The sequence below is a fragment of the Pteropus medius genome, unplaced genomic scaffold (assembly GCF_902729225.1).
Source record: "Pteropus medius unplaced genomic scaffold, Ma_sr-lr_union100, whole genome shotgun sequence".
Lineage (NCBI taxonomy): Eukaryota > Metazoa > Chordata > Mammalia > Chiroptera > Pteropodidae > Pteropus > Pteropus medius.
This window is the reverse complement of record NW_024349519.1, coordinates 26,002,555-26,116,243: the sequence shown is the minus strand read 5'-3', so window position 1 is coordinate 26,116,243 and position 113,689 is coordinate 26,002,555. Positions and strand designations below refer to the sequence as shown.

Genomic DNA, 113,689 nt, shown 5'->3' with positions numbered 1-113,689 from the left:
AGTAGCTGATGGATGGTCACGGGGATGGGGAGCACGGCATAGCGAATGCAGTTAGCATTAATACATTGGTTAGGTGGAAGGTCAGGGGACAGAGGGAGCAATTAGAGGAATTGTTTTATGAACTATATAGATGTCTAACCAATATACTGTATACTTGAAACTAATTAAAATAAATAAATTAAAAAAATTTTAAGTACAATTGCAAACAGTATATTTGATTTTAAAATGTTAAAAAGCAAGCAAGGAAGTTTGTAAATATTTTGTTCAAACAGGGTTTAAAAAACCCCCAGAAACTTGGTTATCTACAGCAAGTTGTCAGGAGATGTGGACAGTTCAGGTCCATACTGGGTAGAATAGTGTCTCCCCAAAATTCATGTCTACCCAGAATCAGTAAACATGGTCTTATTTTGAAATAGGGTATTTGCAGATGTAACCAAATCAAGCTGAGGTCGTACTGGATTAGGGTGAGCCCTACTCCATAACTACTATCTTTATAAGAAGAGGGAAATTTGGAAACAGACACACAGGGGAAAGATAGTTATGTGAAGACAAGAGGTTAGATCGATGCTACCACAAGCCAAGGAACACCAAGAATTCCGGGCAAACAACGAAAGCTAGAAAGAGGCGAGGAAGGACTCTCTCCAGAAACTTCACAGAGAACATGGCTCTGCCGACATCTTGGTTTCAGATTTTACAGCCTCCAGAACTCTGAGACAGTGTCTTTCTGTGGTTTAAAGCCACTTAGTTTGTGGTACTTAGTTTGGCAGCCCCCCAAAAATAATACAAGGTCCTGGTTTATTCAATCAATTTAGACAGTAGCTTTTGAAATAAGTAGAGGTAGTCTGTTGAGTGATTACCATTTTCCAAACACCCTTCTAAGCATTTTGTGTGGGTCAACTCACATAATCTTTACAATAACCTTCTGAGGTGGATCTTACTGTGATGAGAAAATTTTGAAGCTCCCTTGTTACAGATGAGAATATGAGGCTGACAGAAATTAGGGAACTTGGTCAAGTTCACTTGGTTAGTGAATGTTGGAATAAGAAATTGGACTCAAGCAGATTGGTTCCAGAATCATGCTCTGCTGCCCATATGATACACTTTAGACATTAATCATCCAAACCAGTTATTTTCATAGAGTAAATGATCCAAATAATTCACTTAGCTTCATTGTGGATAATTCAGATCAAAAACTGGCAAAACAAAATGTAGTGAATTTTGTGGTTAATTGGTGATTCTCTGCCACTTATCTTCTACTCTAGCAATATGGTACTTGTCATTCATTCACTGACCATGTCATGCTATTCATTGGTGCCTTTGCAATAGTTACTCCTATTTTCTGAAAAGTTCTTCCTGTCTTTGGCATATTTTAAATTGCATCTTATCTTCCAAGTCACAGCTCACATGCAATGGTGAGGGTAGACAAATATGCACTTAAAACAGAGCTTCAGAGTATATGAAGCAAAAACTGATGGAACTTAAAAGACACTTGAACAAATGCACAGTTTTAGTTAGAGACTTTAACACTCCTCTCTCAATAATGGAGAGAACTAGTAGTCAGAAAATCAGCAAGGCTTTAGAAGAATTGAACGCCATCAATCGATTGGACCCAACTTGACATTTTTAGAACATTCCACTCAACAATAACAAAATACACATTCTTTTCAACTGCACATGAAACATTCACCAAGATAGACTATATCCTGAGTCATCGAACAAACCTTTATAATTTAAAAGAATTGCAGTCATGCAAAATGTTCTTGGACCATAATGGAATTAAACTAGCAATCAATAACAGAAAGAATGATATCTAAAATATCCCCAGATAGTTGGAAATTAAACAATTCATTTAATCCTTACAATAACCATGTGAGGTGTATGTTACTTTTATGTTCGTTTACAAATGATAACATAAGGCAGAGAGAAGTTAAGAGGCTTGCCCAAGTTCACTCAGCTAGTGAGCATTGGGAGTTAAGAATTGGACCCAGGCAGGCTGGCTGCAGAATCGCTTGTCCATATGATGTACTTTGGAGCAGACCAAATCATCCACCAATGTTTTCATACATCACACGATCCAAATAATTCACTTAGCTTCACTTTAAATAATTCAGAATATTTTTACTGGATATGAAATACCAAGTTAACAGGTTTTCCCCCACTTTAAGCACTTTAAAGATGTTTTTCCATTGTCTCCTACTTCCATTGTTTTTGATCGTCGTTCCTCTATATGTAATGTGCCTTTTTCTTTGGCTTCTTATCTGTAGTTTTTAGAAGTTTGCTGATGATTTGCCTAACAGTGGTTTTCTTTGAATTTATCCTGCTTGAGATTTGCTGAAATTCTTGGGTCTATAAGTTGAAATACTTTTTTATCAAGCTTAGAAATTGGGGGGAAGGTGTGATTATTTCCTTTAAATAATTTGTTCTGCCATATTCTCTCTCCTCTACTTCTGGGATGGTAAGCTTGATACTGCAATAATCATTGAGGCTCTGTTCATTTTTTTAAAAAAAGTCCTTTTATTCTATTTGCTTTAGCTTGAATGATTTCTATCCATCTGTCTTCAAATTCACCAATCCTTTCTTCTGCAGTTAAGTGTATCCAATAAATGTTTTAGTTCAGATATGTATTATTTAATTCAAGAAGATTTATTTTGTTCTTTTTAAAAATCTCTTGGCAGCCATTAGAATATAACCTCCATATGGTTACAAAGGGCAGGGAATTTTATCCATTTTATTCGCTGCTTTATCCCTATTCCCTAGAACTGGCATAATATTTGTTCATGGATAGATATAACTCCATCTCCCTGGATGTAGTTAATGAAATAAGGAATAAATAGCTGACCTTGTAAAGAATATTTGGGAACAAATAAGAGCTGGCATGGTTCTTCTTCTATTCCCTCCAATGTCTGAGGATCTCAAGGTCTGCCGACTCTTCTCCTTATAAAAAATCTGTATTTAGGACAGTTGCTGATTATATTAGTATGGGTTCCAAAGAAGCAGAGTCTGGGAACCCTGAGACAAGTATTCAAGTGCAAGTAGTTTATTCTGGAAAGGATCCATCTATTGATAAGTTTGGAACTGAGACAGGGAAAAGATGGCAGCCAAAAAAAAGGGGGGTAGGGTTATTGTCAAGCACATCACTTTGTGGACAACTGGACCTTAACCCCAATGGAAAATTCTGGGAGTCACTGTAGGAATAGCCCACTCAAGGAGCAAGGGAGCTTTGGCTTTTGTACTCCATTCCTATCAGTCATTGGTTGAGGGCTACTGGGGTTGGGGAGAGGGAGTTAATTCTCCTGTACTTTTAGTCTGCTATACTGACATTCTCGGGGACACAGGCTCTGGAGTCAAAGGAAGAACCCAAGCATCACAAGTCCTGCAGAGTGTGCTACGGCTGTAAGGTGTAAGGAGATACAGGTAGGGTACTTGCATCAGGTGTTAAACGGGTAAACTTACTTACTCTCAGAATATATATCTAATGAGACATATTTAATGCAGTGCTACATCAACATAAATATTAGCCTAGAATAGTAGATGAATCACAGATTTTTGGCATCATCCCAACTTGAGTTCAGTTATAATCTCTTCTATCTACCTGGTTTGTGACCCTGAAAAAAATTACTTCAGGTGTCTGATTTTTCAGTTTCCTCATTTATAAAAGGGTGTAATGAATAAGACTGATGTGAAGAGTAAATAAGATTGTACCTGGCACACAGTCAGCACTAGAAAAGAGATTTACATCCTTTTCCTTAGCCTGGCATTAAGCCAAAACAATAAATTATGGAATTTCAGGCATCAGTGAACCAGAAGGAATTTGTACTGAGGGCATGAGGAAAGGGGAAGAGAACTTTCTGGTATTCTTGAATTATATGTGGAGAGAACAAACACCTCTTTGCCCTACTTCCTAGTTTTAAGTTCAAGTGCCCAGGAGAGTGCAGCACCATTTACAGAAATGGAGACACTAGAGAGAAGTTGCTTCTGTGTAACGCTGACTACTGAAACAATTCGATCAAATATTTGGATATTTAGTCCCTGAGAGGTCAGAGATCTGAATATTGCCCTAGATTTTAACAATATATTAGCTCACCTTAAGCATTTTTAGCAACTGTTTACACTTTAATATAGATCACTAGATTTGAGTTAGAAAACCCAAGTTTGAACTCCAGCCGCCACGTGTTAGCTGTATGTAAATAAATCATTTGACTTTCATAAGCCTCGGTTTCCTCATCCACAAAATAAAAATATACGTGCTCGCTCTATCTCATAGAGGGATTACATGAAAACTCTATGTAAACTATAAAGTGCTATTAAATAAAGACGTGAACATTGTTAACATTAAAAAGTATTTCTGGGGGCCGAGACCATTATAAATATTTCCAAATCCACACAGCAATAGGATACTAACATTTAAAAAACCTTCAGACAATATTTTCAATAAAATTAGGTGACAAGGTTTACTTAGGAGCCACAGAATAGCTGTAGGTAGGACCAAACCACCACTATCAATGAAACCTGCTCACGAGGCTTGGAGGGTTAGCAACCGCGTGAGGAATCTAAGGGCAGAGGAAGGAGTGTTCTGATGGTGCAGGATCCAGTGATGTGCTGGTAAATTAGCTCTTCAAAAACAAAACAAAACAAAAAACCAAAACAAACAAAAAACGAAACTCAGAAACCAATTTGACTTGTAGTGTTTGCTGATTTTTAGGGTATAAATCCTACACCACGGTTAACGTCACTTACTGCAGACCTGGCAGAGCTACACACAGTGGAGTCTTACAAACCAGTGTAACCTGAGAGCTTTAGAATCAGAGCCTTAGAATCACTGCAAGAGCCTTAAACACAAGAGGACCCCACTCTGAGAGGAAACCTGTGTGACCTCAGTCCTCAAGGATCTCATAAATACTCAATAAAAACTCTTCTAGAAGGAAAAACACCTACCTTGAGTATAAAAAACTTCTGGTAGTAGAATCTAAATTTATCAGAACAAGGCTCTGGTGTAAATAGAGAGAAGGTGCAAACGAAGATCTTATGACTGTGGAGGAATACACAGAATGGAATATTTTGAAGTGACAACAGAGACGGGAACCTGTGAGCCAAAAAGCGACCTCGTTCTATCTCCTACTCCCTACATGATAAGATTGTTTTTTACATTACATAAAAATCCATCTGACATAAGTATAAACATTAGAAAAGAAATGTAATCAAAACCCAATATAAAAATATTTTAAGAAAAAAGAGAAAAATGAATCCAATACTGAATCAACAGATAAAAAGACACACCAGAAAAACATGCACATGAAAATTGTTTCCCAATATAAAATGAACTCAAAATAATTTTTAAAACCGTAAGAGGTTGCAGAAACATAGCATGAATATGATGTGTAAACTTCAGAAATTAGATAGCTAAATAACAGGGATGTGTCAAATAAGAGCTGAGAGAACTCAGAAAAAAATTAGAAAATATTATTTTATGAATTAAGACTATGCTAGAAGTTACCTAGGAGCAAACAAACACCACAGAAAGCAGAGTGAGGGAAACTGAGATTAGAAAGGAGAAAATTAAGAAATCAACCAGAAATAAAAGAAAAAAGGATTTCTAAAAAGATAGGTGTAGAAACTTGGCAAAGAAAATCCAACATCTCACAACTGGAGTTCCTGAAGAAGGAAAACAAATCAATAGGTCAGAACAAATGCTAACTCAAGAAATCTTTCATGAAATAAACAGGCACTTGAATCTGTATATTGAAAGGTCATACTATGTACCTGAAAAACTCAGCCAAAATGGTCCACACTGAGACACATTTTAATTAAACTATTGAAATTGAAGAATAAAGGAAATTCATTTGGGTATCCAGAGCAAAAAGAAGAAAAAAAGAAAAAGTCAATTATAATGGAGAAAAGATTAGATTTGTATCAGACTTGCTGACAAAAACGCTTCATAACAGACGACAGTGTAACAATATGTTTACAAGGCTCAAGGAAAGAAAATGTGAGCCAAAGATTTTATACTGAAGCAAATTTTACATCCTTCAAGAATAAAAGTTACAGTCATAAACAAGTAAGACTTGAGATACTATTGTTCCCACATGACTTTCTAAGCAATCTATACAAATGAGCTCTAGACAACCCTTCAAAATAATCACGAGAAGCTTCAGTATACAATTTTTGAGCCTTAAATATACTTGTCCATAGAACTAAAATTAAGAACTAATGGGAATAAAAATGGAAGAAGATATTTCAAATACTTTAAGCTGACAATATAGATATAATACGACTAATAAAAAACAGAATGAACAAAGTACTTGGAAAGTAGAATAAGCTCAGTAAGTCGGTTACAAATATTAACTGCAAGAGACTCTCACTTTAATGTGGATGCTGGATGAGAGGGAGAGGAGAGAGAAAAAGTGATATTTGTTAATTTTGTTATTACCTATAGTTGTGGACAAGTAGACACTATATAAAAAAGAGCATAACCATGTTAGACAAAGATACTATTACAAAAATAACAATTAGAACAAAAATGCAAATCTTCATAAATATCAAAAGCAACATAAATACTAAAAGCAAACAAATAAAAAACACAACACATTGTGAAAGTATATAATTTTTATTATATTACATATTATAAAGTAATATTATAGACTGAATAAGAAATGGAGGATAAATATAATTATACATTTGCCTAAATTTGCAAAAACAAAAACCAAGAAAGAAATAACCCAAAACTAATAAAAATGGTTACCTATTTGGGTGGAGGTTGGAACATTGGAGATAACTGGAATGGAAGCAAGACTTATGTGAAATTTACCATGTTGTATAGTTTGAACTTTAGAAACATCAAATGATTTACATAATTTAAAAATAAATAAAAAATAAAGCAAAATAAAAAAATGGGAAAAAATCCTGAAACAATGAACAACTACATATAAAGTGGGAGGCATAATCATATATAGAAAACAATTATTTAAGTGGAATTTTAAAATAGAAGTTTTACTGTACACAAAAAACAGTAGTGTTTTAGTAATATTGGTATTCTGATTTTTAGACTGTTATAGGTATATTGTACTCCTGTTATGACGTGAGATGACACAAGGTCTACATGATGAGATGAAGGGAGGTGAATTAACAGGGCCTTGTGACATAGCTTTAGGATACCACTGACCTTCTGATAATATCTCAAGAGAATCATTGAACTATGATGATGTCATGTCCTCCACCTGCAAACTGAATGCCTTTTCCATCTTAACTAAGCACTTACCATGCACTGTGGCCATAATTTAGGCAGTCTGAGGTGCGACAGCAAAACTAGCATGAATTGCATCGTCCTTCTTCACAATTTCACTCATAGAAAATTCATTCTCACTACAGATTTTCGTAACATCAGCATATGATTCTTTTCTTTCCTTGTTGACAACTTTCACCTCTTCACTTAAAGGAAGTACTTTACGACTTTTCTTTGGCATAACTGAACCACTAGAATCACCACTCTTTTGCTTTGGGGCCATTATTGAGTAAAATAAGGGTGACTTGAACACAAACACTGAGATACCAGGACAGTCGATCTGATCACCGAGATGGCTGCTCAGTGACTAATGGGCGAGGAGCGTCTACGGCACGGAGATGCTAGGCAAAGCGATGATCACGTCCTGGGCGGGGTAGAACTGGGTGTGCGAGGGTTCATCACACTACTCAGAAAAGTGAGCAATTTAAAACTTAGGAATTATTTTTGGAATTTTCCATTTAATATTTTCAGACCACAGTTGAAGGATCATTTGTATCCTAAAGTCACCTACTGTCTGTATTTTGCTTATAACACTCTTAATAGTGTCACTAAATACTTCCCAGTATTTTATGTAAATTGGTAGTTAGATTTAAAAGCATGATCCGAATTACGTTCAAGTTTTTGGCAAAATTACTTCATAGCCTTGTGTGTTTCCATAGGAGGCGTATAGTGTCAAGTTGTCTCTCTTTTTGTGATGTCCCAGGCTATTGACGATCATTGCTAAGGTTCATTATTAGCTGGAATGCTCCTATAAAGAAAAATTATTCTATCAACTATTTGGTTACCCTAAGGTATAATTTATTTAAAAATGGCAGAAAAAATATTTCATTTTTGTTTTCAATATAATAAAATGGTTCTTTAACATCTTATAACATGCCAATAAAGTTTGTGTGTTTTTTAAAAATTTTAGTGCCATTATGAACTCATGGATCCATTGGGAGCCTCTTCAGGCAGCTCCTAGGTCATTTTGTCATGACCCCAGCAATATTTGATAACATCTTTGGTTTCCAGTATGACAAAATGTTCCAAGCTCATCTTTACATTTCTTGTTTTCAGACATGGAATCAGCAGTTCCTACAAAGATTAGCTGCCTTTTAATTCCATTCTTGGCAGGATGTATAAATTTTCTTTAAAAAAAAAAAACCTACTTGATCAGTAAATAAATCCTCGTTCAACTCTAACAAGTAATACTATCATTGACAGAACACCTACATCTATGACCCATTGATTTCTAGCACATAAGTTTCTCAAGGCATCCAGCTGGACTTCTGGGTGCTCTGGTTGAGAGAGCTTCCTTCCTACTCACTAAATCAATAAGGTAGCTATTTTTGGATTCTCTCTCTTCTCTATACCCAATCACTGAGTTAACAAGCAATTGGTTGATTGCTTTGATAGTCCATCCACATAACTGTTCTTAGTCACGTGCAAGGAAAGCACTAGTCACACACTTGTGAGCATCTAAGTCCCCTCTGAGCCCTGTGCTAGGCACTAGAGAGGAAAGAAATGAAGAGGAGCTTCCGTCCAGTTGGGAGACAGAATGAGTCCTTTAAAAAGTCACAGGATAGACAGCCCATACAGGAAATGCTTGAGGAGTCTGGAGGTTCATGGGAGGACCCCTGAAGGCTGTGGTGGGGTACGTGGACATGCAGCTGAGCCTTCTAGGGACCCTGTGGCAAAGAAGATGCTCTGTGTCTCTATCACACCATTTCTCTTTTCTGGGCCTCAGAGAGATGGCAGTTCCCTGCCTCCTCTGGCCACCGGAATGTAGGTGGCCTTTGAGAGGGAAAATAACGAGCCTTCAAAAATGTATCTTTGTCTTTTTTTGTTGGTCTCCCTCCATCCCTACACACTCTGCCCCCAGCGGCTGCCTCACTGGCCTGTGCACCTGCACAGGATGCTCCTCAGGGGATCTCTGCAGTCACAGTTCACAAGCAGACATACCTGTGCCACAGAGTTGAGTAGAACAATACTTTCATCCGAACAAAATTTCAGGGTTACATTTCTAGATGTGTAGGACCTTCTCAAATGATATTGCTAGTCTAACTCCTCTGGGTAGAACTTCTCAAGCAGGAAGAGAGAGTTCAATATGCAGATATAAACTAGATAATCACATCCTCATCCTAGAAGATTACGCAGCTGTCACATACTATTATCTCCTGGTGACTGTCATAGGTCACGAAGGAGTGAGGTCATGCAGAGAACCCATCCACTGACTCTTCCCACTGGTGCTGATACATTCATTTAAAAAATAACATTTATTATTTTTTTCTTGTTAGGAAAAAACACATTTACTATACAAAAACACTTCGGGTAAGATGAAAATTAAAATCACCTTTAATCCAATAATCCAAAAATAAAGTTTGGCGTAAATGCATCTGGTCTTTTTCCTTTAAGTATGTACCTGTGTGTTTTGTTTTGTCTAACAGAACAAGATCATATCACACGTGCCATTTTGCAACTTGTTTTTCTCAACAGTATATAGCGACCATTTCCCCATGTTATTAAATATTTCTCTACAGCCAAATCTATACATCTGGAATAAAGGTGATTTCACCAGGCAGGAGGGCCTTTCCTACAAAGAAAGATTTGTCTATCAGGACCCACTGAGAGCTCTGAAGATTTGCCAAGCCAAACAGAAAAGAACGAAGGAGGGCCTTGGGTCGTGGGCCAGCCGCACAGGTGAGTGAAATGGCAGAGGTGCCTCTGAGTTTGCCTGGAGACCTTGCAACCCGCTTGCTGCTCTTATCCCCTTGCCTGCTTTTCAGATGCTTGTCACTGTCTTCTGGACAGTTTCTTCACTCACGTTCAGTTGGGCGTCTGGGGCCTGTGGTGATGAGGGGAACTCTTGAGGGGAGGGCGTTAAGACCGCCACAGAAGGTGAGAGGCTCTAAGCTAGACACACCCTGTCCCTTTCTGGACCATGTTTCCTTCTGAAAAAGAACGGTAAACGTAATGCTGCTTCACCTCGTACGTGGACTTTGCCAAATCCTTAGAAGGCATTTGGTGTCATGCTTTGGATCCGCCATGGGACCTCTCAGAACTGCAGCCGGGCCAGCTTTCCCGAAGTTACTGCACCATGTTTAAGACAGGGGCAGGCGCCGGCAGCACAAACGTGTGCCTCGGAGGCGTTTGAGGGTTGTGATCTCGCTGCAACTCAGTGGCGCTGCCACCGCCAGCTTGCCAGCAGCAGGCTGGGTCACCACAGCCCAGCGCCCCAGGTGTGGGTGGAGCGGGCAGGGCCCTAGGAACTGGGACGCGTGACTAGAAAGCTGCACCCCAGGTGGCAGGAGCAGGGATGTACTCAACCAGCACCGGCTTCGTGTTTTTTTCAGCTAAGTAAGTACAGGAAAACCTTTTCCTTCACAGCTGGGTTCTGATTTTCAGCCATAAAGGCTTATTGTCCTGAAGTCGCCCAGCCTGTCTGACCACTTAGGAAATTTCTTTCTGCTCCACAGAACCTGCAGTCATTCAGTCAACCCACCTCGTACTGGGTGGTGATTTGGTGTTATTCACGCATGGGAGCTTCACCCAGCTTCTCTAAAGGGGGCAGCCGAGCTTCATTTCCTATGACGGAGAGGGAAGAAACACTCGAAAAGAAAGGCTTTGCCTACCAGCACGCTCAGACTTGACTTTCAGAACGGAGAGGTACCTGACAGAGGTGGAGGAATTATTAACACGAAATATAAAATGTTGTGGTTAATAGTTCTGTGTATTGACAGAGACTCTCTTCTTTGACCGAACTTTAATCAGGCTCCTCTGAGCCCTCTGCCCCACTAGGCGCCACCTTGGGCTTCCTTCAAGTATCTGGTTTGAGCAAGAAGCCTGCTAAATCAGTTCAGCAGAGATCCCCACATTTGGTCTCGGAAGACGCTGGGCCTGACTTCAGCAAGAATCATCTCTGATGTTTCCTCTGTCCCATTTCACATTCACTGACCCCTCCCTATTCCTGGCTATAAACCCCCACTTGTCCCTGTTACAGTCAGAGTCGAGTCCCATCTCTCTCAGCACCTCCCCCGCCCTCCGCCCCGCCGCCCAGGGCAGTTCCCGGTAAAGTCTGCCTTACCGTCCTTAACAAGTGTCCTGAATAATTTTTAACTGTGTGTGTGATGAAATATCCATCATTCAATGATGACCTGTTTTCAAAAAATATAAAATAAACATAATTTAATCTTTCCTTCATGTCAGGCTCTTGCACTAATTTCCCAAGGTAATCATTCAGAACTTCTGCAATATTGATTTTAAGTATATGGTTGACAAAAGTTTGCAGGAGTGAATGTCTGAAATCGGTCTGTAGAAATTATCTTGTTGGCTTTATCTTTACAGTGGATAATTCCTTATAAACTTTATTTTTCAGAGCAGAAGCTGAAAACAGGTGAGCTTTGGCGTGCATATCCCATTCAGGCAAAACTGGATGGGGGGGGCGCTGGTCTCCTTTGGAGAACTTGACAACTGCTACCAAAAATGGCAGAAAGCTATCACACCGATTTGACATTCCTGTCCTCCAGCCTTTCAATTACATGATTATTTGTAATAGGGAGAAAAAAAGTGAGGACGAACGAACCAAAACAAAAACCAAAGCTCCTGAGAAACATTAGAGATAGCTGAAGGCACCAATTCATTACTCTGAAAATTACAGAAAAGAATTGTTATGAAAAATTTTTTCCTATAGGAACTATATTTTAGGGTAATTAAATAGACCTCATGGATAAGGGGAAAGTTTCTATACAAGATAACTCTAGCCAATAAAAACAGAATTATAAAATTACATTTGCAACTTCTAATTAAGTAACTGATTCAGACAACTGTCAGATGGATGTTTAGCTGAACCTTCAAACCCAGTGATCAATCTTAGCATCACTAAAGATGAGGCAACCAGACACTATGTGTGACAAACAGGATGTGTAGCATATCATCTATGACAGGGGTCCACAACCCCGGGCCGCAGACCGGTACTGGTCCATGGCCTGTTAGGAACTGGGCCATACAGCAGGCAAGTAAGTGAAGCTTCATCTGTATTTGCAGCCACTCCCCAGCGCTAGCATCACCGGCTCAGCTCCACCTCAGATCATCAGGCATTAGATTCTCATAGGAGCACCGGTCCCTGGTGCCAGAAAGGTTGGAGCTGATCTATGAGATATAACTACAAAAAAGGGCAATAACTCTCAGTCCATAGGAAATATAGGGGACAGAAAAAAAGTTCAGTGACACCCGAGAAAGCGATCAGCCAACAGCAGAATGTGGAATATTTTATAAGACAACTGACTTAGATGATAAGGGATAAAAAAGGGGGGACTATTTTACATTAAATGAAACTTTAAAAAGACTTGAGACATAAATATAATGATGGACCTTATCTGGATGCTGATTCAAACAAACCAACTGTTAAAACACTGCTTGATCAATAAGGAAAATTTAATGTTGTGCATCAGACAATCTTAAGGAATTATTAGTAACTTATTAATAATGCATTGTGGTTATGTGTCTTAAAAGTCCTTTTATTTACGGGTAAAACTGATGTGGAGAACTGATGTGGGTACAAGACTGTAGATGGCAAAGTAATGGCTACTGAAGTTCTGAGTACAAGCATGGAAGTGTGATAGTCCTTATTTTTGTGTATGTTTGGAAATTTTCACAATAAAATATAAAATGCAATAAAGGATAGCAATCAGAAGTGGAGAAAATATTGTAAATGTAGTCTCAGCAACTAACACTTTTGATATAAATGAGCCATCCTGGGGTTCCTCCTGTCCTGTGCTTAAATAATTCAGTATTTCAGCTTCAAGATAGGGCTTATTTTCTCCTGTTAAATTTGGCTTTTGGGATTCAGTCTCTTGTTGAGACAACGGTTGTTATCACCCAACATCAAACATTTTTCAAACAATAATTCTCCAATCTGATGAGCATTATCATCAGAAGACAAACTTCATCCCCAAATCCTCTAATTCCAACAGAAAAAGCTCTGTTCTCCAGAAACAGCAGTGGGGACAGAAGCAAACATCATCTCACTTGTAAATGACTTTCATCCCCTCCTAATTCTTTTATTACAGGTAGGAAAAACAACAATGCTAGCTTTACTCAACAGTGGACAGGTCTGTCTATGCTAAAAGCACTTGGCATGCCACAGGGCTGGCAGGAATGGATGCCAGCCAGCGTAACCTTCATCACCTGAAAAGCTCTTCCTTGATTTGTTTATTCTACAAACATTTATATGTCCTCCAAAACTCAGCTCATAATAACACTGTTCAAGGATGATGGAAATGCATTCCCATACAAGAAACACACAGGATAATTCTATTACACATATGGAAATAGCTCCGGCGTCACTCCTGCAGAAAACCCTATCTCACTGCTGCTTCTTCACTCACACCCTACAATCACCAACCACCACTGTAGCTCCTTTCTACCTTGAATCTTTCATTTTTTTAATCATGAAAATATTCAGACATAGCCAAAAGTGGAGTGAAATGAGCTCCCCACGCACCCTTTACCCACCTTTAACAAGTATCGGCATTTTTCAAATCTTACTCATTTCTCCCTAACCTGGTTTGTTCTTTTGTTTTGTTCCCTGGAGCATCTGAAAGCAAATCCCAGACATCTTATCCCATCGGTCCACCAGTCTTGTACTCATTTCTACTGCATTTATCACACCACAGTGAAGTTTGCTTACATGGCAGCGTCTCCCACTGGACCACTGGTCTTCCAGAATAGGGTTCCTTACCGGCTTTAGCCACCAGCACTGACGCTGGCCCATAGTAGGTGATCAAGAAACTCCAGCTACTGCTGGACTATAACTGCATGAGTGACCTCAAGCCAGAAGTACCTAGATAAGCCCTTCTTGGATTCCTGACCCACTAAAACTGCAAAAGAATGATTGTTGTTTTGGGCCAGTACGTACTGGGATGATATGCCTTGTAGCAATAGATAACCGGAACACTGAGCAAGTTACTTAACCTCTCTCTGCCTCAGTTTCCACATCTTTAAATGAGGATAACAACAGTTCCTACACCGCATTGGGCTTTTACTAGTATTAGTGACATAAAAATATAACCTCCTGGCACATTGTAGCACTCAATAAATGTTGGCAATTATCATTTGGGAAACATACATAGTTTAGAAATCCTGACCAACCTAAAAAATATTTACAAGTTCTCACTTGCCAGGCATGCTGATGATACATTCTGGATAAGGGTGAATTCCATAAATGAAAAATCAACTTTAAGGTTGCTATGAGTTTTGCAATCTTTCAGAGAAAATAGAATTTAAGTAATCTCTCAGCCTATAATATGCATGGTATATACACCCTGAAGTACAGGAGTGGTTGCCAGTTTTGATTTTGGTTCTGCTTCTGCCTTTGGTAAAATATGCTTCAGAAAGCAAAAACAACAAAGCCTTGTGATCACTTTCTCTTTTGTTCTCGGGCATAAGTAATTGAGTAGAAAGGAAAATTTCTCACAAAATTCATCTTTGAAGAAAACCTGAATATAATTATTAATTTCTTTTCTCTTTCATAGAAACGTGAGATTTTATACTCATTTAGTGAATTGTATGCAGTTATTTTAAGTAGATGTATCTGAGAATGGCACTGTTTGCTAAATTAAAAAAAAAAAGATGGTATGGCACTCACCAAAGGATGACGTGAGTATCACTTGTTAGGAATGTGTCAAAACAAATCCATAAGCAAGATGAAGTACACATTTGTATTTGGTATCCTGTTTTCATCCAACAGTCTCTATTCACTGTCATACCTGATTGCTTCTCGAAAATTAGAGTCCTTACTATTTATTCACTTTACCATTAAATGACACAACTCAGCTCTAGGAGCCAAGGACACTGTGGGTGCCTTTTCTAGGGATCTGCTGGGTCTGCATGAACCCCTGCCCCCCCATCCCCCACCCCCATTAAAAGGGTGAGCTAACTTTTCCACTTACTGTGTTTTTTCCTTAAAAGAACTTCCTCTCTCTCACTGCCAATATGGCAATTACAACTCAGAATTCTTAACAGCTATTGTTAGGGAGAGTATCAACTGGAAGACTTTTAGTATTCTGGGTGGAGATATAACATGGGCCATGAAAAAAATAACTGAATTAAAACAAAAGTAAAGAATCTTTCCTTCAAGTGATATATGAAAGGCATTTTAAAAAATTCAGTTCTCTACTCTCTGCCGTACCTCATGCAAGAGTGCTCTTAGTAAAAGCTGTCACATGGAACCGAAATCAAACGAACTCCAAATAAAATATATACAGGCACATTTGAAAGAGAACATATTTATTTACATCATTATTTCTTTTTTACATCTCCTACAATTTCAAATAAAAAATTTTCAGGAAATCGGGTGGTTTTAAATTAAGATATTTTAACAGAAAATTTTCACAATACGATTTTTATTTACATGAATTTTCAATAGTTTTAAATAGTTCTTTTTGGACTACACTACGTAACAAAAACCTTTTATTTAGAGCTTGAGTCTTTTCCAAAAACGTTTAGTTTAGGAAATTAAGCTGATAATCAGATCCTTACAATTCAGACCCTTAGAGACAAAGACGTGATTGACACAAAAACCTCCTCCATACATGATCCACATTTGGGCTGCAAGCTGGACCTATCTGACATGTTTGGATGGTAAGCAAAGATATGTGTTAGACAACTGAGACTGCTTTGATTAAAACTTTCTGGAAGTTTTCTGTATCAGTCATGCAACTGCTTCGAAGTTCTTGCACAGTGTTATAAGTACACCATGAATTCATGCAGATGGATGCTCTCTGGCTTAGCCAACTCTAAAAGGGACTCATGGGGATTCAGACCTGGACAGATATTGGTACATTTCCCTTTCCTTGTCCACTCACATTTGGGATGCTTAATTTTCCTCTGATGTTGCACATGCAAATAACTTACTTTAAAAAAATTTACTATCATAAAATGACTTTCAACAATAACAACAGTCTGACATCCTTTCATGTCACACTGACAGATTTCAAATATTTATTAGTGAAACTATAAGAGAGGATAGATTTTCCTAATACTTTAAGCATGAGTTCCTCCAAATAGTTGGTATAACATTCATTAAAAAATAGAAAAGATTAACTTTTACCATGATCAAAGCTACAGCTCACAATGAAAAACTTATATAGCTCTGTCCAACTTCTCTGTAAAAACAGCCATGAGCCAGTCTTGAAGATCATGCAGCGGCAATAGAGGTATCATCCATAAGTCGACCCTGTGGCTTTAAAGTGGGGAAAAAAAAACAGTTCACAAAATAATAATGACAACACAGGTTCCGTTAATTGAAAAGATTCTGAAATTCTTAGAACTGTTTCACAAAAATAGAATAAACACGTGCAGCTATCAAAATAAAATCTGTTATTCTCCTTCTTTCTCTGCACTTTCTTTCTTCACTTGAACCTGTCGGTGGCAACTGTGTGCCTAGGTGCTGCCCCTGTTCCCTCTGACCCCAGTGCAGACATCAGACACTACTCTCTTAGCCTGGTGTTCTAGCAGCTGCTGCCAATCTATCACCGAGAGCATGTGAAAGGGAACCTATTTATCATTCTTGCTTAAGTGACAAAGTTTTATTCTCCGCTCTTGCTCAGTGTGCTCCTGTGTCTCAAGCTCTGATAAATAAGTTCTTTGGGGATTCAAGGTCTCCCAATCTCCTGTTTGAGAAAAAAGTGACTCACAATGAACTCTAGGCTATCTAACAATGAATACTGCCAGGATAGCAGTAGCAAATAAACACAAAAATTTCTCTTTCTCTAAGGTCCCTGAATGAAAAAATTTAAAACATCATATCCAAAGAGTAAAGGTTAAGAATGAGTAAAAGGTATTATAACTATCTTTAGGCATAAAATTTCTGACAAGTTAGCAACACCCCAGAATAGAGTAGCTAAAAAAGTGAAATTCCTGCAAATAATTTTATTTTATCATACAGATGTACAACAGCAGACCTTTGAGGGGAAAACATGAGAGAGATGTGTTCAGGACATGAAAAAGAACAGTGTTACGACTTCACCATCAAAAGCCATTTGCTACGCTTTAAGCAGAATGATTCCTGAGGGATTCTCTGATGCAGTGAGGAAGGGCCCTCCTGTTTTCAGTGTGGCTGCTTTGTGGCTGTGTGCACATGTGTTTGTGTGTGTGTGTCTGTGTGTGTGTATCTCTATATGCACGCATGCATGCATGTGTAAGTCAGGTCTCTGACACTCAAGGCAGGAACAGAATGAATGAAAGAACAGGTGCCTGGTCTTTTATACTTCATATTATTTTTAGTACTGATGGAGGAGGTTCAGTTTTAGATACAGAATAATGGCTCAACCTAGTTAAGTCCTTATCAAACACAGCTTTACAAACAGAGGCAACAGACAAGTACATCGTGCAATTAGAAAACTGAAATCTATTTTTCAAAGGAAGAAAAATATTGACCCCTCACCTTGCTCTAGGGCAGCACTCTCCAAAAAAAGTCTGTGATGATGAAAATGGCTTTATATCAGTGCTGTCCAACAGAATATCCACTAGTCACATTTAGCTACTGAGTACTTGAAGTGTGGCCATTGTAACTGAGTAACTAATTTTTTCATCAAATTAAAGATTTTCCTCTCTTAATTCCCTGCTCCCCGCCCCACTTCCACCCCTTTCACCCCCCTTGCCCCCGACCCATGGAAGTTGCCATTTCTCCTTAAGAACTATATCTCTGAAGGCGGGGTGTCTCCTCCCACACACTCGCAGCGTGCACCCAGGGCCTAGCACGCCCGGAGCTCCCGGGGCCTGGTGCCCCCAGCACACTAGGAGGGGGGCCTGGTGCACCCGGGGCATGGTCCATGGCTCCACCTGGGGCACGAACCCAGGACCTTCTGCATGTAAAGCAGACGTGCTAACCACTACACTATGGAGCCACCCCTCATCAAATTAAATTTTAATTAACTTTAATTCAAATCTCAGTAGGCAAATGTGGCTTGTGGCTACTATATTGCAATAGCACGGGCCTAAAGTTTAATGAAGGTGTGACAAGTAAAACAATTTTAATTATGTTTCCCCAACTGATGAAAGAGCTGGCTCTGAGAAATCCAGCAGCAGTCACGTTACCAGAAGGTGGTACTTATATTTGAGAAAAGATCATGGCAGTTAAAAAGGGCATGTTAATTATAATAAAACTTATGTTTATTGTTCTGGAACCTTTTCTTACAGATTTAAACACTACCCAAAAGAGGTTTACTGTGAAAGGAAATCTGAAGACTGAACTACTATTAGCTGGGACTAAATCTGGATATACTAAGTGCTACAGGGAAAGGAATGAAAAGGATTAAATGATAGAACTGAAATCCTGATTTCTCAGTATGATCAACTCTTTCGCATCTCAAACAAGCTATGTGTATACAGCTAGAATATGACCAGGTCTGTATACTGATACATACTTTCACACGGCTTAAAGCTGACTTCTGAGTTTAGAAATAGCAAACTTTAGAAGGTCAAACAGCTAAAAGGACATTAGAGACTGACCATCCCCGCACCACTCCCCACCCAGTCAGGAGACTTTGCCCCTACAGGTGACATCGGACACCCAGTGTGGAACAGCAATGGAAAATGTTTTTAGAATGTGATCAGGTGAAAAATGTTTTAAAAAAGCCACTGTTGTGTGGGGGCAGACGGTATATGGGAAATCTCTGTGCCTTCCTCTCAATTTTGCTGTAAAACTAATACTACTCTAAAAAAAAATAAAATCTTTTTAAAAAGTCACTGTTTAAACACTAGAGATCTAAAATTATGCTGTTTGTTTTTTTATAATTAAAAGTATAATATCAGATAGGAGCTTAAAAGGACTAATAAAAAGATTTTCCTGCAGATGCAAAAAAAAGAAGTGTATAAGTCTGGAAAGATAAAAGCAAGGAATATTACGAAGGATACATTAACACTGACTAATTTATAATTTAATAAATCCCAGATTATAAAAACAAGGGACCATTCTCCAAAACTTAACAGACACAAAAAAGGAAACAGTAAGCAATGTAACTTGTCATTCCCAAACGGGGTATGAACTGCAAATAAAAAGTGGGCACACAGGATTCACATATACTTATGGATATCTGAGTTAGCGCGGGAAACCTGAACTACCTGGGAGACAGACAGCCTTAATTTTAGGCATCAAGTGGCGTAACCTGACATGAAGCACTGAGCTGGAGGAACCACCACCTGGGCAGCCAACTCACTCTCACACACTTTGACCGTCTACGTAGTTTCCAACAGACGATCGCTTGCAGAAAAGACCTAAATCCAGTACTGCACAGTTCAACTGAGGGTTAAGAAAGTTCAAAGATCATATTTACAAAGTTAATCCATTTTGATTAAAAATTAGTAACTACAATTTAAAAACATACGTTAGTAAAGCCAAAGAAAAAACATGTTGAAAGTACTATAAAGAGAAACCATTATTTACCTAAGAGAATAAAAATCCTTAAAGTTAGTCTATAAAATAATAGTAACTATAGAAATGAATAGTAATATTGCCAAATTCATATAAAAATCAAACAATTACTGTTAGTCTGAAAATACTATTTAGTAAAGTTTACATGAAAAAATATCTTCTTTTGTTTGTTTTTAAGACAGTAAACTTAAAAGGCAGAGAATTTCTAAAACTTACCTTTACAAAAATACTGGTAGGTATAAAACGCCTGAGCAGTTGATTGGTGAAATTAGGAAATCTAAGCAAGGTGATGTTGAGAGATGGTAGCTGCTGGTATCCGGCCATTAGAGGATAGAAATTGTATAACATTTCCTGTTCAGTGCCAGGTAAGATACGTAATCGAATCTAAACATAAAAAGTTACAGATAATCAAATATAAAGGCTTGCAATATCTATATGTTGTTACCCCCACCTTATTTACAAATGACTGAACACCCAAAACTTCCTTGTGAAATATTCTCGCTCCTATTCCATCTTTTAGAGATTCCAAAACATAGGGCTGAATTAGTATGAGGCTAAGACCATGCAGATAATACATGTATTAAAAAACTGTGCACATTTTTGCAGTTTCTGCCAAAATCTAAAAGGTAACTTGTCCCAACTTAAAAATGAGAACACTAGATGGATAGATAATTTTTGCATTTTAGACAAGGTAGATTTTACAGTCACAGTACGTTATGTCATAATCTGTCGAATAGTATCTTTGTAATCATGATGTCAACATAAGACAAACTAGTTGTTTCTTAGTGTTTTCTTTTAGAAATTTTACCTTTGTGGTAAGGTAAGGTAACTTCGGGGGAAAGCATGTTTGGAAATTTTTAACAATACTCTAGAAAAGAACACAAATGGGTAAGATTTTGGTATTTTACATTATCTAATTAATATGTGAAAAAGATCAGGACACTCAAAAAATGCTTACTCACTTGCAAATGAGTACATATAGGTAGATGACACGCCAAAGATAATATATGCATGTATGTACCAACATATTATAGCTAGCATTATACTTAATATGTAAGTTTCAATTAGTGTATGAACTTACAGCATACTTCATGTATAATTCTATTTTGCATTTAATAACAAACACAGCACTTAGAATACGCACGTACAAATGATCAGTCAGGAGAGGTACTTCTAGATGTCATGACAAATCTGTTCCTCTAAGTATGTCCTCAATATAAGTATTTACTGACTATTAAGAGGTGTCTCTGTTACCATTGTAACAGTGGAAGACAGTACTCTCAATGGAACCTGATTTTGCCTGCCACTGTATGTTCCACTCAAAAATCTGATGAACTTTTCTACTTCTGATTTGAATGGATCAAAACACCTGAATAATTTATGTGTGCAGATACAAAATTCTGTCTGAATGTACCAAAGACAAATAAATCTATACAAGATCAGAATCTCTGAAAACTTTTATGGTAGTTTAAAAGACAATTCGACTTTTAATATGGGTAGTCATGCCTCTAGGCCTCAAATTAAAAGACAAAGACAGACAGACACACGCACACACAAACTCATTAGTAATAGAAGGGAAATCTCTTGTAGTCCAAAGATTTGTGAACTCTTGTTTTATAAAGAGAAAGAACCTATATGTGTGATCTCAATGTAAAAAGAGTTGCTCATTTTAATCCACATCTAAAGCGGGTTGTACTTAAACTTTAAAAGTAACTAAAAACTCATTACTATAAAAACAGTAGGGACCACAGTCAGTCTTATCAGTCCATTTGTAAAAACTAAACGTACAGCTCTCTATTTCCTGGCCACACTTTTGCATCTACATAAGCAACCCAATGAGATATGAAATGTACCTGTTTAAGACCTGAGAACATGAAGGCATCACTGGGCTCCACAGAAATCTCCACATCTTGAACTAAGTTAGTCTTATTCTGTAGGTGATACTTGACAGGTAGTGATTCTCTGACACGTCCAAATGATGGCAGATCTGCAGAGGAAGATGACACAATTACCTGGGTTAAAAAAAATAGCTCATAGAGGGTTCTTTTTATAAATACATCTCATTCTACAGACATGGGATTATTTAAACTAATGATGTTACTATACACTTGCTAAATAAGACCCATTAACTATGAAGTATTCTTGCCAAAACCTTGAACTTGAATCTGACCAAGTCTATAGCTCTAACTACCAATTTATAGGGATAGAGAAACACTTAAAATGAATCAACATAACCAGCAAGATCCAGGATGTAGGAAGCTCTACAGGACATATGACTCAGTTTCTTCAATAAATGAACAGCAAGAAAGTGAGGGTGCTGGCAGTGATGGAATAGGTGGCAGTGGAGTGAAAAAGAGGGAGTCTGCCTACCTACAGATTTCAAAAATATGAGACATCCATCAGTCGCAACGTAGAGACCTTAGAATAAACTAAGGAACAGAGTTAACTAGGGAAATTTCAACACTGGAACTTGATAATATTAAGAAATTATTGCCCATTTTTAAAGTCATGATAATGGTATTATGATTATGTTTAGAAAAATAACCACTAATATTAAAGATGCACACTGAGATATCTATGGATGAAATTATATCTGGGATTTGCTTCAAAATAATGGGGGCAGGAGGAGTGTGTAGAGGAACAGATGAAACAAGACTGGTCATAATCTACTTTTGTAAATGTTGGACATTTTTCATAATAAAAAATTTAAAAATCTTAGAAGCTAAAATAAATATTCTTACTGAATTTTTCTTATTAAGCAAAATGTGAATGCCATTACCTGCGTTCACGTGGAGAGGAATATTTTCTACAATCACATGTGGCAGAGTAATGACAGTAGTGATGACAGGGATGTTCTCCATGGCTGACGTCCTATGACAGAAAAGGACACCTTTTAAATTCACATTTTATGTGAGAAGTTAATCGAAAAACAGGGAACATGTATATTCACCCACTAATTTCAAAGAAAATATACATTATGCATTTTCTAACTTTATTAATAGAAGTGGTTTTGTGAAGAAAGAACTTTTAAGACCCCATTTCTGCTTTGAATATTTCCAATTAACAATGTTATAACCCAAGGCTGCTGTTTGGTCCCAGTGGGTGACGAAGTTAAGAAGTTGTGCCAGAATGTAAATCAACTATACTCTAAGCATACCATTTAACAGTGTTTTGTTAGTAAAACTTTCTCAACATAGGCAGTAGTGCAATGATTTACATTACGAAGCAAACACCTATCACACTGAGGATAGTTCATGGACGAGCACCATTACAACTACAAGTACACAACAGGAACGCAGAACTAAAAATATTTTACTATCAATAAACATAGTGTCATTCCAACATTACTGAGATAAAGTGAGTAACAATATGAAACTCAAACATTTTTCCCTATACTCCAGTTAGAGTGGAACTATGGAGGTGGCTGGCAGCTGACCGCCAAGTAAAGCCCTTAGAAAGAATCTGTATCTAGAGGCGGAACAGCTGACACAACTTGCAAACTATCACAGAGCAAAAGCAACAAGCAGAAGCATCTAATGCCTCATCATTAAGAAATATATGTCTTTATACCACTACAGTAACATGATGGAATAATTAAGTAGTGCCTTCAAAATGCTATTTTAATACCTATACGTATATACATTAAATATCAATATGGTAAAATTCAGAAGAAGAAGAAAAACTAGTTTTTTAAAATAAGATTACATGTTTTCCTTTCTCATTTTTAACAAATCTTATTCACTATTTTATAATTAGAATTTTAATATATCTGAAATTTTTATATACAGTATATAGCCAAGACTCAATTTTTTCCCAAGTGGATACCCAACTGTTTATTGCCAATTATAAGAGTTCATCCTTTCTCCACTGATCTACATACAATGTTACTTCTGTAAAATATAATGTCTATATGTGTGGACCTATGGATCTATTTCTAGTCTTTTTCTGTTCCACTGGTTTACTTACATATCCCTGAGCCAATACCATAGTGATGACTACTGTAGCTTTACAAGAAGTCTTAGAATTTAGAAGGGCAATTACCCTTCTTCTTCTGGAGTACTTTCACTATTTGTGACTTTTTGCCTTTCCATATAAATTTTAGAATCAAGAGTCTCAAGTTCCACAACAACAAGCTGTTGAAATTTTGAAAAAAAAAACTGCACTGAATCTCTAGAACAATTTATAATATTAAGCCTCATCCACATCCTACCCAAGACCATTATATATCTTTCCCATTAAGTCTTCTTCTAATGTTTTAAAGTTTTATAATCCTCTCCATAAAAGAAATGTGCATCTTGTTAGATATATTCCTATGTATCTTATAATTTTTGCTGTTATATAAATGATACTTATTTCAAAAGTACAAAAGGTTCATTACTGACATTAAAAAATCCAATTGATCTTGTATATTGTATCCAGCAACCTTGCTGGAACTCTAATAATTTTAATTTATGGATTCCCTTGGGTTTTCTATGTAGACAATCCAACTGATTGCAAATAAGGGCAGTTTCTCTTAACGTTTTTAATGGCCTTATAATCAAAATCAATTTGGCTAAAATTTCATCAGTATATAGGTCATAAATTTTGATAAACACCAATGAAAAGTTTTATTTTCCCTTTTAATCTTTGTGTTTTTGACAAATGGTCAGTGACAGCATGTGACTTCTAGTCTGCTCTCCAGGACTGACGGAAGTTCTCAACTATTAAATGGCAATGACAAATAATAAAGGCATTAGAATAGCATGGACAATGAAGGAAAGATGGGGCTGATATAGTTTTACCTCTTCCAGGAGATAATATAATGCCCAGTTGCTACTCCACCTTCGACATTTCCAACAGACGGGCACCGAAGACAAAAGCATTCACTGGCACTCTCTCCAGTCTGTAAGACAACTACAAGAAAGAGATCCCTATGCAATGATTTCATCTATGAAAGGAGAGTTTTACATGCAAGTACTATAACAAAAAAAGAATACCTTATTACAAATTATTTATAGAGACTTAGAAACTAAGGCTCAGAGATGTTTAATGACTTTTTCAAGGTCGCAAAGTCCCTATTCAATGCTTTCCTCAAATCTATAAATATTCCATTATAAGGAAAACAGGTAAGGCATCTATACTTCTGTGACATGCTCCTATGGGAACTATTGAAAGGGAGAAGTCTGGAGTTAGAATAATACCCCTCCAGTGATTAATTTTATTTCTCAAAATTATTTCATGTCTCCAAAGGGAATGATTCATGATAGGGAAAACAAAAACAGAAAAATTTAAGTACCCCTTAAGGTACTCAAAATGTCACTCTAGAAAACTCTGGCTTTCTCGGAATAAACATAAGTTACTGATACCACTCAAATGGAAAGACATCACGTATCGCCTCATTATCGCCTAATGTGGCTACTTACCTCATGTACAAGGCTTTCCTCTTGCCAATTTTATAATAAATCTCCTGATGACCAGATAAACACTCATCTAAGCCAAGCCCTTCCCTACACTTCAGTATGTCACAGCCTGCAATGTCACTCTTTTAAATGCAAGCCAGCCAAAGTGCCCATCTAATGCCAACTTTAGCGAATCTACGAGAGAAAACTTATATTAACGACAAAGTCCTTAAATGTTAAGTAATTGGTTTTTTTTTGGTTTTTCAGTGAAGAAGACTGTGGCAAATTAATAGTTATGACTGTGGGTATATATCAGAAGAGAAAGGGAAAAAAGTGAGTATGTCTTTAATTAACTACTTTTAAGTAATTTTTAAAGACTAGGAAATAATGCTATAGCCCAATAAATAAAAAAGCTCATAAATTCAAACCTCTTAAGATAGCTTTTATAAAAATGTGGAACACTCGTATGAAATTCTTCCAAAGTCCTCCCTAATTCTAAGAATTAACCAAAATGATCATAAACTTTCTTAACAATTAACACTGGGGAAAAATTGAGATCTAGAAAAGTTGTGATTTTTAATGTGTCAAACACAAATTTTATAGTGCATCAGTGCTGGTGTTCTGGAGGAGGCAGACAGAATAATGTCAACACTCTCCCCTACCCCACCCCAGATATCCATATTCTAATTCCCAGAACCTGAGAATGTTACCTTACATGTCAAAAAGAACTCTACAGATGTGATTAAGATAAGAATTTTAAAATAGGGAGATAATCCATTTGGTTCCAATGTACTCACAAAGGTTATAAGGTAAAGAGGGAGGCAAGAGGGAGGCCAGAGGGAGGCCAGAGGGAGTCTGCGAAGGAGATGCGACAATAGAATAGAAGCAAAGAGAAAGAGAGATCTGAAGATGCTACATAGATAGTTTTGAAGGTAAAGGAAGGAGCCAGGGAATCCAAGTGGCCCCTGGAAGCTGGTAAAAGCAAAGACAAGAGCCCAGAAGAAATGGAGCACTGACATCACCTTGATTTTAGGACTTCTGACCCCTAGAACTTTAAGATAATAAAACTGTATTGTTTTATATCACTAACTTTGCGGTACTTTGTTACAGTAGCAATAGGAAACTAGTAACAGGAGACTCAAACTAGACATCGTTCATTAATTTAATGAACATTTATTAACCAACTACTACGAGGCTGGCAATATAAAGAGGAGGAAGTCACAGCGCCGACACTAAAGGAGCACAAGTGTATCGGGAACCATGTCTACACAAAATAACGATAATAGAATGGAGTTCAAGTGTTGTAAACAGTAGTGTGTACAAGATACCATGGCAGAAAAGATAGAAGAGTGCTTAGCCCAGCTTGGGAGGATAATAAGGTCCAAGCTTACCTGAACCCCAAAGAGCCAACAAGGGTTCACCAGGTTGAAAAAGAAGAGGGAGAGAGTTTGGGACAAAAGAGACATATTATGTTCAAAAACAGATGGGGGCAATGTTTGCTGAATGTAAAATGTTTGGCTTGGTTGAAGTCTTGAAAAGAACAAGGGATATAGAGACACTGGTGTAGAAGCAGCTAGAAAAGCTGAGCCTCACTGGGAAAGGTCTTGTATGCCTCAGGAGTTTTTAAAGTAGGAATGACAAGTTCAGAATAGTTTTCTGAGGAATGAAACTCTGGCACCAATATGAATGATAGACTAAGGGAGAGACCAACAAAGAGGCAACCAGTTAAGAAGCTATTTCTAAAGGCCAGGTGGGAAATGATGAGGATGGCAGTGAGAATGGAGATGAGAAGCTGGATTTAAGAGATGTGTAAAAGGGAGAACTGCCACTTTAAGCAAAACGACATATAACAAAACCAATTTTACCAAAAGCTAATTGATATAAACAGGAGTTAAGTCCCTATGGCAATTCATCAGTGTTATAACAAAACATTGAAATGAAAGGATGTTATTTGAAGACCTACTGTATTATTCTATTTTCAAGTACATTTGCCAAAAAGTAACTTCCTTATGGTAGCAAAAAGCTGTTTTTTTAAAATAAGGTAAACACAAACAAATTGTAAATGATACTACTTCTACTTTAATTCTAAATATATTTGCTTTTGTGAGCCTAAGTCTTAAGTTCCCTCCCTGAACAAAAAGCTAACTCTTACAGTGCTAACCTACACAAACACACACATGTACATAAATGTGTTCTGCTAATTAAGGGTGACGATCCACATTCTCACCTTTTTCCACCTGGGACTCTAGCTGATCCACTGGGGTCATAGAAGGAGCAAGCTGGAGCTCACTGGATATAATAGTGAGGGCCCAAGGTGAGGCACTTAACAGGTCTGTCATCAACAGAAAGGGGATGTCAGCATAGACCCTTTCAAGGTGCTCAAACTGTCACAAATGAAGACAAAAGGTCTGTCAGGAACTACATTAATCCATTTATTTTTTTCTGTTAATTTCTGTAACTTAAATGATTTCTAATATACTTCACAGTGATATACCTTTGTAGAAACAAATTTAACTGCAACATCGAATGGAAAGACGGTTTCTATTGTCACAGTTTCATCCTGCAAGAAAATGTAAAAGGCACATTCAATGGCTTTTCTAAATATTAACAATAAATAAAGTTTTAAAAATAGAAGGCACACAAAACACAATTTGTTAATAACCAATAAATAATCTCAATTTATATATTAAGAAGCTAGGATCTTTCTGTTAGATAATATTTGTAAAAATCTATGTAGTGAGACCAGACTATTTTTTCTAATTATCTTATGCTATTACAATAGCTCACACTGCAAAGTGCTTTCTTATACATTATTTTTCTCAGTATCTACTGAAAGTGGGCAAGGCAGGCGCTGTCACCATTTTACAGTAGAGGAACCGAAAGTTAAAGAAGATTTTAAGTGATTGGCAAAGTCAGTGGTGTCAAGCAGAGAATCTGGGTCTTCTGTCCAAGTTCTTTTCCTCATCTTGACTCAAAATGACTAAAATAAGTGATACTAATGATAATAAAAATAATGTAATATGACACTGTTATCATCACCATACATGTATTATGTAATGCTTATAACTCAAGGAAACAGATGCCATTATTACCACCATTTGAAGATGAAGATGTCACAGAGCTAGTAAGTGACAAAGGAAGAAAGTAAACTGAATCTGATCCTGGAGCCTATACTTTCAATCAACATGCTACATCTCCTCTCTACAAGAGTCCACTTAAAAAACAATAAAGTTATTATATCTCTGGAAACAAACAACACACTGTTAGTTGAGAAACCTTTAAAAAAGGTAATGTTGGTTAAAAACTCAGGCTCTAATGCCAGACAGATCTGGATTTTAATCCTGGCCAGATACATACTCACTAGCTGTGTAGACCTTGGACACAGTGATGTGACCTCAGGAAAGTTATATGGTCTCTTTAAGTCTCTGTTTCATAATCCTCGCAAGGTTGTTACAATAATTAAATGAGATAATACACACAAAGCACTTAGTGAAATGCCTAAATCATGTTTTTTATTATATGCTTCAAATTATTTCCTCTTTCAGTATCATCAAGCTATCTTTTTAGAAAGTATGATTGGTAGGATATATGACTTTATTTCAGCAGTAGGAACAAAGTGTGCAATGGTTCCATGCACAGAAAAGATCTATAAAAACAAAGAAGCAACTCAATGATTAGCTCACACTTGGGCAACTTTTAATTTTCACATGGCCTGCAAAGCACTCATGTACAGGTAAAAATGAGATTCAATCCAGTTCAGGGAAAAGAATTTACATTTAAATTTCCAAAAAATGTCTTCCAAATAACACTAGGACCTATAAGATATTTCATGAGAACAGAGCTTCTTGGTGAAATAACTTTGAAGATAATCACTATAACTATTTGCAAAGATTCTCAATACGAATTAGCAAATTAAATGCTATGCTATGTCCCGAAGTAAAATACCTGATTAATATCTTTTAACTCAGTATTGTCTAAACATATATGACTAATTCTTTTTTGTGTAACATCTTTTTCTATCCCAGAATAAGTGTCCCTTAAAAGCACACCTTAAGAATGGACTGGCTAAGAGAATACACATCCTCTTCTCTAAAAAAAGTGACATATACCTCAATAATTTCATGTCTTGAGAAGAGAACATTGTTAAAGATGCAGCAGCACACTGTTTTAGCCTGATTCCAGGATAGCTATTAGGTAGCAAACAATGATTTTAAAAAGGTAGAGTCTAAGTCCACCACACATTTCATTATAAGAAGCAGAAATGACATCCAAAAGTTAGGACTCTAAAACTGCACAGAACTTTAACATTATTATTTTGCAGATGAAGAAATTGAGGCCAAAGAAGTTACATGGCTAGACTGAGCTTCCAAGTTAGGAGGCAGTCCTGTGATTAGCACCCTTATCTCTTAATTCACCATCCTGGGTTTTTTTTATTACACCAGGCTAGGTGAAATTTTGACAGTATATTCCATGCCTTCCTCCCTCCCACTTGGGAAATAACTACTAATTTTAAGATAGTTTTGCCTCCTTGTCACCAATAAAACGAGCCTTGGTCCAGACTCTGCAGTAACTACACTATAAATCCCCAAATTGCTAGGCCTTCTCCTCTGTTGGACTGAGGACCCAATTCCTAAGAAACAGCTAAGACAACAGACAACAGGGCTGACAGGACAAAGAAGATACTAAATATCATAATTTTGCATTAATAAAAGAGGAGACAAGCATTAAATATAACATGGTTAAATCTATATAAAAACATGCCTTTCCCGCCCCCACAAATCCCTATAAAGAGAAAGAGACCAATAAGAAATATATCAGAGTTAACAGCATATGTCTGAGTTGTTGTGACTATGACTGTGATAGCTTTTCTATTTTCACACTCTTCTATGTGCACTTACCAAGAACGGTTTTCATAAGAATCAATTTTAATAGAAAAAAATATTTCATAAAGAGAGGCCTCCGTTCTTCCAAAACCTTCTACATGTAAGCCAACTTACAGGTTTTATCTAATGCGTGATTTTATAAACCAGCAGAAGTTTAGAGTCTCAAGACTTTATAGATCTCAAACTTGTTGATTCTCTATATGAAAAGCCATGTAGGCCACGTTTCTGATGTTTGAGCAATGAATACCTTATTACCTTGTTCATAATAAATATGATATTTTTAAATCAACGGATGTTTAATTAAAATTTATAATAGACTATAAGCACCTAACTGCCTATTTCATAGGTAAACTAAAATAATATAATAAGGAATATTCCACATATAATGCTTCTTGAAGTAACTAAAAAAAATACCTTGTGACATTTGCAAACAATTTCTTTTTCTTCAATAGTCGTATTGATCAGGTAAGAAACATACACGAGAAACATTCTTGAACCCACGGTTCCACAGCGAACATATAACATTTTTTCCAGCTGTAACGAAATTAAAGTATTTTAATTTAATTACATTACAGAGATTTCCTCTTGATATACATATTCATTCTAGGGTAATGTACTCACCTTTTAAAGTTCTAACTGGCTAAATTCCTGAACACATTTACAGGCTTTTCCTGTCACAGCGTAAGAGTGGGACCACTACTACTCCATCTTTTTTTTATTATTATTCTCAACTTCCTAAGAATTCTGTGTGTTCGATTTGAAAAGTTCACTGAAAGGTTACTGCACATATGTTACAAACTTAGGGTTATTTAGTTATTTTACAGGCAACTAATTCTCTACATCAGGGTCATCTGTTCTAAAATTCCTTGTATAAAAACTGCTTAAGAGATCTTGCAACATTTAAACATGTAAAATGTGAACAAAATGTGCATGAATTTTTTTTTTTAGTCTCAGGAATGCTGTGAAAATGCTCTGGAACTCACTATGTATTAAAAACTACAAGCTAATTGATTTCCTCCTCAGTCATTGTTGCCCAAATTTACCTGCTCCCCTGGATGTAAGTCTCCAACAGGAATGTCAGTGAGTAAAGCTGGGCAGGACTCATCGCACAGTTCTGCTCCATGAAGAGTCACCTGAGTTTTCTGAGTTAAATTGGCATCCTGTCCTAAAAGTGTTAATATTGGTGTTTTAAAATACAGAGAATTCAAACACAATCCTAACAATCAATACTGTAATAAAGAGCACTATATTATAGCCAGATTTTAAACTTCCTAGAATTAACACGACTTATGCTTATTCATATTGGATTAATACTGATCAAATTTTGAAAGGAATGTTTACCGGGTTTTAAACCAGCAGTGAGCTTCACGTCTCTGATTTGGGTCTTTTCATGGGACTGAACAGTCACAACCAAACAATACATTTCATTAGTCAGGGCAGGAGGGTCATGTCGCAGATGTACAGAAATGTTTGGAACTCTGGAAATGATCCTTTGGGGGAAAAAAAAAAGCTAAGTAACTGTTTAAAAAAACAAACTATTCAAACAAAGTATTTAAAGGAAATAAGATGACCTTTCCCCATCTGGCTAGCAAGGTTGACTTACATTGTGCTTGCCTGAATGATTACACTGTCCCAGTGAACCTCATTGTTGGGGAGCTTGGGTCGTCTTTTGAAAGAACGGGAGGCCTGTAAGGCTTCTTGAGATGAAGCAGCATCTCCTCCTCCTCCCTGCCAATTTAAAACCACACATCTTCCCGTCTCCTGGCCCAGAACCAGATCCACAGAGGTAATCTAGAAAAAGGAGGTCTATCAGAAATGCCAGCTCATTCTTATTTGTCAACATTTCCTCTCAACAAATCACATTGTAGATTGCTGGTCTACTGAGTTCATCTAGAAACCCAGGGTGTGACAGAAGTCCAAACACCTGCTGTTAAGAATTGTATCCTGATTATTAGCTGGGCAGTGGCTAAGAGTATGCTAGGTATCGAATTCTTCACCTTCAGAGATAATAACCTAACTTTCTAGCTAAGACACTGACTGTTATGATTATAGCACCTGGCAATGTGCCTGATGTAACAGATGCTTAATTAGTGGCTGCTAAGTTAAATAAATGAATGTTTTGGTAACCATTAACATATTCATAACTTAATTCCTAATTCCACATATTTTCCTAAAGACATCTATGATATTAGCAATGAAATTCTTTACTAATTGAATAAATGTTCAACTAAATCCATTAACAAATGTACTCAAAATACCATTAATTATGATTTACATCTAGTAGGCTTCCTTAGATACCTTGTAAAAAATATGTAATTAGAGATTTAGTTAAAATCATGAATTTCTTTTCAATGAATAAGCAAAAAACTCTGAATATTGGTTAATAATCAAATCAACGGATTCACAAAAATTGTTATAGGAATATTGGTAGTAGAGTCTTATATTTCTATCTTAGAAATGCTCCAAGAATAATTAGCCAACCATTCTCATTCAAAGCATGGAAAACATGCAATTAATGAGTACTTACTACATACTAATGACTATTTCAAGCAATTTACATTAATTGATTTAATCCTCATGAAACACTAAGAGGTAGCTACTATTATTATCCCCATTTTACAGATGAATAAACTGAGACACAAAGAGGTCAAGGAACTGCCCAGGGCCACAAGCTAGTAAGCTGGAACTTAAGCCCACATGGTTTGGCTCTAGAGTTTATTCTCAATAAAAGTATTATTTTCATCATATATTTCTGAATAGCATTTTAATTATCTACATTAAATGAGTTTTTTAAAATGTGTATCATTTTTTCTTTAAAAATACATAATCAGCAATGTTTAAATATCAAAATGACAAAAATCTTTAGACTGAATTACGTTATTACATAATTGCTATTTTACATATGTTTTTTGTTTAAAATTCCTAAGTGATTATGTCGCCATTAAAAAAATGAAGTTGGTCTTATGTACTAACAGGATTTGATGACTAATACGCTATTAAGTGAAAATAGCCAACTACTAAATACTATATACAGTATATTCTCAATGAAAGGAAACCTACCAAACCATAAGAATGGTTTCCCCTGAAAAGTCCAAGTGGAAGATTTTCATTTACTTCATAAACTTCTATACTGTTTAAAATTTTTTCTGACAAACACATATACTTTTACTATTCAAAATATCTTTTAAACAAATTTGATAACTAACCTCAATTTTCTTCCCAACATCTTCAGTTTTTGCAACAAATTTAAATAAAAACTTTCTTGTTTTACCAGGAACTAAGCACATCTTTCCCTGAGTCAAATTTTCTAAAACTTCACTTGCTTTGGATGCTTCCTGGATTACACAGAACTGGTTATATTCCTGAAAAAGAGGTTAGCAAGGGTCACAGTTTATAAATATCGAAATGTTGTATGTTTTGTTAACATTAAACACCAAATGATTTGGAGCTTGCTAAGTTTAACTCCACTAAAAATGAAGCATTATGAAGGGTTATTAATAAAAAGACATATTTTTTATGCCTAATGGAGGCATTTATCCGCTCTTTGCTGCCACAAGATAGACAATTCACTACATACAAGATGATTTTGAAAACATTTAGACATCCCTTTCCTGGAGAGACAAACAAAGACCTATTCTTTGTTGCAATGAATGCTATCATCTCCTTTTCTTAAGAGCTTTCTTTCTACTTGGCTTCTGTGGCACTAGAGTATCTCCTGTTTCTCATCCTCCTTGACAGATATGAGAAACAGGAGATATTATCCCAGCAGATGAATTATCTTCACAGAAAATTCTTATAGTTAAGTTTTATACTTTCCCTCTATTTTTCATGTCTATTCCATGCTTATAAAACCTAAGAACTTGCTTTTTTCTTATGATTTGTATCTTGAATTTCAAATAATACATACACATATTCAGAATATAATCTAATTTTAAAATCATTAAAGCATTGTAGTAGTCTATGTTTGTTGTTTTTTTAAAAAGGGAAGTAAATGGAATATCAGGATATAATAAGTAAAATAACAGTCCTTATATTGACCCTCTAATTCCATTTAGAATATTTCATAGTGAGCAAAATAATTATCTGTCCTCAGGGAGCTTACATTCTAGTAAGGAAGACAAGTAATTTACCAAATAATCACACAAACGTGAAACCACAGCTGTAACAAGAACTATGAATGGTTGTGCAAGCCTGGCTAGGTTCAACTGGTCACGTGGGTCAGGGGAGGTATAGCTGAGGAAGTGAGGCTTTAGAGGATAAAACATGAGGAAGAAATATGTGAAGAAAAGAGAGGAAGGAAGCTAATCAAAGTAGAAAACAAAGCATATACAAAAGCTCCTGTCCTAATACTGTATGATCTCACTTATATGTAGAATCTATAACTCACACAAACAGACGTAGAATGGTAGCTGCCAAAGGATGGGAGAAATAAAGAGATGTTGGTCAAAGGGTACAAACTTCCAGTTATAAGACAAATAAGTTCTGGGGACCTAAAGAACAGCATAGTGACTATAATTCACAACGCTGTGTTATATGCTTGAAAGCTGCTACAAGAGTGGATCCTATTGTTCTCATCACACACACAAAAGGTAATTATATGTGGTGATAGATGTGTTAACCAACCTTACTGTGGTGATTACATTTTGTAATATATGTGTATCAAATCATCATGTTGTGCGCTTTAAACTTATACATAATGTTATATGTCACATCTCAATAAAGCTGTAAAAATTAATTCTAAAATAAATAAAAGAAAGAGCTTTCGGCTTGGGAAAAAAAGGCCCTGTCCTTTATTCATCCTATCCCCATTCTTTATCCTCTACATATACTCAGCAATCCAGACTTACTTTTAAATGTCTCTATATCCCTTTATCTCCCACCACTAAAGCTAAACTTTTACAGGTCCACCATGATGCTAAGAATATTATAACTCTCAATAAATCCTTGCTGGTTAAAGGCTCAATATACTTTTTGGGTGACCAGAAGGTAACTAGCTATTAAGGAGCTTATAGCTGAAAGTTAGAATGTAACCTAATACTTGACTATCACACTATGCAAATGTCCAAATGTGGGAAATATAGTATGATCCCAATTCTGAAGGAAAAAAAAGTTGTGCGTGCACAGAAAATGTCTAAACTATTCAAGAAGTTAATAGTGATGAGCGCTGGGGAATGGAAATGGAAGAGTGTACATTTATACATTTACTTTTCATTTTATATCTATTCCACTTCATTTCTCTTTAACATCAAATATACAATAGTTTTATAACAAAAAATCTAATAAATGCTAAATTGTAAAACAAATGATTTTGAAAATTATATTTCTTCTAAACATGTTATTTGAAATTCAAGTTATATATTACAAAAAATGGACAAAGTTCTTAGATTACATAAGCATGGAACAAAAACAAAAATTAGAGTGGGGAAGTGTAAAACTTGAATTGCTGATATAGAAGTTGAGAACTAGAAATACATTAATTTTTAATTTGTTACTATGAAATCATTAAGACCTGAAATTTACCAAGCTTGTTTTTTCTAATTTAACATAAGCTACAAAAAGGTACACCCATGGTAAAAACACATTAAGGATACCATTACCTGATTATTAAAGCTGACGCAGAGCTTAGAAAACCTAATGGGATGTGGACAATCAGGCTTCAGATAGATATCAAACTGCACAGGAACATCAACATGAAAACTTGGGGCGTGAAACTTGGCCTTGCATTGTACTGGAAATATAACAAAAAGGGCTGAGTCACATACTACCACTGACTCTTAGACCCGCAAACACTATTCTCTGATCCACATTAACTCTGCGGAAAGGACACATTTACACTAGACAGTCTTACTGACTTCTGCACATGAAGCATTTCAACGGACATAAAAATAGCTCACTTTTTAAAAACAAACCAAACTTAAATAAATTTTAGCTCCAAAATCATCTTTAATTTTAAAATCATAGTTGCTCCTAAAATATAAATACAACTGACAAAATTTTAAAGGAAAAAGAACCATTTTGTTAAACTTATTTCAAAATACCTGCCCAGACGTTAAAGCATAACCCTTTTTCTGCATCTGTTCATTTTGTAGAAATAAGGATGATTCCCCTGAAATAATACCATAGATGTTGGCTACCCACCAAATGGCACAAAATCCTGTACTCCTATTGTGAAAACATTGCTGCCGGCCAGAGAAATCCGGTCCGCCCACAGCTTCTGAGCAGTTTTCACAGCTAAGATATCACAGTCAGGTTCAGGATCAGGACTTTCATTCTGCACCAACAGAGTTAAACATTCATTCAGCTAGTTATAAAAAATACATACATAGAAAGATATACAGATCTAGGTACACATATCCCTGTGACATATTTTATATAATGAAATTCTCACCTACCATTAAAACGTTTATGAGGTTCTTTTCTATCCGTGATTTCTGGTCATCTTTCAGAGTTGAAGCTAATATGAAGAAGGAAAAAATTATGACTGTAAGGCAGGCAAATAAGTCCACTACCCCCCCTTAAGGTATTAAAATATTATAAAATAAATATGTCTTCTAAGATGGCTAAGCCCAAATCCACAAAACTGACAGATGGCACAACTTTCTAAAAGTTATATACCCTTTATATATACTTGCATTGAATTCTACTTGAAAAATTACTTTATGCCATATTTTTAAAAGACAGAAGAATTTTGTTCTTAACGATGAGGCTCTCAATTCGCAAAGAGACTTGCACACAGTAAAAGCACTACCAAATATGAGACTAAATTATTCTTCCAATGTTAAGAATAACATTGCTTAGAGTGCTAAATTGTAAAGATTCAGAATTTTACTGAAACAACATCAAGTTACCTCTTCCAAGGAGTTCTAGGGAATAAGTAATATAATCTTTTAACTGGGCCATGAGGTAGGAACACTTCAGAGCTGTAGTCAATACAGACGTGAGTAGAGTCCACCATCCTTCACTGCGATAATCGCACATCACATAATCCAGCAACCTAGAACACAGAATATATGACAGACTGAAACCGCTTCACAAGAAAGAGTTTGAAGAGTTCAGGAAGTGCTTTACTCATTTTTTATATAAACTTCAGAAAAATCTTACTAAAATAGTTTAACAGGTATTTTCACATTTGGCTAATTCACAATTAGCTTGAAAACGATTGTAGCAACAGACAGTACTTGAAGAAAATCACAGAAATGAAGTTTAATAGAAGTAGAAATACATAGGGAAATAACAAATCCTCCAATACAAATTTTTGCTCTAATTCTGCTATTAATCAGAATACTTCTAAAAATAAATAGTGAATAAGACTCACTTCAAAGCTTTGGTATAATCCTTTGCATAATAATATTCCTCTCCCATCTGAACCACTATAAAGGAAAAAATATTTTATGTACATAATTAAATATTATTCAAAGTTGCATGAAATTGTAGCTTAGTATGGATACATACTTAGATGACTTTTCATTCTTGGACACTTATACTTCTTAAATTGTGCAACAGCATTGCTCAGAAGAGTTATTATTACTTCCTGTTAGAAAAGATAAAGTATAAAACATTCCAATAAAAATACTTTCATATTTTCCTTGAATACTGTAAAAATTATTTATATGGAAAAAAAAGAACTTACAGAGTGAACAACACTTCTCTCCTTCAGCTGAATGGCAAGAATTCCCACCTTTTCTTTTTCAGGATCAGAAAGATCAAAACCTGTATAAGATAAGACGCAACCCATTTTAGATAGCTCATTTAATATAAATCCACATGAACACAGGGTGTGTACACTCCTTGAATCCTTTACTTTAATATAATGTATTTAAAATTCTTAACCATTCTAGAATTTTAAAGATTCTAAATGACAGCTTCATTAGCATGGAAACTGCTCTGTGATCTCTGTTCTGAACAGATCATCACTGAGCTCAATATTCTTTTGCCAGGTAGAATCAACCACCTGAAGAATACCACTCTACGTATCACTCTCTACATAGAAGAAACTTCCTGGAGATTAAAGTAAAAACTTTCTTAACACTTAGGTTCAATTGCCACAGAAACTGCTCAAATTAAATTATGTATAAAACACAAAAATGATGCAGAGAAATTATTTTTAAGATGATAAAGTTAATGCTGTTTTAAAATGTCAAATCATTAAAGTTAACTGGAATTAAAATATTTAAACAGATCAGGGTGGCTTATTAATTGTATTGTTTAAGACAACAGATGTCCAAATGTTTTAATCATACCCACATCTTTGATTATGTTATTCTGAGATGTAGTGATACAAACAAAACCTCCTAAAAACTAAAGTACTGAAAATCTCTCAAAAAATGTTTTAAAAGCATACATTTTTACCTTAACGTAATTTGTTATGCCTAATGCAGGCAATGGAAAAATTATGACAGCAATCTTTGCCTTTTGAGGTTGAGAGAAACAGAAGGAGGGAAAAGTTATTTACTTAGTATTCCTTGTCGCCATGATCTTTGTCCATAAAAGTCAAGAACGCCTGTTTGTGTTTCTAGGGGATCAGGATTGGGATACGTTACAGAAGCCTGTAAATTAAAACACAATCCTAAATAAGAGTTTACGTAACTTATCACAAATCAACTCTGTCTTTGATAGAATAGTTTTCATTAATACAAATACTGAACACATTCAAATATCAAAATTGTGAATATTTTAACATAAATTTTCACAAAAACTAAAAATGTTTCATTTAATATTTAGGTTGCCTCATGAAAATTAAATTGAATAAATCAACCTGATTCTGATAAACGATTTCACAGTACAGCAAGTCCTCGAATAACATCATTCCACTCAATATCATTTCCTTATAACACTGATCAGATGCTGTAGGAACTTAATTCTTATCTATATCAATTAGCTTCAAGTCTCAGAATCTCTTGACAATGCTAAGTGAGGACTTACTGTAACTAACTTTTTTACAATTTTTTACCTTTGTTAAACTAAACCAGTACAAATATATCATAAATGCTTGATGCTTATTCTATATGTATAAGTACTTCTGTGTAAATGAAAATAATGTTATAAAGAGCTTAAAAAGAAAAACTATTTTCCTTGTTTATCACTAGCATTTAACTCCTGGTATTGGTGGGGGAGGGGTACTTTTAACACCAGAATTTACAAATTTACACTGCTTTAATTTTTTATAACTTTTCCCTTCTGAAACCAAAATGTAATACAAGTACATGTTGAAAACTGCAGAAAAAATCCAAAGATAAAAAGACCAGAAGTTTAAATTACTTATAAACCTATTACCATTGTTAACAATGTATACATTATTCTTCCAGATTTTCTAGGCAACCATTTATTATCAATTGGAATAATTTTTCACCCCGCTTTTTTTCATTTATATATATTCTATACATTTTACCATACCATTAAATATTCTAAAACATTATTTTCAGTTTCCTGCTATACCACATTTTAACAAACTCCTCATAGCTGCTTATCTTGTTTACTTTTTATATTATAATTACTAAATCTGTCAGAACAACTTTATAAATAAATCCTAGTACCTGTCTTTTAGAATCTCTTACCTGCACTAGGCTTCCAGAAAATGAAATTCTGGGTCAAAAGACATGCATGATTTTGAGGCTTCTCACATTATTATTTGACAAAAATATTTTTTTACATGCCAGCCAGGGATATTTGTTAATGCCCATTTCCTCATATCCTTATAAAATCTAGTTTTAATCACCTTTTAAAATATTAAGTTCAAATTACAATATGCGAAACTTTTAAAATATAAAACATGCGGTGATGTTACATACAAATAACATGGTAGAAAATAGTCTAGTTATATCATAATTTAATGGGGTAAAATCCATTTGAAGTACTGATATGCAAACTACTTTTGGAATATTTTTTTAAGTAGTACTTTTGATAATAGTCACCTATATTCAGAGAAGAAAACTGCAAAATGAAAATACAGTGATATAACTATATGAATATAAAAGTATTTACGTATGTACACGTCATGTTCCTATTTTAAAGGTACTTACAGGGAAACTTATCTAAATATAATTATCGAAGAGAAAGGCAATATGAAATGTCAAGCTTAAGAAACTATGCAATTAACATTATGCCTCAAACAGATTCTTAAGAGTTTTCCATAGAGGAAAATCCCAGGAAGAGAACTAAGTCCAAAGTTGTCCTCTCCGGTGGATCAAAGTAAAGCACATGCCTTCAGGGTCCTTCAAACTCCTACAGACATGACCACAGAAACAAAAACACTGGATTTACAGTGTGACATGGATTAGACTGTGGCTTCTATTTTAAAGTAATTTTCTCTTCTTTAAATCACTAACTTACTGACAATCACAAATCAGTTCTTCAAAAAAAAACTTCTGTTTAATTTACAGGTGAAAATGGAGTAATCAGGCTAAACCTGAAAATAATCATAATTATTTTTTCATAAATTTCTGAAAATATAAAAGAGAAAAATGGATTATACTCAAAGGCTTGGAAAAAATTACCATCACCAATCACCCTTATCTTCTTTCAAGAGAAGATGAATCCATTTCCTAAATGCCAGATAACACGGGAGTCGGTAACTTACTTCATGGCTACAGAGGGTTTTTGCGAGCTGTTTCCGTTCCTGGGCATAGTAGGCTGCCTGCTGGTAATAGAAACCAGGATTCTGAGTTTGAATAGCTGTCAACCCTAACTTAATAGCTTCATCAAACAAATCTCCAAAGGCCTGGAATCTTAAAGAAAAAAAAAATCAAGAAATAAAAAAAAATGAAAAAGGAAAGAAAAGGCTTACTTCTATAATTATTCATCCTGGAACCATAACCTTAGCAGATCGTATTTAAAGACTGCTATTGATGAACTATAAATTGGTGGGATTTCTTGCGTAAATACTAATAAATATTAATTGTAGGTTATAGATAAATTCTGTATTTAAGTCAGCTCTTCTGTGCTAGCAAGTCTTTATAAATATACCATCAAACTAGTAGTTCCTACCACTCAAATAAATACATCCCTGTTTCTGGGAATAATTTCGTTTTAGCAATTTTTAAGCAGCAGTCTCAAACAGCAAGTTTCATGTCAACAGGGATTTTGTTCTGTTCACTGCTACATTCTCAGTACCTAGACACATGGTAGAAACTCAATAGATGTTGAATGAAAGAGATGGTACCATGAATTAAGTGATTTCCATTAAGGAACTGTATGAATCAATATCTATTACTGGAAATATGCTGAAGTCTAGATCATTAAAAATCTACTTACTGACAAAAATCTTAGTTCACTTTAGAACCAAAGTCCATGCTAATTCCATCCCTTCAAATCCCAAGTATTTTTTTTTAAACATTCTGAAAGTACAATTTAAAACATACTGTTTAGACATCCATGCAGCATGCTCAAAAGACAACTCTGCACTTCCGATTTTTTTCTTACACAAGTCGATGTGTTTTCTGAACTGAGCAATTGCATCCAATGGCGTGTTGTGCTGAAAACACAGCCTACAGATCTGCAAAATGTAAAATGAACCCCAAAATAAAAAAATCAGTCAAAAGCCATATTCATTTAAAAATGTGTAAAATTTGAGACTAACTTTAAAGACTATAAAGTTTCCACCTCTGAAGTTCTTTGCGATAGAACTGATTTTCTCTATCAGACTGGTTATGCTAAAATCAAAGGTTATGCCCCTTTGATAAATGAAATAAATTATTCAGTATTTGTACTGAACCTATTCTATACCTTAGAAAAGCCTTTTAAAAGTATAGAATAAATATATGTACCCAATGAAGAGCATAAAATATGGGCAAATATAAAATATCTCCAAAAGGAAACTGAGAAAAGACAGATTAATTTTCAGTTTTAGAACAGTCAGAAAGCCAAAGATTTTCTGTAGCACAATCAGAGCACAGTAACCTCCATATAAAACAAGGATTACAAAAATTCTTAAAACTGTTGATCAGGGATGCTATTTCATAGCAGTAATAATATATGTATATGTAGGGTAAAAGGAAAAACAGAAGAAACAAAGCTTAAATTTATTTCCATATGCTTATTACTAGTTTTAATTTTATTTTTTAGATACAAAGGCATTCATGAAAAGTTAAGCCTCACATCTATCTCTGTCCCTCAGCCATCCAATTTCCCTTTCCAAAAGTAACCAGCATGTTTCGTGATATATTCTATGCACAAGTGTGTATGTGCATTTATATATAAAGTATTATTTTTATACAAATAGCATCTCACTAAATAGGCTGCTTTGTGCCTTACTTTTCTCACCTAACAATATATCCTGGACCTCATATCATATCAGTATGTAGAGTTACCTCATTCTTACTAGTCGTATAATATATTCTATTGTTTGGAGTTACAATTTATATTAACCAGTTGCTTATTGCTGGGTTGTTTCTAATCTTTTCCTCTTACAATATGCAATAAATATCCTCATATATGTAATTTTCAAGTCTTAACACATGTGAAATGAAATTGCTGGGTAAAAGGGAATATCCATTTTAAATTTGTATGGTCACTCCAAAAATATTCTCTGTAAAAACTGGACCAATTTACACTTACAGAAATAATAAATTAAAGGGTCCATTTGCTTTCAGTTTCAACCATCTTTAAACGATGAGTATGGAAAGATTAAAAGCAAAACAAACGGCTCTCCCTTGCCTTCTGGGAGCATCTATTTCTACCATATCCAATCCTAAAATGGATAAATAACACATATAAAAGTTTCCTCAAAGGTGACTACATGCGTCTTTCCTATGGCTATGCCATTAAACCAAGGAAGTCTTACATAGTTCTAATATGTTGCACCTTTTAAAATTCAATGATATAGGTGGCTTTCTTTTCACTTATTCCTGCTCCCACTCACACAAAAGACCCTCCTAAAGAAGTGAGAACTATGAGACCCATAAACTCAAAACCAAGCATTACAACCAGTCTGCTAAGAATCAGGCATCTTTGAGATAAAGAACATAAGAGAGCATAATTAAATACTTTTCAGAGCAAGTAACTAATTTCGATCTTCAATTTTTCTTTTAAAAGATAATCTGATACTTAAAAATAAATTTTTATTTGAATGTAGAACTATTACCTTGTAGTTTATAAATCCTGCCATAGTCTTAATTTCCAGAATATTAGTTTCATGGGCTCTCAATTCATGTACAAGATTATAGGCGGTCCTATAATTCCTAATATAAACATGGAAAGGTGGTTAATTATAAATATTAAGAAAAGATTCCTAAAAACAATATTATTAGAAATAAGAGATAATATTAACTCAACATTTCTTAGCACTCAAAAGCTCAATAACATATATGTATTAATCTCTGATTTCCTGAAAAATAGTATGTTGATTAATAATGTGTGAGAGGATTCTATGACTTTTCACTAAAAATAGTACCATCAGGTGCACACTGTGCTGTCATTAACATCTGTCAATAACGGACAATAAGTTGAAAAACAAAATAAAGTGAACAGTTGTCCAGAATTAAATTTAAAAATTAGCATTCTGTTAAAAAGATAAGCATTTCTTAAAAGCATCGTCATGAGCTCAAACAAATAGAAACACGAGCCAAAAGGTGCTATCAAGACAGCACACATCAACAGCTTTTAAACCCAAGCATCTCTGGCCTCCGGCACAGGCTGGAGAGGGGAACTGTCCTTAGGACCACTCGCTGGTGCTGAAGGAGAACATGTGTGAGAAAGGAGAGCCTGGTAGGAGGAGGCCTTCCCTGAATGTGGTAGGTAATGAGGAAATCTCAACAGTCTTCTGCAAAGAAAACTGTTCACTCTATACAGAAGTGCCAGAAGTATCCATTGTTCATGTTGAGCCCTTCCCACTCCCAGTGCACAGACTCAGCACTGCCATAGCCCAGACCTCATCAAACTGGATAACAGAGGTTGCTCTGCCCAAAGGATTCCCTGAAACCCTGCCTCCCCCAACTCACAGCCCCACCCAACCCACATCTAAGTGTATCATCAACGAGTCAGGTGCTCCTTCTTGAGCAGCGCCTAGACTCACACTGGAGGCAGCTGGCCTCGGTTTCTGGTGTGGCCTTTTGAGGCAACTATAAGCACAGCATCTGTGGTATCCTTACTGAATCTTAACAGGGCTCCGGAGGGGCACAGGCTTGGGCTAAATCTGGCCTGCAGCTGAACCCCTCTCAGGACTGTGTCACTGGAAACCTACTACACAAATCTACACTAATAAGATCGAGAGATTTAGGAGCTTTGCTTAGCACATAGAAATAGACATGGAAAGATAGCCAAAATGGGAAAACAAAGAAGCAGAAACCATAAGAGAGAACAGAACAGACATCCAGGAATAATGGAGTCAAGTAATCTAACAGATGCAGAGTTCAAAACACTGGTTACAAAGATGCTCAATAAACTTATGGGAAGTGTAGATGAATTCAGTCAGAATTTCAACAAAGAGATAAAAAACATAAAAATGGAAATTACAAAAGAGAACCAGTCTGAAATGAAGAACACATTATCTGAAATGAAAGTATATTAAATGAATAAAGGAATAAACAAAGTGAATAAAAAAGAAGATCAAATGACCTATATAAAGGATGGAAAAGCCAAAGACAATCAAAATGGCAAGAAAGAAGCAGCCAAGACAATAATGATTTAAGGAGCCTATGGGACACTATTAAAGGTAAAAATCTCCACGTCATGGGGGTATCTGAAGAAGGAGAACAAGATGTTGAATATATATTTAAAGAAATAATGATAGAAAACTTCCCTAAGCTAGTAAAGGAAATAGACATACAGAAAGCTCAGAGAATCCCCAAAACCAGGAACCCAAAGAGGCTCACACCAAGAAACATAATTAAAATTCCAAAGGTTAAATGCAAAGAGAGAATCTTAAAAGTAGAAAGAGAAAAGCAGATATTTACCTACAAGGGAGCACCCATAAGACTGGCAGCTGATTTCTCAAAAGAAACTATGCAGGACAGAAGGGCTTGGCACAAAATATTCGACATGATGAAGACCCAGCATCTACAACCAACAATACTTTATCCAGCAAAGCTATTGTTTAGAGTTGAAGAACAGATAAAGAGCTTCCCAGACAAAAATAAGCTAAAAGAATTTATCATCACCAAGCCAGTATTACAGGAAATGTTAGAGAGACTTTTTTAAGAAGAAACATGTATTGAAAACAGGAGTAAAGAATGGTAATAACTACATTCCTATCTACAAGTACCTCAAATGGAAAAAAGAACTCCAACCAAAAGATAGAGTGGCTGAATAGATAAGAAAACAAGATCTCTACATATGCTGCCTGTATGAGACTCACTTCAGATTAAAAGACACACAGACTAAAAGGAAGGGGGATGGAAAAAGACATTGCCTTGATGGACCTAGAAGACATTGCGGTGAATGAAATGAATCGGATAGAGAAAGACAAATATCGCATGATTTTGTGTACATGTGGAATCTAAAGAACAAAATCAACAACAACAACAAAAGCGGAAATAAACTCATAGATACAGAGAATATTTAGAAGGCTACTAGATGGGAGAGGGGTTGGGGGACGGCAAAAAAAAAGGCAAAGGGATTAAAAGGTACAAATGGATAGCTGCAGAATAGACATGGAGATGTACAGTGTAGCATGGGGAAGATGGTCAATAATGTTGTAATAAATATGTAAGGCGGATGAGGGGTACTAGATTTAGTACCTCTGATCAATATGCTATACAACTGAAACTGGTATATTATTGTATGCCAACTGTAAGGGGAAAAAAACTCACCAAATTATACAATGTAAATACAAGCAACTAATTGTCTATTTTATTTCAATAAAGACCAAAAAAATAAAATAAAATAAAATCGGTTGAATAAAATAAATATACTATATACCTTAACAAATTCATAGTCTGATTTAGATAATGTGTAATATATATTTAATTTCATAAACTAGTCAACACAAGAATTTTACTGAATATACAAATAATAGTCAATAGCAAAATTTTTAATATTACATGCCTTTAGATCATGAAATTTAATTAAAGTAGAGCAGCAAGCCTTATAACACCATGAAATTTACTTCTGAAAATGGAATTTTTTTTAAATCCCAAAATATCATATTCTATTCATCTCTAGACAACCAAATACTACATACCTGAATCTAAACCAACATAAACATTTTAAAATTAAAGTTTGGTAGAGATTCAGAAATTGCCAATAATATATGGTTGACATAAAGGTAAGAAAAATTTAGTTTGACAACTATTAAAACTTACTTCAGAGCATTTTGTGTATCTTGCTTCAACTCACTGAAGAAAGCTATTTTGAACTGATGTCTAACAAATAAAAGCTGAAAAACAACAGAAAAAAAATCATTCTTACACATATTCTCTTAATGTAAAAAGTATAGTGTTTATGAAGAGACATAACATGAAAGAAAATATTCAAAATTAAAGCTCAAGAATTACTATTCCAATAAATAAGTACAGCTAAGAAAACTATAAAAGTTATCTTTAAGAACTTTAAGGGCAAAAGGTACAAAAAGTAATACATTTTTAAATGCTTTAAAAAAATTTTAAAAGTACTGAAGCCATTTTAAAAAATCAAAGTATTAAAGATACTTAATATATCACCAAAAATAATCAGAGATGATTAATTTGCTCTAGAATGCGCCCATAATTTCCTTCTTTAGGAAAAAAACACATACCTGGTGTGTTGTTTTATTCAAAAATTCTTTATGAGATTTCACTCGTCTGATCTCATTATAGTAATAAGTTTGTGCATGTTCATAAAAGGCATTTTCTAATCTGTTTTTAAAAAAAACATTAAAATACTAAAGTTACTTTAAACCAAACTGTTTTCAAGAATCATATCTGTAAGAAATGAAAGTAAAATTCTGAGTTTTTCTCATGATTAAGATAAAAAGTGAAGCAAATTATAACCTGCATTTCTAGATTTAAAAAGTCTAAAACTAAGACTCCTTAAAGACCATTTAAAATTATTTACAATCCAAAAAGTAACTGGTAAAGATAACTTTTTGTAGTTTGTAAAAATGAGTTCATCTCTAAGATTACTTCTCTCTTTATCATTTTATAATAAGAAGTCTAAAGGAAACAAATATCCAATATTCAATTAGATTTGACTATTTATGATTTTAATATTTAAGGTTTAAAGGATAAGAAAACTAATGGGAAAAAGACCAAAAATGAGAATCGGCAAATAAGGTGAAAGAACATTTGTATGATTTAAATCTCGCTTCATTCCATAACTTTGAGATTACATAGAAACAAAGAAAATCTGGCCAGAGACGGATAAACAACTCAAAGCTCCTCTGTGACGTGAAGTATTATTTTTCAAAAATATCTGCCTAGGCCATGAAAGAAAGCTAACGTCACAGTCAGATAAAGGTGGAAGTTCAAGGTTTCTCCTCAGAATAAAACAGAATTTTGAAGTTGTATTCAAAGGGTTTAAAAACATCTAAGAAAGTATGTAAAAAAATGGATAAGTCAAAAATTTTTTAATTAGATATATTTTAAATTGGACTTTCTGGGTTAAGATTTTTTATTTTTGAAGCTACGGTTTTAAATTTTTTAAAATATGAAAATAATTTGTTAGATTTTAACTTTGAATGTTTGAAAGACTTTTGATAACCTAAGCTGAACTTTAAAGTTTTATAAATGAGTAACAATAAGACACTGACTAGAATGTCTAATCTTATGGTAGCTAAAAATATGTCTATAGGTTATTCTGAATGATTAAAGAAAAATTCTTCTCAACAGAGAAATCTGTATTATTAATCTAGATTATGTCAGTAAAGATGAAAGATAAGCTTGGTTTCAGTTTTCAAGTTGGATGTGTACGCAGAGATAAAACATCTCTAAACAGCTATACAGAGAATTAATAGCAAGTCGTAAGCCTGATAAATCCTATTATTTCCTCTAAACTTAGTTATACAAAATCAAATCATTCTCTCCCTTTAAATATAACATTAAATAGTTATAGAAACATTCCTGAATATACAATAAGTATAAGACTTTCCCTAATTCATACACTTCGATGCTATTTTAGGGTTTTGTTTTTTTTGAGAACGACCAATTTAAAACATAAACAAATAAATGACAGATCTTGTCAATATATGAGGAGGTTAGTGAGAAAACCAATTCTTTTAGCAGGTTTCCAACATCATACTGTTAAGGTAACATCAAACAATTAAGAATGCTTTTGGGGAGGAAACAGACTTTGAGTTTGACTTTGAAATCTACAGCGTAAAATCCAACGAACTGTCTTCTCATTTAGTGATTTAAACTCACTGAATTTTAAATACCCATGCTCTTTCATGATGTTCCTCTGTCCTCAAATAACCACTACTTCCTTCCCCCACATCTAAACCTCCGCTGTACAGCTGCAGTCCTTCCTCTCTTTAAAGCCTTCCCAGGCCACATCTATCCATTTGTTCTCTGAAATCCTACAGGACTTACAAACTGTACCACAGGTTTTACACTTGCAGTGCTCTGTGGTATTTATCATGGATGTTTTCAGTCTCTTTGTAGATTAGTCCCTCCATGAAGGGAGGAACCTAATCTTGTTTCGAACCATGTAAGACACACACACAGACACACATACATGTATTTATTCACACACATATAAAACACAGACATCTACACTTTAAATTTATTATTTGACCTGTCTCCAAATAGAATTTCTCCTACCAGATAATTCACATTAAAATTTTGATAATAAGCAGCTTCCTACTGTAGTGATTTATCAGAGGGTATGTGGTATTCACTCTGCAAAATTCATACAAGGTTAATCTGGAGTCCCCTTTCTGCTACCACTACACTAGCACATTAATTAGGCACACTTTTTAAAGTATGCAAACATATAAGTCTCTATAGATTAACTTTGAAAAGACACGACTAACACTGAGAAATAGTTACTGGTTTTCTGGTCAAGAACATTCAAGCTTCTAAGCTACAGATGCAAATTTAAGTCTAAAAGAAGCTTTCCTGAATTTTGCCAACTATTTAATAGGGAAAAATATTCATTACCTCTAGGAGGCAAAGAAAACTACTGTGTACTTAAAAGGAAGTTACAATTGAAGATAGAACCTGAGCTTAAGACTGAAAACAAAGGGAGTAAGACCAACAGAAGCAATAGCAGCAAGAGTGTCACACTCATTACATCCTTCTTTTCCCTACAGCTTTTTCAATAAAGGGAGAAGGGAGAGTCACCCATATCTTCGATACTGTCCCACCCATCAAAATGTATACAGCAGTCCCAATTCTTATAAAAAAGCAAACAGACCAGAGGCCCAAAATCTAATCAAATGAATCTGCATATGTGTATATGTTGTTTTATAATTCTAACAAGTTCAGACCCATTTAAACTTTGTTTGAAATAATTTTAGTCAGAAGGTTGTTTCCAATAATTTTAAGAGTATAATTGATGATGATAGCAAATAACTATATATACCACACATTTAAACTGGTCTCAAAAAAGAAAATAATGCTGAGACACACTTTCTCTACAGCACAACTTTCCTCTGACTTATTAAAATGTCATCTTTGTTTTGAAAGGCAAAGTACAATTTTTAAAAAATCTGCTGCTTAGCATGACACTGACAGCCTGTTTTCCTAAGAGGAAAAGTCTGAGAATTTAGAACACTTACCTTTTCATAAAAGAAAAATGCTTAACTCTTAAGTGTGACAATTCTAAGTATTTTGCATTGAAATCATCAGTGAACCTCAGAAATAGAAAAGTTTCTCCCACTCAATACATTACACAAGTTTTATAAACATTCTATCACTTCAAGACTTTAAACGAAATTAATCAAATCATGGACAGCTTGTATCATGTGTACTAAATACATCAAAATGTTCTGAAAGCACACAATGAGTGAGGGGGCCACCAGTAACTGTTAATTCCTCCCAGATCAGAGTATGAAGATAGATATTCAGCAAATATCTTGAGAAAATATGAAGATGAAGAAAGGGTCTAATAATGTCTTCCGTCCTCTCTAATGAACTGCCTCATGCACCCCTGTGCTCACATCCATATTTCGGAGGTCTTGGATCCAGAACACTTGCTTTTTACATCAGTCATTTTGACACTGCACTCCTATTTAAATGTTCCATTATTCCTAGACCACAGAGGTTAAGGCCAGAAGCCACATCCTGTTTCTTGTTTCCATAACAATACTAAATTTGAAATCTGAGGAGATGGGATCACTGAGCATTAAGGTGGGGCTCTCAACCTCATCACTGTCAATGTTTGGACCAGGTAACTTCGTTGTGCAGGGCTGCTCCTGCACTGTAAGGTGTATAGCAGTAACCCTGGCTTCTACTTACTAAATGCCAGTATAGGATACCCTCTGTAGTGGCAATCATAAATGTCTCCAGGTATTCCCAAATGTGCCCTGGAGGGCAAAATCACCCAAGAATTACTAGGTTGAGATATAGGATAGAGGACAATGACTTTCTAGAGGCTGCATGAGAACTAAGCCTTAAAAGCTGAGTTAAGAGAGCGCCTAATAAGGGGTGGCTGGTGTGAAAGCACACTGACAAGAAACAACATTGTGAACAGGGAACTACTGAAGCACAAAGGACAAGGAGGAATTGTAAAGGCCCAGGGAAGTAATCTGAGGCCAGTTGGAAGGCTGGGATGAGGGCAATAGAACAGGCAGTCTGCACATGCTACCAGCTATCTAGATATTGCCCCTCTCTTCTCTGTGCTCCCTGTGGGTTATAAGCTCACATTTAAAAACTAATTCATTATCCTTTTCCTCTGTATTCTGGGCAGTCATCTCAATTTGACTATCAATTTGATTTTCTATAATATAGATTTGACTCTGTATTGCTTCCAGTGTGGAGATTTATTTTGCCAACTGCATTTAAGTTTTCTTGTACTTTATCTTTTCATTTGACTCTGTTGCCTTTTCGTGTTCTTTTCTTCTGAATTTACACTTCTCTTTCCATGTCATTTACATATCAATGAGAATACCATATAACTTCCCCATAGATCACTTTCAGAAGTTTGCTTCTGAGAGATAGGAACAAATACAAGAGAAGCAATAATCAAAGATAAACTAAACTGTTCTTGAGTTTAAGGACACTTGTACAGAATGAAAGAGAAAAGCATTTTATAGTTAAAATCAATGAAAATACTCATATCTAAATAGGTAACAGTCAGAAACATAATTCTATAAACCATCTCTTCTGCAACACTAAATGCTAGAAAAAAATGGATAATGGTCACATAATTTGTGAGATGTTGTAACCCCAAGTAATATGCCCAGTTTATACACAAGCTTTATGAAGATATTTAAGATATGGTGGGGCTCAGACCCTTCTTAAAGATTAAATATATACATCATCATATTGAAAATGAAGCAAAACATAGGCCAGAAATGGAAATACTGTCATATAAAAGAACAAATAAGTCATAAAAGGACATACGGTAGTTACCGAGAAGTACATTAAAAAAATGTAAATTATTTAAAAATGAAATTAACCTAGATGTACATATGCTGTCAATGAGGTAATGACACAGTTCGGTATGTGTTGTATGATTCCATTTATTTTTATGTAAAAAGACATTTTTAGGAAGGAAACAAAGTTGTTGATAGTGGTTACCTCAAGGAATTGGAGAAAGTTAAAAAGTTGACAAAGGGGACTTTTATTTTTCTTTTATAATCTCTGTACCATTTGAATTTTTACCCACGAACGTGTTTGTTTTTTTTTTAATAAATGGATCTAAACTACCAATTTCTTAATACTTAATAATCTAAAGAAAAGAATTTTAGAGATCTTTACCTTATAATGTAACCTACGAGGTGGTCAGTGTGGGGCAATACGAACAAAGACTTTCCTGAGAGTTCACATGCATTACATAAAGCTGCAGCCCTTTCAGAAGCAATGACATCTTCTCCTGTTGACAAGCCCCATAAGGATAGAGAAAATAATTAATGTATTTTTCTAAATGAACGTTTCCCTAAATCTGAACAATATCATTAAGAATAAAAACCCAAACCACTTTCACCATGCCAGTAGGACTCCTGGAGTCCTTGAGAGCTCTGTGGGGTTCTTTAAAGTTACATAGTACGTATCTGTTAGAAAAACACTGTGGAATTTTCTATAGAGCCAAGATAGACAGGCCAAGTAATGCCAACAGATATGCCACATCTATTTCAAAAACCATAACTAAAAATGGAAGCAGTAACTCATGAAAGTGGTTTCTGAAACTATTTAGGATGCTGCAAGTCTCAACAAAGAAATAAAAAATATTTTGGCCTTTCAATGTCTGAGAAGATAGAAGAAATAAGCATTTGAAACTAATACATTTTCTTATAGGAAACGAGAAATCCTACAGGATTTTTCTTGGCCTTATTGAAAATTAATAATAACATATTACATAAGGGATATAATTTCAAATAGATCTTAGATAAGTAAATAAACTTTAAAAAAATGACTGTTTTGTCAATTGATATATGCTTACATGGGGAGATAAGTGAAAATGAGGGAGTAGGACTTAAGATTCGCATTCTTTAATATTTTTAATTCTTTATAATAAACATGCATTCATGCATTTTTAGTACTTTTTAAAGTTAGCACACCATCTTTCCCACAACTGACTGCATAAAAGATTTCAACATTAAAAATTATACCTCCTGATAATAAAAATTAGAGGTCTAAAGCAATTAATTAGTTATTAACTTTTTGATACCTGGGGGCAAAGGGGTTTTCTTCTGAATCAGAACCACTGCAACTTTTGTGTTTCTCCCTTGTAAACTTTGCCTGCATTGGAAAAATAATAAAATTAAATAATTGATTTTTTAAATGTATTCAAGACTATACAAAATACAAGCTTGGTAATTCAAAGAAAGATAAATCTCAACTCAAATAAAACACACAAGATTAAAGGAAATCTTTTCCTGCATACAAAGAAACATACATGCCACAATGATATAAATTTTAAAAGTATGATCTCACATCAAGCTTTTAATCCTTACAAAAATCTGTTTTAAAAGCAAGTTTAGTATATACTTTTATGTAAAAGTTATAATACAATTTATTTCTTTACAGTAATATATTACAGAGTAGTCATCCAAAATAATTATTTTTAAACTGAAATGGTGATAATGCAAAAATGTTATATGAAACTAAAGAACAAATTACTGTATATTCAAAAAACATATTATAAATGGAAGAAAAAGCATTTGGAAATTCAGACCAATTGGTCTTCTAATTTTTTCATACTGTTTATAATTATATTAAGTTAATATTATTGCTACTTCTTAGAACTGAAGAAGTTTCACTGGAGGGCAGCAATCCCCAAAGTGACAAGTGCAGTCTAAATAGCACTCAGTTGCCTTCAATAAACGTCAGTGAACGACAGACATGTACAACCTTACTTGGTCAACCTGATAAACGGAGAAGAGCAAACCTGACTATTTCCACTCTGGTAGCGCATTCTGACTGCTTTTCCTTCCACTGAGGCTCATCCCAGTCCAGTTCATAGAACACAACCACCAAGGCTGGCACCAGATTCAGGTGTTTATTCATCCAGCCAGTCTTTAAGATCCCTTTCGGAATGTACCATTCATATGAAGTTCTCTGCAGATATTGGCAAAAGTTAAAAAGAGTTACTCGATAATAGCAGCAGCAAAAACCACCTGTTCTTGAATGCAGGCATTTTATGTGCACGTATCTCATTCATTATATAAATGAGACATTTTTAAGACGAGGAAATACTGGCTTACAGAGATCGAATAAAAGCTAGCAAGTACTAGAGATAGAATCTCAACCCTAGAGTGGCAACAATTTCTATTTAAAGAATGACCAAAGCCAAGTATTTCTAATGATGTCAAGGCTCTCAAATACCCTGGAAGCAAACAGTCCTTTTCCAGATAAATTCTACTTATATTCCTTACCATTCTCTGTTCTTGTAAATAAACTGTTATCTAAACCCAAACATGGCTTCAATTGTTCAAGACATATCGCCAAGATGGCATTTCACCTTACTTGAGGATGAAGGATAATTCTTAAAACAGAAGCATAACAGCAGTCACTCGGGGTCAGCACTAAGTGCCAGGTCATGGGGAGGGAATGTGGTTAATGTATTAGCACTGGAGAATTCTGATGAAATTTCAAATTACTTCCAAAGCACCTGCACTGACTCAGACTACAACAGCTCGTGTTGGTCTAATGTCTACTTCAGATGACGAATGACAAGAACAGTAAGGAAAGAATTAAGAAAAGGAAAAAGAAAAGCGCCCAAACCAGAAAATTGAAGAGAAAAGAAGGTGAGTTATACTGGGCCACCAGCCTTCCTTGACACGAATATCACATTAAAAAAAAAATGTGCAAGGGCCAGGGATTCTATTATTTGCACAGTTTCAGAGAGAGCTCTCAGTTTCTATGGCTGGGTATAGGAAACTATCTCCAGTGTGTGCTTCTCAAACACATAAGCAAAAGAATTATCTGGTAACCAAATCCATAGGTCCTATCCTCCCAGAGTTTAACTGAGGAAGCCTGGCATTTACATTTTTAATAAATACCCCAGGTGATGATCATATACTTAGTCCAGAGGCCCATCTGTCAGAAACACTACAGCAAAAATGAAAGGAGGGGGGTTATTTTGATCAATGTACCTTGTTAATTGACTTCTGGACCAAACTCATAAAATTATAACAAATCAATAAACATATATAACTTTCTTTAAAAAGTAAATTGACATAGCAAGCACTATATGTATTAGCTGCTATTATTAATATTACCATAATTATAAATCTTTTCTAGGTAAATCAGAGTTTCTACTATGAATCTCACCCTAAAAGTCAGTTTTGAACTTAATATCTTTCCTCATTCCACACTGAATAAATTGTTTTAGTTTATCCAGAATTCCCCAAGGACAGAGAATAAGTCCTATTTAAATTCCTAACACCAGCCTACTACACAGTTCCAGGTACTACAGAACTATAGAATCTAACACAAAGCAAGTGCTCAAAAAATGTGTGTGAAATTGAACCGAAGTATAAAGACCATGGATTCTATAATGATATTGATAATGATGAATGGGGAACTGAGACCTTCCCTTTACAGAGGCCTTTATGGGAACTTGGGTTTTTTTTAAACAAATGAAAAAAGGAAAACCTATGCTCATAGGCTAAAAGGCCTACTAATTATTATTCCTCTGGGGTTGAAAAAAATACTATTATTAAACATACCTACAATATATTAAACATACCTACAATGTATTAAATATATGAAAAACCCCTAGGTTTTCTTTATGCATCACTGTAACCATCACCTTGATAAACTCAGGGGTCTTCCTGTACAAATAATAGGAACAAAAAAGATATAAACACACATAGAGAGAAAGAAAAGGAAAGCCCCCATGCAATCATAATGTCATTACCTTGGGTCTACATTTGGGATACTCGTGGTCGCCTGGGAGCACCTTGAAGGAAATTGGTACCCGATCAGCCCTCCGATTGGCACAGAATGCATCCCAGACAGCTCGATGGACAGCATTATAAATTACATCCAGGCCAGTAAGAGTAACAAAAGCCATAGGCCGACAACATAATTCCACAGGGAAGTCCCACTGTGTGGGGCTCATGTTCAAAGAGTTAAGAAAAATCTGAAATACAAATATGAACATATTCATAACTAATTTAAAAAGCCCATCTCCATATCTAATATACAAAACTCCACCATTAAAAAAATTACAAAATGGCAAAAGACTTTGAAGTGTCTGCAAATTGTCGAATACGAGAAATCAAAAAGGAAAAACCTTAATTCTTAAATTGACATATTAAAATTTAATTACAATTGGTATTGTATTTTTTTAAAATCTTTCATATTACAAAGATCAACTTTAAGACAAATCAGTATTTTCAGGAATGTCTCAAAATGCACACATCTGTGATGAGCAGACCAGGAAAGTAGGAAAGTGATCAAATTAAAATACGTTCCATGACCTACTTCAGCTATAAAAAAAAAAAAAAAATTTTTTTGATTTAGATATACGACAAAGTACAATACTCTAATTTCTCTGTAACTGCTGACATTTAATTTCTGAATTCCTGGAATATTTAAAAAATAATGTACTAATTATATAAAGAGTCGGCCCTCCATATATGTGTGAGTTTCACATCCTAATTCAACCAATTACAAATGAAAATATTTGAAAATAATCCCAAAAGTTCTAAAAAGCTAAACTTGAATTTGCCATGTACCAAGCGCTATGCTGAATCCACACAAATGAAGTGATGTGTAGGCATATCCTTTTGTAGCCTACACGCATTTTCTAGCAGTCACACTACATAAAAAGAGGTAGAGTTCATTTTAATAATATTCTACTTAATAATAATTCTACTTAATAAACTCCAAATATTGTAATTTCAACGTTAATATAAAAGTTATTAACAAGATATTTTACTTTTTGTGTACTAAATTTTCAAACTTTGGTGTGTATTGTACACTCGCAGCACATCTCAAATCAGTCTAGCCTATTTCAAATGCTCTACAGCCACATATGGCTACTGGCTACCATACTGGACACTGCAGCTCTAAATTATTTTAACTGTCCCCAAAAATTACCTTATAAAAATTGTATGAGAAATTCTTGCCACACTCTACCTTAAAAGCTTTGGCACTTGAAATGGTCATGTTTATTCTGAGGCAAAGGAATAGGAATTGCAAAAGACAGGTACAAAGACTGTGTAGATCTCCATGACAGCCTATAGGAGAAACTTCTCCTGAAAGAAACTAATGAACCAACTAATCAAATTATGACACGGAAGGAGGTGCAGAAGTAGTAAATGAACACTCTGGATGGGAGATTATGTAGTGCAAGGGAAGTAATCTGGAAGCTGGCATGTAACATAATAAGGAAGACCCTTGGAAAGGATAATATACTGAAAAGAAAGGTGACCTCATCGAAGTGGAAGATCAATTATGTGGTCGCTATTTTTTGATTAACGGAGACAAAGGTGTAGGGCACAAGGCAAGTAAAGATTCAAAGAAGTTCAACTACAAAACAATCGTAATAGGAACAACAGTTTTGGGGAAAAGTTGATGTTGAGGATGTGAAGCAACAATCGATTTAAGAAAAGGTACCCTCCCAGGGTCGCAGAATTCTGTCCTGGTAGGTCCAATGAGGAAAGGCGGATAAACAATGCTGCAGCCCAAAAAGCAGACTCTACCTCTCCTTTCTTCACCCTCTCTCCCTTAAACGTGGAAGCCCTACAAAAATAGGTGCGTCTTTTGTTTAGGAGCTAAAAGAGAAATGCCAGGACTGCACCCGTTGACGCTGTAGGAAAACGGAGGCCCCTCCAAAATCAGCATTGTTAAGAGCTAGATTTCTCCCTTGGCGGTCTCGCCTGGCCCCACAGGTCTCCAAGCCCAGACTCACCCAAGCCGCACGCACCAGGCCCGCTGCAGCAGTGGCCGGCCGCTCCTAGTCAGGGGAGGGCAAGGGGAAGCAGCTGGAGTGGTCACAGTCGCCGGGGCCAGTCCCTGCCACCACCACCTCAGAACAGGTTCCAGCAAGCGAAACTTCCCAATGCCCACCGGCGTAGGCACAGGAAGCACTTTCTGAGCCTGAGTGACAGTGCTCTGCACCAATCGCTGTCCCGGAACTCTACGCTGCTCCGCAAAACGTAAGGAAGACGCTCCGTTTCCTAAAGGAGCAGGAGCTGGGAGCGGAGAGATAAGTAGCCAATAGGAGACGCTAGAAGAAAGAGGAGGCGGAGCCTCTGCCGTAACAGCCGTGCTGTCTCTTCCCGCACTCACCCGCGCCCCGCCTGCTGCGGCCCCTAGCTCCGCGCCTTCAGCCCCCAGCCTGCAGCTTTGTGCTGCTGTAGGGCCGGGGGTACGCGTGACTCTCGTCTACGCTGTGAAGGGTGTGTCTCCCGCAGCCAAAGGTGCAGAACGGGGACTCCCTGGCCTCAGAGCCACTGCTCCCGCTTTCTCTTAGTAGTCACGAACGCCATCCGCACGGGAAGCCCCCAGCGACTGGCGCGATGAGTGCCAACGAAGACCAGGAGGTGAGTCCCCAGGGCAGGAAGCTGCTTGCCCCGCGCAGGCGCGGTGCCCTAGCCCCCAGGGAGAGCGACTGGCCCTCCCGATGCACCGGTGAGACCCCGCACCCTGACGGGCAGCCCTGCACGTGCCTTAGCCCCTACAGAGGACAGAGCCTGGCTGGGATTCCCCAAATTGACCGGTTCCCTGCGAGCAGTGGCCAGGCATGGGTCCGCTTGTGCTTCCCCCTCCTCCTGCAGTTTTTAGTTTAGTAGACCCCTAGGTCGCCCCGGCTCTCCTTAATTTCAAGAAAGAGTGTCCTTGGCCCCGCGACCCGGTGCACTTGGCTGCACTTAAATGCCGTGTGTTTAGCGCTTGTGAACTGAGTTATGCTGATTAAAATGTGATTACTTTTCAATTTTGTAGTCTCTTGGTTTGTAGGGAGAGAGTTAAGTTAGTTAAATTTCTCGTGGAGGAAAATAATGAGACTAGCGTCCCCAGTTTCAGATCATATTGTTTGGTGGAATTATTTACCCATCCGACAGTGTCCAGTGAATACCAAGTCTATTTTGAGCATACATATACCAAGGTTGCAGGGGATGCTACGTGTCATCTCTAGGTGAACCTAATTTTTTTAATGTCTACCGATGAAGAGGAACGTCTACAAAGGTAAAGCGATTGCCCTACGACTGCACAGTGATAGAATCAGGACTAGAATCTGAGTCTCCAAGATTAGTAGTAGTTCACTGTTCATTTAGAATCTATTGCTTGAAAGTTAGCACTTTTACATCATAGATGTAATAGAATTTCTGTATTGGAGGTAACGTTTGAAGAACCCAAAGTCCCATAAGCTAGTTGATATCTGGGTCCCTTCTAAAATAGTCTTGCCAGGTGAGTTTCTAAGCCAAGACATGAACAGTTTTTACTGTGAAGCAGGGAGCATGTAGTGTATTGTTTCTCAAAGTTTGGCCCGTGGACGACTACCTTAGAACTATTTGGGTGGTTGCTCGAAAAACCGATGCCTGCACTCTACCTCAGATAAACTGTATCAGAATTCCTATGGTGGGACCCAGGGATCTCCATTTTAACAAGAAAATTCCATTCTTTTTCTACATGACTTTTTCAGATCTTTGAAGACAGATTTCCTGCCCAATTTTTCAGACCTTCTCATACTAAATAGTTCCTTTTAGCTTTTTTCCATGTCCATTCATTTTAGTTCTTCTGAATTCATAAAACAGGACATATAAGTTTATGTCCTGTTTTAAAATTGTGGCATCACAATTCTCTACAGTTAGATCTACTATCAACTAAAACCCTTTAGTGCTTTATGCAAAGCAGTTTGTTTTTCACCCTACTTACATGTTTAGGTATCTAAGGACAGTTTCCTCTACTTAGCCAGTAAAGTTTTCATCTTGTTAGATTGTTTTTCAAGGCCTTTGAATTCTTGTTTTGCCGTCAGTATGATTCACTATTCTATCAAATTGTCATCCACAAATTTGGCAAGCCTGCCTTCAACTTTTTTAAGTTTGTTTGTTCCAGTCCAGTCTGTTATTCTTGAATCCAGAAAAAAATATTCAATATTTTTTTTCTGTAAAAGTAGCAAAAGAGACCTGAGAAACCTTGCTGAAATCCAGGTAGACAGTTTATTATGCAATGTACCAATCAAATTATCCTCTCTAAGAAGGATTGTTTACATATACCTTGTTTTTCATATTCTCGCTAGGTCTTAGAAACTACTTCTTTCTCTCCCAGGTTTTTAATAAACTATTCTAAAATTTTATCCATAAGAGTCAGATCCACCCATCTTTGTAGAATTCATGGCATGCATTTTTTTTGAAAACTAAAATATGTCCCTAAGCGCAGTCTTTCTTGGCTTCTATTATCAGGTATTCATCAGTAATCACAACAGCAATTGAGTCTCATTTGTAAGCTTACTATGTTCTAAGAAATATTTCCAGACAAGAATTACAAGTTACATTTTCTTTTGCAGTCCTTTTTCTCATCTTGGATAGATCCTTGTCAAACTTTTTCTATTATTTTTTTCAAAGGTCTTCTTATTGTCCTTAAGTGTTTTTTCAAGTTTTGTATCATTCTGTGGGGAGGATTACAAATATAAATAATATATATGATATGTTGGTATGTCCATGTGTATTGTGAACACCTAAGTCCATTTTAGTTAATGAAGTTTTAAGTAGTTGAGTGAGCTTGAATCAGAAACTAATGACCCTGTATTTCTAATCCATTCATATGACTAAACAACACTCATTTGATTCATTTCTTTCAGATGGAACTGGAAGCATTACGTTCTATATATGAAGGAGATGAAAGTTTCCGGGAATTAAGTCCAGTTTCATTTCAATATAGGGTAAGACATGACGTGAGCAGGAGCACTTACTGCTTTGCTAGAAAAGACTAAAAGTTGCTAAAAATGCTGTTTTCGTGTTCTTAATTTAGTGGTTTAAATTTATTATGTCTTTGGATTTTCCGAATCATTTAAATGAAAACACATCACCAAGACATCAGTTATTTTTAAGTTTTAAAAATAAAATTCAGAAACTTTTAAAAACTAACATAAACTTGTTTTTATTGTACCAAAATTATAAAAATGTTAGAAATGAAAGAAACCTCATAAATTATAGGATTTTTATCTTTTAAAGGTAACCTCTCAGTCATAACTTCCCAAGCTCCCACATTTGCTGTTGATAAATATTAGGATTAAAATCTAGGTCTATATTCCAAGTCTAGTATTCTTTTTGCTACCCTATGATACAGTCAAGAAAAGTTGATTTTTCTTAATTCTGTATTATTACTATGTGTGAATATTTTTTACATGTTAAATGTTGATTTTTCTCTAAAATGGAAGTTGCTCATAACTTTTCATCATGAAACAGTACAAATATTTTATTTAGTAAATAAATAATGTAAATCATTTATCTAAAGATTATAAGTAATAGTGGTATAGGAAAGTTTTTTTTGTAAAGGATTCATGGTTATTAACATTTCAAATAAATTGTATGAGAAATAATCCTTATACATAATTATTAGACTGTCACAGGAATAATTTATAGTTTTAGTTGCCTCCTTTAGATACTCTCCTCTCTGCTCAGCTTTCTCAGTTCCCTTTCAAGCTCAACAGTCCTCACACCATCTCCATGTATATAACAACAAAGAGACTTTTAGTGGCCAAAGTTAATAAAGGAGTTAATTCTAAGGCCCTTCTGTTTGAATCTAACTGCCTTCCCAGACTTCTCTAACCACTGCCACCCTCCCCTTAGCAAATGGGAGATTGAGCTTCCCCTGTACTTTCTTAAATGTCTGTGTTAGCAACAGCAGTTATTGAGCCCAGTATGCAGAATATTGTAGGATGAGTGTGTCCTATAGATGGACACTCTGATGTGACCCACAGGCTTTAAGGGGAAGGAAACATGAGGTTCAGAGATGGTATGTTAAGAATCAAAAGACCTGAAGTACAGTTCTGGCTGCGTCCCTGTCAGACCCCTCAGTTCCTGCGCAGACTAGTGTAGAAGACTCTGAAATTATTCTTCCCTTTCTTCAGCTAGCTTCCTATCTATACTTTAGTCCTCCCACAGACTACTAGTTAGTTCTCTGAAACACATGATTAGATATCTCATTCCTTTGTTTATAAAGGTTTCTCCACAGTTTCTCTTGTCTATAGGATGAGTATTAAATTCCTTAGCTTGACACTCAAGACCCTTTTGTTTGATTCAAACTGCTTCTCCAAACTTCCCCAGCCATTGCCATCCATTAGACATAATGGCTTGTTAAACATTTCCTGCATGTTTTAATACTATCCCTTTAGACACATTGTTTGCTCTTCCCCTCACCTCTCATTCATCATCTGTCCTACTTATCCTGTAATACCTAACTTAGGCCTCTGCTGTGACATATTTGGGCCGTGTCTCCTGTCTCTCCCCTAAGTTCAAAGTAGAATTGACCATTCCCCAGTTCTTCATACTCCGTTCTTTCACTTTTGAACTTTCAGTCATCCTGGAGTTCAGTGATTTATCTGAATGTTTGTCTCCCTTGAAGACCGGAATGGCCCTGTCTCTTTGTATCTTTGGTACCAAGTGCAGTGTTGAGAATCATGGCTGTTCTACATGCACCATGAGTAAGGACTTAGTGGCTGCATAAAACAAGTAACTTTTATTACTTTTTAATTATCTCTGTATAGGTATATCAACAGATCCCTAAGTTTATTTCACATAATTTCTGAGCTCTACTTTATATTGGTATGAGTGTGATTGAGGATGAGGGAATGAAAATAAAAAATTAGTCATCAGAAAATAAAAGTGAATCAAGTAACAATTTGGGGTGAAAATTTTTTTAATTTTATTTTCTAGTTTAAAAATAAATATTTTTAAAAAGCAGCACATATACCGAAAATGTTATAGAGGAGACTAGCATAACCCTATTCAAGGATCATATGCTGGTTCATGAATCATTACATAGTTTTATTAGAAAATTAACATTTCACAACCACCAGTGTGATGACTGTTTCACACAAGGATCATTCCTAGATGATAGAACTTTTGAGTGAAAAGTCATTGAGACATAAGAAACACAGTTTTGTTCTATCATCCTGCAGATTACTTCTTAATTATTAAATAAAAATTATACCTTTACATTGAAGAGATCTGGAGAATATAACCAAGTGATCAAACATGGTATCACCAGTGATATTCCACAATATCTTCTGTGCCTCCTTATATGTTGCTGAGTCTGAACAGAGGAAACAATAAGACAGTCCTGATCTGGGGACATTGTATAAGAAAACTGGCCTAGATTATTCTTGTCATAAAAGACATTTAAGAGGTGGGGAAGAGGGCTGGAGACTGTTCTGAATTAAAGAAGAATAAAGAGATTTGGCAACCACATATAATCCATGTTCCTCAGTGGATTATGGATTTTTGGCTTGCAAAGGTGGTTTATTAAAGGATGCTTTAGATGTGACTAGGGAACTTTTCATATGGATTATGAATTAGATCATGTTTTTGTATCAATGTTGAATTACTTGGGAGTGATAGTTGTTTTGTGGTTATAAGGAGAGTATCCTTATTTTAATGGTACTTTACCCCTACATATTTGAGGACATTTCATAATGCCTGCAAATATAGTTTCAGATGGTTCAGCAAAAACCAGAGTCACCCACATTGGGGCGGGGGGTCAATTCTGTAGTGGAAAGGAAAAAAGAGAAAGTTGATGGGGTAAAAGGTATAGTAAATGAGATACATGTCAATAACTGTTCATTGTTCTATTCCATTTACTCTGTGAGATTAAAGTCTTTCAAAATAAAAATTGGGGGAGAGCAAAAGAAACAGAAAAGACATTTTAAAATTATTCGGGTGAAGAGGGTCCAAAGGTACAAACTTCTAATTATAAATAAGTCAGGGGGATTTAATGTACAGCATGGTGACTGTAGTTCATGATAATGTATTGCATATTTGAAAGTTGCTAAGAGAGTAGATCTTAATAGTTCTCATCACAGGAAAAAGAATTGTAACTGTGTGGTGACAGATGTAAGTAGACTTATTGTGATCATTTTACAGTATACAAATATTGAATAATTATGTTATACATCTGAAAGTAATATAATGTTATATGTCAATTATACCTCAATTTTAAAAAGTAAATAAAAAGAACAAAAGTTATGCAAGAGTTGCTGTCCAGCCTAAGGTATTACTTTCCTCATCTCCTTGCCTTTTCCATATTTCTCTAAATTTGACATTTCATTTTCTAGTGTCTTGGCATTGTGCTAATGAATGTTATATTACTTGTTCTTAATGCCTCTTATGATTTAGCAGTTGAGAATTTAAGACAAATATGAGATATTTCAAGTTTGCAGGTTATTATTTTTGTCCATTCTTTTCCTGTTCCCCACAGTTGATGTTTTATCTTTATCCTTAGAAAGCTTCAATGAAACAAAAACTGTATATATAAAAGACATAATCTTGGTACTGGAAAAAGCTATAGGGCTGGTCAGAGCGACAGGCCATGGACATCAACTAAAGCTGTTAAAACAGAATAGGAATGAGTTAAAAGTCAGACTGTGCTACCCTCACCCCCTGTTGCGTCTTAGCCTGTACCCCTGAACTTTTTCAAACGATTATATTTGCAACCTGATGATGAGCATTGGAAAAAATTCATTATTTTAAAGATCATATTTAATATTCTGTCTTTGTATCACTTTTACAAGCCTAAGATTTCCCTTTTCTTCAGATAGGTGAAAATGGTGATCCCAAAGCCTTCTTAATAGAGATTTCCTGGACAGAAACATATCCCCAAACACCTCCAATTATATCTATGAACGCTTTTTTTAACAACACCATGTAAGTAGTATTTCCTTTTTATTGCTTTTTTTTTTTTAACACTCTTTTACTTTTCTCTTAGTGGTATATTTCTTGTGCATTATAGATCCTCAGCTGTAAAGCAGAGCATATTAGCCAAGTTACAGGAAGCAGTGGAAGTTAATCTTGGCACTGCTATGACCTACACGTTGTTCGAATATGCCAAGGACAATAAAGAACAGTTCATGGAGAACCACCATCCTGTTAATTCTACGGTGAGTGTGTGGTGTGCCGGGTTCAGGGTACTTGTGGTCTGTGAGGAGATGATGATCAGGAGGCTGGAAGGAAAGGGGGTGAATCTCGAGGCCAGCTTCAAGGGCTCCTCAGGTATAATTCTGGGAATGGGTAAAGGAGTCATGGCAACCTACTACCTTCGTGCTGCCAGTAAGATTAAGAAATTCTTGGAAATCTAGCTTCCCATCACAGTCGATGTCCAGTTTCTTCATCATGCAGTAAAGGACGTCATTGTCCTTCTGGTTCTTTGTGAGGGCAGCCAGTTCTGTATTGATGAAGGTTAGGAACTCAGTCTTGGAGAGATTGCACCATCTTTTCCAGCATACTTCTTGAAAACAGCAATCAGAGACTCGATGCACCGCTCGGTCTCCGTTGGGCTGGACATTTTTGCCATGTTGTAGTAGAGCGAGATGCAGAGGCTGTGAGCAGCGAGCAGCATGGCAAACCGCAAGCTGTAAGATTTTGACACCAAAGGCCATGTCTTCTACTCGAGTGGTTCTGGCTTCCACGTTTCCAGCAGAGCACAGAACACTGAGAAGCTGCTGGAGAAGCCGTGAGAGTGGTAGCTAAGCTTATGGCCTATGGGCCACACCACGTGGGTTTAAATCCTCACTGTACCACTTACTGGATGATTTGGGGCAAGTTTCTTAATCTCACTATGCTTAATCTATAAAATGGCAGTTTTATAGATTAGTATCTACCTTAGGTTGCTTAATCTATAAAATGGCAGTTATAATAGTATCTACCTTATAAAATTGTAGTAAGAATCAAATGAGTAATATATGTACAGCATATATAGCAATGCTTAAACCTAGTAAGCATTTTAAATTTTACCCATCATAAACTTTGACAACACAAACCCAAATTTTTAAAGATTTTATTCACTTCTTCAGAGAATCAGGATAAGTTACACAGGCACATGTGATTTTTCTGAAGACATATTTAAATTTCCAGATAATAGCAAATTAATTAAATTGTAAGATTACTTTGAAACTTTGGAGCTTCAGTGTAATGCTGTATCAGATTTTCTTTCTCATGGACCTGATTATAACCATTGCACTAATATTGTGTCCTTCAATGTGAACTTTTAGAGTAGTGAAACCAGTAATACGCTAAGGTCACCTGAACTAATAAATGAATATAGCGATATAGGATTCTTTCACTTAAAAAATCTAAAAATTATCAACTAATTTCAAGATATAGCCATATTTAGTGTAATTCAATAAGTGTTAAGGCATGAGTCTAAGAATTATTTTCTTTTTTCTAGACATCTATAAGCAATATTATCTCAGTTGAAACTCCCAATATAGCCCCATCAAGTAAGAAAAAAGACAAAAGAGAACAACTTTCAAAAGCCCAGAAACGTAAGCTGGCAGATAAAACAGGTTTGTCCTAACTTTTTTTCTTTTCTAACATAAATATGTTGCTTTTTAGTGCAATATAGGTGCTTAATAAGTATGTTTACATTTAGAAGATTAGTCTCTATATTTTTGGAACATTCGGATCAGAGATTGTCTTTTCACAATCTCTGTATATTGAAAATATTTCTGCTACTTCACCACAAGAGAAAACCATTTGAGAAGAAAGTAGATGAGCGGCAAAGTAACTATAAATGAGTTTTGACTTTGAGGAACACTAGAATAGTATACAAATATGTGTCGTACTTGTTCCTTCTCTGACATGTTTCAGACTTTCCTATTTGTTTATTTCTATGGTAGATATGCGTATTATTGAAAATTTTTTGAAATATAGCTTTCATATGAAATGAAGTCTGGTATACCATCAGATCTTAGCACAAGAAATAATGTTTTTGTCGTTGGTCGTCTTATTTATACAACAACAATAAAATTTGAGAATAAAATTCTTGTGTGTCCTAAACTGAAGTCATGTGGTATCAACCTTCAGAAGTGTTATAAACTCTAGCTTATATCAACAATAATTTTTATCTCTATTTAACCTGAAAATTTACAAATTGATATCACTCTATAAACCTTTTTCCCAGTCAAGGAAAATGAAGGCATTTCCATGTGTGCATGTATGCATTATATACATATACACAGTGTGTGTTACTGGTGTCAGGTTACAGACTGCCCTTTATTGAGAGGAACTGATCCTTTTACTTTGGTGAAGAGGTTTAAAATAATGCCCTTTCTTTTATAAAGTGTTGGTAGTTTTTTGGTTGTCTATGTTTTGTTTAATGTCCGTAGCAGAGTAAAAAGATAACACCCTGTGTTGGCCCTCAAAATAACGTTTTTGAAATTGTAATGATTTGTGAAATAAAAAAATCTGGGAATCCATTATGCCTAATGTCAGAGCAGCATTAAAATACAGTATAAACAACTGAAGCAATAAATTGTTAGCCATTACAGTCTGTTTTCTAGAATTTTGGTTAATCTCTTTTTGGAATGTTTAGCATCTATGTTAGTTTGTTACCTGTTGCTTTCATACATAATGGCCTGTGATTATTCCCTATTATTAATATCTCCCTGCCTCCATCTCTTTAATGATGCCCACCTAGACGTCATTATCCTCCTATATTTATGGTATAGAAGTTTGTGACTTGGAGCTTTCATTCTAAATAGAACTTTAATGGGACACTCATGGATGGCACTGTGGATAAGTTTTAGTTACCAAAATTAGTAATCTGCCCCTGTGCCCCCCTCATAACCAGTAATCAGTGGGATAGATTGGCATAAGGGGAAAAGAACTTAGCATCTAAAATTGAGCTCCAGTAATATTGCTTCTCTCCTGTAAGAATCTAATCGTGGGGTTAGTTTCTGTTTACCTTGCTGTAATGTAAAATTAATGTACTTGTTTTGAATATGGATTTTGAAAGTTTTATAAAATGAGACATATAGATACATCAAGCATAAAGGAAATCAAAGCATTTTAAATTGAAGAAAATGTATTTATTAAACAATTCTTTAAATTTGACTATTCTATTAAAAGAATGAAACCACTTTGTAAACTATAAATTCTTATATAAAGGTTGAGCCGTTTTCAAGCACTCCTAACAGATTAAAGTCCTGTTTAAAATGTCAGATTAAATGATAAATATTTTTTCTCAGAGCATAGCAGTTAATAAGTTGACTAAGAGACCTCCTCTTAGTCTTGAAGCCAAACATTTATTTATAAGGCCTCTTGTCTTGAGCCTAGCTTACTAGTGTGAAACACTAACTCATGAAATAGTAAACTAACACAGCTTCTTAATTAAATAAGCAACGACATTGTATTAAGCAGTAAAATCTTTGTTCAATTGCATGAAACTAATAAGTTGATTAGTTTTCCTGGGATCACCCACTTACCTCCATATTTTTTCCTTGATATCAGGTTTTGTCTTGAATGGAAAGAAGGAAATAATCAAAGGGATACACTTGAAATATTTGTTAAATATCCCCAGGAGAATAGTGCTTTCAACTCAGAATGATGATAGACTTTTTTTCAACTCAGTAATGTGTAATTTAAATTTCTATCTATTTGTTGTGTAGAATAGTATATAAATCTATTAGAATATTAATTAAATTACTGATTGGTCTTAAAAATAAAGTTACCATTTTTATCCTCTAGATCACAAAGGAGAACTTCCTCGAGGATGGAACTGGGTTGATGTGGTGAAGGTATATAATATTTATAGTCTACTCTTCAAAAAATTGTTTTAACTATTACCATCAAATAGTGAAATTTATTTCTTCTATTTTCTCTCCCTCAACCTTTGGATTTCATTGGGATGTCTGTTTCCTTTTATACATTCAGCATGTAAGTATTCTTAAAATATCTTTTACATTCTTCTCTTCCCTGCACCCTCCTTTTTAGATTTTTTTTTTTTTAAATAATGGAAAATCTATAGAAGTAAGTTAAACTAAAGCAAAATATGACTGTTTATGTAAGTACATCCTAAGAATGAACATGCCTAAATATGACTCATAGTGATGATATGGAAACTGAAGAAACAAGTCAGAGAAAGAAATGCTTTGATTTCTTAGTAGAAATTTTAACAGTAAATTAATTCTCTTGTAGAACTTCATGAAGTTTTGCATGCCAATTAGTACCACAACTGCTTTGAGAAGCAATTAATATGATCCAAGGATGGTTCAAGATTAGAATTTTAATGAGGACCTACAAATATGGATAATTTAAAGTTGGCTGTTTGGGCCATGAGATACTTTTCCTATAGCAACTGTTTAAATTAATCTTAGTGCTTCTAGAATCTAGTACGAAAATATTACGTGGGAATAGGGAGCCATGAATTGCAATTGGAATAAAGAAATAGTAATTCTCACCTTTCTAGGCAAGAGGCCAACCCTATGCAGGATATCTGTATGAGTGAAGGTTCTCTGGCATTTTCCCATTTCCTGGGGCCCCCTCCACTGATGCTTGATTGATACTTCTTGTTGTCTTAGGTATACCCATAGGTATCTCACCAGCTAAGTCTGTTCTCTCTTTAAAATGCTGCATGCTCCAGAATGAGCTGGTTCCTAAATCAGAATGAGAATTAACTTCTCAATGCAGCAGATCCCAGCTGTAAGAAGAAAAATAATCTGATTAACCTAAAAGTAATAATGCTTCTTCCCTAACTCCATAAGTTTTTTCTTTAAGAGTCCTCATTAATGTAAATTAGAATTGAGGCTATAAAAGAATCCAGTACTCTTGGGAGATGGGAGAAGATATTTTAAAGAGGGAGGTTACCACCTAGACATGGTTTGGACTCAGAATTCCATTGCCCTAAGTTAGTGGTTTCCATATGTGGCCTTTGGGCCTCTGGGAGATCCTGGAAACCCTGTCAGAGGGTCTGCAAAGTCAAAACTATTTGCATCATAATATTAAAGCACTGTTTGCCTTTTTTACTCATTCTCTCACGCGTTTACAGCGGCTTCATGATACATGGTGATGCCATCACTAATATTCTTCTATTAGAGCACTAATAGAATGCGTGCTTTTGCATTCTTGTGTTTTCCAGAGTTATCTAAGGTAGTATGTTGGTTTAGGATCTAAATGTGTACATTTTTATGTTAACTCAGTTCTTAGGACCTGTACTATGTTCTTGTAGCTGTCTTCTGTTACACCTGCCTTACTATAGAAACAAGATTAGTGAGAACTCAGTTGTCTGCTATTGAGCAAGATAATAAAGAGATTTGCAAAAATGTAAATTTGCATTGTTTTTGTTTGTTTTACAAAATGCAGTTTTCATTTAAAAAAGTTATTGAGTTAACCTATTTATCATATATTGCTATTTTTACATGAATTAAATTCTGTTTGTAATTCAAATGCAGTAGGTACAACCTACATTTAAATAAAATAAAATAAACTCTTTGGTATCCTCGGTATTTAAGAGTGAGAAGACGTCCTGGGCCAAAATATCTGAGAACCGCTGCCCTTAGCAGTTTCTGCTTTTCAGCTTCTGGAATTTTAGGATTTGGGTTCAATGGGGATTTCTTAGTCAGTAGGTATTTATTCTGGTCAAAATTTCTTTTGTATTCTTTGGCGATTTTTTTATCTATTTCCTCCCACCACCACCAAATTTGCCAACTCCTGCTGTACACTTTTATCAAAAAAAATTGCAATTTAAGATCTTTATCACATTTTCAAAGCTGTACTTTAACAATTGTCTAAGATAATAGATCTTAACTTTTTTTACAAGAAAAAATTTTAGAAATTAAAAAAAATATTTGTAACATAGAAGACAAAAGTAGACACTACTATTCATTTTATAAATGGCAGCTTTTGTATATTCTTGGTTCCAGTTTGTTTTTTGGAATGCTTCAAAGAAATTTCCTTCTTTGTTCTGTTGAGGTTATATTTGCAAAGAATTCTGTTTGAAGTATAGTTATGTATGGTGAAAGCCGGAGAGAGATTTAAGTTACTTGAACCTTGTTGTCTGTTGTTCTAGTAACTATAAATGTTTAACTTTTGATATTAAGTGGAAAAAATGAACTCAAATAATAGTGAGAGCTTAAACTTGTTGAACATTTGTTTTATCTTTTTTTATAGTTAAGCAAAACTGGCTCTAAAGATGATGAATAGCATTCGGAATTTGAGACAAGGGAAGAGCGTCCTTTAAAAAGTAAACCGGGTTCCAAATCTTCCATTACTCTTTTTCTGGTATTGAGGTGGCTTTTTATAAAACAATTTTTTTGTATGTTTCTACATAAAAAATGTTTGAAGCTGAAAGTTCATGAAGAAATTTGGTTGTGTTATTTTCACAAACTTGCCTTAATAAAAGGTGAAAATGTTACTGTTTAGTATATTTTCTGAAGCCTCTTGAGCTTTGTCAATGGACAAATGTGGAGAATAATAAATAATCAATGTAATTTATATCATCTTATTCTAGTGGATGTGATTTCTTTTTTTAAAGAAATACAAAGCCCTTTTCAAACTCTTGTCCCAATGGAGCAGAATACTGAGTGAACAATTATTCCACAGCACGATCCATATTAATAGGCTTCTGATTTTAATAAAGTCTTCATCTCTTTTTCCTCTTAATTACTGAAGCATAAATTGCTTCAGAGAAATTTAAATACTGGTATTTGAACTTTACACATAATATTCTTTGTAGTTCCTTTTTTTTTTCCAAGGGTGAACTATTTTTCTTTAATAAATGAATATCTATTTATACTTTCTTTTGGTTTGGGTTACGATGTTTCATCATGAAAGCTTTCAGTGGTATGTGTAATAGGAGAATATAAAAACAAATCTGCCAAATACATTAGAAAGCATCTGAATAGAAGTGCTGGTTCCTATTTAAAATATTTCTCTTTGCTGCATATACCAAGATGGGAGTAAAAGATGCCTTAATATTTAATTTTTGTATTGTTGGAGACAGTGGTTATAATAAATTTCTATTTACCTGCTATTGTGTATTTTTTAGTTGTTTAGTAACTGAGGTCTTCTAAATGATTGAACATAAAGCCACATTTCAAGTTTTATTTCTTTTCAGGTAGTCAAATGTATTTCTCAATCCGAGCATCTTTGTAATAATAGACATAGAAGTATTTTAGATGTTGAACTGTGGTACATGCTTAATTTTTTTTTAAATCATTAATAGAGGAAACTATTAGCGCAGTTTTACCAGGGAGTTATTGATGTTTTATGTGCGATTTACAGTGATTCTGTATATGCTCCCCAGCTTCAAAAATACTTAGAATTACTGCTGTGGTATCTAGAAGAGTAGATTGTTGGTTTCTCAGTTACACCTGTATAGCTTGGGTCAAGTTTTTAAAGAATAATCAACTTGTAAAGAAGTTTCCTTAGCAATAAGAGCAATTTGAGTTGTATTCATGGTTTTTACTGGGTTATTTTAACATTGGCTTCGGTTAGATCATTTAAAGTACAAAGTAAGTGTGATTATGATGAAGAAGTTTAATAAAAGCTGAGTCACATTTTATGTCTTGAATCAATACAATAGAGATAGGTTAAAATTCAGAGTCATTGGAATATGCCGACTTGTTTTGGGGTTCGTGTGTAGTTTTTGATGTGTTGATTTGCTTTTTTTTTTAAAGAAACTGCTACATCTGCTAGTAGAAGAAAATACTTTGTTTTGTTCTGAAGATTCTAAAATTGTTCAGGCTTATCATGGTTCATACAGAGAATAATGCTAGTAAAATGCCAATGAAGTATTTTTACTCTTTTTTAAATGAAATTTTGGGGGTGATGGTGGCAATGGTGCCTCTTACTACCTTATGTAAAACACTTGAAATTCTCTCATCAATATTGTCATCATCTGTGTAACACTCCCAAGTATATTTTCTCGAAATCTGTTTACTTAAAATTGTATGGAATGACATAATTAATAAGCAATAAAATCTGAATTACAGTGATTTTTCTACATGTTTTGTTTCAAATGACTTGAGAGAATTGTTGGTTTTATAAAACTGCATTGTTTTATGGTACAAAATGAGCCCTCCTACTAGAAACTATTCAAAATGTTGAATTAAAAAATATTTTTTAAACGAGCTGACAAGAAGGTAAGGAATATCCAAAGTCTAAAAAATAAAATGAAAGTTGGAACCTAGAAGTTAAGGACTGCTTTAGTTTTCAAGTTCAGGGGTCCAGAAAGCACAGCACACATACGCACACACACAAATACACCATGCATGAGACAGACCCATCCCCGGGCCGTGACCTCAGGAAGAGTTCCTGTCTTGAAATTTGGCTGTTGACAGAGGGGTAAAATGTAAATATATGTGTGTGCGTGTGTGTGTATGTGTATATACACACACACGCACACACATGCACACACATACACACTCACACTCTCCTGACAACTTCTGTGTCACCTCCCAGCTTAGATTTCAACCCAAATTCTTCCCCATGTGGACCATCTAAAAAACAAAACAAAACCTTCAAGCCAGGATTTTCGTTTGTTACCAAGTGGGTAGAGCCTCAGGGCAACTGGTACAAATGACCACAAGTCCTTTCTGGAAGAACCTACCTTCAACCCCACCGTGCAAAGAAGCCCCCCATGTAGAGTGCGTGGAATGTTTGCTCACAGTCAAAACCACAGGACACAGAAGCAAGGCACTGTGAGAGAGGACTAAAAGCCTCAAGGATATGTTGATATTACATAGATTCTTGAATATTCAGAAGAAATTGAGTAAGGAACAAGAAACTCAAAATTATCAAGCAGATTTGGAAAAGAAGATAGAACTCAAAATGAAAAAATAATTGAAATTAAAGTTACAGCTAAAAAGTATTGCTTGCAAAGTATAAATATCCTGGGGAATGAAATCAGTATTAAACTTGCATTTTGGATTTTCTCTTTTTGTTTGTGGCATTAGCATCTCAGTCATTCCACTTCATTTTTCACAGGCCCCAACATTTTAGATCAGTTGGGTGATTCAGGCCTTCAAAGCTCTCCTTGAGATTACAGATGTGCCCACCCTGGACCTTATTTCAGAAGAGAACAATCAAGACAAGGAATTGGTCAGTGTTTCCAGAGGGCTATCTATGACAGCTTTGAAAATTTAAAAATTCTATGTAATAACAGATTTTTAAAAATATTTCACAGAGTGAAAACAAGAGACATCATCTGGTAGGGATTATCTGATATTCTATGATTCTGAATTTCAGTGTTTTCAATCATGGGAGAGAATAATAAGGAAATGATGTATATATGATCTAAAGTGTTTTTCAGACTTCAGTTTGTGATCCATTAGTGAAGAAATTTACTGAAGGACTTTACCGACAGTTTTTTGAGTGGAATAGAAGAGAATTGAACAGAAAATACTGGTGTATCCTACATGTTGTAAGGGTGTTTTTGTGGGTGTATGTATGGGTACTATGTAAAATTTATTTCTTGAAGTGAGTAGTTGCGAAAAAAAGTTTGAAAGCCATTGATGAGAGCATACAAAAGTTGGAACAAATTTTATATGAAGACTTAATTTTTAAAAATACAACATGCTCTTCAAAGTGCTAAGAACATTAATTGTTGATTTAACATTATTCCTAAAGACCAATTAAATAAAGCTACATTACATAGTGTAATGGGAGAGGAGGAAAATGTTTGATTTTGAGTAGTCTTTCAACAGTTGTACATTTATAATAAAGAAAACTCTTTGGGATTTTTGCTTATATGATGAACTGAAGAGAACATATAAGAGCCAATTCCTGAATAAATTTTAATAGCTTTAATTTCTTACTGATAAGAATCAAAAGTAAGACAATTAGTTCAACTATCCCACCACTTCTAGAGGAATAATTCTTTTCTCCCTGGGTTTCTTGTATAAATCTAGTTTCCAAATTAAATTGTCATAATCAGATGATGTTGGTGATAAGCTAGGAAACATTCCCACAGTTGTCCATTTTCCTCTCTATGTTACTGCTGGTGTCTGGGAAGTTTTAAGTGATCTTTTATGTTTCTTCGTGGCCTTCTGGAGCTATAACATGTTTTTTTCTGTGGCTTCCGCAAAGATTTGGCCCATTGGGACCCTATTCTTGATATTTTAAGCAATAGCCATCTCTATGCCCAGTTCAAAAGAGAATGCAGTTTATAAAAGGAGGAACAGGAAAAAAAAATGCGGATGAAAACATATTGCTTCATATTTAAGTGGTTAAATGTTAACCTTGAAAGTTTGAATAGGACAGTTTTTAGACTAGAAAAAGATAAGGAGAAAGGTTTTCATTTATGTGGAATTACAGAGGACAAGCCATAGTGTTTGTGGACTGACGACTTTCCTCATATCCACTCCAGCACTTCATTCTGCTGCTCCTACCACATTGCAAGATGAAACAGAATCCTTGTTTTGACAGAGGCAGTGGGTCTCTGGATCACTATCACCTCGTTAGAGAGGGAACATACTGGGCTTAGGACCCTTGTACCCTGGGGAAGTGTTCATATCTCTGAGGTTTCAGTGGGAGCAAACACTTTAGTAGTGTCTATATTCTCTTTATTGTTTTGTATTCTTAAAATCACTTTTTTAAATTCTGTCTTATAGTATGACGTTTTTAAGCATGAAAGAGAAAGAAATTAAAAAACCTAAACCTTTTCCTCCTTTGTTCTATTTTACTAAATCTAGAATTTGTCAGTTTGCCATTTCGCTGGATAATTACTGAATACCCAATATTCCTTACCGTCCAGGGGCTGCTTAAAGATAAAGCCTTAAATGGATGGATGTTAGTTATTTAAAATCTTCATGATAACTGAGAAATCATGGAGTTTGGTTATAAAGATGCCCATCCATCTGCTAAAAAAAAAAAAAAAAGCTTAACTCCCACTACATTCTGACAAATGCCACCTGTTAAAATTTTCCCTTAGTTTCTATATTTTTCTTTTGTACGTCGTTTTTAAATTCCTTATTAATTTTTTATTTTTATCAAAGTCACACATATATATAGTTTTAGAAGTCAAATATTTCTACAAGGCTTTTAATGTAAAATGATCAATTTCCCTGCCACATTCCTACCAATTCCCACCCAACATAGGTAACCATTTTCAATAATTTTTAGCTTAAACTAGCCCACAAGACCCTGGTTTGTGGTCTGCTGCAGTGTGGCCCAGCTGCTGACCCTTCACCACGTTCCTGCCTTACAGCCTTCACTATGGCTCTTGCCTCCTCCTGGGACTCTCCTCTCCCTAAGGTGGTCACGTGACTAACTCACCTTCAGATCTTTGCTCCAAGTCTGTTTTTCACTCTAAGATGGAAAGCCTCCGGAAGGTTTTTCCCCCAGCTTTATTGACATATAACACTAAGTTTAATGTGATGATTTGATACACTTATCTATTGTGAAATGATTACCACGATATGATTAGTTAACATCTGCATCACCTCACATAATTACTTTTTTTAGTGGTGAAGACATTTAGGATCTACTCTCGGCAACCTTCAAGTATATAATACAGTGTTGTTAATTATAGTCACTATGCTGTACATTCGATCCCCAGAATTTATAGCTGGAAGTTTGTACCCTTTGACCAACATCTCTCCCTTTCTCCCACTCCCAGACCCTGGCAGCCATCAACCTACTTTCTATGAGTTTGGCTTTCTTAGATTCCACATACAAGTGAGATCATAGTATTTTTCTTTCTCTGACATTTCATTTAACACAAAGCCCTCAGGATCCATCCATGTTGTAATAAATGGCAAGACTTCTTTCTTTCTCATGGCCGAATAATATTCCCTTATAGAGAGCATTTTGAGCAGAGTGTGGGGCGATCTGACTTGTATTTGAACAGTTTATTCTGGCTTCTGTGTTGAGAATGGGCTGAAGCATGAGGGAAGGCAGGCAGACCCATTAGGAAGCTATTGCAGAAATGCGAGTGAAAAATGATGATGGTTTGAGCTAGGGTGGGAAGTGGAAGTGTGTGAGAAGTGATCAGTTTCTGGATATATATTGAAAAAAAGCTGACAGGATTTGCTAATGGGTCAGACGAGTGGGGAAGAAACAAGACATGCACCAAAAGTGACTCCTAAATTTTTGACCTGAACAATTGCAAAAAAAAATCTGACAGAGTTATTCTCCCTAAATTATTCTATAAATTTAAGGTAATCCAGTGAAATTGCAACTGGATTTTTGAAAGAAACAAACTTATTCTGAAGTTAAGGAAAACTAAGCATACTAGAATTGCCAGAAAAAAAAAAATGATGAAAAGGAAGGGTAATGAAGCAAAATCAGTTCTACCAGTTAGTAAAACATATTTCAAGCAACAAGAATTAAAGTGATAAGGTGCTGGCACCCGCTTTCATGAAATAGTTCAGAAAGAGACCTAAATATGGAGATTTAATATATGATAGCTCTGTAGAAAATATCTTCAATAAATTGTGTTAGGACAACTGAATAACCAACCACCTGAGGGGAGAAAGGAAAGGCATTCACTTTACATCATAGTAACTCCCAGATCAAAAAATAAAAATAAAATGTTGAAGATTCTTAAATGTATAATTTTGGTATGAGATGACCTTCCTTAAGTAGGACATAAAACTCTGAAGCCATAGAGAAAATGCTAAGTTTGATGACATAAAAGTGAAAAAAAAAAAAAATCTGCGTGGAAAAAGTTTAGATGAGATAAACAAAACTTATTTTCTTTTTGAAAGAAAATTTAATTTTTGAAAGGAAAATTACTTTCAATGTATAAGATATATATATCGGAAATTATCAAGAAAAAGAACTTAATAGGAAAATGAGCCAAGTATGTGACAGTTTCAGAAAAGGAAATGTAAGTGATGTAAAAAGATGTTCACTCTAATAAGATAATTTAAAACTGTGATAAGATTGTTTTTCTCTTATGAAATTGGCAAAGATGGAAAAGTTTGGTAACACTATTTTTGAAGATGTGAGGAAACAGTCTTACGAGGTTTTTAAGTATAAATTGATACAACCCTTTTGAAAGACAATGCAGCAATATCTATCAAAATTGCAAAGGCCTTTGGTCCAGAAATTCAACTTCTAGTAATTGTTCCTACTTCTTTACTTGTCTGTGTGTGAAATGTTCTGTGTTCGTGAATAATGTCCTGTATTATACTTGCCCATGCTCAGTACCGGTTAGCATCTTTAGACACATCCTGAGTGAAAGGCATCAGATTAGCTTGGGGACCAATTAGAGTCTGTGTGGTAGAGTGAAAAGAGCATTTACATCGGAATCAAGTGGACATATTAGAATATACGCGCTCTCACAATATATGTGTGAATTTAAGCAAGTGATGTGTCTCAGCCTGAGTACTTGAACTATAAAATGGGGATTTGTTGGGAACAGTGGTCCATGATGGGGCTCAAGGACCCCGCATGTCCTTGCCGAGAAGGCTAACCTGCAAGGCCTTTCCATCTTTGAATCTGAGCTAGTGTAGCGGGTCACACAGGCAGCCATACACAGCACAACTGCCGTGCACCCTGCTCATCTCACAGGCAGGACTGGCTGATTTACCTCTTGTTATGATGGGTGCTGAGCCCTTGGCTGGGGTTTCCCAGCTACAGCACAACCCATCACAGTAGCCCTCCCTTGTCCATAATTACCTGCTGTCAACTGTCGTCCAAAAATATTGAATGGAAAATTCCAGAAATAATTCATATTTTAAATTGTACTCAGTTCTGAGTAGCACGGTAAAGTCTCGGGAGTCCTGCTCAGTCCCGGCCACGATGTGATCATCCGTTTGTCCAGCGTCTCTGCACTGTAGACGCTCCTCACCTGTTAGTCACTGAGTAGCCATCTCGGTGACCAGCTCAGCTGTCAATGTATTGCCGTGCTTGTGTTCAAGTCACCCTTATTTTACTTAGTAATGGCCCCAAGATACAAGAATAATGAATGATGTTGGCAGTTCGGATGTGCCAAACAGAAGCTGTAAAGTGCTTCCTTAGAGTGAAAAGGTGAAAGTTCTCAATAGGAAAAGAAAGAATTGAATGCTGAGGTTGCTAAGATATAGAGTAAGAATAAATCTTTTATCCGTGGAATTGTGGAGAAGGAAAAAGAAATTTATGCTAGTTTTGCTGCCACACCTTGAACTACCAAATTTATGGCCACAGTGCATGATAAGTGCTCAGTTAAGATGGAAAAAGCATTAAATTTGTGGGTGGAAGACATAAACAGGAAACATGTTCCAACTGATACATGTTCCACCAGAAAATGCTGAGCCTATACAAAGACTTTAGCAAGGGATCCCCTGAAACAAGGGACACCAACCATTTACTGTAGATAGAGGATGGTTAACAGATTTAGGCATAGGTTTGGCATTTTACCATCTTACATCACAAGAGGAAGAAGGGCGAGTACAGTACAATAAGATATTCTGAGGGAGACCACATTCACAATTTTATTACAGTATATTATTATAATTCTATTTTATTATTGGTTATTATTAATCTCTCACTGTGCCTAATTTGCAAATTAAACTTTATCATATGTATGTATAGAAAGAAACATAGTATATATAGGTTTCTGTACTATGTGAGGTTTCAAGTATCCACGGGGGTCTTGGAACATATTTCCCAAGGATAAGGGGGCACTACTGTATGTGCTTAACTGCCATCGGGCAGATCCCATGGGATGTGGGGTCAGGAAAACTGGCTCTATCACACTGAGCTGCTGTCATTTGTTGTGCTGAGAGTAATAAACTGTCTCACTCTGGTCCATTGAGTCTTAATTACTTCCAGCATTTGTGGAGTTGTGGCAAGTCGACCAGCTTGCTTGCTTTGTCGTCTCCTTTGGAGCTCTATTATATTCTTGCCATCTTCTGTTGAGGTTGGGATTGTTCCCTTGACGGGAATAATAATACCTTGAATTACAAGGTTTCTATGAAGATTAGAGAAAATGTTTGGAAATAGCCTAATATTGTAATGGGTACAGAGTAGGCAATAAATGGTAGTTATTTTTTAAATAAATAATTTGTCACCTTTATTTTTCAAATCAGATATCCTTGAATATCCATATAAATGTTTTCCAGTTCCTTTATAATCTTGGCCCTTTATCATTCCATTATGTAGATGAGGAGTCCCCAAACCCCGGGCCACGGACCAGTACCAGTCCATGGCCTGTTAGGAACTAGGCCGCACAGCAGGAAGTGAGCTGTGGGCAAGCGAGTGAAGCCCAGTGCTGGCATCACCACCTCAGCTCCACCTCAGATCATCAGGCATTAGGTTCTCATAGGAGCACCGGTCCCTGGTGCCAAAAAGGTTGAGGACCACTGATAGAGATAAGTGAAATAGAGAAAAATACATTTTCTAAGCCTGTGTTTTTCAAACTGGTTCACAATCCATTAGTGGGTATAAATTCAGTTCAGTGTGCTTTCAGCAGCATTTTTTTTAATGAACAGAACAGAGTAGAATAGATCGGAATACAATGTTCTATATGTTCTAGAGTAGATAACTTTTATGAAACGTTCTCAGCTCATTCTAAACCAGTATATGTTTATGTACTGGGTTATGACATAAAATATACTGTGAGTTCTATTTTTTTTTTTAATTGAAACCCACTTTTCTAAATCCTAAATTGAGGCTTGGCTTGGATGTTTGTGTGAGTTTCAATGGAATCAGATAAATAATCTTCTATTAACCAAAACAGTGCTCATATGTGACCAAAGATGGCAAAAAGTCAGTAGAAGTGAATTCTAACAAATCAGACAACCAGAGCTCTTTATCTCTGACACCAATTCATCTAACAGAGTCCTATATAGTTCAGTTTGAGAGATTGCAAGAAACAAACTCTACCACTTTTATTGTCAACAAATGGATTCTTGCTTTAAAATTTTAGTTTTCTAATTTGAGCAGAATCATGCATTTTATTTAAGCCTTCTGTTAATTTAATAAAACTGCAGAATTAGTTTGTTTCCCTCTATTTCCCACGTGAACTGTACCTCTGAGTCATTCTTTATGGCAGAACGCCTACTTAACAAAACTATAGTCCATTTTGGTACCCGCATTATGATTCTTTAAGCAAAAGGAGAGTGTCATTATGAAGCAATTGATAATTAGTTTAAATTTCTCCATCTTTCTAAATTTCACCCTTAAATAAGTTCCTTTTCCCATACTCAGTGATTTTATTTATTATTGAAAGAAATACTTAGTGACAGTGTTTTAGTAGGAGAAGCCTGTCAGGCATCTTCACTTGGACAGTGAGCCCAGTTCTGGCTCCAAAGTAAACACTTGAACCTGTATCAATATCTGGTGACAAAGACTCCTGTCCTTCTTTCTTAGGCCATGGGGCCAAAGCAGCTTCCCAGCACTTTTCTTCACTTCTCTCCTGGTAAGGACTATACTCTTTTGATCTTTATTAATGAACTGAACAGAATTGAGTTTCTGCAAGGATTTACAGTTTAGATCAGGAAGAAGCAATCTATGGGCACTTAGGTAAAAGATACTGGTGAATATTCATTAACTCAAAACTTGCAGCACCACCACAGACAGCCCGAGTAAACTACAGAGGGTAAGAACTGTGTTCCCCACCTCCCTTTCGGTGTCCCCTCCCCCGTCTCCCTCTTCTCTTCCATACACACTCAGAGAGCACAGCTACTACAAAACCCCAGGTTCCCACCTCATGTCCCCATCCTCTTACCTGCCTCCCCCAACCATATCCTAAGTTCCATGTCACCGCAAAAACTCACACTAATGCCTCTGATTAAATGTCCCTCTTCAGTTTGGGGGAAAACTACTTGCTTAAAGTAACTTGTCTTCCCACCATCACAGCCACTACCCTGGCTGCAAGTACACTCGTATTCACTGCTGTTCCCTGATGACACCTCTGTTCTTACCAAGGCCCGCCTCTCCACTTGGGTTCTAAATCCCATTGCCTCTAAAAGTCTCGAGGACTCTCTTGGGTCTCCAGTTGCCATCTACCAGATCATTCCCTTCGGCCAACAAGCATGCTCCGGTATCTTCTCTCAGACTAGGGAAATAAAAGCCCTTCTTTGACCTCCCACCCATTCTACCTTACGACCCCTCTCCCCCTTACCTGCACATCAAAGCTTCTCCTTAATAACTGAGTTGTATTGAGTGCTCAACAAGTGTCAGGCCTGTCCATTTACAGGGGGTAAAAACCATTGTCATTCCCGTTTTACAGTCAATCCATTTGTTCTAGATTGCCTCTCACTTACCCACTTGTGTATCTTTCCAGCATTACAAATTGATGACATTTTGGTACCTCTGAATACCTGCCATTTCACTTCCCTGGATGTTCACTGCATGGTGCTGACAAGCAAGCATCTTCCCTGATTCAAAAGGGACATGTTCGCATACACGGGACTTGTACTGCCTGGAAGCCTGTACTCTACTGGGAACACTGGACTCCCGTTGGAGAGCTCTGACCTCCCAGGCCAGAGCAAAGCCCCTACGGGTCAAGGTCATATCTCTCTTCCCTGGAATAAGTTGGGGTTTGTTTTGTTTGTTTTGTATTCCTCAGGAGATCCCTTCGGCTTGGCATTCAGCCATTAGGACAGACGGCCTTTATTTCCACATATGTTTCTGACTGACAGCTTCCAGAAGGTGTGTGTTGTAATAGCATCAGCCTCTAAAAGGGAGAGAAAGACACGGCCAGGAAAGTCTGAAGGAGTGGGGGACAGCCCGTTCTTCCTCACCCTGTGCACCGTTTGTTCTTCCTTATCAATCTGAAATATTCATCCAGCATCTCAAAATATGGCTCAAGAACAAGGCCCTCCTAGGAGACTTACTCCCCTAACCTAAACACAGAGTAAATCCATTATCCTTCCTTCAAGCCACCATAACCCTAAAGACGTGAAAAATGTGAGATTGCAAGCAAATGGAAGTACAGAGACACAACACTCCTGTGCTGTTGTAAGATTTAGTCTGACCCTACTGAGAGCCAATAGTATGTATGCATTGAGACTTGGCAGGATGCAGAAAGATGCTCTTGCTTTTTTGGCTTAAAGCCAAGAGGCTGTAAGGTTCAAACTTGCTGCTGTGTGTCACCTTGTGAAAAAGGAGATTTAGATTGTAACAGGGACTGAATGCTTAAAAGCCTACAGAGGCCAGGTAGTCACAGAAGTGAATAAAACAGGTTGGGTTTAAGAAAAACAACAGAAGTCACTAAGGAAGGACTCTGGGTGCATGACAGTGGAGGTGATAGAGAGCTCAGAGGTCTGTAGAGCACCAAGTTAGCATCACTGACTGACCTCCACGTCTTCTGCCATGGAAGAAGGAAGGTGGAGTATTACCAGATCTTTAAAGGAAAGCCAAAAATCTGCATTTTTACATAGGCTTTCCTGAATTTGAAACATTAGTAATTAAAATATTTTTGAAGCAGGCCAAATAAACCTAGCCTTTGGTTAGGTTAGGGCCCTAGCCTATGAGTTTGTGATTCCAGCAAAACAGGACCATCAAGTATGGTTATAGGCCTCAAGTGGGGGCCTAAAAGCCATGTCACACATTAATCGCCAAGCTGTGTGGCCAGCCTTGAGCTTGCCTCACAGGGAAGAAGGAAAACCCTTTCCTGATTGGTCTGCCAAAAGGAAGCGTTTCCTTTTCCTAATTTGCATAAAGTGCCTGTATGTACCAGCCTGATCCTGCAGCAAAGATAGTAGTAGTAACACATAACAGTAAAGCTACTGCTGGGTTTCCTGGGACATAGGACTTTCATGACAAAACCAGCAAACTCATAAGCGATCACTCTTTGTATGACTGAGCCCAGCCTCTGTTCATGTGTTAATTTCTTTGGTTCTGAGCACAACTTTATCTCTGTGCAAGCTTTTAGGTTGAAAGTTAAGTAGAAGTAATGAGTTTTGTAAAATTATTGCTTATATTAATTTTCATTTTGAAGTAATTTTAAATCTACAGAAAAATGGCAAAAATAGCGCAAAGAAGTTCCTTATACTGTTCACCCAGATTCTCCAATGTTGCATTTATTACATTTGACCACATTTATTTTATCATTTTCCCTCTCTCTCTCAATCTCTCAATTTCTCTCTGTCCTTACAGATACATACATGCATACATATGTCTGTATACATGAAATATATATTATGCCTCTTTAATTCTAAATACTTCAGCATGTATTTTCCAGGACAAGGGTATTTGCTTGTGTAACTACAGTACAGTGATCAAAACTGGGAAATTAACACTGATACAGTACTATTATCTAATATACAGACGCTTTCAGATTTTATCAGTTTCCTCAAATGTCCTTTATAGCAAAAGAAAAAAATGTTTCTGTTCCAGGATCCAATCTGAAATCGAACTCGCATTTTGTTACCATGTCTCTTTGCACTTCGGTCTGGAACAATTTCATAGTCTGTCTTTGTCTTGCAAGACCTTGACATTTTCTAATAGTATAGACCAGATATTTGTAGAATGTCCCTCAATTGTGGTGTGTCCAATGTTTCCTCGTGATTAGATTCAGACCATGTATTTTTGGCAAGAATATCTCAGAAGTAGTATTATGTCCTCAGGATGTCCTGTCAGGTGGCACATGATATCTATTCTTCCCATTCCTGGTGGTGTCAACTTTGAACACTTGGTTAAGATCGTGTCTGCCAGGTTTCTCCACCGTGAAGTTGCTATATTTTTTACCTTTAAAATTAATATTTAATGAGGAGATACTTTGACATTATGCAAACATTTATTCCATGTCTAACTTTCACCTATAGTTTCTCTTGCTAATTCTTGTTTGAAACAACTGTGTCTATGAAGACAGCCGGTGGTGATGTTCCAATTTTGTCACTTCTGCATTTAATTGTTAGCGCTCTGTGGCATGGCATTCTCTTCTGCATATTTACTTTCATCAGCATGGACTCATTTCCATGCTGGATTTATTCTGTAATTCATTTTACTATCATCTATTTTGCTGTTCAGTGTCTCTCATATCCAACCCCACCAAACTGGCACCTATATCCTTTTGAAATGTTCCCATCGTACTTGAGCAATTCTTTATTTTATGGCACAGCAGTATATATGAGATTATTTTTTAATGAGTTCTTGAACAAAATCCCAAAATGTGGTTCAATAAAAGCAATTCGGTAAAGAGCCAAGATATTGTGATCCAAAAATGTTGTTGATGGTCTTGCTTGATTCAAGGCAAAAACTCAAAGAAACCATAGGCATGGGCACTATTCCACCAATCTTTTTTAAATATCGCTTTTCTACAGGTTTTTGATAAGATTTGGGCTTCAAACAATTCCAGATTTTGTTCCTGGCAAAGGTCAGCAGGGCTGTTTCATAGAACTTTCTGTGATGATGGAAAAGTTGCATACCTGCATTATCCAATAAGGTAGCACCAGCCTCTTGGCATTGAGCACTGGAAATTCGCCTAGTGTAAGAAGCTAAATTCTTAATTTAAAGTAGTTTATTGTAATTTTCATTTATAAAACTACACGTGGTGAGTGGCTACCATATGGAACCCACGGGGATAGAGGGAAGGTTTCCTATGGCATCGACAGAGGATGGCTTTAAATATATTAGAAGAGAAATAATGAAATGCAGCCCTTAATGATTAAACAGTTAAAGAATTTTGTGGAGTTACTGAACTCAAACCAAATGAGTAGTTGTATTTATGCATTATTTAAACAGTAGATTGCAGCATCACTGTGCTCCACAAAGGCTACTCCTAATTTGTGACAGTATCATCACAGCTTCAGCTTCTGGGATATTTATCCCTGTGTCCTTTCTTGCAGGGATGGTACATGCAGATCCCAAATGTTGTTTCAAATCAGTGACATCTGGGGGCAGTGATGGAAGGAAGGCAAAAAAAAAAAGTCTTACTTTATACTCGCTTTACAATCTAAATTTTACTTAAGTTTGCTTCATTTATGAATTGTCTATATACTTTGTGGAAAAACAAACAGGTTTGTCTGGCCCAGAAGACCTAGGTTGCCTGGCAACAGTCTGAATGGATCCAGAGCCTCCCCTCCCCCGCCAGGAGGGGCTGTGCTCAAATGTGACATCCAACAAGGTCAACAGGTGCTGGCAACTGGCACTCCAGACAACCAACTCCTGAACAGCTGCCATTTAACCTCGGACTGCCGGATACCCAAGCAGACACTGTGTCCCAGTTGGCAAGGTCACTCTCACGCTTGCTCTATAAAAAGGGAAAACAACTGTGTGGGGGTGGGGGACTCGAACGCTTCTCCTAGAGTACAGATCCATATTAGTGCAACTTGTCCTGACCCAAGTGTCCCTCCACAGAGCGCTGAGACCAGAGACTGTGTCTGCTCAACCTCAGCTCACAGATTCCAGGTCGTGCCAAAAACTTCACACTAGTGTTCGTTTAAGCCCTCAGAAAGACATTTCTAATAGAAATAATCTATATTTTTTCCAAATAGCTGGCATCAAGGAAAACTTTCAATGAAAATTCAATATATGATCATAAAGAGAAGAATGCGCTTGAGCGAGATCTGTGGATTAGATGGCAGGAAGAGTGCACTGTTAACGTCTTGATTTGGGAGGAGGTAGTTTCACTTAGGCAGGAGAATGTCCTTGTTTGTAGGAATTACAGAAGAAAGGATTCAGGGGTGAAGGGGCATTATATCAGCAACCTACTCGCAGATGGTTCAGGGAAGTTTCTTTCACAATCCTTGAAACTTTTCAGTATGTTTGAAATGATTCTAAAATCAGCAATACCCTCCCTGATCAGGCACTTCCACTTCCTCTCTGCATTAGACATGTTTGCTTATCCCCATCCATATTCGTCTCCCTTCCTTCCTTCCCAGCAAAACCCTAGCAGCGTGTAGAGTGGAAACCTGCATGTAGCCAGATTCCTTTTTGCAGTGGTGGGAACAGGACTCCATTCTGGGCTAAGGATGTGTGTGGAAGTTTTTGCTTTTTTGCTGCCTCTCTTCCTGCCTGAAAGGTGAAAATGAGGTTGGCAGAGCAGCCCTCATCTTGTGATGATGAGGCAACATACATGGGGATAAAAGCCAGCACTCAGGGTGGCAGAACAGAACTGTGTATGGAAAAAGCCTAGGTCCCTGATGGCCACACTCAACTGCTGCACCAGCTCTGGGCTATCCACCTTGGGGCTCTTTGCCATATGATAAATAGAAGCCCCTTTTCGTTTAAGCCACCATGGCCAAGTTTTTAGTTATTTGCACCCAAGGCATTCCTAACTATTGTAACTTCTCTGTGTGTTTACATATGTATGTATATACACATATGTGTGTCTATATGTATGTATGTACAGTTAGTGGATTTTTAAAATACAGATGGATCATACAATCCATACTATTCTGCATATTCCTTTTTAATTTTTTGCTTGACAATATATCTGAAGGATCTTTCTATTTTGGTTCTTTTAAACATAGTATTTCATAGTCTAAATAAGACACCATTTATTTATTCGTTTTCCTATTGATTGCTTCTAATTATTAGCCGTTGCAAACAAAGTTGCATTGGTATATTCTTATACATATATCTTCCTGCATGTGCCAGCATTTCTGTAGGAAAGTCCTAGGAGAACAACTACTGTGTCAGAGACTACGTATGTGTGACAATTTGCTAGATGCTGACCAATTGCTATCTCAAGACTATACCTTTAAACTCCCACCAACAGTGTTCAGAGCCCATTCGCCCATACACTAACTTAAGAAGAATAGTGTCAGCTTTTAAATAAGTAAAATGTGGTATATTGTTGTCCTTCTCATTTGCATTCACCTGACTCCTGGTGAATCTGCACATCTTTTCATGTACTTACAGGCCATTTGTATTTCTTCTGACTATTAGTATCTGTTACACATATTTCGGCTTGCCTGGTCATCCTTTCCCTGTTGTTCTGCAAGAGGTTTTTATATGCGAAGTGGCAGAGAGGCAGGACAATCTGCGGTTTTTCTATCCTGCAAAGTCTTTAAACGAAGATCTGTGTTTGCTACTGTAGATCCTAAGCCTGCAGGTTTTCTGGGGGTGCCGATGGGAGAGTGGATTCTCTTGCTAACCATCCTCTCGCCTGTGTTGAGTGGTGTAGCTCTCTGCCATGGTTTCTTCAAGAATCTGATGTCAATATTCCAGAAATTCCCTCACCTTACCAATTCTGATTCACAAATGACATCCTTTCTTTTCCAGCCCCATTATGGATTTATTCTTTTAAGAAATACATACTATATCATTTTAATTGGATTTTAGGAGTTGGGGAAGGAAGGTAAAGACAAATACTGACCGTGTCATCTGCGAAAAGGAAATTCACTCTGCATTTTCCCCCTGGCTCTCAGGTCATTGTCAAGGGCAAGTTTTCAAGTAGTAAAAGAATGGGGTGTTACCCTAAAGGGAAAATAATTCAAATACCTAGAGGAGCTAATGGAAATTAGTGGATTTTTTAGAAAAGTGGAAAGGTAAAAGTCATTTATTCCTAAAGGCTAGAGCTACTATATGCTTAAGTGGTTAATAATAGACTAATATTTTATTAAAGATATGTCTTCCCAGTTGTTTTTAATTAAATGTGAACATCCTTGGGATGCTGCTAGAGGATCCAATGTTTAAATTTCCAAATGGTGGTGAATTTCAGGTCAGGATTATAACATCAAAAAAGTAAAACTAAGGCACGTGACTAAAAGTCTGCCTGGAGTTCAGGAAACAACTTGAGGAGAATTCACACTATTTGAGTCTTCATATCTGTGTCTTAGAGAATTTATTTGAACATATAAATGTACGAATTTTTCAAAAAGGAGATCTTTATGATACCTCTGAAAGTAATTAGAAACAATGGCTTCCCCTAGAAATGTGTTCCAAAACCCTGGAAGAGAAAACAGTAGAACTGAAGGAATGTCACATTAAAGTCCCTGAAAGACTGGTGTAAGCTGGAATTGCTTGGTGGCATTTAGCACAAGGGAGGTTGGTCAAGGGGCAGAGCATATCAGAGCAGGAAGCAGAGAGGCATGAGAGAATGATAGCACATGTGAGAGTGACCTGTGTATCCAGCAGGACCAGCCTACACTGGAATGGAGAAGATACAGCAGACCCTATACCCCATACGCCTGAGGTGGCAGGGGACACAAAAGCAGCCATGAGAGCAGAGAAGGGCACTGTCACATCGCGGCCACAAGAGTGTGTATAGGCATGTGCTTGGGAAACAGGCCCACCCAGTCCTTCACTGTATTAGTCCGGTTCTCCAGAGAAGCAGAATCAATGGGATGTATATAGATATATATATATATATTTATATATACAGAGAGAGATTTTTTTTTATGGAATTGGCTCACACAGTTGTGGAGGCTGGTGAGTCCAAAATCTGCAGGATAGACCAGCTGCCTAGAGACCCAGGGAAGAGCTGATATTTCAGCTCATGTCCAAAGGCAGGCTGCTGGCTGAATTCCTTCTTCTTCAGGGGACCCCAGCCTTTTTACTCTTAAAGCCTTCAACTGATTGGATGATGCCCACCCACAGTGTGGAGAGTAATGTGCTTCACTCAAAGTCTACTGAGTTAACATTGATGTCATGTAAAAAATACCTTCACAGCAACATCTAGACTAGTATTTGACCAAATACCTGGTTACCATGGCCTAACCAAGTTGACATATAAAATTAACCATCACACCTTCCCTTCTTCCTGGGTTCTTCCTTAACTGACCAGGAGGCCTGAGATGATGGAGAGGGCTGGATTCCTGCAGCTCCAAGGATAATGAAGAAATGACACTTGGTTTCTGTTGTCATTGCCAGGATCTGAGGAAAACATACATTAGCACAGGCACTGGGAACTAATAATGTTGTGGGAAAATTAACGTTATTACCGCATGTTATATACCATGAATGTGTCCAGTAAGTCAGCCTACACACAGATGCTGTCCCGAGTCGTGACAAATCTCTCTGACATGACTGAAGCCCATCACTCTCAGGCCTCAGTTCATTAGGTTCTGAAGGAGAAAGAGGCCATACTTCTCCATTTGTTTTTATTAGAAGAGAAGAAGAAAATATCAAGCTGCCTATTTTTCTTTTTTCCAAGGAGAGAACAAAGAATGATTCCTAAACAAACCTTTGAGCTTTATGTTTCTTCTGAATGAAAATATATGTTTCTGGGGAACATATCCGTGAGCTCAGAAGTTGGTACTAGAGCTTCCCAGCAGAAAAGTGGTCATATGTCATAGAGAGGCTTGTTGAAGGAAGTTGCAATGTTTGCTGGAATACCATTCTAGCTTTCAAGGGGCTACCAGAATTGGGCTATTACTAATAAGTACAGAGACCATTGGATCAGGGCAGATCTAGATTCTAATGCTGGTTCTGCCTCTCACTGATCATGTGATCTCGGGAAAATTACTTCAACGCTTGGCCCCTCAGTTATCCAAATCCTTAAAATGGACATAAGAATACACGCCTGTCTCAAAGAGTTATTGTGCTTTTCAATTCAATAACAAATATCAAAGTGTAAAATGCCATGTAAATGTAAATAACTATCTCTTCTCTGATCAAAGTCAGGTTTTTTTATGAATAAAATAACTTTAAGAGTCAGCCTAAGGTTTAGGTCCTTTATTTGATCATTTTTATCTTTTATTAATAGGCAGTAGGAATGTCATAACTAAAGCTTGCTAAGTCTTTGGGAAAAAGTATTGAGGAGCCAATTTGCTATACATTTTATGAGCTATGGAAATGTTAATTGAAATTTTAATTTTACCTTCAAGTTTAGAACTAGAACTAGCTATAGTGATATTGGGGGACTGGAGTTATATGGCAGATATATGATTTATCCAGCATTTCTTTCCACTGGGACCATTCCCTCATCCATTCCAAGTGACTCCAGTAAGTCTGTCAATTGCGTGGACCTTCTTTCCCTAGTGCAGGCTGGCCAATTGGAATGCCCACCTCCCTTGACACAGAGGGAGTCATAGGACCTCAGCTGATTCCTGAGCTGTTTATGAGACTGACATAAATGTTGAGGAAGATAGGTCCTCTCTCTTCTTTGAGACTGTGAGTATATTGGCTTTGGCTTTTTACTTAAGCAAATGAGTAGTGTGTTGAATAGGTCCCACCCCCAAATTCATGTCACGTAGGAACTCAGAATGTGACCTTATTTGGAAATAGGATCTTTGCAGGTATAGTTAAGAATCTTGAGATGAAATTTTCCTGGATTTAGGTTGAGCCCTAAATCCAGTAACTGGTATCCTAATAAAAAGAGGAGAAGACACAGTGATACTGAAAAGAGGGCTATATAAAGATGGAAGCAGAGATCGGAGTGACGTGTCTACTTGCCAAGGCAGGCCAAGCACCAGGAGCTAGATGAGGTGCATGAGATCATTTCTATCTCAGAGCCTCCAGAAGGAACCAGCCTGCTGACACCTTGATTTTAGACTTCTGGCCTCCGGAACTGTGAGAGAATAGATTTCTCTTGTTTCAAGCCACCCAGCTGGTAGTAATTTATTAAGACAGCCCTAGGAAACTTATACCGGTTTTGCACAATTCAAGGAAAAGTTGAATGCAATGGGCCTCAAGAAAGGTGGGAACCAGAGTGGCCTCATGGACCTGGCAGCAAGCATGCTGACCTTCAGGATCATGCTCCTCTATGTCTTGTAAATCCAGCTCTTTCTGTCTCAGTGTCTCTTAATTTAAACAAAACAAGAGGAAAAAATCTGTCCAGGCTTATGCCAGATGCCTTCTCTTGGTCGAATCGCCATGGCCTATGAGAAAGTCGGATACTGAAACTATGCTAGCCATGGCCCACTCCTTGTAAATAAGTGGAAAGTTCTCAGAAAATGGAAATATCGAAAAGAGTGAATATTTCCAAACTTTATCTACTGCACTTCTGTCATGTAAAAGATCACTGAGATGACCAATGACTTCTAATTCCATCTGATAATCATAATTTTCTAGAGAACTTTTAAATTGCAGATTACTGGTCCCTATCCCAGATTTTCCTAATGGGAATCTCAACAGATATGGCCTGGGACCTTTTTATCCTCAAAACTAATTAGATAGTTATGAGCTAGTAGGAAGAGTGAACTAAGGCTAAATAAGGTTGTTGAAGAAGATTCTTGATAGATGTGACTTAAACTGGGCCTTGGAGGAGGCATAGAACTTTGTTGGTACAAAGGAGCAAATTCCAAGCAGATCTTTAAAAAGATTCTGCGAGTCCTCATAAATTAAACTGCTGTATGCACCCAAAAATAGCTACAAAAGAAAGACAAGTGGGTAGGTAAGACGGATTGTTTTTTGCAGACTGACTTCCCTGTATGGGTTTGTCTTTGAATTTGTTGCATGCTGTCATATTGTGATGAGTTTAATGAATCAACAGGTTTTATCCTGTTTCAACGAGAATTGTATAATACCCTGGGAGGAATCAGGGCACATGTACCTTTGAATTCAAAGGCTTTAATGCAACACAGTAAGCTCTACCCTGTAGCACCTGGATTTGAATCAACATTCTATAAAGGCAATACTGATGTTCTGCCAGCAACCAGGAACATAATTTATTTAAGTATCTTGGCCAAAAATCACTCATCATTTCCTGATTTGGAAAGATTTTTTTTTCTTCAGTCCTAATTTGAGACTTATTTGTACATCTGTACATAGTACTATACTGAAAGCTTAGATATACTCTTTCTAAATATTTACATTCTAGAGGGTGGAGTTCTCTAAAATGTAACTTGTGCACTTGCATAAATACACACACACACACACACACAGCATCTTTGCTTTCCAAGGTCCCGTTTAGAATAAAGAATACCTCTAACGAAACTCACTTCAAACTACCACTTATTAATAATTATTTGCTGTGAATAGTACAGATTGAGGCTTTTGCAAAATAGGTGGCTTTGAATGCCCTTTAGAATTTAACCTACGAGCAATAGAGGGGTTAAAATTTTATCTTACAGTGGAGTGAGTTTAGGAGTGAATAGTGATTAAACACTTTCAAATTGTTTACTGTGTGCCAGGTAGTGTTCTAAATGTTTTTAACTCATTTAAAACTCGCAACAAATCTATGAGGTAGATTCTATTATTATTATCACCATTTAACAAATGAGGAAACTGGGGTGCATGGAGATGATTTAATGAACCCAGACACACAACTCATAAGTCATGGTACCTAGATTCAAACCCAAGCAGTCAGACTCTGGAGCTATGGTATCATAAGAAATACATTTGATCTTTGCCCGTGGTTTTTGCCTCAGTGCTCTTAAAGCCATAGGAGTTTCCTGAGTGATAGCAATGTCTTTTGTTATTCATAATGACTCCTATACATCACATCTGAGTTTATGCTAATGAGGTGACTTAGGGTGGACCCCTTACATAGCCTCAGGATTAGGCTGGTTACCAAAAAGAGGAAGTTATTAGAAGGTTGAAATTATCCACCCCACCCACTGACTTCTGGGAAAGGGGAAGCAGAGGCTGGAGATTAAGCTCTATAAAAACTTTTTTTTTTTATTGTTTATTGGGGTAACATTGGTTAATACGGTTATATAATTTTCAGGTGTACATTATAATTTGACATCTATATATTCTATTGTGTGATTACCACCCCAAGTCCAGTTTCCTTCAGCTACCATATATTTGATCTCCTTTACCTATTTCACCCTCCCCCTATATTTGACCCCCTTTAACCATCTTCCTCACCCCTCCTTACTCATCCCAAAATCTTTTTATTTTTATTTTTTAATTAGAGTTAACATTCAATATTATTTTACATTAGTTTCAGGTATATAGCATATGGTGAGACATTTATATAATTTACACAGTGATCCCTGGGTTTAGTCTAGTAACCACCTGGCACTATACATAGTTACAATACTATACAGTATACAATATACAATGTACAATAATTATAATATTATTGGCATATTCTCTATGCTGTACTTGACATCCCTGTGACCCTTTTGTAACTACGGATCTGTACTTCTTAATCCCTTCACCTTTTCACCCAGCCCCCTAACCCCTCTCCCATCTAGCAATTACCAGTTTGTTCTCTGTGTCTATGAGTCTGTTTGACTTGTTTATTCATTTATTTGTTCTTTAGAATCTGCATATAAGTGAAATCATATGGTATTTGTCCTTCTCTGTCTGATTTATTTCACTTAGCATAATACCCTCTTGGTCTATCCAAGTCTTGCAAATGGTATGATTTCTTTTTTATGACTGAATAATATTCCATTATATATGTACCACATCATTATCCAAAAACTCTCGAATAACAAGATTTGATGAGCTTCCCAGTTGGCGAACATATCCAGGTGTGGGGAGGGTGCACCCTGGAAAGGGCATGGAAACCTGCACCCCGACCCCACACGTTGTTCTAGGCATCTCTTCCATCTGGCTGTTTCTGAGTTGCAGTCTTTATAATAAACCAACAAACTTAAGTAAAGTGTCTCTGAGTTCTGTGACCTATTCTTGTAAATTACTGAACCTGAAAAGAAGGGTCACAGGAACACCTGATGCATAGCTGGTTGGTCAGAAATACAGGTGGGTAGGACTTTCAACTGGTATGTGAAATGGGAGCAATCTTTTGGAACTAAATCCTCAGGTCTGTGGAATCAGATACTAACTCCAAGTAGTTAGTGTCAGAATTGAACTGAATCGTTGAACACCCAGCAGGTGTCTGGAGGCTGGGTTGTTGGTGCTCTCAGCATCTACAGTGTTCCCCCTCTCCCAGTGGTAATGGTTGACCTTGTGAAATGGATAATCTCTCCCTAAAGAAAGAGGAAGAAAAGTTAGTTGAATATAGAACTTTGAAGAATCTTTGCACTTGAGACAAAAGAAGGGCAAAGGGAACAGAAAAAGGATCAAAGAGACTGGAGAACTCTGCACCATAGTGCCAGAGAGGTCCTGAGAACAATACATGTCAAGCGTCAAATGCCTCTAAGACATCAGAAGAGAAGGTCCATGGAAGCATCTTACTGGACTTTAGGGATGTTAGTTACTTTCAGAAGTACAGATCCTGAAAAGGACCAGCATCAGGATCCACCGTGTATAGAATTCAGGTGTAACCAACAGTGAGGAAGCAGAGATGGCAACTATGGGAAGACTTGTCTGTTGAAAATAATGAGAAAAGGGTATGGAAACAATAAGCTGGTAGCAAAGTATAAAATCTTTGTATGTTTCCTTACAAGGATAGGAAAGACATAGTAGGCGCTCAGTTAATTCACACACACAAAAAAAAGAAAATAATAACTGACATTTATGTTGTGCTTTCTATTTGTCAGGTACAATTCTAAGCACTTTACATGTGTTAACCCAGTTATTATTTCCAACCATCCTATATGAAGTACTGTTATTATTATCATCGTCCCAATTATACATGAGGAAACACAGGCACAGAAAGTTGGTCACTTGCCTAAATCTGTGCTCTGAGGCTGCACACTACTGCCTTTAATGATGGGTTTGAAGATCAGATGGAGATGAAACTTTCAGAGGGTCTTATTTTAAAAAATAAATCTATAGCAAATTGCATTAATCTTCATTAACGATTTCATGCAATATCCAGGGAATGGGTACAACAATGAGAAGCATTAAGGAGAAAGCCTTGCACATTTATAAGATACAAGAGTATTTAAAAATCAACTCTCTTCCTCACCATTGTATCCTCAGCACCTAGCACTACACGGATCATGGGCATTTCTAATGTGTTGAAGAATAAATGAGTAACCCCAAACCAAAAATTATTATGATTGGATTGGAACATATACTAAGGCTAACACAAATTTTAGTAATGATGAAAAGGAAGAAGTAGTGAAAGAAAGAAGTAGCTATTTTGTATTTCATGACTTCTTTAGTTTTTCATATGAAGGTTGCTTCTTTTTTAAATCTAAATCTCAGGGCTGTTTTTTACCATCCCTGTCTTAGTCCATTTGGGCTGCTATAACAAAAATACCAAAGACTTAGTAGCTTATAAACAACAGAAATTTATTTCTCACAGTTCTAGAGGCTGAAAGTTCAAAGATCATGGTGCTGGCAGATTTGATGTCTGGTGAGAACCATTTCGTCGTGATAGCGTCTTCTCACTGTATATTTACATGATGGAAGAGGTGAGAGGTCTCTCTTAGGCTTCTTTTATAAGGGTACTAATAATTTCCGAAGGCCTCACCTCTAAATACCATCACCTTGGGGGTTAGGATTTAAACATGAATTTGAGGGAGATACATTCAGACCATAGCAATCTGCAAAAAGTTTTCTGTTCTTTTCCTCTCCTTAAGAGTTCTTAGGAATGTTTTGTTTGGTTGGTTGGCTGGTTTTGTGTTTGGTTGGTTTTGTTTGTTTGTTTGTGTTTTGCCATGCATCTATAGTGTGTGTGGTCTTTTGATTTTGGTTTTTTGGGTTTTTTTTTTTTTTTTTAATGGCCTATGCTTGCTAAAACAGCAGAGGGAGCTAAATTAATAAACTGAGATTGCTGCTATCATCATTGATGCTTCCAAGGCACAAAATATTTGAAAACCAGTCATGTCAGTTTTCTACTCCACTAGAAACAGAGTTTGAACGGGGAGTAGAAGAGTTATAGTAGTTAAAATAAGGTACTAGAGAAAAAGCGTCACCTTCATGTGCCGAGAACACTTAACTCATCCAACAACACATTCCAGAGGGAGCCTGCAGGAGCAGTACTCGACTTCTAGACCTGCAAATCCACATACTAAATCTCACCCCTCTGAAAGAGAAGTCAGGCCCAGAGGCCTCTGTAGCATGCTATGTCACCTCCAACAGATACAGGCCTCATTGGAAGTGGTCAAGTTAGGAAAAAAGTTCTGGATCACAAGTGATCTCTTTTTACTACAACATATAGTCAATTTATGTGTAATGTAATTACTGATATACTTGGGTTTAAACATACCCTTCTATTTGTCCTATCTGTTTCATATGTTTTTGTGATAGTTAATTTTGTGTGTCAGCTTGACTGGGTACCCAGATATTTGGTCAAATATTATTCTGAGTGTTGCAGCAAGCGTATTTTAGATGAGATTAACATTTTAATTGGTAGAGTAAAGCAGATTGCTCTTCATCATGTGGTGGGCCTCATCTAATCAGTTGAAAGCCTGGATGGTGCAAAAAGATCAGTCCTCTTCTGAGCAAGAGAGAATTATCCAGCAAAATGCTTCTGGGCTTCATCTGTACCATAGGCTCTCCTGGGTCTCCAGGCTGCTGGTCCATATTGCAGATCTGGATTTACCAGTCTCCATAATCTTGTGAGCTGATTCCTTATCATAAATCTCTTTCTATGTATATATCCACATCTTATTCTATATGTTTCTCTGGAAAACTCTAACTAATAAAAATTTTTTTCTTTTATTGTTTATCATTTTCACTCTCTTTTTTTCTTATACTTGTTTAGAGGTTGTTTCTGTTCTTTAGTGATTATCCAAGAAATTACAAGATTCATACCTAAATTATCGAGGCTAAAATTTATGAAACTCTCACTTTCTCCCAGATAATACATTTTATTGTTTTAAATTTTCAGGATTTATTTTTCCCCAGTCTACTTACATTATTCTTATTGTGTGTTTTAATTCTCTGTTGTTTTCCTAACTTCTCAAGTAGTTAACGTCCATTTGCCATTTGTATTTTCCCACTCTAGTGGAAGGTCTGATGTCACTGCTTCCCAGCACACAATAAAATTGCCCTTCCCCACCCTTTTTAAAATTAGGTGTGGTTGCGTGACTTGCTTTGGCCAAAGAGACGTGAGTTAGTAGCCTGCGTCACTTCTGAGTGTAAACTATTAAAAGCCTCTCTACATTTTGCCATTTCCTTTTCTTTCTGCCATGGCAACCAACATCATGCCCAAAGGTAGAACCAGCACTCCAGATATTTGCTACTGCATCAGCCTTCATCCCGGAGGAGGAAGTGTGAAGCAAAGCCTCCAGCCAACTCGCAATGAACATGTGGCATGTGTAGGAAGTGAACCTGTGCGGTTTCAAGCCACTGAGTAATAAGGGTCTTCTGTCCTTTATGCTACGCTGCTGTGTTACATCATAGCCTGTTGTGACTAATAAACCTGCATTTTATCATTTTCTTTGTTCTTCATTCCTTTTTACTTCTCAGCCTTTTCATCTGCCTTTACTTTGTTTCTGCTTAAAGTACATCTTTTTGAATTTCCTTTAGTGGAGATCTGTTAGTGGTGAACTCTCCTTTTTTATTTGTCTGAAGGTTATTTTATTTGCTCTCATTTTTAAAAAATATTTTCACTAGATATAAGAATTCTATACTGGTGGCTATATTTTCTTTCAGCAAAATGAGGATATCATTGCATCACCTTCTGGTATCTGTCGTTGCTGTAGAGAAGTCAACTGTAATTAAGGCACTCCTTTTAAGGTCATCTGTCCTCTGCTTTTCCTCTCTCTGAATTCTTCCCAATGTCTTTGGTGGTTTTCATTTTCATTATGCCACATCTGGGGGTGAATTTCTTTTTCTTATCTGACTTGACATGTATTGGGCTTCCTAAGACCATGGCTAAGGGTCCCAGTTTTCAGCATTCTGAGTCCTGGCCTGCAAACCCAGGAGACCTGGCTGCTCGGTCCATGTTCTTTGGCCCCTGTGCCATGTCACACAGTAAGATTACCTCCTTCTGAGCTTTGCTACTGATGGGCCTGAGATATAAAGATGAGGTTGAAATTAAGTTCCATGTCATTTCTTTTAAGAAAGCAGTTACCTACATGATAGGTTTTAGAGGGATTTCTTTCAAAACTGATAAAATTAATATTTCAGAACTTAACGAAATAAGCTTCAGATATTTGAAAAATTGTGTGCACCATCTCATTCCCTGATTATGATGCTGAATGCATGAGCTGTTACTATCAGCTTATAAGTCTACCTAGTCTACTTAGTTCATACCCCACCTCATTCCACAAGAAACATAGCCAAAGTCACACAGTAAGCCTGGAGTAGGGGGTAAAGCCTGTTTTCTGATTTTCCGTTTACTGATTCAGACACCGAACTAACTGAAGACAGTGCATGAGCGTTTTCTCTCTGCTACATCTGAGAGAGTTCTCAGCATTTGTCATCAATGTCATACCTACTGACACAGAAGGGGTCACTGCATTGCACTTGTTAATATGCTGAAAATATTTGCTTCCGACATCTGTCACTTTGCATAACTATGAGTACAAATCATAGACACCATCTGGGATATCAGATCAAAGGAGAATGAGACTGTTCGAATTTCCCTTCCAATTTAATTTCACAGTTTTTGGAAGTCTTGTTCTTCTACCATGATCATCACAGGGAAAAATAATTAACAATTATCCTCTGAGTGATAAAATTACTACAAATTAAGAAACAGTTATAAATATAATTTATAAATGATTATGTGACAAGAGCATGAAAAGTGCAGAACTAATGAAACGAAATTAATTAAAGCTACCGAGAGTTCATTTTGTTGTTTATTTATTTGTTTTGGTCCCTTAAGGACAGACTGTTTCAAGATGCTTTGCAACACTGATAACCATGATTCAAAAAGAAATGAAGGGTTTTCTCACAAATGCATGCAGCAACGGTGTTGAGTTGCATTGCCAGCAGTACATAGCTATAGGTCTCATCAGAACTTTCAGAAAAACAGCTATCGTAATACAAAATGTTGAAACTATTGACATGAAAATAAAGTAGAGTCAAGTATGATGATGTCTAAAGCAGTGCTTCCTTTTTGAGAGTTGATGTTAGAAAAATAACAGATTAAGACATCTGAAAATTATTTTTTCTGTCAAAACAATGAGAAAACTGGTAAAAATTGTCAGAAAATACTCTTTTCAACAACTGGTGCTGGAACAACTGGACTTACACATGTAAAAAAAATGAATCTAGACACAGGCCTTACACCTTTCACAAAAATTAATTCAAAATGGATCATAGACTTAAATGTAAAATGTCAAACTATAAAACTTCTAGAAGATAAAATAAGAGAAAGTTTAGATGACCTTGGGTATAGTCATGACTCTGTACATACAACACCAGGGGCACCATCCCTGAAACAAATGATAAGCTGGCCTTTATTAAAATTAAAAACTTCTGCACTAGGAAAGCCAATGTCAAGAGAATGAGAAGAAAAGCCACATTCTGGAAGAAAATATTTGCAAAATACGTATCTGATAAATGACTGTTATCCAATATTTATAACGTACTGTTAAAATTCAACATTAAGAATACAAAAACACCAATTAAAATGGACCAAAGACTTTAACAGATACCTCACCAAAGAAATACAGGTAGCAAATAAGCATATGAAAAAGATGCTCCAGATCATATGTCATGAGGGAAATGCAAATTAAAACAATAATGTAGACGCAGGGGGAAAAAAATGACGTAGATGATAGAGGCTCTGTGCATCCCTCTGGCAATCAAATCAAAGTAGTGACAGAAACAAGGAGCAGCAGCAAGGAAAAATCACCTGGGATCTATATGAACAAGCCACACAACTTGGGAGAAATCTAAGAAATCACCCTGCAACGGCAGAAGGGTGTGGACACGGGGCTGCCTGGACCCAAGTAGCTGAGTGAGACAGAGGCTGCGGCAGCGGCAGCTATAGATGCCTCTTAAAGGGGCCACATCCATAAGCAGACATTTGCAGTGACAGACCTGCTCGCTCTGAGCAGGTCCAGTTTGGCTGCACGCAGGGGGCACCAGGGACTTACAGGGAGACATTGTCGGAGCGAGGCCCGAGGCAAGACTTGCTCTGTACAGAAGTGCTGGTGGTGTCCATTGTTCCTCTGTTGAGCCCTCCCTACTCCCAGTGCATAGACTCAGCACTGCCATAGCCCAGACGTCATCAAACTGGATGACAAACTGGATCACTTCGCCCAGTATTCTGAAATCTCGCCTTCCCCAACCTGCAGCTCTACCCAAGCCAATTCCAGGTGTATTCTCAGTGAATCAGGTGCTCCTTGCTGAGCAGCGCTTAGATTCACTGGAGGCAGCTGGCCTCAGTTTCTGGTGTGGCCTTTTGAGGCAACTATAAGCACAGCACCTGTGGTTTCCTTGCTGAATCTTAACAGGTGACCCTGGAGGGGCACAGGCTTGGGCTAAATCTGGCCTGCAACTGAACCCCTCTCAGGACTGTGCCACTGGATACTTACTACACAAATCCATACTAAGAAGACCAGGAGACTTAGGAGCTTTGCTTAGTACATAGAAACAGACATGGAAAGGCAGCCAAAATGGGAAGACAAAGAAGCAGAAACCATATGAGAGAACAGAATAGAGATCCAGGAATAATGGAGTCAAGCAATCTAACAAATGCAGAGTTCAAAACACTGGTTATAAAGATGCTCAATGAACTTTTGGGAAGTGTAGAGCACTTCAACAAAGAGACAAAAAAACATAAAAATGGAAATGGAAATTATAAAAGGCAACCAGTCTTAAATGAAGAACACATTATCTGAGATGAGAAGTATATTAAATGGAATAAATAAAGGAATAAACAAAGTGAATAAAGAAGAGGATCAAATGACCTATATAGAAGATGGGAAAGCCAAGGACACTCAATCAGAATGGCAAGAAAAAAGAAGCCAAGACTATAATAATAATTTAAAGAACCTATGGGACACTATTAAAGGTAAAAATATCTTTCTCATCAGAGTACCAGAAAGAAAACAAGATATTGAAGATCTATTTGAAGAAATAATGATGGAAAACTTCCCTAACCTGGTGAAGGAAATAGATATACAACCCCAGGAGCTCAGAGAATCCCCAAAACCAAGAACCCAGAGAGGCCCACCCCAAGATACATCATAATTAAAATGCCAAGGTTAAATACAAAGAGAAAATCTTAAAAGCAGCAAAAGAAAAGCAGATAATTACTTACAAGGGAACACCCATAAGACTAGCAGCTGATTTCTCAAAAGAAACTATGCAGGACAGAAGGGCTTGGCACAAAATATTCGGTCCAGGATCTACAACCAAGAATACTTTATCCAGCAAAGCTATCATTTAGAGTTGAAGGACAGATAAAAAGCTTCCCAGACAAAAATAAGCTAATAGAATTTATCACCACCAAGCCAGTATTACAGGCAATGTTAGAGGGACTTCTTTAAGAAGAAAAAACATGTATCAAAAACAGGAATAAAGAATGATAACAGCTACATTCCTATCAATAAGTACCTCAATTAGAAAAGAATTAAATGCTCCAACTAAAAGATAGAGTGGATGAATGGATAGGAAAACAAGACCTACAAGAGACTCACTTCAGATTAAAAGACACACAAAGACTAAAAGGAAGGGGATGGAAAAAAGTATTGCCTTGATGGACCTAGAAGGTATTCACTGAATGAAATGGGATAGATAAAGACAAATATTGCATGATTTCACATACATGTGGAATCTGAAGTAAAAAATCAACAACAATAACAACAAAAGTAGAAGCTCATAGATACAGAGAATATTTAGAGGACTACTAGATGGGAGGAGGGTTGGGGGATGGCAAAAAAGGCAAAAGGATTAAGAGGTACAAATGGATAGTTGCAGAATAGACATGGAGATGTACAGTGTAGCATGAGGAAGAGGATTATTAATGTAATAAATATGTAAGGGGGAAGAAGGGTACTAGATTTAGTGGGGTCATCACTTTGCGAGTTATGTAGATCTCTGATCACTATGCTATACAACTGAAACTGGTATATTATTGTATGTCAACTATAAGTGGAAAAAAACCTCATCGAATTGTACAATGTAAATACAAGCAACTAACTGTATATTATATTTCAATAAAGACAAAAAAATTTTTAAAAAACAATAGTGTAATGTTTTGTTTTACTCTGGCTACATTTAAAATTTTATTGTTATCCTTGATTTTTAGCAATTTGATCATAAAGGTGATTTTTCCCCTTCCAGCTTGGAGTTCTCTGAGTTTCTTGAATCTGTGATTTGTTGTCTTTCACTAATTTTGGAAAATTCACAACAATTATCTCTTCATATATTTCTTCAGTCTCTTCGGGGCTCCAAGTTCACATATATTAAACTGACTGATACTGTCTCACAGCTCTTACTTGCTCTGGGCTTTAAATAAAACTTATTTTTCTCTTTATGTTTCAGTTTGAATAATTTCTGTGAACCTATCTTCACATTTATCAATCCTTTCCTCAGCTTTCCAATCTGCTGCTAAGCTTATTACAGGAATTCTTCATCTCCAATATCATAGTTTTTTATTTCTAGAATTTCCAATTTTCTCTTTTTAATAGTTTCTATCTCTCTGCTAAATTTTCCCATTGGTTAATGCATGCTATTCACATTTTCCATTAGTTTCTTTGACATATTAATCACATTTAAAGACCTTGTTTGATGGTTCAAACATCTGGACCATACCTGGACCTGGGGTTTTTTTTTGATAACTTTATTTCTTAACAAATTGCTTTTTCTTGCTTTTTTCATGTGTTTCGCAGTTTTTTTTAACCAGCCTTTAAAAAATAGACAAGTTTTTAAAAGAGAAGTTTTAGATTCACAGCAAAATTGAGCAGAAAGTAACATAATTTCCCACCTACCCCCTGCCCGCACACACGCACGGCCTTCCCCACTATCAACATCCTACACCAGAAAAGTATGTTTGTTACAACTGATGAACCTATATTGGATGCATCATCTTCACCTAAAGCCCATAGGTTACATTAGGGTTCGCTCTTGGTGTAGTACATTCTATGAGTTTTATCAAACGTATAAATGACATATATTCACCATTATAATGTCATACGGAATAATTGCACTAACCTAAAAATCCTCTGTGCTTGTCCTACTCGTCCCTCCCTCCCTACAACCTCCAGAAACCACTGATCATTTTACTGCTTTATGTGGTTTTGCTTTTTTCAGGTTATCGTATAGTTAGAATCATTGAATGGGTAACCTTTTCAGTGTGGCTTCTTTCACTTAGGAATGTGCATTTAAGGTTCCCTGATGTCTTTTCATGGCTTGATAGCTCATTTCTTTATGGCGCTGAATAATATTCATTGTCTGGATGCACCATAGTTTATCCACGCATCTGAAGGACATCTTGGCTGTTTCCAAGGTTTGGCAATTATGAATAAAGCTACCATAAATATCTGTGTGCTACCATAAATATTTTTGTGTAGACATAAGTTTTCAAGTCTTTTGAGTAAATACCAAGGAGCACAATTGCTGTTTATATGCAAAGAGTATGTTTAGCTTTGGAAGAAAGTGCCAAACTGTCGAAGCTTTACCGTTTTGCATTTCCACCAGCAATAAATGAGAGTTCTTATTTCCACACTCTCACCAGCTTCTGGTGGTCAGTGTTTTGGATTTTCACCAGTCCATTAGGTGTGTAGTTGAACCTCACTGCTCTTTTAATCTGCAGTTCCTTATTGACATATAATGTTGAGTACCTTTTCACATGCATATTTTCCATCTACACATCTTCGTTGGCGAGGTGTTCAGATCTTCTGCCCATGTTACACTCTTAAATAGATTTTATTTTTTAGAGCGGTTTTATATTCACAGTGTATACAGCCTTTCAGATTGTCTTCTTTCAGTTAGTAAATATGCAGTTCCTCCATGTCTTTTCAAGGTTTAATAACTCACTTATTTTTAGTGCTGAATAATATTCCATTGTCTGTTGCAATTTTACATAATATGATAAATAATGATACTTGTAAAATATGATATCTTGATTTAACATAAGATTTTTCCGGTTTAATTTTCTGTAAATTTATTTATTAGGTCAACAAAAATTATAATTTTAGCAATTTAATTTTCAATGAACATAATTGGAAGCAATATCAGTCAGTCCTGACAACTGAAAAATCACAAATAATTTTTGATAATTTTTAATTTCGAGAAGGTTGAAACTACTTCTGGAGCTGTTAAGAGTATTTCTGGTCTGTGACAACATTGGAATAAGTTATTTTGAAATATAAAGTCTAGTGGATCTAGAGTTGATTCTGAGAATAATTTTTCTTAAAAAGATTTAATTCATACAAATCAATTTTGTGTAAATTTGAATTAAATTAAAATTTTTTAATTGACACACTAGCATTTTAAGCTTTCCTCTGACATTTCCTCTATGGGGAAGGTTCCCCAGCCCCCCGGCAAATGTTTAATGTTTAATTGTTTTGTAAAAAGTTTTTGAAATTGGCTTCATGACTTTTATGTAACTTAAAAGATTTGTTTATGCATTTTATAATTGTATCTTCAATTACAAGGAAAATTTAATTTAAAATTTTTCTTCTTCATTAATAATTAATTCATTTGAAGCTTCTTATGAAAGTAGTATTCTTTTCCATTGAATACAATGAACTTTAAATTTAATTTCTAAGCCTGTGGATATTTGCTTTGCTTTGCAATATTCCAAGAGTTTTAAAAATTGGAGATCCTAAACTCAGAATTCTAATAACTTCTCAGTATGCTTTATTACAATGCCCATGTGTATGCTTTTCTTTTGTAATAATTTACTATCGAACTTTCTGCCTGAGCACTGCAGTTTCTGTCCTGGTACTCAGGCCAGAGAGTTAATATTTGTGCCAACACTGCAAGGATGGGCTCTGGAGAGAGAGGGTCAAGTTGCCTCACACCCCAGGTCCCGGCACTGCCCCCATACGGAGCACTCTTCTCTTCTGTGGCTGCAGCTACTGCTACCACTTCTGCTTCTGCTTCTGCTGCTGCTGCAACAGTCATCACTACTAATCAGGGCCCAGGTCCTGACGTGGCCACATTGGGACTCCATGGGGCCGAGACTGTCCCCTAGGCATGCATGTATATGTCTGGCCATCAGGCCAATTGATCAGTGCCTGGGCCCCTGGCACATCTTTGCTGCTCACAGGCATATTCCATTGTCTCATAGGACTTCACTTACAAAACACAAATTCAAAGATAATATTATTAAGAATTTCAAGATGGCAACAACAGAGCATCGAACCACACGCTAAGTGAAAGAAGCCAGTCGCAAAACACCACATAGCAAATGATTCCGTTTACATGAAACTAAATCACAAACTCAGGAAGCCAGCCCTAGCTTTCACTGGCTCATTTCCCAATGTTTTGCCATCTCCTTTCAACAGCCCCTAAGGGCCATTTCAAGTGGTGGCAGGCATCTTTTACCCCGTGTTCCAACCCCAAATCCCCCACTCCCCACTGTCACCCAGGGCAGTCACTCTACCTCCTCCACGGGCTCCTGCCTGACACGTGTCAGTCCTCAGAAGTGGCTGTGCCTATCTTCTCCAGCGACTTTGAAGACTATTATTCCAGTGCCAATGGGCCCTTCCAATCCAGCGGAGCTTCTGACTAACATTCTCTCTTGCTCCCAGTCGACAGGCTGCCTATTTTGCCAGATAAAGGACTGACATTCCTCGCATGAATTGGACCACTCTTCTCTTCCTGCCCATGGCCCCTCTATCCTCCCTTCTGGTGGTAGTGTCTAGAAGTCAAAATTGTAGACAACATTCAAAGAGATCACATTCTAAAACACAGGGATTACAATGTAAAGAGTGAAAAAGAAGATGTGTTTGGATGATGTGTTGTCGTTCTGTGTTTAAGTTATAACATTCCGAACAGAAAAGCTAACTAACCAGAAAACAATCGTTGTTCACATTTTCCTGCACAGTCTGAACAAGACTTATATTTGTGGTCCTCACCAGTGAAGCGCAGTAACAGCCTTTGAGAGCATCATTGGAAGCAGGTGCTCATGGGCAGCCCACGGATGATGCAGCGTCCCGCGTGACCAGCATTAAATAATCGGCGTGGGAACCGCAGAGACGAGAAGACCTATGTCGTTTCAGTGCGTATAGGTTCTGAAGAGCCAGGGCATTTGCTGAGTATCAACAGTGTTGCTACCTTTTTCTCATGATGGGAGATGCAAAAATAGGCAAGAATGAGGCATTTGACAATAAAGAACACAAAGAGATGATTCCTGGACATGAACAAAAAGAGCTGGTACCTGGACACGAGAAGAATTTTTATGTGCACTGATTGGACAATAAACAAATATTTTAATATCTCTTCTCTAACCATTATTCTAAATCTTTATTAAGAAATCACTATACCTCATATGGATCTATGGATTTGATAATATATTTTTAAAATCTAATTGTTTAGATAGACAAATAATCTGCAAAAAGTACTTGCCCAGAACTCACACATGGTGGGTAACCCTTATCTGCCATTAGACTGTAAGCTCGTTGGGAACAGCAATTTTGTCTGCATTGTTTATTATGTATTCCTGGTACCATAGTGGATTCAACTGATTGCTCTCTACATATCAACTTCCAGTGAACTTCATGGGTCTCTCTAGATGATGTGTTGCACAGAAATTGTTTTGTTGAAACTGTTGCAATAATTTGGACCTAGAGATTATTTTGTAAAATAGAGTTTGCTATATTGCTATTTGGCATAAACCAGATTGGAATCACATAACTCTTCTCAGATTCAGTTAATAGTTATAGAACACCTGCCAGATTTCAGGCACTTTCACATACATTATTTCAGTTCACCATTCTGACAATCATTATACCATCCTCATTTACAGTGAAGTAAGCAGATGTGACAGCTTGGTGTCACCATATCATTAGTGAAGCAAGCATGAAAACATAGCCCTTGAATTTCTAACACATCTGTTGCCTGTGTCTGAAAGCCACTGTGTAGCTCGCTCCCTACCCATGCATCTATATCCTAGGCTACAGTATTTTATTATTTTATTCCTAAATTCTTCAAATTAGTCTAGGCAGCCTCTAAGTGCTATGAGGGTGACATTTCTGTCATACAGCACTTGATGCCACTCACCTAGAGAATTATAATGGTAGCTATTCAGGTTCTCCTGTTGCCGCTACAGCCAGTGTTATAAATACTAATCTTCAGGCAATGAAATAGCACCATTTATGAAAATGATTATTGGCAGGTAAACTGTATGTCTCTGGAAAAAATAGTTAAGGTTATATTTGCAAATGGGCCCTAAAGTGTCCTTTATAGACAGTGACTCATGGCTTCTAGAAGGGCGCATTCACACCCTGCACCTCTCTGCAGCCTGGGACTCCACACAAACCTCCCCTCACCAGAGTCAGAGCTGGGAAGCCATTTGAAAGACTTGAATCTAGAGCATGGATTTAGTTTTGGCTTAGTCTGGACATTCCTGCCTATTTAGGACATCCTCATTGAAGCATCACCAGGTAAAAATCTCATAGATTTAGCTACAGCATCAATGACAGGCCTGTCACACCCATGTCAGCGCTCTTAAGAACATGCTTGTCTCACTGTTGAACCAAAGATTGTTAAGAGGTGAGAAAATGGCAGAGGAAAGGCTCTACTCATCCAGAAATGTTTAAATAAAACATTATACCTTCTATAATTCATTTGTTGTGTTATAATTCATAGCCAGCCTATCAGATAAATTACACTTCAACGAAGATTTAGGAATTCTTGCAGAACGTGTTTAACAGACAACCATGATAAATGCCATCATTATATATGAGCCACTATTTCTCTTATATACACTTTCTGTTTTGGGTGTCCACTAACTGATGAATGGATAAATAAAATGTGTATATCCACACAATGGAATATTATTCATTTGGCAATAAAAATAAATGTAATATTGATACATGCTACGACATGGCTGAGCCTTGAAAACATTATGCTCAGTGAAAAAAGTCACAAAAGATAACATATTGTATGATTGCATTTCTATGAAATGCCCAGAATTGTTTAATCTATATAGTCAAAAAGTAGATTAATGGTCGCTCGGGGCTTGGGGGAGGAGGTGTGTGTGGAGAGAATGGAGAGTGACATCTAATGGGTCCAGGCATTTTTTTAGAAAGAGCGAAACATTCTAAAAACAGATTGTGACAATGGTTGCAAAATCTGGTGAATGTACGAAAAATGTTGAATTGTAGACTTTAAATGGATGGATTGTACGTATGATACATGAATTATATCTCAATAATGCTATAGCATTTTTATTTGGATTTTAAAATATTAATGGGTTATTACAAAGTATAATTTAACTTTAAAAATTGGAAGGGTCTCACTTCAGAACTGGGTCATTTAGATCAATAACTTTAGGTGTAGGCCTTGTTCATAGTACTGAACACGACAATTAAAAAGGGCAAAGTTATAAATAGCCTGGTTCTCATGCTCCTCTCATAACTTTACTACTGTTCTTCCCTGACATCTTGTCAAATTCTGGAGTGAAGATCTCGTGAAAGCTGTTCCAGTGCTGGAGGACGGTGAGACTTGTGTAGTGTGGCATGTGCCTGGAAACTGAAGCTTATAAATAAAGCTGAAAGTTGGCGAATCTGCAAGATTTACGGCTCCTCTGAAAAATACGCTAACTCAACTGTAAATTGATACAACACCAAACTGAGCTCCATCTTCTTATATAACACGGTTTAAACTGTCAGGCACAGTCTTTGGGGAGAATTAATTGCAGCGCGTTAAATTTAAATGGCGTCCTCTGCGACTTGACAGAGCCCTTTCAGAGGCAGGAGGTAAGGTCTCCGAGCAGCATGCAGAAAGAAGACATGAAAATGGTTCTCCGACAAATGTCTTCAGCCAAAACAGTGAAAGAGATTTGAAGAAATTAATTCATGGAGTTCATTGAAAAGCAGTGGGAATTTTTGGCCTTCGATTTAACTTCATTTAACCCTTTAGGACAAGTACAAAGGCTCCATATGCCTTTACTTATGAAAGTACAACATGGAGCATTAAAATCTTCTGAGTACAATCTTAAAAGATCACAAATTAAGAATATTACTAGTGAATGTCTTTATCACTCTTGTTTTTTCTTGTGTTTCTCTAATGAAAAGTGTCGCAGTTGAAAGTGCTTCATGAAATAGCTGGAGTTCCAAGCATTTTTCAGGCATCTCCATTTTCTGTATAACATTTGCCTCCTAATCCCAGGTCAGTAGGACATGAGCTCTTTATGTGATGAGCCAATCAAGACTGGTTAAGAGCCAGCATCCTCTGGTCTTCTGTTTGTTTTCGGTTCACTTCTGGGGGGACTTTCATCCCCTTTACACAGAGCCTCTGCATCTCATCCCGCTGCCTGGCGCCCCCTCATGGCACTCAAGAGTCCTCAGAGCACCAGGTCTGCCTAAATCACAAAGGGCCTCCATGGAACCTTCTACCTATTTATATTTCCCTTTGAATCATCTGGTATTTTGAATGATGACGTAAGGTCTATTTCTGTTCATGCAATCCCTCTGCATTTTGAATTCATGACATAGGGCTTAGTATTTAATATTCTGCATTTCAAATTCTCACTTTCTATAGTTTAAAATGCTTAAGGTCTTACACTATCAATCACCAGATTAAGTTAATTAGTAGGACAGTCTGCTTTCTTTACATACTATCTCTGACTAGAAATTTAAGAGAGCTGTTTTCCAGAGTTATGTTCCTTCCACCACCCTGATTTGACCATATTTGAAGGGTGTTTTCAGGTTCGATTAACATTGAGGATCCCAAGATGCTAACAAATCCAGGTTTTCTTCTATCTTTCTCTCTCCTCGTGTCTACAGCTCTCATTCTCTTCTGATCCTTAAACTAACAAACAAACAAACAAACACAACTGGATTTGCACACCAATGTTCATAGCAGCATTATTCACAGTGGCCAGGACATGGAAGCAACCGAAGTGTCGTCCTACGATAGATGATCGGATAAAGAAGCTGGAATATACAATGGAATATAAGGCCATAAGAAGAGATGAAATACTGCCATTTGCGACAACACGGATGGGCCTCGAGATAATCATGCTAAACGAAATAAGCCAGACAGAAAAAGTCGAAAACCACATGATATCACTTATATGTGGGATATAAACCTAAGCATTCTAGTGGGGATGAGGTGGTATCTGACTGTGACTATTTATTTTTAAAGGATTGTTGAACACAAATGGACCATTATAGGTAAAAAGAAAAGAAGACTTCACCAGCTGGGGTCACCTTTGTCATCTGACAGAGTTTCTGTTCCTTGTGCTGATTCCGTTGTCTTTCAGATTAGTGTTCCTCAATCTTTTTCCCCCTAACCTAAGCTCCCTTTGGAAAAATATTAAAAGCTCATGACACCATGAAGTTCTCATATACCTCCCAAGTTGAGAATCATCCTAACCTATTATCTGAGACTTTTTGATTTCACAGATCAGAAAAATAAATTAACTAACTTTGTATTAAGCCGATTAAAAACTACAGTAAACATAATTTTATCAAACGAAAGACATTTAACCCTCAAAATAGTAGAACTATTTCAGCTAAAAGATAGTTTTTTCAAATTACCTACCCAGAGGAGAAAAAAAATGCTGGTGGGAAGCTTCATAATGCAGGAATGAGGCTGACACATCTGGCACTTAATGATCAATCTTGACCTTTCTAAAAGTGAGACACATAATGTGATACCAAAAGGAGTACACAGCACCTCATATGAAGGATTCTTCACCACAAAATTGAACCTGAGCCTATCATTTAGATATCTAAGTCTAACTATCAATTTATAGGAAATACAGGGAGTTTACAGAACCAGTTAAATGATACCGTGAGGAAACAATCAGCCAACATAAGTTGCGGGAGAATTTAAAGACAAATCATTCATTTTCTTTTACATATCGCAGCATGTAGAAAAGGGACAGGTTATAGAATAAAAGAGATTTAAGAGGTGTAGCAACCAGATGTAATTTGTGATACTTGTTTAGGTTCTGATTCAAACAAAAAAACCTGCAAAACTACATTTTTAAGATAAACTGTAGCATTTCAAATATGCTCTGGATATTAGTTTATATTAAGCAATGGTTATTAATCTTCTTAAGTGATAAATGTCAGAGTGGTTACATTCTTTGAAAAGTCCTTATTAATTATCCCTTAGACATGCACACTGAAATATTTATGAGACATGCGGTCTGAGATTTGCTTCAAAATGCTCAAGAAAGTTCCATCACTTGAAGCATGCCCAGCAACTTCTTATGTAACTGGCTTCCCATTCCAGGGTAGGCTGTAATCGGAAACCAGCCATTGGCTCTAATCCTTACACAGTAATCTTTTGCATTGCTTTGGGGAGATAATCTGATGCTAACCCACTGATTTAAATATGCTAGAAACTGATGACTTTACAAGTCACCAAAAGATTAAAGTAAAACAAAATTCACCTCCAAGTGGAAGGCAAAATATAGAAAACTCCCAGTGATCATGAGTGAAGAAATACCAACCATGTAGCCAAATGGGGACAAGGAAAATACAATTTTACCCTTGGAATCACAAAACCAAAGGGTTTTTAATAGACTTTTTTTTCACCGTTGATCCCCTAATCCTGTTACTTCTGACAATGACATTTTCTGTTCAAGGCTAGAGTTATTTCAGTTGAGTAGAATGAATGATCTTGACCTTCTGCGTGCACAGGCCCTGGATTTTAATTCTGTTCTCCTAGTAGGAAGGTACATAACTTGCAACATGTCCAGTAACCTCTTATTCTGCTGGCTCCCAATGTCAGGGTAGGCTGTAATCAGAAAGCAATCACAGGCTCTAAACCTCACTAACACCCAACTGTTCTCTTGGACAGTGTATGAGGAAGATGGTTAAGCCATATGGAAGGACTCACACCAGTGTGGATGAGATCAAGTCTTTAATTGAAGTACCTGGGCGAGGAGTTGGTGCTAAGAGACCCTAGGCCAGCTTCTAGGTCAGTACTGTCTAAGATGGACACTACAAATGTAATATAAAATTTTCTATTAGCCATATTTGAAAAATTATAAATAAATGTATAATAATAATGTCAATAATATTTTTATTTAATCCCATATATCCAAAATATCACTTCTATATGTAACAATATAAAAAAATTACTAACTATTTACATTCTCTTTTCTTATACTAAACCTTCAGAACCTGGTGTAAGTTTACGCTTTAGGCATATCTCAGTTTGGACTAGCCACATTACAAGTGCTCAGTAGCCACATGTGCCATCCATTACTGGCCACCGTAATGGATGGCGCAGTTTTAAATGACTGGGGGTAGAATTGTATAGATATGAACTAGAAAGCCTTCAGCAATACACAAGAACAAATTAAATATTTTCTTAGCAGGGAAAAATATTAAATATTAAATTCTTATATGTTCACTTCCGTCTTGTGAATCACGGCGAGATGAGGTGAGGGACTCTAATCAGCGTTAGATGTGAGCTAAGGTTTCTCCTGTTAGGTCAGAGGACTGTGAATTGCGTATAAATAATCACAGGAATGACAAAACTTGTTCATACAGGCATAGAAATGTGGGTTATGGTGAATATATAATTTGTAATTCCTAAGAGGAAAAAGAATTAGTAATAGCTAGAGAATTATTTCGAGAACAAGACCAAAACTATTCCTGCAAGTTTTATGGTTTAATAACATTTACAGAGCCCAAATTCTGGCTAAGAAACAAGCTCTGCCTAGGAAGTTACAATGCCCAGACATACCCTCACAGAGTTCAGTTCATCCTTGCTCTTAGTTATATTAAATTCATAACTGCCCCCCCCACTGCCTGTGTGTGTACCACTAGTGTCCAACAAGTGTTTTATAGGCTGAGCTCATACATCTGGAATCCTGTTCATTGAGAGTCAGGAAAAGACATCTACCTCTCTTGCAGGAACAGTGGGGTACCATGTCAGACCATTGCCTAGCAGTACAAAAAGAGCAGCACAAAGTTAGGGTCAAGAAACAATGTATACCAATTAAAACCAATCAAGTGGCCAACAGTACCCCTCCGAGGGTCTATGAAAACTCTAAGTGATAACACCACCTTTTTTTTCTTTTTTGGCTGAAGAAAATTAGCACATATCAAAATATACTAATTAGGTAAAATTCATGAGGATCAGAAATGTCATTCTTGGACCCAATAGACTGTAGCAAATTAGAAGTTAATTTAGTTTGAAGATCACTTTTATCAAGATCCAACTGAATTGGAACAATCTTATCCAGTATTATTTTAAAACTTAATGCAAACATCTGCTTCACATTTGTGAATAATGGCTTGCCTGGCACTATTGTCACTATTTTACTGATCTTATGATATTTCTAAGACAAAAAGACGTAAGCCCCCTTTTTCGTTTTCCCGTGGGGAATTCCAACTACAAGAATTTGCCCTATCTTAAGAGTATTGTGCACATCTAGTCCCATTCTGTGGGGGAAAAGTGAAGGTAGGATATGCCAAGGAATTCATGGAAAAAGCCCTTTCAGGGGCTTCTCAGCCATTTGCCATATGTGACTCTTTTCTTCATCAGAACGAACGTGGGCTTGATAAAATGTTGCTAAAGCTCCAAGAACATGATGTTGCAAGGTCTGGGCTGTACCATTCTGCAAAGATGATTGATATAACTTGTAACAAAGGAAGTAGTACAAAATAGGGAGGTTCTGCAAACTTTTTCATTTAGTGGCAAGAAAGCACCACTGCTCCTACTTTGTAAGGGGGAATCAACACAATTTAGTTACTGCTTCTATTAGAAAATAGAGAAGGACCT

General features: G+C 36.5%; 2 protein-coding genes and 1 non-coding gene across 6 annotated transcripts; 1 reads left to right on the top strand and 2 right to left on the bottom strand.

Annotated features, from left to right (window-relative positions):
• Window positions 1–15,643: 15,643 nt before the first annotated feature.
• TRAPPC11 (trafficking protein particle complex subunit 11) lies at window positions 15,644–57,507 on the bottom strand. 2 transcript variants are annotated; one of them, XM_039882618.1, is made up of 30 exons: window positions 57,328–57,507; window positions 55,327–55,551; window positions 53,353–53,522; window positions 52,633–52,703; window positions 51,723–51,837; window positions 46,619–46,718; window positions 46,188–46,261; window positions 43,031–43,127; window positions 41,310–41,443; window positions 40,529–40,676; window positions 38,405–38,498; window positions 37,583–37,662; window positions 37,405–37,483; window positions 37,268–37,322; window positions 36,801–36,946; window positions 36,345–36,406; window positions 36,091–36,223; window positions 35,550–35,680; window positions 33,159–33,314; window positions 31,556–31,743; window positions 31,294–31,442; window positions 30,996–31,117; window positions 30,367–30,486; window positions 27,564–27,629; window positions 27,297–27,453; window positions 24,473–24,584; window positions 22,471–22,562; window positions 21,545–21,678; window positions 19,908–20,075; window positions 15,644–16,499 (listed from the first exon to the last, which is right to left on the bottom strand). In XM_039882618.1, the coding sequence occupies exons 2-30, from the start codon at window positions 55,528–55,530 to the stop codon at window positions 16,455–16,457; spliced, it is 3,402 nt and encodes a 1,133-aa protein (XP_039738552.1). In that variant the 5' UTR covers window positions 55,531–55,551; window positions 57,328–57,507; the 3' UTR covers window positions 15,644–16,454. The 2 variants fall into 2 exon arrangements, with proteins under 2 accessions (XP_039738552.1, XP_039738553.1); XM_039882619.1 differs by having other exon boundaries at window positions 57,343–57,503.
• TRNAV-UAC (transfer RNA valine (anticodon UAC)) lies at window positions 18,092–18,165 on the bottom strand. The gene has a single exon. It is a non-coding gene; the product is annotated as a tRNA-Val (tRNA).
• Window positions 57,508–57,665: 158 nt separating the features above from the next.
• On the top strand, window positions 57,666–72,348 carry RWDD4 (RWD domain containing 4). Of its 3 annotated transcripts, XM_039882620.1 has the most exons (8): window positions 57,666–57,961; window positions 60,220–60,300; window positions 64,173–64,282; window positions 64,368–64,515; window positions 65,802–65,919; window positions 68,102–68,151; window positions 68,288–68,290; window positions 70,523–72,348. In XM_039882620.1, the coding sequence occupies exons 1-8, from the start codon at window positions 57,938–57,940 to the stop codon at window positions 70,553–70,555; spliced, it is 567 nt and encodes a 188-aa protein (XP_039738554.1). In that variant the 5' UTR covers window positions 57,666–57,937; the 3' UTR covers window positions 70,556–72,348. The 3 variants fall into 3 exon arrangements, with proteins under 3 accessions (XP_039738554.1, XP_039738555.1, XP_039738556.1); XM_039882621.1 differs by lacking the exon at window positions 68,288–68,290 and having other exon boundaries at window positions 57,667–57,961; XM_039882622.1 differs by lacking the exon at window positions 57,666–57,961 and having other exon boundaries at window positions 64,177–64,282.
• The last annotated feature ends 41,341 nt before the right edge of the window (window positions 72,349–113,689 follow it).

Bases quoted from the DNA above. Each gene is read 5' to 3' on its own strand.
- TRAPPC11 (XM_039882618.1), bottom strand. From the start codon at position 55,530: ATGAGCCCCACACAGTGGGACTTCCCTGTGGAATTATGTTGTCGGCCT. The intron at 51,838-52,632 runs GTATCAAAAAGT...GCTTGTCAACAG, and splicing joins GAAAACCCCTTTGCCCCCAG to GAGAAGATGTCATTGCTTCT. The intron at 36,224-36,344 runs GTAGGTGAGAAT...CTGTTGGTGCAG, and splicing joins ACCTCATAAACGTTTTAATG to AATGAAAGTCCTGATCCTGA.
- RWDD4 (XM_039882620.1), top strand. From the start codon at position 57,938: ATGAGTGCCAACGAAGACCAGGAG. The intron at 57,962-60,219 runs GTGAGTCCCCAG...CATTTCTTTCAG, and splicing joins GTGCCAACGAAGACCAGGAG to ATGGAACTGGAAGCATTACG. The intron at 64,283-64,367 runs GTAAGTAGTATT...TGTGCATTATAG, and splicing joins GCTTTTTTTAACAACACCAT to ATCCTCAGCTGTAAAGCAGA.